General features: G+C 41.0%; 1 protein-coding gene across 1 annotated transcript; it reads right to left on the reverse strand.

The window, feature by feature from the left end:
• Positions 1-11,949: 11,949 nt before the first annotated feature.
• LOC126195632 (odorant receptor Or2-like) lies at positions 11,950-55,523 on the reverse strand. The gene is made up of 6 exons (XM_049934257.1): positions 55,473-55,523; positions 44,985-45,433; positions 35,410-35,509; positions 16,402-16,506; positions 13,571-13,732; positions 11,950-12,012 (listed from the first exon to the last, which is right to left on the reverse strand). Exons 1-6 carry the CDS (start codon positions 55,521-55,523, stop codon positions 11,950-11,952), a joined length of 930 nt encoding a protein of 309 aa, XP_049790214.1.
• Positions 55,524-144,179: the final 88,656 nt, after the last annotated feature.

The following is a 144,179-nucleotide window of genomic DNA, read 5'->3' on the forward strand; positions in this document are numbered from 1 at the left end:
TATTGGTTACATATGCAGATTGTTAAATCAACGACTTTTATGTGATTACTTACTTATATAGTAATGAGCGTCGTACTTTTAGACATTTCCTCTGAGGATAGAGAAACGTCAGTTGGACCGACAATGGACGAAAATATTAAAGATATCAGAAGAAGAGTGGGAGGTTAGAAGAGAATGGATGAAGAGGTGGTGTGAGGAGAAGAGGAAAATGGAAACTGTGAAGTGGCTGCCAGTAGTTCTACAGAGGATGTAACGCAGGAAGAGGAAGAAAAGGAGATATTTCATCTCGTCGTCCGTTCTTGAGGTGCTGATCTGTGGCATTACGATAGGTTTTCACGTCATTATTCTAAGCACTATAACTAACCACACTGAACTTACGTATTATTCTTTCATAATACAGGGTTATTTCAATTAAACTTTCGTTACTTAAGAAGATCCCCGTGAGAAACGAGTGATTGTGTGACCATAAAACGTCTTGGAAATATTTGTAAGGCGACGTGGAAGAAAAGTAACGAATAAACAATTGAAAGAAACATTTTCACTTTGGCACTAACTTTTGTTAATTGTATACCATGTTTACTTGTCTAGTTACAGAAGCAGCTCAGTGTGATGACCAGTGGCATCAACGACAGCCTGAAAGTGAGCTAGAGATCGCTCCACTGCCTGTGGGATGTTGACTACCTCACTGCTATGATCATCTTCACCGTCCAACGTATGTTAGTGTCACATTGATAAACTCTGTCCTTCAGGTAACACCATAGACACAAGTCACACGGGTTCAAATCTGGTGATCTTAGTGGAAACGTAGTTTGCGAAGCTCGCCCAATGATTTGGCTTGCCCTAAACGTGTTACGGAGTACGCTTGTGACCTCACAAACACTGTGAAACCAGGGAGCACCTGCTGGCGAAGCAGATTACAGTCAGGTGCGGAGTTCACGCTGCATGTCATTGGTCCTTGGGTTCGAGTTTTTCCTATGTCGCTGTACCGGCACCAGCGTCCAACGGCAAGTCATCACACCAACACCATTAAGGACATAAATCCTGCAGCGCACCGTCTCAGTATCATTCCTATATAGTTGGGTAGTGCCTACACTGGCTGAAGTACCGGAAGTTTAAATATAACCATCTTGAACTTTGAAGCTACGACCGTTCCGGCCATGGTACTCCCTTACTTAAAATGTGCACTGATGAGCAAAAAGTATTATGAGCAATTTCAACGGCAAGACTAATGCTTCCTCGTGCCTTCACGTGCAAAAATAAGGAAAACATATAGAGTGTTGCGCATATATGTGCAAGTATTGTGATCATTCGTGCCTTAATACGTACCCTCTTCAATGACTTGTTTTTTCTCTGTGTGTAACAGTCTTCCTGTAAACACGTTAAATAATTTACTAACGGTTGTTTTCTGCGTGGTCATAGCTGCATCACTAAATGTGCTACGAATGTCCATGGTTTCCACATCAGTGAGCCGTCGTCGAGATCGTGTGGGGCCTAGGCCCTGTGCATCCGCCGTCACAAACGGGTGAACCGACGACGCTGGGGGATTGCAGTCCGTTCCGCCCGTCCACCACGGACGAGCCACCAGAAGGAGCAGGGAAGAAGACGGGGTGGGATAGAGTACACTCCGCACTACGAGAACGCCTCTCGTGCCGACAGCGTCGGGACTCCAACCCGGAGCCACCTGCTCTACGCCGTCGAGCCGGCCACGTAGCCGGGCGCCGCCAGCCACGCGCGGCCGATGTAAGGGCATTCCTCAGCTACGTCACAGCACGCGGCGCTGCGCTAGCAAGACTGCGCGGCCCGGATCTGGTGTCATCGCTACGAGTCAGCGAGAACTCGGGGAAGGTCGTTGATATAACCCAGCCACATTGTACTCGGCAGGAATAAAGATGTTATGAGTTAATAATGTTTTTTGGCGTTTCTGGCGCTTCTACAGCCATTTCCTAGCATCCTGACAACTGGAGAGGTCACCGCTCGGTTATCCAGTCCATCGTAGGTGACCGGAACCACCGGAACGCCTACAGTAGGTTAGGGTCACGCAAGACGCCGAAGTTGCGCCAAGCAGAAGGAATTGCACCAGGCCATTAAACCACATGAAATTATTATTATTATTATTATTATTATTATTATTATTATCCGTATATATAACTAAGTTTGTATGGAACACTCAGAGCGCGAGCTCTAACCGCTTTGGCGTGGCTTTTGTCTCTCTTGTTCTGGGACGTAATACGGCAGAAATTAGGGACTGTGATCATTGGAGAAAGCGCGACGGGCTGCCCCAAACTCATAAACACCACCCTTACATGTCGTATACCCATACAGCCATCTAATGGGAAGTTAAGCCTCTGAAACTTCCAGAACAATCAAAGAAGTTGTAAGAAAACGGTGGATGGATTTGCTGCCCATAAATGGACAAACCAGAATTGCCAAAGACCTGTTGAAACGTACAAAAATTGTAACTTTAAAATCATTTGAACACATATTAAAAAGGACCCTTCTAAACAAATAACTTGGGGAATTTCAAATCGATCATGTAGCAATTTCATACTATAACTACAAAGCCATTTTAAATGTCGAAGTTAGGAAAAGGACTAATATAGTTTCTGACTATTATTTAATGCGAATGAAAGTAAAACTTCATCCTCAAAAACCCTTAAAAACAAAAAGTTTATCCCAAAATTTGACACTGATGAAATACCGATCCTAACAAGTGAACTTGACAAAAAACAATCCAACAATTGGCAAAGCCTAAAAGAAAATTTCATAACAACAACACAAAAATTAGTGGGCTTCGAAAGAAACAAAGCAGCCTTGGTGGAAAGCGGATTCTGAAACAGCATTTAAGTCTAGGCATGAGGCATTAAAAATTGGAATAGTAACAAAACTGAAAACACGAACAACGCCTTTCTGACTGTAAGAAAATAAACTTGTAAATTAATTCTACAGACTAAAAGAAACTACGAAAATGCCGAACTTTTAGAAATCGAAAAAGACTTCCAAAATAACAATACAAGAAATTTAGAAAAAAAAACATTTAAAACAAAACTGGTTACAAACCTCAAAGTCTTTGTTTCACAAATGAAAATGGCTGTTTGGCTCTTAACATCCAGGAAAATTGTAAGGCACTTATTATTATTTTGGAGAAACTATTAAACTGTCCAGACCAGCGAATAAATTCTACCCACAGGAAACTAATAACATCAAGCCTAACTGTAAAGGACGTGACGAAATCGAAATAATTAAACAAATTAAAAGATTTAAAAACAATAAAGCATCCGGAGATGATGGTAGAATTGCAAAAGTACTAAAATCAGCTGGCCCTAACACTGTAAAAGAGATCACTCAACTAATAGGACATATTTGGTAACCTGACAAAATATCTAAGGACTGGAAAACTGCCCTAGTTTATCCATTGCATAAAAAAGGGGATAATTACTGAGGAATCTCTCTTCTCCCTGTCACATACAGAACTCTCTCGTATTGTTTACCTGACCGAGCCCAAGACCAGTTTGAACATGAAATTAGTGAATACCAAGCAGGCCTTAGACCAAACAGATCCTGTCCGTAACAAATTCTTAACTTAAAACTAATCCTAAGGAGCCAAAGGATATCTGGTACGGTAACAATATTTTATGTACATTTGTGGATTTTAAAAAGACTTACAGCTCAGTTAATCGTTAATCTCTTTTCCAAATTTGAAAGGAGTCAGGGTAGATAATATAATGCTAACACTAAGTTAAATGAATGGTAGAAATTTCTTAACCATTTTATGCAAAACTTGTGATAGACATGGAGATGATCCCTCTCTATTACTATTTAACTGTGTTTGGAAAAGGTGATTACGGAATGGGGACGGCAAAAGTCGAGTCAAAACGTAGGTCAATCAATGAAGTTAGGCAGAAGTAATATTAAAGTAGACTGAGTCGCATTTGTTGATGATCTGGTAGTTTTAACTGGGGATACTACCACAGCACAAAAACAAATTGAAGTTCTTAAAGAAGTTGCGGTAAAAGTAGGACTACAATTACCACTCGAAAAAACGAAATATGTGACGTGCAACAAACAAGCACCAAAGTTCATACAAGAAAACGATATGGAAAAAGCTGCAAACGAAGATCGCTGTCGAAAAATAGCAACTGCATTCCAGTTAACACAAAATATTTACAACAAATTCAGTAAACTTTGCCATTACAGCACTGTAATCAAACCAGAATGTGTTTATGGAGCAGAAACTATAATTATTAATAGAAAGAGGGATACTGAAGAAATTCAAAAGAAAAAAAGAAAGATTATTACCAAAATAAAGGCCCCAACATTACACATGGGGAAGCCTACAGGCTGAGAAGTAAAATGGATATAGAAGAATACACAGACATACATGGTGACATGAGGAAACGAAGACTTAAATTTTATTGGCACATTAAAGGAATGGCACCCAATAGTTTGACAAAACAAATAGCAGAATTCTGCGAAAAAAGAAGCAAGGCCGAAACTGAGGCAATTAAATTGACCGATGCGATTATGGAGGATTATTCCAACTTACTATGGATTCCTAAACAGTAAATTACCGAGGGGTTCATTACAAAAAGAAAGTTTTCAGCACTTTCGTGGCTGATGTGTGTGGGAGCGAAAGATGAGAATGGTAGGTCTGATAAGACAAAGACTGAAGAATTTTTAAAGTACCTTTGAAAAAGAGTCCTACACTTCTGAAGTAGATCCAGTACACAAGGCAATTGAGTTAGAATAAATATCCTTAGGTTTATGTGAATTTAAGTGTTTTTCACGAGACACGTTTCGCTTTACATACAAATCATGTCTTAAATATAAAATAGATAATAAGCTTCAACATCTTTCTTTAAAAAGGGGGCATATGGCGTATATCTTTAAAAATTGGGTATATGGCGTACTCAAGGACGATTAATGATATTTGTGCAGGACGCTAGAGTTCCGTTCGACTGGAGACAGATCTGGTGACTAATGACGCCAAAGTAATATTTCGACACTCTGTAGAGCACGGTGGGTTACAAAAGCGATATGTGGGGCAGAGTTATCACGTTGGAAAAGACCCCCCTGGAATGCTGTTCATGAATGGCAGCACAGCAGGTCGAATCACCAGACTGACGTACAAATTTGCAGTCAGGGCTCATCACACGAAATCGCACCCAAGACGATCCAGTGTGTCTAGCACACAGAGAAGTTGATTGCAGTCCCTCAACTAGGCTCCTTCTATCCAACACACAGCCATCACTGGCACAAAGGCAGAACCACCTTTCACCATACAAAACAACAGATCTCCACCCTGCTCTCCAATGAGCTCTCGCTTGACACCTCTGAAGTCGCAAATGGCGGTGTTTTGAAGTCAGTGGAATGTACGCCAGAGGACATCTGGTTCGAAACTGGAACCGATTTATGACAGTTGCTTATGTCACTGTGGAGAAATTCGCTGCTCAGATTGCTGCTGCAGATGCAGTACGATGCATCAGAGCCATATGCCGGAAATGGTTACCTTCCCTCTCGGTATTGCCACGTCGCCGTACAATATTCCTACGGTTTACATATAGTGAAACTGACAGATTCTTCCCTCGTTGTTAGCTGACTGCATATAACATGAAATTGCAATGATATTTCTGCGAAGACAACTTTTGTGGACACTCATAAAAGTGAAGTGAACGGACGCAGATGTAGGAAAAGAAAAAGCGGGTTCCTAAGAGCCGATAAATTGTAAGGGGTGAATGTGTAACCACCTTTTCCGACTTCAAACCCTGACAGCTGCAGGTACTTCAGAACTTGTAACAAACTGGAATAAACACCAAATTGTATGATGAATTTGCAAAACAAAACTAAAATTATTTTTAATCTAAAAGTAGCAAAATGTCGACACTTATCGTATACACACAACAGAAATAGTTTTGCATCACCCCAGTTCCCAAAACTCCTGAAGATTGTGGATGTTGTATCACAGACACAGTCCCTGTGACTGTTCAGAGATGTCACTAAACCCTCCCAAAGGTGTAAACAACCATGCATGAGCAGCGTCTATTAGACGGAGGGGTCCGACAGCCGATCATTTCCAGTCATTGCACCAGGAAGGAGGTACACGGCTCGTGTTGTCTGCAGTTCAACCATGCCTACAAAGTCAATACTGCGGTTCGATCGCGTCCGCTTTGTAACTGGGTGCCAGGAAGGGCTCTCAACAAGGGAAGTGTCCAGACGTCTCGCAGTGAACCCTTAGCGATGTTATTCGGTTTTGGAGGAAATACAGAGAGACATCAACTGTCGATGACATACCTCGCTCATGCCACCCAAGGGACACTTCTGCATGGATGACCGCCACCTACGGGTTATGGATCGGAGGAACTCTGACAGCTTCACCATCATCTTGAACGGACGTTGCGTTACGACTCAAACTGTGTGCAACAGTCTGCGTGATGTCCAACTTCGCTCTAGACGTCCATGGTGAGGTACATCTTTTCAACCATGACACCATGCAGCGCGGTACAGATGGGCCCAAAGACGCCGAAAGAACCGCTCAGGGTTGGCATCACGTTCTCTTCACCGATAAGTGCCGCATATGCCTTCAACCAGACAATCGTCGGAGTCGTTTTTGGAAGCAACCCGGTCAGGCTGAAAGCCTCAGACACAGTGTCCAGAGAGTGCAGCAAGGTGGATGTTCCCAGCTGTCTTGGGGTGGCATTATGTTGGTCCGACGTATGCCGCTGGTGGTCATGGAAGACGCCGTAATGGTTGTACGATACGTGTATGCCATCCTCCGACCAATATCGGCAGCATATTGGCGCGGCATTCGTATTCACGGACGACAATTCACGCCCACATCGTGCTCATCTTGTAGATGACTACCCTCAGGATGACGACATCTTTGCATACAGAAAAAAACCGCAACGCGAAGAAGTTCCGCGACATACGCGAAAGTTCGTAGGCGTATTTTTACAACTGAAATATGATGTCTATTCAGATTGGGGGGCTAGTAGTGTCACGGAAGGAAATCAATCTGCTTTAAACAAACGCTGTAACGATCATGAGCGTAAGTTACCTTTGAGATTGGACGTGGTGGCTTGATGTTAGTCAAGAAAGCCTTAAGGCCATAAACACAGCACTATTAACACCTCAGAGGGCTTGAACAAGGTCGTGCAGTGGGGCTATGAGAAGCTGGATGACATTCTGCTATATTGCGGAAAGACTTGACAGAAATGTAGCCACCGTGCGTGATTGCTGGGAGCACTGGGCAGGAGAATGTACGATCGCAAGAAGACCGAGCTCTGGACGCCCACGTGCCGCTACCGAAAGAGAAGACCATCGGTGTTCGGTGTACTGCCCTGGCACATCATACCGCATCTGCGGCAGCAATTGGAGCAGAAGTTGACACCATAGTAACACAACGAACTGTTACAAATCGGTTGTAGGACAGCTCCGAGCCAGACGCCCTGTACCGTGCATTTCACTGACCTTAAACCAGCACCATTTTAAACTTCATTGGTGTCAATCGAAAGCTCTTTAGAGGGCAGGGTGGAGGTCTGTTGTGTTGTCTGATAAAAGCTGGTTCTGTCTCGGTGCAAGTGATGGCCGTTTGTTGGTTAGAAGAAGGTCAGTTGAGGGCCGGAAGCCGCTCTGCCTACGTGCCAGACACGCTGGATCGCCTGAGGTGCGATTTCGTGTGAGAGCAGGAGCATTCTTGTTGTGAGCCCACGCATCCTGACTGCAAAACTGTACGTCAGTTTGGTGATTTGTACTGTTGTGGTGCCCTTTTATGAGCAGTATTCCAGACTGTGTTTTGCTACAGCGTACCGCTGTTGTAACCCAGTATACTCTACATTGTCGACAAGTTATATTGGCCTGCTGCACCACCAGATCAGTCTCCAGTCGAGCACATATGCATTATCATCGGACAACTCCAGTGACATCCACAAAATGTGTTAATCGTCCTTGTGTTGACCGATCAAGTGCAACACGCATGGAACTCCGTCCCACAAACTGGCATCCGTCACCTGTGCAACAAAATGCTAGCACGTTCACCTGCTTGCATTTAACATTCTGGCGGTCATATTAATATTAATATACCAGCATTTCACATTATCTGCGATGGCTTATCTCGCACTTACATTAACAAATGATCTTTCAGTTTTGATCACATAAACATGTCATCTAGGCAGATGCATTCCCGAAATTTCATTGTTCTGTATTAATTATATGTTTGGTGTTGCGAGCTTTTCTCCGTCACTGTACTATATGTGCAGAATGACCATTGAATTTACTTCCTTGGAGTAGAGTAATCTTAAATGGAAATCGACCAGTTGCAACGAAAATTTTTAGAGCTGCATCGCATAGAATGAATGTCCAATTGTCAGACTGATGGGGAGAGATATGTAAAATTGTCTGTCTGCAATAAGTAATTAAGACTGCAAGGATAGCATTCACGTTGGCCCTATAGAGTCCTTTTGTATATAACTGTAAAAGCCAGAGGTCTTCTCTACGCAAGTGGCATCCTAATACTCCTTGTCGACTTCGAAGATCATTATATGAGCATGGATCTTCAGCTACAAGAATCGATATTTGAGAATTGGGTTGTCTCATTCGTACCTTGTTCGACGCTCTCTGCTGCAGCCTATACCCGACACCCTCATACCCTGACCTCAGACTCTATTCTCCATATCAGCTCCAGTAACAATATACGGTTATTTGTTGTACGGTATAGTATCGTTTTTAAGTGACTGCGAGAAGTATATTAAGGAAGAGACGTAGGAGAACCGGTCTCGCAAAGTTAGTAAACAGTATTGGTGTGCTATCTAACACATTCACGTAGATTAAACACTTTTTCATAACGTTGAAGAGGGTCTACAACTGCAACGAGCAACTAAATTCGGCTGTAAGCAAGCCGACTTGTCGACTTTGGAAAGTGTAGCTCCTCTAAACAGGAAGCAACAATTCGTATGCCTGTTGCTAGATGTGTTGTCGTTAGTTCAGATCAACATGCGAGTGTTAGGGAAGTGTTCAATTGAGAATCCCTTGAGGGAAACTGACTTATTTTCACGGGGCACTATGCGAATCTTTAGAGAACTAGGATGCGCATCAGACTCCGGAACGTACCTATTTCACCAACACACATATCGCCCACCGATCGAAAAAGAAGGTAAATCAGAGCTCGTATGGAAGCATATTGGGGCTGGCGAAGTATGTAGGTAGATGTACATGACGAAACGAGAGTTTACAATAAACAAAGATTGTGGGGCTTCTAAATCAATAGAAATTTCCGTTTCTGTTCTAAGTTAATCGAACGTTGCGATTCCAGCTCGTTTTGGGCGATGCCTATTCTGATTACGGTCGTAGAATACGAAATTGATGGTCTTTATATAAGTTCGTTATACTTTGAAGTACTTAAGAAACGATATTCTTTTCCAGGACTGTTTATAATATTATTACACTTTCTCGCGAACTGTTATATGAACGCATTAATACTGCAAAACTTGGTCATCCTATAGTTTTCGCTTTACAAAGAGATGTTGTATCTAAGAAATTTTTAATTTGTTTTTATTCGTCATGCCACCTTGACTGGATATTTTGCAAATTTAATTTATATGGTAGTAATTTGTACCTTATTATACATGCGATTAAGAACCATTATTAGGTGGTGTTCGGAAATTCCCGTTACACATTTCTAGGATTTGTAGAGAGGAGTGAAAAGAAATACTATGAACTGAAACCCTTGTCCCGAAACAAAGCGTTTCCATCTACAACCTTATGAAAAGACGTTGGTAAGACGACCACTTTTATAAGTAACGGATTAGGCGTGACTCAGTATAAACTTGTTTTACAATTCCATTCATTAATAGTCAAACGAATTGCTCGTGTAGTTGTCCACTGATTCTCTTCAGAGTGATGCATAGCGACTCGTCCAGTTCGAGCGTTCGGCCATTCTTTGAGGCACCACAGTGACTCCTGCTGGCGCTGAAGGTAGCCTTTCTGGAAGCCGTTCCGTAATTGTGGCGAAAAGGGCATGCGAGGGAGTCGGACGTTGTGGAGAACGATCTTGATAAAAGAAACGAACTGTTCTTCCAGTACCGCGAGCTTTGTCATTCAGAAGGATCATGTCAGTGTATTCTGCAAACGTGTACTCAGCCATGTTACTGTAACACTCACATGAATGTGGCTCGAACTACGTCAGAGAGGTAGGACAGAATTCAGATGACATCAGTCGATCAGACGTAACCAGCTGCCACCATAACTACCCTGTTGCAAACCTACCTAACAAAGGTTTTTTTTCTCATGCCACCCCTACTTTGTAACGGGAATACACTATGTATATCAAAAACACATTCAGTTCCTGTAGAAAAACTGCTATGATATTAATTATCAATGTAGACAAACCTCGCCATGTGACATATCATGATAGTTTATATTTTTTCCTTTACGAGTATATTCAACAACTTTTATACATAGATTTCCCTACGTATACATAGATAAACGTTTATTTATAGTCTTTCTGTGTGTAAAACCGGATGAAATATTTATCTTCTATATGAACAAACAGATTTTAAAAATGCAGGGAAAACATAATTTGTTATACAGAACTGAATGTCAGTCTGCAGTCTCGTGGTTGGCAATCTGCCTGCTGTCAGTCGTCAGTGAGTGAAGCTGTGATCTGTCATACATTTTTCTCGGCATATAGTATATCTTTTGTTTTCGAAAAATATTCTGCAAATCGCTATATTTTGAGTAAATCTTGTAAAAATTGCTTTATTTCGGCTAAAGATAAAACTATTTTATAAAGGGAGAAGAAATTGTGTGAAATTGTGTAGTCACTGGAGAATACGAACCCGCGGATAAGAACCCTGCATTTTTACATGGAAAATGTGAGTATATTCATCAAAATTTGGTACTGAACATCTGCACTTTCCGTATCTCCTGAATGTAGTTAATTAGTCATTAGCATTGCCAAAATATCCGTTAGTTCTATAAAAACTAAAACATTTTGGAATGTGGTGAAGAAGGCTATTTCTATTTGCCTCTAAAATGCCATCTGTTATCAGCATAACGACAGAGATGACAATGAGATACGCTGCAATATATGTTGGCAATGGAATGTCTCGGTTTGATGCACCAGTGGATATAACCTTTGTCATGCGACTGATAGTTATTTGGAGAGTATAACTGTAGTATAGTTGTCAGCTTGACATCTGCTTAGTGAGAGCAGTTAATGCTACTACTGCTACGCCCGTGAAAACTTATAACTCGTTGCAGTACCTCACGAGGCCATATTTCAACCCCGGAAGGAAACCGTGTGAACAGCTGTACACATTCAGGGACCATTTCATTCCATGCCTGACGTTCAGATACACTGATTCTTCCATGTAATGAAATCCCATTGTAAGGTATCATGTGTATTGTAACCATTTGTACTGTCATATAGTGATCCTTGATTCAGCTTCATGTCTCCTTCTTAATGTCGCAGTTTTTTCAAGTGCTGGGGAAAAATAATTTTCTTTGTGATGAAAACCACTTCGGAGGGTAAGTATATTAGCACATATGTTGCATAAACATTGCAGATAGCTAATACTTGTGCTGAAGTGTGTGTTGATAATAAACATTTGTAAAATAAATAAAAAATCATTACCAAAATATTATGTTATTCTTTGAAGGAATATGTTTGATAGCCGAGTAAGTAATAAAGCCTTTCTCTGACTAGAGCATGCGTTATGAACTGTGTAAGAAATATTTATGATTGCAACTACTACAGTCTACATTTCATATCTGGGAATTCTGTTCTCATGTCTGTCTCACGAATTTTCCTTTTACTATTACACTAATTTGTTTTATTAACTACGTAACAGAGGCTGTCCGAAAAAAATGATCCCTTGTTCACAAAAGGAAATAAAATGATATTGCTCATTCCTGATGTAATCATCCTTTGTAACGGAACAAAACGTGAGAACAGCGCTACTCCCCTTCATTCTTGAAATTGCGTAGAATGGCGAAGAATGAATAAGACACATTGACGACCTGCAAAAGAAAAGCAGTCATGAGTTGGAGTTTCTACACTTAGTCAAGTATTTGTTTTTCAAAAATAACACAGATTTCTTCCGCCACATCGGATGTTTGTAGTACCGTAATTGACGTAACTTATTCCTTGAGATTACAAATTCTTAAGCCATTACGAAGTGACTACAGTAATGTTTCGCTTCCGACTTGTTGCTGGTATTATCGTAGCAGAACCTGGCAACATATTACAGAATCTATTGCGCACCTGAATCGATATGTTCGCAATGAATTGTACATTTGTAAACTTCTGATTGAGGGAGTTTTTAAATATCACGTTGCAAGTATCTCTGAAACGTACGAGATAACGCTCAGTTGTGGAGACCTAAACTCTCTAGAAAGTTCAAGAACAGTGAGGCGCATGTCGATTTAGGGGCCAACGCAATAATACAAATCATTTAAATTTCTCTAGTTTAGTATGCAGAAGGAAGAAACGCAAAGATTTTATACGCGAGTCATTGGCGGAATAAGCAATCATTATCGGTCAGAAGGAGTAAATTAAAGCAAATTTTTTAAACCACGTGATATGGGTATTGATTTGAAACATGAAGTAAAAACTAGTTAAAAGAACAACAGCACAATCACTAATTGTTATAGAAATTACGATAGTAAAATGTTTTACTGAATTCACTTAGTTCTTGAATTATTTAAGTTTACTATCGATTTACAAAGGTTACAAATAATTTATAAAGTAGTTTTTTGAATCAGTATTAATATTTTAAAGCGTACTAAAGTATTTTCTGTAAATTTATTTGACACATATTGCATTTCATCATTTAATTTTAAATGTGCATAATTTCACCTGTTTTATACTTTGTATTTTCTCTGAGTTAACAGAAGCTTCCTAGAATTGGTGTCACAACGATAGAGTTTCCTGATAGTATTTTCACACAAAGAGCAGATGTTTTCTGTACATATCTTGGCTTAGAAAGCATCAGTTGTTAGATGCACTAGTCTTGCTTCATTAATTGGGCTTAAAAGTGCATACGCTCTAGGGTCGAAGAAGATTCCCCTGCAATGGGAACAGAAGGTAATGTCCATGCAGTGTAGCTTTAGTCTATTTAACCAATTAGTATACCGATTGCTACAATAATCAGGTGATAAGTGGAATCTAGGTACCACAGGGACACGGTGCCTCATGTATTGTCGCAAAATGCAGCGTCGTGTTCTGTGGCAGCTTGCAACATGAATAGGTTGGAAAAAACTGCAAGTGTATTATAATTTGATAAAAATGATTGAGAGCTCCTCCTGGACAACACTTTCAACTCTAGAATCATGCTCTAACTAATAAAACTATAAACTTATTAGCTCCTATCTGAGAAGGAAGAGAGAGAGAAGTTACAGTTTCACGTCAACTAAATATTATGAGACCTGTAATACAGAAAAGTGTGTGAAGATATGTCCAGCGGGCACTCCATGGAAGTAGTGTTAATGAAAGTGGGAGTTACCTCTGAAATAATCTTTACTATAAGTAAGAAACGAAGCACAAAATGTTTTAGGAACACAGGAAAAGTCTCCGTACCGCCACAAAGGACTCCCTGGAGAGTGGGAAAAACCCACCGGCCGTGATGCGTAGCGGTCGCTGCGCGCGGTGCATCAGAAGCAGCAGCGACCGCTTGATGGACAGGGGGCACTCCTGCAGTGACGTCACAGCGTCGTACGCTGCCAGTGCCACGTTCTCGCTCTGTAAATGGCACCACCATTAGCAGCAGCAAAGCACTGTAACTCGCTGACCATTATACTCATAATAGTTTCATAATTTTTAAAATGCCACATATGACGAGGGGGAGTTGAAAAATAAGTTTCCCCTTTTTCCCCTTGTCGACTGTTGTCAAAGTAGTGTGTGAAAGGAAAAAAAAAAAGAAAATGAGACATTAAAGATATGGCATATCCTTATGTTTCTACATAATGTCCCAGTAAGTTGAGAAATTTGTCATACCGGTTTATAAGATCTTGTGAGCTCGCTCAAGTCCGATTCCAAGTTCTGCCGCTACTTCATCGATGGTCATACGCCGGATCGCTTTAATCATGTCATCCACCTTTCTGACATTTGCATCTATAGTGGCCATGCGCGTCCGTCCAGGTCTCGGTATGTCCTGCGATTGCTGCGTCCATCACTGAATTGCTGACACCAACCCCGGAACATTTGCCTTGATATCACACCTGACCTATCCACCTCACATAGGCGGTTACGAGCTTCTGTGCCTGATAATCCACGTGCCCATTCATAGCGGATAACAGCTCTCACGTCTGCCTTTGACCACGACTCCAAAACGCACCTCTCCACAGCTATGGGGAAAGACTGAGCAGCTGGCCTCCGCTTTGCGCAGACACTCTGACAGCGCCATCTGCTCGATCTCTGTCGACCTCTAGCCAGTGCCATATCGGTGTCTTGCATGTGTGCGTTCACCTGTCGTGTTGTCTTTCGCCCAAATCACAAAACTCTGCCCACCATCGACAGGGGAAACTTATTTTCCAACTCCCCCTCTTATTGTATCTTGCGAATAAAAGAAAAAGATATGTATCAAATTGTGGCTGAAAGCTTCAGAATCGATGAAATCAGTTATTTAATATTGTCAGAACCGCAATGGAAATATGAAATTTTACATATCATCATATTCCTTGGTTTAACGGTGCTACCTGCACTCACACAGAGTTGCTGGTCCAGCAAGTAAAATGGGTCGACTACAACTGCAGGTTTCAGTTATCTTTCATTTAATGTCAACATATTTGTGAGATGCATTCAGTTTTATTTTGAATAGGAGACGAAAGGAGTTCCCTTTTCAAAAGATCCTACTAACTGTGTATAAAACATTTATTCTACAGCAGAGAGTATAGTAATATGACACTTCTAGAGAGAAATAGGTTCTTGAACCGAAGACTGGATCTGTACTCTTGTCTTTTTGGATAGTGCTCTGGCGTATGAGGATTCCATCTGATCATGTGGGCTAACAGCGAAGATTTAGAGACAGGGTAAGTCGTTGAGTGTTGTTCTGAAATGTTTTTAGACAGCCATGTTGGTCAAGTACATCAGGGAAATTGCAAAAACGGAAGACTGAAGACTTTGTCTCTCTCAATGTTTTAACCTCTTAGGAAAAAAGTTCAGAAAAGCAAGTTACTGAGAGTTAGTAAAATAAATGGAGTTATATAGATACAATGATAACTTTATAGGATAACTATTAATAAATAAGTTATTCGAGTATTTGTAAGTAAGAGAGAATGAGACAAAATAATTTAGTTATACGTGGTTACTACATAAGGAAACTGTGTAATCATATACCAGCGTTTACTACTAACTTCAGTTTTACGATGATTTTCTATCTGGATAAAACTGTAGTGATTAATGCATTCTAGTGTGAGACAAACAGCAAAATTCACACAGACGGACAGAAGGGAAACATTATTTTCGGTATCGATAATCAGTTCTGAATCTAATACAGGGTCACTAAGTATTGAACAACATTGTTACAGATTCTTCGGTAATGAGGCAGCAAAATAAATTTCCTCATATTTTGCAAATTAATTTATTACGTTTACTCCTTATTACTCGTACTTTGAACGCTTCTTTTACGTAACTAATTAGGCTTTCAGTTTGGTATTTATATTAGGTAAATGAAAAATTATAAACTGAATGTTTAACAGTGAACAGTTGTTCAAAAATTACACACTTCACATCAGACTGTTAGTCGTAATTGTAATTAACTGGAAAACGTTTATGTAAACCCAATAATCACTCTCCTTTTGACTAAGGGAGGCGAAATGGATTTTCTCATAAGAAATTAAGTATTCAGCTACCATTATAATAATTTTGGCCTGCCCTGTGATATGGCTTCATCAATAATACACGATATAAAACTCGTGGTGTTGATATTATCTTTAATCTCTACGTGCTGTACATGCGAGTAGCATTAATCGTGTATCGAATTTCTCTCGACATTGTTCCATATTCCAGTGTTCTACAGGTTACATTAGCCTCAAAATGTCTGTTACCGTAGAAAACTGTAGACGTTTGGAAGTTAAATGTATGTAAAATTATTCTCTTTTCATCAGTTGCAACAACAAAATGACTTACATTTATGACAGCACGAATAACGGTTACTTCAAACATTAGAGCGAAGTCCTTTTACTATACTTTTGTAAACAGGCATATTTGAATTGTCAGTCTGTTGTTTTTAATTCAAGGACCTTCAGATATTACATATGGAATTGAGTTCCTAAAACTACAACCTGTACATTTTAATGTCTTCTAGTATGTATCTGTTATTTTAAAACGGAATGTGTGCTGATGCTAGTCTAGGTATTGAAGTAAAACATGTGCTAATGGAAGTAACAATTTCGCAATGAATAACTTACTTCATTAATGAGATCATCTCCAAAGTAGCAGTACACAAAGAGCTCCGCAAGCATAGCAATCAGGTAGCTGCCGGATTTCCCAGTCTGTTGCATACCGTTTGTTCTCTGTAAAACAGTTGCTGTTAGGCACAAGAAATCAAAATTCTTCGCAGGCTGTAACTGATATATTACAAGGGTCTTCAAAGCTCTTTTAGCCCTTAGGGTCGATTTCGGGAATTTCCACTATTTGTAACTACAAGTAAATTATAATTTTAAATCACTTTTATTTGAGATGTCATTTTATCTTATCATTCATTAATTTATTTAGTTTTCTTCATCCAAAGATCGTCTTAGAATGATATTACAATTGTCATGATAATACAGTAGAATTCAGTTGTACAGAATCGGCATACGTAAGTGTGCTCTGTAAGAACAGGATGGGCAGTTGGACATGCCTTCATGGAGAAACCATTCCAGCATTTGCTTGAAGAGATTTAGGAAAACCATGTGGAAGGCAAACTTTATCCTTCCGTGTAAGTGGTTAGTGTCTTAAGAGCTGTCCTGCCGTTTTCGTTGGTCCATATCATACAATGTCATTTGTTTTACACACAATTTGCTTCATACAAATTGTAATGTGAAACGTAGTTTTCCTCTTCGTTACCACACACACTAAGGACACCTACTGACGACATCTGGGCCATGAAGATGCTACTATGCCCATTGCACTAACCACGCTCTGTTCGGAAAACTGACACCAGGGCCATAAACACTCATCTAGTGAGCCCTCGAGGGAATCTTTAATGGAGTATTATCTAATCCTTAACAAGAATATTTTAGCTGCCTTTCTGAACAGATACTTGATTTCCTTGGGAAACTTTATGTTATAGTTTTATGGTTTTATTTCGTGATAAAAAAGGTTGTTCCTTTTCTTTTTTTTTTTTTTTTTTTTTTTTTTTTTTTTTTTTTTTTTTTTTTGCTGTGAGCCCGCACTGGTTCTTGTTCCACGACCATGTATAGAGCTTTTGGTAATGCTTATGTGATATGGATATGCACCGCAGATTGGTACATAAACTGACCTGGTGCATTATGGATACACTACTTTTTAAATAGCTCTTTACTATGAGCCCGACTACTACTTCTAGTTATTATTTGTACAAACCCTTTCTGCAGCTTAAAAACTGTGGCGATGTTTTGCGTCTTCGATAGTCAGGAAAGAATCCCATCGCCAACAACTGAGAACACGTATGAGCAATATGTCACCCTAAGACACTGGCTGTTATAAACTGATGATAAAAACCTACGAGCACAAAATTCTTACGACATTCTTTTTATCAGTACCGTCATGTGTTCATTACATGTTGAATAACAATCAATATTCGTCTCTAAATACTTTGTATGTGTTACACAATTTATAGATTTATAATATATGCATTATGCTACAACGCAACTTTTCATCTTTATTCTGGAATGCACACTGTTTGACATATTCATACTCAGTTTTTATTTACTGATGTGTTTGTCCTCAAAAAAGTGAGTTTTTACTCAATGTCTTATAGTACCTGGAAAGTTATTGATACGTATTAAGGATAGAACTGGAGCCAATAGAACACATCTAAGGATACCTATGTTTATATACTTAAAGTTTGACTACAAAAATTTATCATAAGAAAATGTGAGCCCTATATTTATCTTCTCCACTCTGAAGCATTTGTTCACTGTTCCTCCTAGACCTAGCGCTTCTAGCACTAATAGAATCATAAGTCTTGTACAAGTACAATAACATGACTGCGATACAGTCATCCTTGTCAAGAGCTTCGAGCGCCACTAAAGTCTTTAATGGTTGATTTTGTGATTGTCCCAGTTCAGAAACGAAACTTTGTTCAGTTAAAAGGAATTTATATATTCATGTTCTTCATTAGTCCATTTTATTAAAATCCGTTAATGGAGCGCAATTCTAACATGCCAGTCACATATCACTTTGCGATTATTTTCGCCTCTGTCACGATTAATTGTGTGAGTCTATCACATTTTGCTCGGACTGGCAAATATTCTATTTCTCGCCAGAAAAGTTTAGCTCCTCGTGGCTAGGCAGACCCGTACGGTCGAGAAGAGGTTTTTCAACGTGTCTCAGTAGCAGGGAATGGATGCCTTCTGGGTGGCCGCCGGTTTTGGTGAAAATGGTACTGTTTCTCGATATGCTCTTTGTACAGAGTTGCTGGCACTAATCTGGTTGGCACAGGTACGGATGACATCGGATGCGACAAATCTGCCCCAGACGGTGTTTGAGAATCAAAATCTCCTTCCTACCTGTATCTGAGAGAGGAGAGTGCCTCCTGCCATTTCCCTGGCGAGAAAACTTCTTTGATTCACTCCTGAAATGACAGACTGTCCAATCCAGATTGGTTTCCCTGCTAGCAGACGCGCTGCGATCGGTGCTGACCAGTTGAGAGAGACTGTTCGAAACCACGACCAAACTCTTCGAATATTATGATTCTTTCTGCAAGCTTGGAGTGAGAAGATTCTGTTGATTTCCCCTGCATGTACAGAGAAACGAGAACATATTCGTTCGTCAGATTGGCCGCAGCATTCAATCTCCCCAAGTAGGAGAGCTTAGGAAAGTTCTGGATACCGCAGAGAACTGTTTCTAAGGGAGAGAATTCGCTTCTAGTCTCTAAAATTGTGCTGTCCGGTTCCCTCTCATGCTGTGCTTGAAGCATGTCAATTTCACTGAGACAATAGCGCATTTCGTCCAATGCACAGCTCGTACTTTACTCACTTGGCTATGCATGTAGTATGCTCAGTTACCTATGTTGAGTATTTGTCTCATTTCTCTTTCATTGAGTGCATCGCAGATGTGGAAGTTATAGACATTTCGGTTCCTGCAGTCTTCAGGTGAGTGTGGTCCCAGACAGTTGAATGTTTTTCTATTTTAGCTTCCAAAAATTTGAAGAACGTTGGTCTGTACAGTTCGTTGACAATCGCTCACATGAAAGATCGAATTAAAATTTTCTTCTCGGTGTGACCAAGATTTTGAGATCCCGTGTATCCCAAAACTTCGCTGTGGTTAGTTAATACTTAAATAATAAATACAACCAGCTGAGTTTCTAGGAAGTTTGCTTTGCTGTGACGATAGAAATCTAAGAATTTTTAGCATATTGCAGGGCCGTCAGCTATATACCTATATATTGAAAAATCCGCCTCAGCTGCGAAAATTTTCTGGTCTTTACCCAGGTTTCGGCTCGAATAATCTAGCCTTCTTCAGAAGCATAAAACTACGATAACATGCCAGAGAAGGCACAGTCAACATTAAAAATTAAAACCTACAGTAGCGTGGTACCATATCGAATTAAAACTCCTTAACTGAAGTCCAGCCCCGGCATCGCTTCACCACGCGGTTGGTTGGCAGTGGCAACTGCGTTGACAAAGAGTTACTTTGTGTTTGATTGCAGTGAGCCAAGGGCGGCCATGCAGAGAGGTGGTTCTAACGGTTAAGCTAGTGGCACACAGCACCGCTCAATAGCGTGTATTGTGAAATCTTCTACATCGGGGATTAGTCTACAACTGGATACAACGTTGCTTAATTGTGAATAGTAAACCAACTGTGAACTGTAAAAAAAAATTAATTTCGCGAAGGAACTTTTAAATTCCGAGTACATTATGCTGTTACAACGAACAGTAACTGTTGTGAACATTTTTGTAATGGCTGACACAGAGCAAAACAATAGCGATATTATTGCTGAAGAAGAACAGTTTGACGATTTATTTAACGTAGAACATAATTTTAAAACCGATAATACTTCGAGCTGTGCAACCCGCCTCCAGAGAGCGTTTTCGTATGTGTGATTTTGATTCGACAGTGCATAGCATAGCAATGACTTACGGTGGGTAATATTGCAAAAACGTAATCTGAAATTTGAAACATATCATCAGAAAATTGAAATTTTTTTCCAACAAAAAGGAAAACTTGCGCCAAAAAATCGAAGGACGAACTCAAGAAATTAAAAAATCACGTCGGAGCATGAAGAATGCTATGACTAATGTAGGAAGTGTTAAGACACCATGTGTACTTAATGACAAAGCGATTGTCCCATGTAAATCGTTTGAATCGTAAAGTGTAGTACACTGTTTGGCAAATTGCGTTTTTATCGTTCAAAGCTACTTTGGTGTGGGAAACTCTTTCAAACTTTTGTCATCAATTGCAACAGGACTGGTGGAAGATGTACTTGACCGAATTCTGTAAACAGCATAAAATTAGCTATGAGGACCTTTGTGACAGCATAGCAGTCAACGTTAGCTCATCTGAAGTGTGCATTTATGACGAGAAGTCACTAAGATACAATCTGTGCAGCTCATTATGTGAAGACATTATTGACGTCAATGAATGCAGAGCTATGTTTTCCGTTGTGCAAACGCTGGACGACTTTCGCCCCAGATTACGTATGAGACGAACGGAAAATGCAACGCAATCGTATTAATGAGAGACCATGCAAAGGTCGTGGCAGACTAGCGTGTGTAGCCTTCAGAAGAAGTAGACAATGTTTCGTTAAACAGTTAGTTTTAAGTAGCAGTCACTAGTAGGTCGGTGCTGTCACTGTGTATGTAACTGAAGTAGTTATAGAGAACAGGTAGAAATTATAATTATATTTTAGTGTTATGATGACGCTTTTGAACACTGTATTTCGCTTGAAGCTACAGCAGAACAATGACAGTAGGGCGTGTAGCGAATGTTCCTTGATGTGCCGGTAGCTAGGAACGCTAGAGTCATATGCTCGCAGCACGACTATGCTTCGGTACCAACGCTGACGTAAAGTTTTGTATTTTTGTGTTGGTGAGATGTCCAGTGGAGTGCGACTGGTCGGCGCACGGAGCCATTGGAGGGTCCACCTCATCAGTCAACTGTTTGTCTGCGCTAGTCAACACACACTGAGGTGCAAGCGGTTATCTCTATAATGCCTAGATGAAGATCCTGATCTCTGAGCACAGAACTAGTGCATATTTCTGGCTGTGAACTTAATATGAAAATGCAATGTAGTAAGCTGGTGTGGAAGCACACTCGAAAAATATTTTCATTTTACATTCTCGCGACATTTCGTGGCAACCTAGTTGTACTTAGGCAAGAAAAGAAATAAGCGCATCTTTGGCCGGCACGTTCAGACATCTGGATAGTACTGAGACCAATGAGAGCACGTGAATGAACAGCTGCGACACTACAGTGGCCACGGGCGTATACTGCCTATCACGTTAACAGGGACGCAATTCTGCCCCCTGCGGCAACGTTGTCACAGCCCTTCTACCTCAAGAAATAATTACGTGTGGATAACAGATCAACATGAAGTAAATGTGTCCAAGGTAGAATAAATAGTGATGTGTTTACGACGATTCTACTTGTTCTTTAGTCCCCAGGCGCAACGATGTCAAAACCCGACGCTTTGATAAATTGCGTAACTGTGCGTGAAGCAAAACTCAACATATAGTCAGGGCATTAAAAGCAGAGTACTTAATGATGTGTTCCCAGTTATTCACTGCAGAGCAATAATTACGTGTTGCATGATGTGTTAATAGCTGATTTTTTATCACATTTATAAATAGATTATGCCAAGATATGTATAAATTTTTAAATGTTTTGCATTGATTAGACTGTAAACTCTGTGTCACCTTAGTTTACTCTTTATTGCTACTTTCAAATTTTGATGCAACTGTAAGTGACACTAACCTGCTCTTTGGAGTAATAGTATACATATTTGTCAGTGCACGGTTTTTTGTGGATTTAACAATATCATAGTTTACCGTAAATCATGTTTAGAGGTACCTAACTACTCCAAGTACATCATATCAATGGCTTTCACTTATGGTATTAAAAACATTCCGCCTACTTACTGATCAACCTAAGATTTTATTATCTTCAGCTTATGACACCTGTTCAGTCCACCTATCTCTTCACGTGTATGGCTATACATATCATGCAGTGTTTCACATATTCATATCCTTATTTATGTAAATGTCTAAATTTCTTACCTTATGTTCTATCTCATAGAGCTACATGCTCCGAACTGTGCTTCTTAGTAAATCAGTGCAACACATAAACTATGAATTGCTGGTCATATCCAGTTACACTTCATAAGGCCACACATATTTAATTTAGGTTGTTTCTGCGGGGGGATGGGCGGGAGGGGGCAAGGAGGTGTTAACACAGCTGCTTCTATGGAGACTTGTAGGTTATCTAATATATTTTGGTGTGTTTCGACTATGTTAGGAAAGATTTTTTACAATAATTATGTACAGTGTAAGGAAAATTGAGGAGGTACTTGACTGACAGTGTGACGAAGCAAGTGCTACATCTCTACGTCTATGGTGGCAAGTGAGAGACAGTGTTTTGTGAGAGACTGAGTTTTAAGGTTTTCACTGTCACTCTTCAAGGTCAAGTCAGCATTGCCTAATCCATGCCTGTGCATAGCAGACAGAGAATTGTGTAATAAACTAAAATAGTGTTAATATTTAACTAATGTAGCAAGACATGACAAGATTATATATAACTACATACATGAAATATATTTTGAGCTTCAGTATGGTCTGTTGATGAGTTTCCATAAAAATTCACACTTAATGAAACTTCAAAAGTGTGTAGTATTAGAAGTAAAAAGTAATACTTCTGATTATAGAGCTTTTTACACTCACAAAGGTATGGCAGAGGTTTTCATGAAACTACCTGTTTTACGTTTTGAAATATTAGGTAAAAACTGAGTCTTGAAACAAAAAGCTTAAAAACATGTTGCATTAAATAATTTTTGTAAAAAAAGCACTCCGTCTTCATGCCACGAGTGGCCTACCAGGACCATCCGACCGCCGTGTCATCCTCAAGGGAGGATGCGAATATGAGGGACGTGGGGTCAGCACAGCGCTCTCCCGGTCGTTATGATGGTGTTGTTGACCGAAGCCGCTACTAATCGGTAGAGTAGCTCCTCAATTGACATCACGAGGCTGAGTGCACCCCGAAAAATGGCAACAGCGCATGGCGGGCTGGATGGTCACCCATCCAAATGCCGACCACGCCGGACAGCGCTTAACTTCGGTGATCTCTCACGGGAACCAGTGTATCCACTAAGGCAAGGCCGTTGCCTTAAGTAACTTTTATAATCACAATAATGAGCTCAAATTACAGCATTGTATTTAGTACATGTAATGATTGAGTCGTATCAATTTTCAAGAAGTTATTAACATTTGAGTAAGGTACACAAGTCAGAAAAGAGACACTTCAGAATCGATGTATTGTTTATTTTGAAAATTTCTCAAAGACAGAGTTAAGAGTTATCGATCTGATGTTTTACAGGTAAACATAGCACGGTTTTTCTCGTATAAAAATTGGAAATTTTGTTAATTGTTAACTAACAACAATACAAATAATTTTGCAGTCAAAATGGGTGCAACGACTCAAGAGTCTCAGGAGGTGATTCAGTTGTCTTCGATGCGTCTTGCCACACTTCAGAATGTGCCGTGATTCTGATCATGATTGTGTCCGGTCAGTCGAGGATGGCGTTTATGATGATTGGCAAGACCGGTGCAAATGCCTAAAAGTAAACATTAATGTATAAATTGTTTATTGGAAATTCTTGATTTCGATTTTGCTGTATTGTTTTGTGTACCATCCGCTATGTTACACAAGCCCACGTGGCCATCGGCGTAGGTTATTCGCCACATCTATGGCGACCAACTAGGTATATTTTATTAGCAGGCGGAGAAACAATGATGAATACTCTGATCGTTGAGTATAAGTCACCTCTAAACCGTGTGAAATGCTGAGTACGATAAGAAAACTTTACCGTATTGCTAATTTATTTCTTGTGCATGATAACCATTACCAGAATGCCCTCATTCATCAAACGACAGCAGACTTTTCATTATCATTGTCGTTCCTGACTCTTCTGAATTATACATATAAAAGTAGAATATTTTAGTTCAGTTTTGGCGGGCTGAGTTGTGGACTTGCGTATTGGACATTATGCGCAGAACATTTCCCACCGTATTCTGGCAGTCTGTACAAAAATCTTCAGGCCCTTGTAACAGGCAGCGGTACTTAAAAATGGCACGAAGATTCAAACTGTCAACAAAAATAACCATGGTATTTAAAAATCGCATGAAGGTTCAATCTGTCAACAAAAATATCCAAACAACAAACCTCATTACTTTTACCCTCTATGCCACAAATGATGCGAACTGGTGTAGCAAAGTGAACAGTGGAAGTGATCGATATAGGATCTGAAACTGACAGGCACAAACAGGATCCAAAAACGTAACATACCCTCCCGAGGCCCAAACGGATAAGGGTTTTTTTTAATTGCTTTTAGAATATACTCTTTTTGGGACCAGATCTTCCTAAAATACATATTAAAGCAGGACATTTTTTTGCAATTTTACTTTTTTCAGAATGGCTGGTACAGTATACTGAACTTCGTGTCTCAAGCATTGCTTTTGTGCGTAGTCCAGTATACTGGACCGTGGGCCTCAGGAGGATACAGAGGCAAGACCCAGAGGTGGAAACCGTGAAGGGTGAACTGCGATTGTTATCTGTGGCGAATCTGAGCGTGATGGGAGGAAGTAAGACGACGCTACGTTTCGGCCCCACCACCACTGAGTGCAGTGGATGAAGGTGCATCATCGCAGAGCTGTGTGGATCTACAAGCTGCTGTGTACATTCACTGATGTCAGCCCGATACCCCACTGGCGCCACTGCATTAGGCGATACCCATCGCCGTCAGAGCCACCACTACTGCTGTTGCTGTCTGCATTACGCCGCGCGACTTCACAACAAAATTACTGGTACACCTTGCTGTAATTACTCGTAGAGTTCAAGTAAATAAATTAAGTCGAAAATATACAAGATAATAACTGGCTATAATCAGTTGTTTATAGCTGGAACGTACTGGAAAGAGGGATGCTATAATTAAGATAGAGCCACTTTTTCACGATAATGGGAAAGAGACGGTAAATAGATCTAAGTCAAAATCGACTGATAAGGGCAATGAGAAATAGAACCAACTTATGATGATAATGTAATAGATGTTGAGGTTACTAAAGTAAAAAAGAGTACTGCTGGAGGTGTCAGTGAATCTGAAACTCAAGGAGTCCAGCATTCCAATGAGTCAGAGGACGCAAGAGATTCCTTTGCACCAGTTTTAATAGAAACGTAGAGACGACAGATTGGTTACAGTTACTGTTTTCCAAAATTCGTGGAATAAGTCATAAAATCGATTCCAGCACTGAAGAACAGCAAAATAAAATGGCCACGAATTTAAAGCATGACTTCGAGTCCAGTCATAAGGAATGATATCGAAAGTACCTTAAACTACAAAACTGACTCCAATCATCATGATTTGAAAGTAAAAGTAGGCATCAATTTTCCGAATTGCATAAAATGTTTAAGCCAAAAAAAAAAAAACCAGAAAGGTTAGAAATCAATATAAAAAAGTAAACGAACTGTTAGGAGAAAAGTTAACAGAATTAGTTGGCAAGGAATCTGAAATATATACAGTTTGAAGAGGTAAACACAAAAGTAAATATTTATCAAACAGAAAGAAAAAAGAAGTGATGAAACTGACAAAAAAGTTTCTGACAAATTAGAACCAGTAGAATTCCGAGCAGAGGATTTAAATACTAGCATTGCTGACATAGAAAGTACATAACCTAGCAGTAATTTTATATATAATACTACTGTGCGACAGTTATTTCTATTGTCGCTGCTTTCGTTATATATGTGCAGTACGTGTGCAATATCCATATAAGCAAACACACGCATTACAGTTCTGGAATTATTTCGGAGAAGTGTTGCAAAATGGGTGTTTTGAAGGCAAAAAATTTCATTTATGAGAAGTCTATTTCTGGAGATGTTTTATGCTGGACAGCTGATGTCAGGATACGATGTAAAACAATTTTTGAATTGAGGTCACAGGTCAAACGAAATATCGCATTAAGGAAATTTTAGAGTTGCAGCAGTCACACTGATTGTAAACCGATGAAAAAATTCTTTAGCATGTGGGTTTCGCGTTTGTCGTAGCTGACAGAAAATATGAAAATAGAAATGATAATAACAGGGTTAGAAGGTAAACTGCCTTCCTACTGACAGAAAATAATCATTTCCGCACCTACAGATAATGTTGATCGATTAACTGAATTTTTGGAATGGTAGAGTGACTGGCTGCTGATGAGGAGTAAACGCGCACTAATGGTAGGCCATGTGATAGAAATGTAAATTAGAAGTTCGAAATAGGCAATCTAATTATCATGGATGTGTCATTAAGGAAACAGAGATTATGACGAAAGCAAACACGTAGAAAATGTATAGTTGAGACGGAATAGAGAACAAAATGCGTTTTGATATGAAAGTATCACTTTGAGCACACTTGGCCACACGAGAGAAACTTATTCCCATCTATGAGGAAACAGGCACTTACCAGGTGGAGACAATAATAAACTCAGTGACTGGCAAATAGACCAAATTACTAAATCAAAACACACAAATTGATAACAGGATGATATTCAGTAGCATCTACCAGTCCAGTACTGACAATCTGTTGAACCATATTGATCATCTAACAGACATTGTTTTCGAGACATTATGAAGTGAGATAAGCTTAAAAAAGAAAAAAATTACAGGTAATACGGACGACTCAAATAGCTTAAACGTAACAGGTGATAACGGAGATGGTGCGTATGCTTACATTTACGTGAATTGTGTAAATCCACTAACTAAATTTCCTCTGGAGGATGTAGATTCAGTAATGCAAAATTCTAAGGATTAGGGGCTGATGATCGGGGTTGCAAGTATTACAAGGTTAAGGTACGAATGAGCTGTGCCAGGTTGTTAAAAGAAGTAGAGGCAAATGATAATGATTCAAACAGCAATGACGTGAAGGAACACCGTTGCTAACGAAAGTTCAGCCGATGTGCCGCAAACGAAAGTACATGAATTCGTCGAATGCTTTGATTTGAAATTGGTGGAATAGTTAGAAGAGGAAGCTAAAAACGTGAATATTGAATACCCTGTGACTCTATGTGTAAATGGGATTATTACAGAGATTATTTTAATTGGAGACAGTATGAGAAAGATTTCCTTGACCAATTTCATGAGGCACCTATATGGGATGAAATGTTTCAGGAATAATACGGAGTCGAGTTTTTGATAGTGGCTGTGAAGCAAGTGAGTTGTGCTACGTTTTGTGTCATTCTATTCCTAACAGACATAAATTAGCTGTAAAGCTAGTATCTAGTTTAATAATAGTGCTGTAAGTTGTACTGGAAAAATGTGTAAACTATTGAAGCAGGAGGCTTGGATCCAATGAGTATAACGAAAGTTCTTATTGATGTTATTATGAATTGGGGACTGTTGACCGCATGTTACGGACAGTACCTTCTCCGCCGCTTTTTCACTGTGCATACAGGTGATCATCAGGCCCTTGCAGAAGGCAGTGGTTTCTAAAAATGCACAGACATTCTGACTTTCAATGAAAATAACCTATCAACAAACCTCAATAGCGTTACCCACTACCAGACATACAATAATCAATATTGGTTTTATTAGATGACCTACTATTTACTGTAGTATGAACATGAATTCTTTTCATATTACTTCTAGTTTTTTATGTTAATAATTAATATTGCAACATAGCATGTTTATGCAATTACAGTGTAATTTTTCAGTTGTATTCATGTAAAAGTAGCGTTTGTATGGCTTTTAACTTAATGGCCACTGATATTAATGAAATTCCAGCTGCTGTACTAAAACGACTAATTTACATAATAAACATAATTATGAATTTTTTAATTTTTTAACTTAAGATCCAAATTATGCATTACAGCTTTAATTTTCTTGGGGATGTGTAAAGGAACAGCACTCTTGATAGTTTAGTATAATGTCACTGATACCAAAACACAGAAAATAAAGAGTTAGTCTGACTGTAGTGAGACTACGGTGTCCACGTAGGGAGACACTTCTCATAATAAATATATTTTTGTAATGTTGAGACAACACAAAGAATAATAGTTACTTAGTTTGCGTTGGACTAGGATGAGCCCTAGCTGGCCACGAAGAGATGGTTCTTGCATTTAAGTAGATGACACAGAATGCAGCTAAATTGTGTGTAATGTGAAATGTCAGTGTGCTGGAAAGTGAGTTAGTATTAATAAATATTGTTCAGAACGTATGTATCGAAATAATTTAGTAGTTACAGGAACCAAATTCATTACAGGTAATGCTTATTAATCAACAAAGCTCAGCAGTATAATCAGCAGAAGTAGTATCACATTGTCTTAAATGCAACAAAGGCCTAATGATATGCGAAAGGATTAATGGTACCAAAAGACATGTTTCCGTTGCATTTTCCTTGTTTCATCAGTTTCTTTTTTTTTTTTTTTTTTTTTTGACTTGCCTCACTAATAAGCTTTTATTTTCTGCATTTAACATTATTTTACCATTAGTGATTTTCTGTAGTTAATTTTACTCCCTGTACATTTTATATACCTGTGATAGTAATCTAAAAACTGCAGATTACTGTTATGCTCTTGTAAAGAATTAAGAAACCCATGCCACCATTTTGAACATCTATTCACAAATTATTTCAAATCGTACGAAGTACTGCGGTAGTAAAATTAAAAAAATACTCTTCAGATATAATAAGAGTAGAACAAATAATACAAAAGAACAAATAACTAGGTAATGACTATAATATTAGCACAGGAAACTGTAGTTTCAGCTATACGCTGGTTACTTCAACAAATATGGATGAGAAATCAGAACTAATCTGCGCAACATTATCACCGAAATTGGAATTAGGACTGGATATCTAGAGTAGAAAAAGAAGAAAGGAAGATTAAATTCCACAGATGTGAAGAAATAGGAATGAGTATACAACAAAGTCTAGACGTGTTGGATGATGTAGAGTACAGAAGGAGGCATCGTCAGACAAACTGTTATGGTGATAAGGTAAAGAATTTCGAAAAGTAAGCAAATAATATCCACATAGTTTTCTTTCAAATGCGGACAGACTTTGCAAAATACATAGATTACCAGGTAGTTTGTTTTAGGTAAGCGAACTGAGAATTTCTCGGCCTCAGACTGATAAAAATTATTTCCTACGTTTTGTGTTGCTGCATTATGTAAGTGAAGGATCAACTTAACCTGCGGTTTGCTACCCTAATCATTTCAAAGCAGTCGCGTCGTTTCTATATCGTTCAAATGAAATGTCGTGCAGTCTCGTAAATTCTTCGTTTTGGGTGATCTATTTCCGATTGAACTTATGTAGAATGACTGAAGATTTGACAGAAGGCTGCTCTCTTCTTTTCAATGTTAAAGAAAAGGTTTGCTGAGAGTTTCTTCTCTTGAAGGTGATCTTCATAGTGGATGTTTGAGACTGAAGCCATAGATAATTCAGTACTAGAATAGTATCAGATGGTAATATTGGAAACTCTGTTCAAGAAACGCAAGAGGAGGAGGTCCTAGAGACACAGGAGGATTTGAGTTGGATCACAATATGATCAGTCAGAGAATCCAAAATCAAATGCTGGACTGTAAAGCGCATCCAGATGCAAATACGTAGTGAAATCACAATTTAGTAATGATGAAGAGAGGACTGAAGTTGAAGAGAGTCTTGTGGAACAATGAGTATGGTATTATGTGGCTACTGACGTATTGAGGAGCGATGAGACGATTTTGGAGTTCACTAAGGGTGAGGATACTGTGTTAAGGACTCCGAAAGTATGTACGTCAGTTTATGGGGAATGAATTCCTCTAAGAAACGGCAATCACAGATGTAGGAAGACAAGCATAGATACAAGAAAAGTAAGTGTGAAGAAACTTTGAGTAACAGATTAAATATTTCAATTGATCAATGAAAGAAAGCAGTACAAATATCTTTAGGGAACGACAGGAATACTGCAATGTAAATGACTTTCGAATGATATGAAAATGAAGCGCGGGGCAGCTAAGGGGAAATGGCTGCAGGAAAGTTGCGAAGAAACCGGAAGAGCAATGGTCGTCGGGAGGACCGACTGAGCAGGTAGAAAGGTGAACTCAATCCTCCGTGAAATCAAAAGCAAGAGTGTTAACAATAAGAGTGCAATGGGAATTAGACTGCTTAAAGCAATGGAACGAGCGGATAGGTGAGAAATGTATACAGAACGCCTCTATGACGCCGAGACCTTGTCTGACGACGATAGAAAAAGAAATTGAAGTTGATATGGAAGATATATGGAATCCAGTATTGTGGTCACGATGTAAAAGAAATCTAGACTACTTAAAGAATAAGGCAGAAGGGCCGGAAAACATCTCATTGGAATTGCTTAAGTCATTGGGGAAGTGGCAACAAAACGACTATTGAGGTTGATGTGCAGAATCTATGGGACTGGTGACGAACCATCAGATTTTCGGAACAATATAATCCACACAAATAAGAAAATACCAAGGGTAGGTAAGTGCGAGAACTATCGCACAGTTCATGCACCCAAGCTGCTGAGAAGGATAATATACAGAAGAATGCGAAAGAAAATTTAGTATACGTTACACAATAAATTTTGCTTTAGGGAAAAAAAGGGCACCATCGAGGCACATACGATGTTGTGCTTGATAATGTAAGCAAGACTGAAGAAAAATCAAAACAAGGTCATCGGATTTGTCAACGTAGGGAAACCGTTCGACAATGAAAAATGATGATAGACATTTGAAATTCTCGGAATAATTGATGTGTAATAAGGAAAAATGGGTAAAACACAAAATTTACAAGAACCAAGAGGAAACAATAGCGATTTTAAAAGCAAGAATCTAGTGCTCGTCTTGAAAAGTGTGTAAAAGAGGGCTGCAGTCCTTCCCCCTAATCTTCATTCAATATATCGAAGAAGCAATGATGAAAATGAAAGAAAGTTTCAAGAGTGGGACTGAAATTCAGGGTCAAAAGATACCAATGATATTATTCGCTGATGACATTGCAGAAGTGAAAAAGTGTTTCCGGAGTTGTTGAATCAAATGAACAGACTAATCAATATAGAATATGGGTTGAGAGTGATCCAGAAAAAAAGAGAAAAGTAATGACGAATACCAGGAATGAAGAGAGTAACAAACTTAACATTGAAATTGGTGTTCCCAAAGTAGACGTAGGTTAGGAACTCCGTTACTTTGTAAGCAAAATAACCTATGACGGCGAAGCAAAGAGGACATAGGAAGTGGACTAGTACAGGCAAAGCGGGCATTCGTGGCCAAGAGAAAACGACCACTGTCAGACATTGGCCTTATTTTGAGGAAGAAATATCTGAAAATATACCTGTGGTGCACAGCGTTGTGCGGTGGCGAATCTTGGACAATGTAAAAATGGCAATAGGAGGAAATCCAAGACTTTGAGATGTGGTGCTACGAAAGAATGTTGAAAATTATGTGGCTAATAGGATAAGGAAAGAGGAGTTCTCAGCAGAATCGGCGAAGATCGTAATATATTGAAAACATTGACAAGCAAAAGGGAGAGGACGATTGGACATGTGTTCAGACATCAGGGAATAATCGTCATGGTGCTAGGGAGATCTGCACTGGGTAGAAAATCTGTAAAGGGAGACAGAGTTTGGAATACGTGCAGCAAATAATTGAAGATGTAGGGAGAAATTCCTACTTTGAGATGAAGAAGTTAGCAAAGAGAGGAATTCATGAGAAGCCGCATCAAGCCATTCAGAAGAGTGATGACTACAAATAATCGGTAAGATTATGACGACGTTTCATGGAATACATAAGCTCCATATTGTTTCTCTTCTAGGAAGTAGAATAATGGTGTTGAAATATCCTGATCATTTTGCATGTCAGTTTCATTAAAAATTAGAATACATTGGTCATCCTGAGTCTGACAATATGAAAAATCGGAATGAAAATATTATTTATATTATAAGCCATGGTGACTGGCAGCAGAGTGTAATTTGCATGTCTCTCTTTATTGATTCGGTGACTTATTTTTATGCATTGTGAATGTTTGTGGGATGCATGTGGAAGTGCAGTGCACTGGATTTAAGACGGAGCAACAGGAAACGTTTGGGTCAAGCAGGTTGGGACCAATGGACGGGACCGTGGCCTGTTGGCGTAAGGTTGTTGGATGTGAGGTCAACTCGGGACGCACATTGGGGAATGTCCGGCTAGAGGGCATTACAGCGGCGTGTGTGTGAGTTGGGTGCGTCTTTCCATATTTACTGACTTCTTTTGTAGATAAGCATTTGCCACCAGTAGAAAGTGGGGGCGATGGGGAATAAACTCTAGCCTCGTGGCAGTGATCCCTGAATTTCTCGAAACCAGTTGTGAAGCAATGGATATTGATGAGAGAACGTGCGATCAGCGTAATATAAGGTGTACCGCTGCTAAAATGAATGCTTCTTGGCAGTACTGGAGAGTTATCATTGGTGGATAAAAAAGACGCACTATTTCTGGGCGGGATGCTCCGTTGGAAGGAATCCACTTGATAGCACCGCAGATTTCGTAGTTTTGCAATAGGCATCTAGCACCTTCTTGGCGGCTGGAAATAGGCACGATGTAAATGAGTCCCGGGAGGGAGCCTTTTGGTAGAAGGCAAGAGCGTATGCCATGATATCCTGACTGACTTGACATAGTAGCGCGGTAGAGGCTGCCACGACTTGTAGTGCTGTAAAGACGCTGATGACTCCGTCTTCACGAAGGGGACAGCACATCTGCAACTCATATCTTGCTGCAACTCAGCCATACTTGCGCCGAGCATAAATAGCAGTGCCTGCTGAATAGACCAATGTTATTTCACATTTGAGGAATTCAGATCGATCGTCTGTATCATCTGCTTTCGCAGTGGTAATGAACGTGTCGACTTCTAGGAGTTAGTCGCCAACTTCCAGTAACTGCTCAGATTGAGAATTACAGTATTAGCTAGTTGTCAATTATCTCAGAATTCGGAAGAGAGTAAATTCTTAATAGGGAAAGAAATAATATAACTGAGACAGGAGTTATTATGACTTCCACTTCATGTTCATGCAAAAATGGAGAGATATATTTGTCACTCGTTTTTGGTTATTCACTTTGTATGGTGGTCCCATAAATGTGTTTGTGAATAAATGCGATTATTGAAGTGAATCATTGTTCTTGTTTGATCATTCACTCACTTTAAGTTGTAGGCTTCTGATCTGTGTCCTGTAAGCTATCAGCAACCAACTCCAAGTCATACACAACACACTGCTCCAGTCGTACAACAAAAGCCAGAGCGAAATTTTGAGTACATACTCCACTTTAAGGGCTAGGCCTATAGCCGTAATTTTCGCCTTATCCATTAAACTTAGGGTAAAAAAATTTAGAGATTTGTTCTCAGAGACGAGGCTTGCCAAAAGTTAGTTGAGGAGTGTCAATAGGAAGTCTATACTGTGGTGTTTCGCAGTCTTCTGGGATCACTAGATGGAAAAATGAAAACAGGCCATGCAACTAAAGAAAAAATTCTCGAAAGTAAACGAAGACAGCTTTAGAATGGGGAATCTGAGAGATTTTAAGTAGTAACATCCATTATGAATCAAATGTAGCTCCCAGTGATTCCCATCCACTGCCACGGGGAAAGAAATTTTTGTAGCAGATGTATGTACTTTAAGGATGTATCCTAATAGGAAGAACGGTAGAGAAACTATATTTTCCAGAAAGGACACTGCATCCACCAATGACATAGTTTTTTTAACTCTAACAATACAGTCTTTCAGTATCACACTCTCATCACATAGTTAATACAGCTGAAACGGGGAGATTTTAGAGTAAGCTGTAATAATATAACTGTGGAAGTAGAATAAGTGTATGGTTAACAGAAAGAGTAAAAAAAAAGTTCAAATGTGTGTGAAATCTTATGGGACTTAACGGCTAAGGTCATCAGTTCCTAAGCTTACACCCTACTTAACCTAAATTATCCTAAGGACAAACACACGCACCCCCTTGCCCGAGGGAGGACTCGAACCTCCTCCGGGAACAGCCGCACAGTCCGTGACTGCAGAGCCCCAGACCGCTCGGCTAATCCCGCACGGCAACAAGAAGAGCATTCAATGTAATTTTTTCCTTCAAGAATCAAGGTGAAATACATTTTTGTCATGTTACAGCTTTCACAAACAGCAGGATAAGGACATTAAATGCAGGGAGTGCATAGAAGACAATACAAGAAGACTAGTTTCACTTTTCTTTCTGTATTATGGCAACATGTGTAGCTTAACCACTATGCCATTTGGGATGTCACGTATTATACACAATTGAATCTTTCCGGTAGTGCAGTTCCAATACTCGGCTGTTCTTCTATTGACTGCACTAAGAATTGTCTCATAAACCTTAGCGCTGTGCGAGTAATATCTTCCACTGACGCCCTTCTTTGCATTTTTTGCTAACATCTCTTGTTTTCTTATAGTTCGATTCAATTATTTAGTAATATTACATCGCAGATGCTGACAGTTTCAATTTCTCCTGTTACTTTGTACACGATTTTTGTAACAACTGGGCACATGTGCAGTATAAATGTCTAACATACTTACCTTTATCTTTTGATTTTACTGTTTTTTACAATTTGTGTTCACTGTAGAGGGAGAACTAACGTAATGTAATAAATACTTATGAGTAGAATTAACTTGTAAACTGACTAGTTCCCCACCACATGAAACAAATCTGTCAGATGACCAATGGAATATCCGATTAAACAGGTAATTAATGTAAAACGTAAAAAAAACACATCGGGAATTTCTAAATGAAATTATAGGATAAGCGATATGTTCTCCAGATCCTAGTCTGTGTAATTATTGTGTGCTTTCAAAATGAAAATGTTCAAATGTGTGTGAATTCGTATGGTACCAAACTGCTGAGGTCATCAGTCCCTAGACTCACACACTACTTAAACTAACTTATGCTAAGAACAACACACACACACACCCATGCCCGAGGGAGGACTCGCACCTCTGGCGGGAGGGGCCGAGCAATCAGTGACATGGCACCTCTAACCGCGCGGCCACTCCGCGCGGCGATTGTGTGCGTTCACTCACCGTTGCAAGTTGGAACATCTGGAAGCAAGTGGAGGCGCCGATAGACATGCTCTGCGCCAGCAGCATCCCTGCCAAGCTGCTCTCCAACAAGTCTGCGTTCCTGTTAAAACACACAACAGAAGACACGCCTTGTTAGCGGTCGACTGAGGAGTGTGATGAGAAACTGAAGTACTAAAATACTACTTTCAATTTTGTGTCTAGTTGCACGAGACTGTCAGCAACGAATGAAATGCGCGAGTTTAGTTAGCCGAGTGACATTTTCTGAAATACGAAAGTAACAAAATTATATACTGCAACATTTGTGGACAAACTTTATGTGTCTGAACCTATAATGTAACCTATTATAAAATATGACGAGACAGCTACATAATTTAGGCTAATGTTAAACATACATGTATATCTGGCAAAGTAGATGATTTCAAAAATAATAAAAGTTCATACTCAGAATGAACAAGCTATTTGTGTTCTGCATACGTGTTCCGACGGTTCCAGTGCGCTTGTAGATCTACGCGCAGCCTACTTCAATATAAATACATTTCTGGAACAACGTACATGGTTGGAACTAGAAAACTCTAACCTTACTTTTTAAGTAATTGGTCGTCTCACTGATTGACATAATTTCCTGTTCTGTACCATCATTTTCATTTGAACCACTTGTTAGAAATTCTGAGTTCACTCTTGTCGTTCAGTTTTTACCCTCTCCAGCTCCATCCAGTAACATGAATGTTATTTGCTGATCTCTTACTATATTTCGAATCATTCTGTCTTTCCTTCTTTTCAATATTCTTCACACATTTCTATCAGGGAGTTTTTTCGGACAACTTCCTAGTGTCTTATCTTATCAAAGAGGAGCAAAGGAAACCCCACGATCCAGACTCAAAAAGTGCGTGACAGTCTACAGACCGATGTATTATCCTCAGTCACTCATCATTGAATGCAGTATGGAGGAGTGGAGTTACCACACCGCACTCCCATCGTTGTCGACGTTTCGACATTGGAGTCGCTACCTGTCAATTACGTCGCCCAATAAGTGGTATCACGAGGCTTTTACCGCGGCCCAGTCCTCCCACGAAGGAAAAATGTTTGGCAGTACTGGAAACCGAATCCTGGTCACCCGCATGGTTGTGAGTCACGATGACCACTCGGCTACAGAAGCGTATCATACCACTCCAGCAAATTTTTAGATACGTCTATATGACAATAACTGAAACGTTTCCATTGCATCATTTTCTGGCTTTCCCATATTCCACGGTTCACTTTCATGCAGTTCTATGTACCAGACGTACATTCTCACAGTATTTTCTTTAAATGAAGGCAAATGTTTGACTTCTTTTGCCCACGAATGCCTTCTTTGGTTTTCCTAGTCTGTTTTCTTATGTCCCTGATTCGTCCAGCATACCTTAGCTTGGTTCGAAAATAGTAGGCTTCCTTCGTATAGTCTGTGGTCCCCTATTTTACGTTAAATTTATCACTAATCTCATTTCATCTACGCCCTTTCTTCAGTTTACTCTCAATCTGTATTCTGTGTTAAGTAGACTGTTCATTCCACTCGGAGTATCCTGTAATTCTTCGTCACTTTCACTTAGGATAGCAATGTCATCCACAACTCTCATTAAAAATGCTTCCTCATCCTGAATTACAATATCATCCCTTACATTACTTTTCATTTCAGTTTTGGCTTCTTCATTGTACATACTAAAGAATAGTTTTGCATGCTCGTCAATCAGTACACTTCGCACTTGTCCTTCCATTCTTATTGCTCCTTGTTACTTCTTACACAAAAGGTATATTACCCAGCTTTCCTTGTATCTTACACCTACTTTTCCCCCGGCATTTCGAACATCTTGCACTGTTTTACGTCGTCAAATTTTTTCTAAGATGACAAATCCTATGAAGTTGCCTTGATTCTTCTAAAGTCTTCCTTTCATTATCAAGTGTAACATCAGTTCTTTCCCTTTCGTGCCTCAACTGTCCTGACAGCGGATTGATCGTCACTTGACACAGCCTCAACTTCTTTTCCATTTCTTCTGTATTGTATGCTTGTCAATAACGTGGTTGTATGACGTATTAAGCTGAATCTATCACACAGCAACGGAAAATAGGTCACAACACCAAGAAAGTGCTGTGCGATATAAACGAAAGTTCTTAGGCGAATTTCTGCATCTGAAAGATTAAGCGAATTAAAATTTCGTGCCAGTCGCATAAGAGTGAGGCTAGTACCGTTACTAGAAGGTACAAATCAGGTTAGCTTTAAATATACTCTGTAACGGACGTGAGCGTTACCTATCAATAATTCACTGAGTTTGAAGGAGGGCGTGTTGTACGATGTCCCATCTGCAATGCTGCAGAAAGAATTGGCAAGAATGTATCCACTATATTCGATTACTGGCAGCGGTGGTCACTATACGAAGAATATCGGGTTCTTGAGGGCCATGTGGTACCACGAAGAGAGATCATCGTGTTCTGCGTGTGGCTCTGGCCCTTCGTACTGCATTTCCAGCCGAAACGTAAACACCAGGTGGTACCACAGAGACAAAACGAGCTATTGAAAGTCGGTTACTTCAAGGATAGCTCCGAGCCAGACGCCCCGTAGTGTGCATTCCACTGACTTCAATGGTGTCAAGGGAGACTTCATTGGAGGGTGGTATTACCAGAAGCTGTCCTTAGCCTGTGCTTAGAAGATGTCATTAGGTTAGTTAGGTTTAAGTAGTTCTAAGTTCCAGGAGACCGATGACCTCAGACGTTAAACCCCATAGTGCTCAAAACCATTTGAATGTTTCGTGTGAAAGACAGTGCAAACTTTTTGATGCAGCAAGGTGTACAACATAATCAACTGGAGTGGTGACTATTTATTGACGCCAGTAAAACCAGCTTGAAACCAATATTAGTGCATAATGGCAATGCACTTCCATCGGTACCTTTCGCTTACGCAAGAGACATGAAAGAAACTCATGAAACCATGGCTTTGCTGCTAGTGGCAATCAAATATAAGGGTCATGAATGGCAACTTTGCTGTGATTTAAAAGTTGTTGCATTCCTTACAGGTTTAGAGGCTGGATTCACGAAATACTGCTGCTTTTTGGCCTCTAAGACAGACGCGACACCAAGAACAGCTATAGAGGCAAGGAATGGCCTATAAGAAAGTCGTATGTTCCGGGAAACATAAATGTGAACAATAGCCCAGTGGTTGAGCCCGATTAAATCATTTTGCCTCCCATTGATACCAAGTTGCGCCTTATCAAGAACTTTGTAAAAGCTCTGAATAAACCAGGTGAGTCATCCTATCGCTTAAAAGAAAAGTCTCCGGAATGAAGTGAGGCAAAGCAGAAAGAGGGTATATTTGTTGGACCACAAATAAGAAAATTGCTGAAAGATCCAACCTTTAATCACAAACCCACAGATATCCAATTAGCTGCTTGCTCTTCTTTTAAAGTAATTCTGGAGGGATTTTTGGGCAAGAGAAAAGAGAAAAACTATGTTACCATTGTGAAAGATCTGTTGGAGAACTATAAGAACATTCGGTGTAGAATGTAGTTTAAAATTCACTTTTTACTTTCTCACCTTGATTTCTTCCCGTAAAATTTGGGAACCGTAAGCGATGAACATGGTGAACGCTTTCACCGAGACACTCTTACCATGGATGACCGTTACCAAGGCCATTGGAACCCTTCGATGACGGGTTACCGCTGAGGTCTTGTTAGGATGAGTGATGAAACGGCAAATAAAAGGAGAGTTCTGTCGTCACATTTTTCAAAAACCAAAGACAATTAAAGGTTAATATATCTTCTGAACTAATTTGGACCTTTTATTGGCATCATGCCCATATAGGTATAAAAAGTAGTATTGATTTGAGAGGTTCTCAATGTGTATTTTTGTTTGACTTAATTGTGTCAATTTTCGCTATTGCCATTTTTTTTATTCTGCTGTGTGTTTAGTAAATGTGTCGTCATAGAGAAAAACTGATTTTACCCGTATATTCAGCACCCCAAAATTAGGTAGATGCAGAAAAATGTTTAAATTTGTTGACTAGTGAAATCCCTAATAGCTGACATACTCGCCTCTCAGACCTGACTTAGAGAATTTGTTATTCATTTTGATGATTTCTGATCTTTTGCTTCACGGAGAGAACTTCTTTATTATAAGCGTATGTGTTTCAGACCAAGGCATCTGATTTAGTGTCACCTGTAGACCCATCTTCTCTGAAGCACGATTCATCACTGCTGTCTGAGATTATTGGGTTTCTGATAGTGATGAAGGTCGTCCTATTTTCTAATCAGCTCTGGTCGAGCAATTCTGCTCTGTTATTAGTTTCCTTTAATGAAATATTCAGAGCCGGACGCCGCTCGCATTCACCTGTAGAGTTTTCTCTATTTTCTCTGTTGTTGCTGCAGTGACAGTATCAGTGACGATCTAGAGAACAAGCTCGGGCATGCCCGGTGCATACAGCGTGGCACTGTTCTCTGCCTTTATGAATGCAGCCATGTCGGCCATAACAGGCTCGGGAACGCTCGACCCCAGTGCTCTTGTTACCCTGACCTTTGATGAAGCCAAGGAGTAGTAAAGAAAATTTCTAGCATCGATCGGTAATCGAAGCCAAGCCATTTGGACCTGAAGTCCAGCACCTTACCATTGTTGCGATAGCATTCTGCTCCCTCATGATTAATAGATTATAATGTCCCTCTATGTAATGAATTATCTTTTCAGTATCATCATATACTTTCTCTTCATGTTCAGGTTGTGCTGTCTGTTATACCATATATGATCTTGCGTTGCTTTGCTGATGAGAATACTATTACTAATTTTTGAAAGTAACTAACTCACTGTCTGATGTATCCCCCTATTCAAAACAAATCCGACACCCTTTACAAAATATGTACAATATGTTATGCACATATTGTATTTATATCTCGTGCAAGAGGTATAAAAGGGCAGCAGTTCATTAGCGGAGCAGTCATTTGCATTCAGGTTATTGTTGTTAAACGATTTCCGGTGATGATTATGGCCGCACAACAGGAATTAACAGACTTTGAACGCGGTACGCTTGTTGGAGCTAGAGGCATGAGAGATTCCGTTTCGGAAATCGTTAGGGAAATCTATATTCCGCTAACCACAGTGTCAAGAATGTGCTGAGAATACCAGGCATTACAATGCAGCTGCCGACGGTCTTCAATTAACGACCGCGAGCTGCGGTGTATCCGTAGAGTTGTCAGTGCTATTCAACAACCAACATTATACAAAATTGCCGTAGAAACAATGTGGGACGTACGACGACCACATCCGTTAGGACAGTGTGACGAAATCTGGTTATCGACACACTGATACCTGAATAGGGGTAGAGGGTCTGGGTGTTTGGGGTAGGAGACCAGACAGCGAGGTCATCGGTCTCATGGGATTAGGGAAGGACGGGAGGTCGGCCGTGTCCTTTTACAGGAACCATCTCGGCATTGCCTAGAGCGATTTAGGGATATCACGGAAAACCTAAATCAGGATGGCCGTCGGGATTGAACGTCGTCCTCCCGAATGCGAGTCCAGTATGCTAGCCACCGCGCCATCTCGCTGGGTACGAAATCTGGTCTTAATAGGCGATGGTAGTGGGCGACCAACGCGAGTATCTTTGCTAACAGTACGACAACCCCTGCACAGCCTCGCCTGGACTCGGGACCATAGCGACTGGACCACAGACGACTGGAAGGCCGAGGCCTAGTCAGATGACTCCCGATTCCAGCTGGTAAGAGATAATGGTAGGGTATGGTTTTGCGCAGATACCACGGAGCCTTGTAACTAAATTGCCAGTAAGGCACTATGCAAGCTGGTGGTGGCGGCATGATGGTGTGGGCTGTGTTTACATGGAATGGATTGGGCCCTCTGGATGTTGCCTATTTTTAGACCATTTGCAGCCATTCGTGGATATCATGTTCCCAAACAACGACGCCATGTTATGGACGGCAATGAATCAATGAATGATGTGACCGGGCCACAAGTGTTCGCAATTAATTCGATGAGCATTCTGGACATTTAGAGAGAATGGTTTGATGACCCAGATCGCCGAACATTAATTCCATAAAAATATTTATGGGACATAATCGTGAACAAAATCCGGTGCGGGTAACACTTTCGCTATTATGGACTGCTATAAATAAATGTCGTGTGACTAGGGCCTCCCGTCTGGTAGACCGTCCGCCGGGTGCAAGCCTTTCGATTTGACGCCACTTCGGTGACTTGCGCGTCGATGGGGATGGAATGATGATGATTAGGACAACACAACACCCAGTCCCTGAGCGGAGAAAATCTCTGACGCAGCCGGGAATTGAACCCGGGCCCTTAGGCTGGACATTCTGTCGCGCTGACCACTCAGCTACCGGGGGCGGACATTATGGACTGTTATAGAGGCAGCATTGCTCAATATTTTTCCAGGGGGCTTCCATCGACTTGTTGAGTCCATGCGACCAGGAGCTGCTACACTATGCCAAGAAAATGGAGGTTCTACATGATATTATCAGGTATTCCATGACTTTTATCATCTCAGTGTATAGCAAGAAAATATATTTGTGTATAAATATTGTTTAATTAACCTTCATTATTAACTACTGATTAAATTATTGCAGAAATAAACGGTACTATAATAAAGCGAAAGTGCTTTAGGTCTGCCAAGATCAATCTAAACGTATAGATATCTGTATATTACTCGATTGAAGTTTTAAGATTACGACTCAGTATGTTTCACCAGGTCAGTTACCTAATCTGTCTGCTGTTTCTCCAATACCAAATTAAGGTGCGTCACTTTACATCAGTCGAGTTCCTGCGAACTCATCTACTAATCGTATCGTCACGCCCATTGAAATAAAATACCGGCGTGTAACATCCCATGATATCAAGCATACGTCCCCTGATGAATACCAGAAAATTTTTTGGAACCTTGTTGCAGGGACCGGTCGCATAAAAAAACACAAATTAACAACTTAAATGCGATGACGACTGTGTTTACTAAATAAGTTACGAGAAAATTCACAGCAGTTCATATTAGGAACGCATCGGTAACTCTCGGGAACACAATCCACTTTGTACATTACAGCATCGTCCTGTGTCGTTTCAGACGAGGTGCTGCCAGAAAAATCAGCAATATCAAAGATGATTCAGTGATATGACCGGACGATTGTATGGTGGTCTTTTCCAACTGGTGAAACTGGAACGTCAGTCGGACTCATGATTTTGACTAACAGCAGAATTGCATGTGCTGAAAGCTCTGAACTTTCATGGAAGAGTATGCTTAGACATCTACGAACTGCTACGGTCTGTGAATATTCAATTAAGTCCAAAAGGATTTTATGTTGAATGAAAACCTGCCGTCGAAAACTGTTTTAAGGACAGCAATTGTCAGTATATTAACCTTCTACCAGCACTGTGTTTCTACGAGGTCAGCGCTTTTTGTTTCAGGGCTCGTCCCGGAATTGACAGACACATCTGTAAACACATAACACGTGTCTGAAAGCAAAGAAAGTACCTGCCACGTCAAAGAAGTGTAACTGTGCTTCACATGCTAGACCCCAGAGCAATTGGCCATTTTCGAAGCAAAACATGATAAGCACAGCGCACTCCGACTCTTTTTGTCACCTGATGACAGTGCGGATGTACGATGCGGTAGGGAAAGCATGTTAGTTTAGCGGCCCTAACCGCAATCTAAAGCAGGACAGGCAGTGATCTTTTGCATATCTGGCGATATAATACTGGTGCAGGAAGACTGTTCTGGCGCGCACTATGCAACGCTATGTTAAACATGAAGATTAAACAACTTGGAGGTCAATTTCCCTGATCCATTTCTTATTTTCTAGTAAGGTCATTATAAAAGTCTTGCATATATTGAGGCATATGCAGAAATTCTAACAATGTTGCTCACAGCTAATGATATCGTATGGGGACTACCTAAGGCTTTTGGGAGAAAGACGTGGTTTGTTGAGGCTTTGACACTCACAATCATATTAAGGCTACTTAGAACATCCCTTTTTATCAGAATGAAATTTAAGTCTGCAGCGGAGTGTAAACTAATGTGAAACTTCCTCTCACATTAAAACTGCCAGTCCGAGAGTCGCACTCGGGACCCTTGCGTTTTGTGTACAAATGCTCTTCCGACTGAGCTATCCAAACGCGATTCACAACCCGGCATCATAACTTTACTGCTGCCAGTACCTCGTCTCTTACCTCCTAAATTTCACAGTAGCTCTCCTGCTAAACTTGCAAGACTAGCACTTCTGGAAGAAAGGATATTGCGGAGACATGGCGTAGCCACATCCTCGGTGAATTTCTAGGAACTATATGTTAACCTGCCAGGAAGTTTGACATCAGTACACACTCCACTGCAGAGTGAAAAATTCTTTTCGGAAATTCGCCCAGGGTGTGGCTAACCCATGTCTTGCAGTATCCTTCCTTCCAGAAGTGTTAGCTTATAGGTTTCACAGGAGAGCTTCTGTAAATTATGGAAAGTACGAGGCGAGGTACAGGTGGATGTAAATCTATGAGAACTGCTAGTGAGTCGTGCTTGGATAGCTCAGTCGGTATAAGACAAGGGTCTCATGTTAGAGTTTCGGTCTGGCACACAGTTTTTATCTGAGACTAAGTTTCATCGCTTGTAATGTTTATCATAGTAACTAGTACTAATATCTAATATAGATACGGTGTATAATTTAGATACAACGCCCATTGCGTTGTTGCGAAATCTATTGATTGTTCAGCAATCAGAACGGGTTTTGTGATGTTTGCCCCAGTCCCTGAAGTTCCTATTCACTTTCTGTCAAATTTAATTTATTTTAGGTCTTGAATACTATGGTACCGTCCGGAGATCGCGGTATCACACCAAAGTCAGTATCGTGAATCGATAGCACAGACTTTACCGAGAGCTTGCTGCTATCTGCAGTGACGTATGGGAAGCGCAACTGAAGGCATTCCTCCCAACTCAGCATAGCAGCGCCCTTACACTGAGGTCAATATAGAGTCGAGCTACCAAGAACTGTGCTCCAGGTTGAGATCTCAGCTACAGCAGTCAACATCATCCAGGAGAAATGAGACTGTTACAGTTTCTGATAAAATAGACGTCGCAACGTTCAACATTGTAACTGAAGAGAACAGTTATTAAATAATGCAGCAAGTGATGCATTGCTGTTTTATGATAATTGTAAATTGCCCAGTAATCCTGTAGCAAGGAAATCTGCCAAAGTTAAATAAATCTTCTATTCATTTATGTAATAACGTGAACTAATATTACATCTGTTGTAGTTAAAACTGAACCATCTCTCAGAGTACTCAAATAACCCACAGTTGTGACCTGACGATTGTAGTTTTATCTAGTCCCAACAAATACTATAAATTTTTTCATGATTAAATTATTTCCGTGTAACAAATAGATGGTGAAAAGTGACTAGGTGGGGACACGTGAATACGATAGTGGAATTGGAAACAGACTTTTAGCTGCTAGTGAAATACCCGACACAACAGGGTACTTTACATAGTGTCTCAAGTATGCATACAAATGTCTTAAGCAAGCAGGAAATAGTACAGTCCTGACTACTTGGTAATATTCTTACTTGATTATTGCTTGATGGTGGAGGATACACTTCTCCAGTCGATAGTGAAGTTCAGCATGGTCAGTCGTTTCTGAAGAGTTATCTGTTCTCTCGGACATCTCTCTGGCGAGACTGACAATTTTCTTGTTGAGCAGTGTGAGCTGTACACGTAGCTGCGAGATGAGGCTGACATTGAAGGAGTCGAGCACCATGGTCATGACAACAGCGTGGAGCGTCACCACGGTGCAGTAGAGCCACGTCACGGCAAAGCCTACCGGCTGCATCGCATCAATGGGCAGAGCGAGTATGAAGGGCAGGCCCTCAGCGCTGACAGGCGAGACCAGGTAATAGGCACAGGCAATAATGCCGAACCAGATGTAGGTCAGCGTGAATCGACGCATAACGCGACACTGCGCGCGTAGCATCGGAATGTCGTCCCAAGTCAGGAACTCAGCGAAGTCATCACCCACCTGCAGGCAGAGAAATGCATCACTGTCTATGTTCAAAGGATTTAATGACAACTGCATTTATATAGAATTATGAGACGTCTAAACTGCAAGTACAGGCACTTAATAAAAGTAATTAACTTCCTATATGCGGAATTTGCTAATTGAGTCTTCTAGACTGCTTAACGCCCTTTGCCTTTCGGTTATAGTCCCCATCAGATCGAATCATAGAACTTGTAACAGAACACTGCATAGGTCTCTCTGCAAGAAACACTGAACTTTGTTTCACATGTTCTACCTTTTAAATTCACAGAGGCGGCAGCTGAACCGGAGTTATAAATAAATAAGTATTACGCGATCTAGGAAGTTTTAAACGCAAAAATCGGCGTCGAAGCAGTCAGAGGTTGAACACCAGATAAGTTGAACAAGAATAAGTACGTGTTTTGTGAAGAGATGAATGATAGCGGCTATGGCGAAAATGCTGCAACCTGTTCCAGAAGACAGAACCCTGGACGCAATTTAAGGGAAGCGTGGAAGCTCGAAGTCAGATTCGCCATATTTTAATTCATACCCTCCGTTTACCACATTAAAGTCCCTCGTCTTAAAAACCGCATTACCTTCATCAGTTGGAAACATAACAATGTCTGAACGTTACTGATGCTGACGATGAATCATTCTTTGTCTTGAACAAAGGTGGAGATTATGTTCCACCCGGTACCTGACGCATCTTACGCATCGATATTACCCACTCATAAAATTGGAGATGAGACCTTCCTTCCATACAAGGAGTTTTATGGTATTAAGCTGGTGATACCGTTCTCACCAAGAATAAATGATTTCGAAGCAGTTCTTGAACAAACTAGAGACCCAAAATCCAGCTAAAAAGATAAATGTCGTGTGACTAGGGCCTCCCGTCGGGTAGACCGTTCGCCGGGTGCATGTCTTTCGATTTGACGCCACTTCGGCGACTTGCGAGTCGATGGGGATGATATAATGATGATTAGGACAACACAACATCCAGTCCCTGAGCGGAGAAAATCTCCCACCAAGCCAGGAATCGAACCCGGGCGTTGAGGATTGACAGTCTGTCGCGCTGACCGCTCAGCTACCGGGGGCGGACAAAATCCATCTAAGACAAGCATATTATATTTAGATCACTATATAAAAGTTATATTTTTCCATTAACTGCCGTAACGCGTACGTGTAGTTTCATGAACAATACAATCGCAACTACCTCTCTGGAACTCCCAAATATCCGATTACAATTAAAATTCATTGAATTCGAACGTAGTGCAGATATTCAATACAGAATTTATATTCCGATATCACAGTGGAAAATTATTTCTCTCTCACTATCACTGGATAATGTCTACAAATTTCACTATTTTATTTCATGACGTAGCGTAGCTAAAAGTCGTGCAAACTTGTTCTTCAAACATTTCCATTATTTTGCGGAGGGTCTGTATATATCTCTCTGATGAGACTTATATTAATATTTTTCTGTCCAGAACTCCTCATCTTATATCCTATTGTTTGAGATAGGAGAGACATCTTGAGTGAATCTACTTACTTAGTGGCTGGAATTTTCGTTAACAATTACCTTACACCAGAAAAATACACTGTCCAGACACTTTGGTGAACGCCTCTCCAGAGCCTTAATAACCACCTTTGGCAGAGCAGACCACTGAGAGACACGCTAGAAGTGAGACATTGAAGTTCTAGAAGGTAGGCGTGGCCGGCTGCCCTAGGTTTCCCGGTTGAGGATGCATCGCGCAAACAGCCCGATCGAAGTGGTTTCACATATTCGCGATTGGGTTTTAATCCGGGGATTTTGGTGCTCAGAAGAATAAGGTAAACTCATCCTGGTGCTCTTACAAAAACGCAGGAACCTAGCAATCTGTGTGACAAATTGCATTGTCTTGCAGGTAGTTGTCATTGTACCGAGGAAAAACGAATCGCGTGTTACGTTGGACATGATCCTCAAGGGCAGATGCATGTGTTTTTCCATAGCTCCTTCCAGAATGATGAGATCGCCCAGGGAATGCCACAAAACATTCCCGGGACCATAATGCTTTCTCCTCCGGTCTGAAACCTTCCAACGATTCTTGCAGGGCTGTACACGGCGGCGGCCATACGTGCGATGCAGCATAAAAGGCGAATCATCAGAGAAGCCCTCCTGTCGCCTCTCGGTGGACGTCCAGTTGCTGTGCTGGCGTGCAAATTCCAGCCTTCATCACGATAACCACCAGCCAGCATGGGTGCATGGACCAGGTGCCAACTGCAGAGGCCCATATGCTACGGCAGTCGCTAAACAGTCGTTGAAGACACGCTGTTGGCAGCCCTTTGGTTCATCTGCGTGGCCAGTTGCTCAACATCTCAAGTTTATTCGCCCATTCACATCTCTGCAGGCGTCGTCCCGCCCTGTCATCTGTGCCCATGATGTACCTCAGACACCATGGCGCTAGTTTCGGATAGTGTCATTTCGCGTGTGTGGCATACTTTAACCACATCGACACACGGTTTACAAACTAAGGCGTTTAGGAAATGCTTCCATCCTTGACTCAAAAGTGAATGGTCATACTCTTTCGGTCATCTGATAAATCAGACACTTTCCAGATTACGATAAAGACTGCACTGTTGTCTGCATCCCCCCCCCCTCCCCCCAGCACGTGGTGGTTATTTCACATTGACGTGACTTGACTGTGTACATTAGTAACGTATTGGTCTTAATTTTGAGTAGTTACTAATTATCAACAATATTTTGTAAGCTTCAAAAAGAATTTGTAATTTGTAACTTACGACTATCAACTGAAATTGAATAAAGCTAGCTCAGTGATGAGGAGAAGGAGAAAATTGTTTGCCTAAACTTATAAAAATGAAGGCAGTTTGTAGCGGCAAAGCACATACAATAAAAAAGTATTACATGCCCTATTTAACTCATTTAGCTTCTCTGTAAAGGTACAGTGTCTGCTTTAAATAAACATAGCAATGACATATTTTATACATATGAGCTGGAGACTATAAACTTCGTGTTGGATTACATTTCCTTATTCTAACTGCAGTGGCTAACAATCTTTAAATAATGCTTTTATTCGGACAATAATAAATTTTGGTGGTGTTACCCTTTTGAGATATGCAACATCCAAATAGTCCTAAGAAATTTTCCACTTAAGAGACTTGAGTTTAATTTGGTTTTTAATGACCCACTATATCACATACAATATTATGTGATTCTGGAATTTAGTTAAAATAACTTGTTGAGTATGTGATGTGTAACAATATGGTGCCAAGTGAAACTGACTGTGATAGGTTCAGACGTGTGGCAGTTCACCTCCCAGCGTAAGGCTGTCGCGAGGTGGTGGTAGGCGACTGCTGGACCGTCATGGAAACAATGCTGGCTCAATTACTCCTTTATACCATAACAACTGCAGTAGTGGAGACAAAGCTGAAAAGGCAATAAATGGTCTCTGTGACAGCTGGTAAAAAAAAAAAAATCTAGTGTCAGCAATAGACAGAACTACGGAGTGCTGTCTGTTCCATTAGGTGATGGCGGCAATCAGCAAGGTGCTGCAATCAGCATGGCAGCACCGACGCCGACTCAGGCAGCAGCGCAAGGTGACGCGTAGCAGACGAGCACCGTGTGGCCTCAGGCACCTTATCTGCCCCTATTTTCAGCACACGTACTGGGCCCGGCAGTATCAAACCTCGACACCCCGCATGGAAGTTGCTGGACAGCAACAGTGAATGCCACACAAACGAATAAGTACAGTGACAGCCTTCACCCACTCGGGCAGTGATGACTTGGCAGCTAGGTGGCCCAGACTCTAGCTCATGGCCCACCAGGAAAATGACCATGAGTCTCTCAGCGGGTGATCGACAGTGTGAGGGAGCCAAGGCGGCAGCAGTCACACTTGCAGCGACTTGCTGCTATTAATGGCAGCGTCTGACACGGACAAATCCCTACTCCTCTGAGAGGGAAGATGGGTGTAGAGCTCACCTCGTAACTATTGGCTGTCCGTGACTGCATAAATAATAACGCCAGTCTGAATTATGGCATTAAATCTACAAGTCGGTTCGGTTAGTGCTTCTGAAACAGCAGCGATCGTGCACACTAAGTCATACCAGGTCTTAGATGGCGAGAAAAATCGTTCGGCTGCACGATACCACTTTTCCTAGCTTTATACTCATCGTGTAAACTTCCAAAGCGAAGATCGAATAAATATTTATTTATATTCAACAGCTGGTTTCAACGGACTTTGCTGTCACCTCCTGGTCTTCCAGTTCGCTACGGCTCACAGTTCTGTGTTGTGCTATGCAACTGAGCTGCGAATCGCTGACATGAAAAAGAGTGCCTCACTCAGAGAGCATCCCAGGTGCCCTTGAGAACTGCAGCAGCAAGAATCGCTTCTCAGACAATATGTAGTTCTCTTTTAGGGTATCAGCATTCTTCATTTACGATAATATGCTGTGCAAAACACCCGCAAGTCTTACAGAATCAGAAACGCCAGATTCTTTACACCATGCATAAACAGTTTCATCTTGATCCAATTTATGATATCCACGAGCCCTCAATACAGAAGGCATCGTACAATAAGAAGTTTCTCAACCTGAAGATGATAGCAAAGTCTGTCGAAACCTGTTTTTTTTAATAAAGAAATATTTATGCGATTCTGGCTTTAGAAAGTTTTTACCACGTTAGACAGATCGTTCCTGCTGATTACTCAAAATGAGAAAATTCATATCTACATTCACATCAGCGTTGTCAATATTATATCGTAATGTGTTCAGCATTCTCAACTCAATTAATATTAGTTCTTGCACCAGGATGACCAGCATTTTGCGATACTCTCCTTATGATGTTGTTTTGCTGATTCTTTAACAAAAGCCATTTGCTATACCAGTCTGAAACGTGGCACAACACTCCCCTTCAAGAATTCCATTGTACTGGCTTGTCATCCATTTAGATTTCTGGAGAAATCTCTCAACACATTCATAGTTTGACAGCTAAGTATAATATTCGTCAATTTTACTTTTTCTATTTTAGGGTGAACCGCACTGTTCATTGGCGTCTTATTAAAGTAATTAGTGTTTTCCAAACTGAACCCAATCTTCTGGCTATTGATGCTCTGATAGCTCTAGTGGTAAAGCATTTCAGCACCTACAAGGGATATAGGTTACACTAAGTAGAGTCGTAATCACAACAGCACCAGGAACCGTAAGACTTACTACCATGTCTTAAATGAATTGCTCATCACGGTACGTCAGTACATAATGGAGCATCCGCTACGTGGTATTGCGTCCTTCATACGTTTGCATCAGTTCGTCCAGTGAATGGAGTAGGTAACGGACTATGGTGTTGTTAGGTACATTAGGTTCTGGGCGGGAAGTACCTGAAATAGGTTATACGACCAGTATATCAAGAGCTGTGTTATATTCACTACAGTGGACGCAATGAAAGTGGCTTGGACGCGAGGATCTGCTTCTGATACGTGACAAGTTGTGCCATTAGTAACCCACTACCTTGTAGTTCTTATCTCAACATCCTTTTAGATTGACACCTACTCGTACCAATGTATGGTAATAACATTAGGTTTGAACATGGAACAGATCCACTGCATGCACTACCCTTTTGAAGTAAGGGTTCGGAGCAACGATTTTCTGTACGCATCGTCCTGCTTCTACATTTCCTGAAAAGAAAAAAACCAGCTATGTTGTGTGTCAGGTGTGCGCTTTTCCGTAACCTTACGATCCTACAGTCAAACTTGCGGTGACCCCAAACAATCAAGCATATTACTTAAAGATTACAATAATGCCACATGACAGAAATGTCTTACTGAATGATAATTAATAGGACTGGCATAATAAAAATGAAAATTTGGCTACCACACCACACGTATAGAGATATTAATGGGAGGAGAGGTCAACTAACCATAATTGAAACAAACGTCACTTCAACAGATAGGTTTATTACCGAAATGCAAGACACCTAAGCTACACCCTGAGGTAAACAATTGAACATTTAATACTTGGATGACGGAATTCTGATCATCTTGGCACAGGAGGATGGACATGATAAAAACAAAGTTATACAAATAAACCATGAACGCGACCAGTGACAACAAACATGGTTATTAAATTATAGGAAAAACATGAACAAGCAGGGTCAAACACAAGTGAGATCATCAAGACACATATTGATAGCAAACTAGCAGGCTGCAAAACATTGAAACGGAATAACTGGCTCCTCAAGGGAGTGAACTAATATTGCGTCCCTACGGAATTGGTCCATCGGAACAAAATCATGGCTTAAATACGGAAGGCAATGGCAGTAGTGGGTGAATGTTCTGATACCTTTCTGTTTTTATCCAATACTCAAGCGTAAACGTCCTTCTTTGTGACCGCAAGACTCACCAGCAAGAAGTAATAACTCCACCATCTAGCAGCCTTTCCCTTTATTCCTCTAACTCCTAGCAGCCCGTAACTTCTTTCGGTCAAATGACCACGATTAAGCTAAAATGACATAAACGGGAGGAATGTTTTACCTAAATCTGAACAAAATTATTTGCTCTTTAGAGCCTACCGTAGTACGCAAAATTCTGAAGGTGTCAGGGGTAAAATACAGGGAGCGAAAAGCTATTTCACAATTTGTACAGAAACCAGATGGCAGTTATAAGAGTCGAGGGACATGAAAGAGAAGCGGGGGTGGGAAAGGAGTGAGACAGGGTTGTAGCCTCTCCCCGATGTTATTCAATCTGAATATTGAGCAAGCAGTAAAGGAAACAAAAGAAAAATCTGAAGTAGGTATTAAAATCCATGGAGAAGAAATAAAAACTTTGAGGTTCACCGATGACACTGTAATTCTGTCAGAGACGGCAAAGGACCTGCAGGAGAAGCTGAACGGAATGGACAGTGTCTTGAAAGGAGGATGTAATATGAACATCAACAAAAGCAAAACGAGGATAATGGAATGTAGTCGAATTACGTCGGCTGATGCTAAGGGAATTATACTAGAAAATGAGATACTTAAAGTAGTATAGGAGTTTTGCTATTTGGGGAGCAAAATAACTGATAATGGTCGAAGTAGAGAGGATATAAAATGTAGACTGGCAATGGCAAGGAAAGCGTTTCTGAAGAAGAGAAATTTGTTAAAATCGAGTATAGATATGTCAGGAAGTCGTTTCTGAAAGTATTTGTATCGAGTGTAACCACGTGTGGAAGTGAAAGATGGACGATAAATAGTTTAGACAAGAAGAGAATAGAAGTTTTCGAAATGTGGTGCTACAGAAGAATGCTGAAGATTATATGGGTAGATCACATAACTAACGAGGAGGTATTGAATAGAATTGGAGAGAAGAGACATTTGTGGCACAACTTGACTAGAAGAAGGGATCAGTTGGTAGGGCATATTCTGAGGCATCAAGGGATCACCAGTTTAGTATTGGACGGTAGCGTGGAGGGTAAAAATCGCAGAGGGAGACCAAGAGATGAATACACCAAACATATTCAGAATGATGTATGTTGCAGCAGGTACTGGGAGATGAAGTGCCTTGCACGGGATAGAGTAGCATAGAGAGCTGCATTAAACCAGTCTCTGGACTGAAGACCACAACAACAACAACATCAGTGTACAGCAGTTTTCGTCAAGAAGCAAGGCCCACTACAGCCGGTAACACTGGCGTATACGTCAGCTTAGCTTGGTAATGGTCATGTGACCGAAACTAGTAGTGAAGTGTTAAAATTTTTTAGTAGACCCTACAAGAATAACCCATTAATAATTAGTGGCTGTGAAACGCATACTGTCTGTTTATCAATCTACAGGTTGTCCCAGAACTGTTGCGACAAACGTCATCCAAGGACGCTACAGAGCGGCGAAGTTACAGGCGCCGCCGCCTGCCCCTGGACCACCCCTCCAGCAGTTAACATGGCTTTATACAATGACGCACGGAAGACTGAATGTCACGAAGGTCAGTGGAGAATGGAACTTGCTCCTGCGTAGATAGCCCTTTCTTTCCATGATTGTGAAGCTCTTTTGCCTCGGTGGATCACGGTTTCGGACACGGATTTCCATCTGCAGTTTACGCAGTTCATTTTTCTCCCTGAACCCACTAAAATCTCCATTGTCGTTTGGCGTACACGAAAAATAAACGGCAAATGGAAACTCATGTCCGAAACCCAAATCCACCACGGCAACAGAGCATTAATTTCTCCGGAGACAAGGACTTTCTGCGCAATGTTCTCCTCTACGGGTCGTTGCAATGAGTCGCGATCACACAATAATAAACAACATTGCCAGACGTTCCACCGACGGTCCGTCAGCCTACAAAGTAAGGTTTGAAGCCCAATGGGACGTCTAGTGGGAAGCGCGGGTGCATATAACTTCTACATCATATGGCGCCGTTGGATCACGTTTCTCGTAAACACCCGATGTAAGGAGGAAAAGCCTTGTTCACATTAGTTGGCGTTGTACGAGGGTCAATGCAAAAGAAATGCACATTATTTTTGTAAAAAATACAGTTTCCATTCTGCATGTGTGAGACTTTTACAGTGTGTAGATAGATACTTCCCGCTTGTTTTCAAATTTAGTTCAACCTGTTCCCGTGAGTGGCGGCGTCACAGCATGTCTTCAGGATGGCTGATAAACTTGACGTTCCTCAGAAGCAACGTGTTGTCATAGAATTCCTGTGCTGTGAAAACGAGACAGTGGGAAACATCCACAAGAGGTTGAAAAGGGGTATAGAGATGCTGCTGTCGATCGCAGTACAGTTAGTCGGTGGGCAAGCAGGTTACGTGATGAAAGCGGGCACGGCAATATTGAAGATTGTCCTCGCAGCGGTAGAACTCGTACTGCACACACTCCAGACAATGTGCAGAGAGTTAACGAACTGGTGACTGCTGACAGACCCATCACAGTTACGCTACTTTGGGATAGGGGAAGGAAGTTTTTGCAGAAGACCGAAAGTGTTGGCGTTACAAAAGTTTTGTGCCAGGTGAGTTCCCAGGATGTTGACAGTGGCTCACAAAGAAACAAGAAAAACGGTATGCAGCGAACTTTTGGAACTGTACGAGAATGGTGGAGATGAATTCCTTGGAAGAACTGTGACAGGTGATGAAACATGGCTCCATCATTTTATCACCAGAGACGAAGAGGCAATCAATAGAGTGGCATCATGAAAATTCACCCAAGAAAAAAAATTCAAACCCACACTTAGAAAAGTTATGGATACGGTGTTTTTCGATTCCGAAGGACTCTTGCTTGTGCACATCATGCCAACTGGAACCATCATAAATTCTGATGCATATGTGAAGAAACTTCAAGCTCGACTGAGTCGTGTTCGACGACATCGCAAAAGCAGGATGTTTTGCTGTTGCACGACAATGCACGGCCACATGTCAGTCAAAAAACTATGTAAGAGATCACAAGCTCTGATGGACAACACTGAAACTCTCGCCTTACAGTCCTGACCTGGCTCCATGTGACTATCATCTCTTAGGGAAACTGAAAGACTCGCTATGTGGAACAAGGTTTCAAGATGATGACTCCCTTGTACACGCTGCCAAACAGTGGCTCCAACAGGTTGCTCCAGAATTTTACCGTGATGTTATACAGGCGATGGCGTAGGGCAGTTGAGAGGGATAAGAATTATGTGGAGAAATGAAAATATTGTTTCTGAAGGATGTATCTACACACTGTAAAACTATCGAACATGTAGAATAAAAGATGGATTTAAGAATAATTGGTGTGCATTTCTTTTGGAGTGTCCCTCGTATGTGTTAAAACTTACAAGATATCCGGCTACAAGCACTACAATAATCTAACACACACAGCTCTGAGACTTTTAGTGCTACACTGTGTGAAATGTGAGTAGTATCATTGTGATGGTGCTGCCTAGATGTGTGAACTGAGTGAGTTTACAGCAGTTGTCAACTTGCTGTGGTAGAATACTTGGAGACAAAACCAATAACTCACGAATAAGATTAGTAAGCATCCAGAACCTAGGAACGTGGAACAACGTGTGAGGAGTTGCAGTAACGCCACACACTGTATCATATTTCCAATACTGACCTGATGAGAGAGCTTATGGAAGGCACGTTCGCACACAAAGGTGTGCGCCATGCGGAAGAGCCAGGTGCCGTTTGTGTCTGCGACGCTGAGCGTCAGCGTGAAAACATCCAGGTCTGCTGTGCCCTCACTGTACAACACGATGACCGTGGAGACGAAGAACGACAGGTTCAGGGCTAATACGCCGACGGTGTAGAGTCGGTAGCAGAGAAGTGATGTGGCGCTGCCGCGTGGGTGCGGCATGACGGCCGTCCACTGCAGAGGCCGCAGTAAGTGGTTGAGGTCGCTGGCAGTCTCCGCTGCTGCCACCACTGAGGGAGACTGTGCCTCGCTGGCCATATTGTGGTACTCCCTGCACAGAGAAACGGGAGTATGGGCCTACGGCTTCACTTTTCACCGACTATCACCGACAAGAGACTTGGCAAGCACCGTTAACGAAGTTACCCGTAGAGCTTGCACAAATATCGTGGTAGTAACATATTCTCGTTCTAAGCAATGGGCGATTCCATCCGATGTGCCGAATGAGTGACCCAGTCAGCAGAGTGTCAGCACATCTACAGGGCATGGTATCGCAGTGAGTGATCAGTGCAGATACGGAGAATATTCCTCGCAATCGGGTACATCTGATTAAAAGCATTTCTAGCTAAGGGACGAAGACAAAGTCACTTTTACGATGTGCTTGAGAGGGTTACAAGAACAAATAACTCTTCCAATAGCACAACAAAGAGGACTTCAGAGGGGAAACATAGCTGCAAGTACTTCCCAAGATTCCACTGGTTCAAGACGAACGCTGAAGAAGCAGAAGAAACTGTTGTATTCAGATACATACACGGAGGTTATACTGTGGAGACAATGGCATATCTCTTAATATCGTCTAGGACCTTATTTTGGCCGTCATATTTCATCAACTCGACGTGGCATGGACTCAAAAAGCCTTTGGAGATCCGCTGTGGAATACTGAACTATGCTAACTGTACAGCTGTGTATAACTGCGTAAGTGCTTTGGGTGCAGTGTTTTGTGCACGACCAAAGCTCTCGATTATATTCCATACATGTTCGATAGGTTTCGTGTTGTGCGACCTCGATAGACAAGTCATTCGCTCGAATTGCTGAGAATGTTCTCCAAACCAATTGCGAATAGTAGTAGCCAGGTGACATAGTGCACTGTGTACCGGGACATCCTCCTCTAGCCGGGACATCCTCCTCTAGCATTACTTTCCCTCAACATCAGTTGGCGATAGCAGTATTATTTTTAAATTTTGGGCAGCTCAGTATTATGTCAGTTGCTTTTCTCAAATCTTTCATATAATTTTGTACACAGAATATAATATTTCTAGCTAAAATTTATGAAAAGGAATTATCTTTAAAATATTTTAATTTCGATGCTGTAATCGAAAGTTACTAGTTCTGAAGATACAGTTAAAATTATTTTTTAGAAACATTTAAAATTACAAAATATTTCTTTACTTAAAATTTCTATTATTTATAAAGCCATCCTATACTGTTTGCTATGTTTATTTCTGGATTCAATTATGAAATAATAATCTAAATTTATAGTGTAACGAAAACTAGTAGGAATTCATTTGTTAAGAAAATTTGGAATTTTTTTTTTTTTTTTAATTTTGCGCGGAGTGAGAGAGTCGTAGGCTTGCCTCTGATGTGATCGGACATATTCTTGTATAATAGGTGCGAACAAAGTAATGTCGGCTTAGTTAATGTGAAAAATCATAAAACTGTATGATATACTAAAATGTGAAAATATGTATTTGCGTAAAAAAATTCAGCAAAATCCATCTTCAAATTTACTTAGTTCAAACCAACCGTGAGGACCTGATGTGAGACATTCAGCTTCAAGAATCAAACCCCTAGAGAAGAAGAACTGGAGCCATCTCATCATGACGAACTAAGTAAACTTGGAACTTTATTGTAATCTTCGCTCCTCTCACAATCTTCATGAAGACTTTCCTTATTAATTACTTGGACTGGGCATTGTTTAATGTGGGCAATAGCTTGAAGAAGGAAGGAAGAGGGAGATCACAATTGTCATGTTAAGATGAAGTCCGCGCCAGAACGAGATTTGCACTCTGCAGCGGAGAGTGCGCTGATGTGAAACTTCCTGGCCGATTAAAACTGTGTGCCGGACTGAGACTCGAACTCAGGTGGTCCCGAGCTCGAGTCTCGATCCGGCACATAATCTGCAGGAAGTTTCATATCAGCGCACACGCTAATGCAGAGTGAAAATCTCATTCAGGAAACATCCCCCAGGCTGTAGCTAAGCCATGTCTCCGCAATATCATTTCTTCCAGGAGTGCTGGTTCTGCAAGGTTCGCAGAACAGCTTCTGTGAATTTTGGAAAGTAGGAGATGGAGCACTGGCAGAACTGAAGCTGTGGGGACAGGTCGTGATTCGTGCTTGGGTAGCTCAGTTGGTAGGGCACTTGCCCGCGAAAGGCATAGGTCCCGAGTTCGAGTCTCGATCCAGTTTTAATCTGCCAAGAAGTTTCACGCAGTCCGTGAATGACTGAAAAATTATCTATAAGTAGCGAACATAACACATTTCCAGTGAATGTTGGGTTCAGTTGGATCAGAGGACCCAGTCCATTCCATGTAGACACAGCACACGCACTCCATTATCGAGCAACCACCACCTTGCGCAGTGCCTTGTTGACAACCTGGGTCGATGGCTTCGTAGGTTCTGCATCACACTCGAACCCTACCATCAGCTGTTACCAACTGCAACCGGGACTCATCTGACCAGGCCACGGTTGTCGAGTCTGGTGTCAAATCAATACGGCCAGGAGCCCAGCAAAAGCAGTGCAGATGATATCTTGCTGTTAGCAAAGGCACTCGCGTCGATCGTCTGCGGGCATAGACCATTAAGCCCAAATTGCGCAGCACTGACGTAGTGCATACGTTCGTCGTACGTCTCACGTTGATTTCTTCGGTTATTTCACACAGTGTTCCTTGTCTGTTAGTACTGTAACCTCTACGCAAACTCCGCTGCTCTCGGTTGTTAAGCGAAGGCCGTTAGTCCCGTGTTGTCTGTGGTAATGCCGTAATTTGGTATTCTCAGCACACTCTTTACAATGTGGCTCTCGGAATATTGAATTCCCCAATGTTTTCGATAATCTAATGTCCCATGCGTCTAGCTCCATCTACCATTTCGCCTTGAAAGTCGGTTTATTCCGGTTGTGCGCCCATAATCACGTCGGAAACCTTTCCACATGAACCACCTGAGCATAAATGGCCAATGCACTGCCCCTTTTATACAATGTTACCGCCATTTCTGTAAGTGCATCCTATGACTTCCTTTCATCTCAGTGGATAATTGAAGTTCCAGTTTCAAAGTGGTGAAGAAAAAACGAAACATTGCACAGAATGACGTCAGACTTGAAAGGAATTATTTCGAATAAGGGTGAAAGGTATTGGAAACAAAACTAATCTTTTAAAGGAAATGTTACTACTAGATGGCGCTCTTAGCCGCTAATATGCATAACAAAAGACGTGGTGTAGACGGCTGATCCTCAGTTTGCTTCTGAGACGCTCGGAATGACTATCTCACTCCAGGATCGCACGCTGTTGGTAGATGACAGTGAACTAGTAGCTCTACGGAAGATCCATAAACTCAGGGATATGAAAAGAGGCATTATTCCGATGTCTGCCAAGATTTTGGAGAGAATGATTAGATTTTCGAAAGCATAGTTTCTTTTGAGATGCACTGCCGGAGAGGACGGAAAACAATTGATCCTGTGTCAGTGGAAGACGTGACCACAGCAATCTGGAAGAAGTCGAGCGCTGGTCTGCATGTTCTGGAAGCATGCAGTGCAGAGGTAACTGCCCGAACTTTGAATATGCCTACGAGTATGGTGCATAAAATTGAACGAAACATCCAGTGTTGCTAACCATACAAAATCACTTACGTTCAGTAATTTCTTTATACTGTTCTGCCAGTAAGGCAAAGGCTGGTTCTACAATTTCTTGCTCACACGGAAGTGGAAAATGTCGTAGCGGCCCCTTATTGTTAGAGGGCCCGCATAGCCGACACGCAAGATGGATTGCCGACCCGCTTTCAGGAGCCCGGAGAGAGGCAACGGCTGCGGACAGAAACAATAAGAAACTTTCCAAATAAACACGGAACTACTTCGCCAGACAACATATGACAGTGTTCCACGAATCGGAACTCATATGACTCGTGTAGCACTCTGCCGACCAGGATTTATAAGCACGCCTAGACTGTCAGACTAGCAGAGTTTAGCTCCTGCCAGTACTTACGCCGGTCCCAGCATTGTATTCACTCGCTGTAGCATATGTAGTACTACGTTGTGTTTGAATAGTGTAGAGGAGATTTTACTCAGTATTTTTCTTCCATAGTCTTGTTTCTTTATTTGGTTTGTCACTTGTTGTTCCTGCGTTTAATACATAGTGTATGCCAAGGAGGCATTTTTTTAATTATAATAAAGTGTGTTCAAATTGACTGTTAGTACTTTTTCCTGCCTACAGCAGGACACAACAGACGACGAATGGCCATGGAACATACTGTGGGTAGACGAAGCCCATTTACATTTTCAAGGACTCTTCAGTACACAGAATTGTAGAATATGGTGAACGGAAAATCCCCTCCCACATCAGCCGGCACCTCTTCATTCTGCAAAGGCAAGTGTGAGGTGCGGCTTGACGGCATCGACTATCGTAGGGCCACATTTATTCATGGTGATGGCTCCTGCGGGTCCTGCTACCTGTACAGTAATTGGCAAACGCTGTGAGAGTCTTTCGCACACCAACTTTATTCCTACCCTTTCACAACTTGGATGTATGGGTAGCATCATTTATACGCAAACTGTAGTTCCTCCGCCTGTTGCACAGCCAATGAAGCAGCTACTGCAGCGACATTTTGGATACCCTAGACTTATCAGCCATCGTTTCAAAAATGGTTCAAATGGCTCTGAGCACTATGGGCTTAACTTCTGTGGTCATCAGTCCCCTAGAATTTAGATGTACTTAAACCTAACTAAACTAAGGACATCACACACATCCATGCCCGAGGCAGGATTCTAACCTGCGACAGTAGCGGTCACGCGGTTCCAGACTGTAGCGCCTGGAACCGATCGGCCACTGCGGCCGGCGCCATCGTTTCCCTACAGCCTGGCCATCCAGATCACCTGATCCCAATGTACGTGACTTCTGGTTGTAGGGTTAGCTAAAAGACGCTGTGTTCAGTGCTCCAATCACAAACGCAGTTGAACTGAAGGCAAGCATTGCGCAACGCATTTTGAACGTGACTCCTGAGACACTCTGATCTGCTGCGCAACATGCCGTTGCTTCATCGTGTGGCAGGAAACGGTGGACAGCCCATTGAACATGCCTTGAGCCAGTTACCAGGTAGTTAAATACCGGTTTCTTGGTTGCTTTTTATGCAGTTTTTGACACAGGATATCTAAAAACCGATGTCATTTTTTATGCGGTATTTCTTCCTAAGAAAAAGAAGCAGTGTGTCATTAGTAAACTGATCCCTATTACAGAACTTAAGTTATTTCAATCCAGTTAATGCGATATGTGCACTTGCATCCAAATGCAAAATTTGAAGTCAAGAGACACAAACCGGATTATCTGAAAAAAATTACTGGAAAGGAAGAATGGGAACCGCTATTAGAAATAGAATAAGCATTTGAAAAAGCGTAAACAAGGCCCACAAATTATTTTAAAAATGGTATAGGGAAAAATCTGGATAAGAGTATGAAACATTAAAAGTCAGTGTGCACCGTAAATAACAATGGTGGGTCACCATGTGATGGAGTAGTCACAGAAACTGATGTATCCAAGGACACCTAATATATCAGAAATACGAAAGTTTTTCTTTATAAACTTCCATTCCCTTCGGATCTGTATAGAAAGGAGAAATGTACCTTAATTTTGTGGTCTGCACATTTAAAGTTTCTAAAACAGATGAAATAACTGCATTTAATGATAATTGCTAAAGTGGTAAACTTAATGTTGGGTAGCAAATTCCGCTACCATATGAGTTCATTGGAGGAAATAATGACTTCAAAGATCCTGTCCCGTATTTGATTGACAGACGCAAACTAAGCGGCTGTGACACTGATCTAAGTGTTGACGAAGCTAACATGCATTTGGTATTTTTCGTAGTTTCACTATCGACTATAGTTACGAGAAAATGCAGTATAAATAGTACACCACACTGCAGAGCTATACAAAACACGCAAATTTTAGCACGGTTTTTGCTCAAAAGTGCTGTTAAAGTGACTTTCGTAGCAAAACTTCGAATAGATCCTATCTAGGAGTTAATCCTTGGTATTATTTAGTAGTAGATCATTAAAAATGAAATAAAATAAAATCTTTAACCCTTTTGAGTCTTGACACCATAGTTATGGCCAGTAAACATTATAGCCTTCCTCACTACAGCAATCATGAGATGCGCCTTTTCTAACATTAAGTCACATTGGAAATTTCACGAAGAAAAGACAGTTATTAATGACGGTTACATTTTTGAAACATAATCACTGATGTTTGTTCGATCTCTGTACCATCAATAACACAACCTCAACTAGGCCTACGACAGAAAGCGATAGAAAGCTATATAGCCAGTCAGGAACGGCTGTTGTCTTGTAATACAGAACATGATGCATCACTCTCTTCCTCTCTAAGATAGTCAGATGTTGAAATTTCCTACATTGGAACATAATATTAAGTAGGTCTAAAACTGAAAATAGTAAATAGCTACATCAGCCAATTATTAACGTCAATTACATTTCGCTAACGTATAGCTTTATGTATTATCATCTTCCCCCGTCAAAAGGTGTTCGATAAGGTAAATCGTTGCCTCAAATGGTGTTTGATGAGGTAAAACACTGCTTAACTTCTTCGAAACTCTAAAGGTAATGATAGGTCATTTGTTCTATCCATTGTTTTTTTAATGTTGTTTACGGTAACAGATGGTCTCCCTCACAAATATATATACGATTACCATCGACATTCAGCGCAATTTGTTTTTTATTTTGAAAATATTGACGTCGTAATGTGGAACTGTAGTATATTGTCAGTAAAAAACCGTAGTACATTTTACTCACAAATATTGTCGAATATGACACAAGACATGTTTACTGAATTCACTGTGAAAATTGCTACAATATCAAAATCCCGAGCAGGTTGGAGCGCCCTGCCCACAATGTTCCAAACGTTCAACTGTGAGAGATATGGCGATCATGCTCGTCAGGGTAGTGTTTTCAAGCACGAAGAAGACCGGTAGAAACTCTCTTCGTGTGCTGGTGGGCATTATCTTGCTGAAATGTAAGCCCAGGATGGCTTGACATGAATAAAATGAAAAGGGGACGTAGAATATCATCGACATAACGCTATACTGTAACGGTGCCACGGATGACAACCGAAGGGGAACCTACTATGAAATGAAACGACACCCCAGTCCACAACACGTGGTTCTCGAGTCGTATGGCAGGGACAGTCGGGTTGGTGTCTCAGCACTGTCCAGGGCTTCTTCAAACACGTCTTCGTTAGTCATTGGGGGGCAGTTCCAATCGAGACTGATCTCTGAAAACAGTTGTATTCCAGTCAGTGAGGACAGAGACACGTCTGGAGACGCCAATGTGGAAAGCGGTGGGACAGCAAATTGACTATCGATCTCGATACGGCCCGACAACCAAGAGTCATAGTCACGGTGTCATTTCTTTTCATACCGGGACCCCTTCGGTTGAAATCCGCGGTATCATTACAGCACAGCGGTTCGTTGAAGATATTCCATGCCTTGTTTCCTTGACATTCATGGCAAGCCATCCAGGAGTTACGTTTCGGGAACATAACGCCAGCTCTCACACGATGAGAGTTTCTATTGCCTGTCTTCATGCTTCCCAAATCCTACCTTGGCCACCAAGGTCTTCAGATTTCTTTCCAACTGAGTGTGCTTGGAGCATGACGGGCAGGGACTCCCGGCCACCTGCCGATTCTAAAGATCTATCATGTCATCTGGAAAGAATTTGGCATGAAATTCCTCTTGAAGACATCCAACAACTCTATTAATCACTGCTAAGCCCAATAACTGCTTTGCATAAGGGCCAGAGGCGGGCCAACGTGTTATTGCCTTGTTCAGTTTCCGAAGCTCTTTCCCTTGAACACATCACCGAATTTTTTTTTAAAGACTACCTGCCTTAAAACAAAAATCATTTCATTATGAAATAGAAAATATGAAACGACAGACATGTAGCAATCTTCTGTATCTTGCCCTTTCATAATGACAGTTAAATGTCTCACAGAAACTGATATCTTCAATTGGAGGGATCTTTCATCTCTCAGAACATTGTATGCAAGTTTGAAGGTAAAAACATCCTCTTCTACGCAGCCTATCTGTACATTTCATAGCTGTGCTACGCAGTCTTGCTCGTGGGCAAGAATGAATTTAAGATCTTGCTCAGTTGCAGGATAAATTCTTATAACTAGAGTAAGGCTTGTAGCAACATTCGCCATTTGTCGATATTGCTAACATGACCCAAACTTGGAATTCTTCACTAAACAGTATCGCCCCAGTTAGTTCACGAAGCTCATTGACATAGCGAAGGAAAGCGAGTTAGTTCCACTGGCAGTAGGTTCCTGCTCACTAAATTTGTATTAAAGACTGTTTTGTGGACGTTTTATGTGAATTGATTCTTCGTGTCTTTCCTTATACAGGATGAGTAATGTAAACTAAATATCAAAATATACCGTAATCTTTGCGCGCACCAAAATAACAGTAAAGACCAAATTCGTGTGAATGACAATGGCTTGCAGGACGGCATTATTCATCTGTCTTGGAAGCCCGTCACTGTTATCAGTAAAACAGAGGGCACCTCTTTGTTTAAAAAAGTATACTACAGATTTTCAATGCAATTTTGTGTACCACTGCTAAAAATTAATTTAGTTGAAGAAATTGTCCTTTATTAACCATTATTAAAAATGTCAGCTGCTGAGAAAGGAGTTTAATATGCATTAACAAAGATCTTTTATCATGTGTCCAATAGCGTATCTGAGAAACAGCAAAGCGAATTTAGATTTAATCTCACATCGTTTATTCTGGTTAACTCCTTCCATACCATAATTTTAGAACCGCTAGCATTACCAGTAAACTGACAAGTTGTACACTATTTGGAGAAAAGACAATGTTCAAATGATCTATCGAACATGTAAGTTACTGTCTGCGAGACTAACTCGACTGTTCTGCCAACCACCGCGTGGAACACTTCAACCAACTCGACCAGTTCCCACTGAAGATTAACAACCACCCGGAATATTTTCCACTCTTCGCTCTTTCAACTGCCTTCGAAACAGCAAACGTCAATTCTCCTCCATTCTAGCGGCGCTCTTAATCGCATTACACGAGAGTGAGGGGGCCATTCATGATCAATTTCTATTGCTCTGTGCTTCAACCTTAATTAAAATCGACTGACCAATGAGAAACGCCGATAGCTTGTGTGTACTTTATGAATGTTGTAACTCCACATTAGCGCTACGTTAAACTGTTCACAAAGGAGGCGTTCTTAACCATGTACTGAAAACTGCTCAACATGTGGATCAGCAACCCACTAAATTTTCTATGAAAATCTACGGCTATATTACATCGTTATAAATCTTTGGTCATACGAGTTTATGAACTCATAACATAGCCTCTCTACTTCTTTTTCTTCCTCTTGTTCTTCTTCTTCCTGCCATGTTTTAATATTTTCTTTGCACAGTCAGTAATTGAACAGAAGTCTACATACTGCATCTTACCAATTTCGGAAACTTTATCGATAAAATATCTCGTTCAGATGGCGAATTTTTAATTCTGAGTTTTCAAAATGTAAAAATTTTTGAACAGGGAGTAGTAACCAATACATCTAAACAAGTGGGTTTTCGTCCAGTAATTAAAATGACTCGAAGTGAACCTAATCTACGTAAGGTACTGTTCTATTATACCAACTGAAGGCACACATAATATACTCTACGGATCAAAAGATTCCCTGCACAAATCACTATATATTTGTAGTTAAGACAGGGCTTCAGTTTGAATGTTCTATCATATTCTAGTTCTGATAGTAAAACGAGTGTAAACATATAAAACCAAGCGCCTCTGTTGTGAATTTGATCGGTTTTTCGCATGGAGGAGCGCTGATTAGTATCCACAACAACATCGATATGCCGTTACCTAAGACAATTCCATTCGAATAGGTCTCAGTTCTTTAGCCGTTTCTGCAGTAATCACTTCGCATTAGTTAACAGTACACTGTATGCATCTAGCAGTGTTATTGTATATCTGACAGGTTCATACCCTATTACCCCTCAAATTGTGTGAAGCACGAGACTGTAATTGAAGAAATACAGTAATTATAGCTCTGCGTCAGGAAGGCTATTCTCGAACGACAATAGCCAATAAAGTTGGTGTAGCTCAATCTCCAGTGGCGTATAAAGTGCAGCGGTTCAAGAAAACTGGTCCAATGCAATTGTTTCTTGATCTCGAAGACTCTGAGTATCATCACATAGGGATTTTGATGTGTCGGCAGAAGTGCCAACACCGTGTTGTTTGAGGAAGCCGAAATGCACGCTATAATGATCACGCAGGATGGCGTGAGGTCTGAAACAGGATACTTAATGAATGCTATAAAGAAAAGTACGTAGCTTCTGGAATACTTTAATCCACAATTGGTGAACATTGGTCTTGTTACTGTACATGCTTCATTAGATACATAGCAAAGGATAAATGGCGCCTTGCTAGGTCGTAGCAATTGACTTAGCTGAAGCCTATGCTAACTATCGTCTCGGCAAATGAGAGCGTAATTCTCAGTGAACGTTTCCTAGCAACGTCGGCTGTACAACTGGGGCGAGTGCTAGTAAGTCTCTCTAGACCTGCGTGTGGCGGCGCTCGGTCTGCAATTACTGACAGTGGCGACACGCGGGTCCGACGTATGCTAATGGACCGCGGCCGATTTAAAAGCTACCCCTAGCAAGTGTGGTGTGTGGCGGTGACACCACAGATTTCAGTTCATATACGTGCAAAGTAAACGTCAGAGGACTCGAACCGTAGCTGAGATGAGGAAGCAATTTGTCTCCGAGCAGCGCGAATATCTGTCTGAACAGTGCAACGTCGTCTTCATGGAAGAAGTTTTTCGAAAGTTAGGTGAAAAGATTTCTGCGCGGACAGCAACATAAAAACTGGAGCGTGCAGCAATGTTTCAAGGTGTTATTCACGGATGAATGTAAGTTTTAAATACTTGGAAGCCATCGTCGGATGCTTGTCGAGTTCGGGGAGAATATATTAAGACTCAGTGCATGATGGCAACGGTAAAGAATGATGGAGGGTCGGTCATAGAGTGAGGATGTTTGGCGGTTGATAAAGTCGGCTATGTAGTGATAAATAATGGAACATGAAAGAATAAAAATATTCCAGGATACTTACCAATAATGTAATTCCACCCGGCAAGAGATTTACTGGTAGTGGGTTTATTCTGCAGCAGGACAATGATGCCAGTGTGCTTCTAAATTGTGCAGAGATTACATTAATGGAAAAGAGAAATGTGGATTGCTGGAGAATATGATAAGGCCAAGTGCCATTCAACTCTTATGTGATGAACATGAAAAGGCTGTGAAGAAAGTGAGGTCATCTAGTCTCAAGATCTGCGAAAAAATTAACTTGACAGGGAAGTCCGAAAATTGAGGTCATCTAACGTCAAGAGCTATGGGAAATTTTATGGACGCGTAGAACTTCAATATCTGCAGAAACCCAGAAAAATATTATCTGCAGAATAGCAGGAATCTGAGCAGCTGCTCGTACGGGAAAAGGTGGATACTTTGAAGAGGCTAAAATCTAAATAATATTGTATTGCACTTACTGATTTATTTTGTTGGTCGGCTTAGTTTGTACGACGTCTTTGCACACTGAAATAAAGTGTATAGATTTTATCATGGGCGATTAGGAACTTTTCACCGTCGGAGTAAATTTTATAAACATGGCAAGTAATTCCGACGTTAATTGATGCATGTTAAAGAGGACTGAACTCCGCAACTGAATTTCTTGAAGAATTACAGCAACCAAAGACGTTTGCATAGCCCTATTTATTCTAGTCACGTTTCACGCCTTCAGCCATCTTGATTTGGAGTAAAAGATTTATTGTGTTTTTCGATAGAACCGTGCAACTATGAAGATACAAATGCGTTACTCCAATTCGAAATGGATGAAAATGCGTGAAGTTTCTGGTTATAACTACAGGCATAAAAAAGAGCTAGATGCAGTACTTATAGTAATTCCTATCGTCTTATGAGTAATCATTTTGGCTTGAGGGATGCGCACACGAGCAACACGGATCACCACCTCTCCGCATAGTCAGCGCGTAGACATTGCAGAAATTGGTAGCAAGCTCTAATACGAGACAGCGAGAGACACATACTTTTCTTCCGATAGGTCATACGCTCAAAATTCTCTATTCGCAGTCAAATATGAGACAAAAAAAATGAAATGAGACGAGGAACTTATTACTTGTTCCGGCGTACATCTCTCATAATGACAAAGGCAAATTTAGAGGAACTCGGATTTATGCAGAGGGAAACCGAAAAGTGTTCATCACATGCACCAACGTCGAATGCAAAGGAGCGACATGATTTTAGAACTTAGCCCCTTCGGAGTTTGGATTTACAATAGATGTAAAGAGAAAAAATTGATAAATAATAGGGAATGCAGACAGGAACTAAAAGTTTTTAAATAACGATATATCAACTAGAAATGAAACGGATATTATTCAACAATTGGCCTCTAAGGCCTGATTTTACTTTCCATCCAGATACCATATAGTCAGTCAATACTGGGTGGGTAACAGATTTTCAATAAATTTCGAAAATTTCATAAAATGGACTTTATTTAATTCAGATGTAAAGTACTCTAAACACAAATAAAACGATAACATATTTAATTTGAAACACAGTTTGTTATTCATTTTAACAAATGAATAAAGTAGTACTCGTGCTGAATTATTGGAAAATTATAGCGGGTGGTAACAAAAATCTCCAGGTTGAAAGGAAATAAGCAGTTTCACCTGTCATCGTCAGTAAGGCAGGCTGCAGAGAAAAGTCACCCGCTTCGCGAATCACAGTTGATTCAGTCTTGTCTCCGTTAGTTGTTTTAGCAAGCACTAGAGTTAAACAGGTACCGGTGAAAGATAAATCGCAGCATTCCAATATGAGCCCTCCCAGCTAGCCGCATGGTCTACGCGGTACTTCCCGAGCGGGAATCCGCCCGGCGGATTAGTGTCGAGGTCCGGTTTGCCGGCCACTCTATAGATGATTTTTAAGGCGGTTTTCCGTCTGTCTCAGCGAATGCAGGCTGGTTCCCCTTATTCCGCCTCAGTCACGCTATGTCGGCAATTGCTGCTCTAACACAGTCTCAATGTACGCGTACACCATAATTACTCTACCATGCAAACATTTGGGGTACAATGGTCAGGTATTAGACGTTTCCAGGGAAGGGGAGGGGGTGGTCAACTGGGGCCCGAACAGCACAATAACCCTGGGTTCGGTGTGGGGCGGCGGTTGGGGAGGTAGGGTCGTTTCTAGGTCCCTGGTTCCCTCTTTTCACTCCAACAGCCATCAGTCGGTCTGTCTTGACCATGATGTCTAGGAAATCAAGTAATTTGAATTTTCACTTACGGAGCTGAAATTCCATTTTCACTCAGCTTCCAATGTGGCTCTCATGTGTGGTAAGCCGGGGCTTCTTTCTACTCTCCCATTCTTAGCTAAATATTTAATGCCACAACATGTGTTCTTACCTGAGATATGCAGGAGACACTACAACTTCCAAAGCCTCAAATACTTAGCTCACTTCTCCCACAAACTTCACTGTTGAGACGTCAAATTAGTAAGGGTATCGTGATCAGCCACTTACAGCGAGATATACCGTATTTTTTTTTTCGGTGCGAGCTCTACTCTATAAAAGATTAAATGGCACATCGTTCTTATATTGTGTACCACCTGATGCTCAGTTAAATTTACCTCCTTTTGAATCTCCAACTGTTTTCTTTTTTCCTTTAGCAAGCTAAGCTTGAATAACAAGTGCATTAAAGACTCATAGCAGTAGCGATCTTCCATGCTACTTCAGGCTGGACCATCAATGATTAAGTTGCCGGCTCACTGAAGCAAATGAGTGAAATATGTAGCAGAACCACATTCAGCCAGTCTAACACATTTCATCATGTCAGCACTGCTGTCGCGAATAAATAAATTTATTTGGCATTGGTCGGTATTCTGGCCATATAAAATTTTGTTAAAATCCCTTGCTACATTTCCTCCAGTGTCAGAACATAGAAAAGGCTTCAAGCAAGAACTCCATGTTCCAACTGGTATTCACGAGAGAACCGATTAATTGTGAAACATATAAGCTGCTGAGAGCTTGAGGGCACGTGAAATGTTCTTTTCTTCGTGAATTCTGTTTTAGGTGTTAGGAACAATTTTTTGGGAAGTTTACGCGCGCCTTAGAAATCTATATTGAAGTAAAGCTTGTTCTAGTAGATCAGCAAATCTGGTCCTTTCTACGTTAGAAATTGGCTCTTTCTCTACTGCAATCATCTCTGTTGTTAGTAACAACTTTTTTTGGCTTTTATGTCGTTTACATCCAAACGCTACTCCATTCCTAACGATTCTGATATAACGAGCTACTTTTCTGTCGGTATTTTACTTGTATCTGGCATAGATGAGGGCGTTGTAGACACGGCAGTGACAGTATTTATTAAATGCCTTTAAATTGTGTGCATGTTTCGTCTTCAAATGTTTTTCTCAGGTGAGGTGTCTGTTCGTTAAAAGTAACATTTCATATCGTTGAAGAGAGTGAGGGGTATTCTATCAGGTTAAAGTACGTTTCCGCACATACAAAACAAATGTAGTTAAACAGAGCACTCGCTAAACAGATACTCACTTAACGTTATCAATTGTCGTGTCTGTGGCTAAATACTATATAGATCAATGTAATAAAAAAATTCAAAACAGAAGAATCAAGTACAAGCTAAAGCTTTGGTGCATCCCTGCACGTTTTTCCTCACGTTTTTACCCTGAGAAATTTTTTCTCGGCGCAACAATGGAACGGCAAATGTGTTATTGTCACTATTTATACCAAAATATTCTCAAACAGGCTATCTTCTCCTTCCATTTTTAGTAATTTATTTTGCAAGTAAGAAATTATTGTCAGTAGCAACCTGAAATTAAGACAATCAAAAACTATCGCAACTCCGCAAAAATAATTTTGAACCCAGAAGAATATAGAAACAATGATTTTATTATTGTTGCTATTTTTATGAAAATAGTCCGAAAGATGATTTCCTTTATGTGTGTTTCACAATTCGCTACCAATTAAATAGTCACTGCAGTCAATCAACACGTCATTCGCCCCTATCGCTTGTGTACGACGACGTCCGAATTTACCCAAAACTGCCCGATTCCGGGCACCATACTCCTGCGGGCTTACTGAGACGTTCAGGTTATAGCAAGCTCTGTGCCGATGTTTATCTTTATATCCGGCTTCGGATATTTGGCATCTGGCTTATACGATAGCCGGGCCTCCGGTATCTGGTATCTGATGAAACACTTACCTATTTCATGTCTAACAGCTTAATATCTTAAACTTCTCTAAGGAAATAAATACATTAACTACTAAAAGGATAGTTAGTAAGAGACAGAGTGCTCTGGACTGTGATGATACGACCCACAAAAAATACAATACTCAAATTATACCATTATCTGACTCTCAACTTGCCTTGCAAAACGTACATGCAACCATCATACAGTGTTCCTATCAAACCTGTGGCATTTGGTAAATCAGTTATTGTTGGATGTAGCATTGGCTAACGGGGCGAAAGTGTCAAGACAAGCATTAGGAAACAAGTTTTTATTTACTCCAAAAAACACTTATGCCAAGTGAAGCAATAATTGTTATAAGGTTTAAGCATAGCGCGAACCATATTAGGCCGGAACGTTCTTACCTGGCCTTTTGTTCAGGAGCGCAGGAAATGCAGAGTGTTCTTGAGCAGCGGTTGCTGAGACACATCGTGGTCCCAGATGACGTGCAGCTATTTAAGAGCTCTGGTGCGTGAGAATGCTTGCTTCCATTCTGTAATTTGATCATGTATTAATCGTGTCGGTAGCAAACGCTGCTCACTCAACTATTACTGGTGCATTTTCTGGTGATCTCCCAAAATAAGCCAGAGCTACGCCTCTGCTCCACTGCATAAGTAAAGACGCCTCAGCCCCGTAATTAAGTCCCAAATAAAACTTTAAAAATTGTCACTGTCCTCCTTTTGTCCGCTAGTCAGTGGAAACCACCACAGTAAATATTTTATCCCTAGCCTCCAATGACAGCGAGAAGATTTACTTTGGTATTTGTTCCTTGCCCGAAATCTGTTACTGAATCGAGCTTCGGAAACTAAGCCGGAGGTAATTCGTTCTTGTTTCCGATCGCTTCTTCCGACTTTCAATTACGAGCGGCTGTTTATTACTACAGGCATTTACTACTCACCATTTATATCAAGATTCTTCTGCACCACGAATGCAAATTATTACTTTCAGTCTGATGACTGAGAGCTCGACATAACAGATGTATCCCCGTGACCTCTACGCTCGACCTCCAGTCTAGGCAACCCACATCGAGAGGGAAAATTACGGGAGCCGGTGTGAACTAAACTCGTGACTTCCACACACTGATTTTTACCTAATCTGGATGTGTTATTGCAGTTATTAGTGTGCCAGTCGGAGATCCTCATATGCAGTGGTTCGCATGTTATTATTAGTCCGCCTCCGTAGTTGAGTGGTCAGCGTAGATGACCACCATCCGGGGACCTGGGTTCGGTACCCGGTAGTGCTAGGGACTTTTCCTCGGTGGGAGGAGGGGTACGTGGTGCACTCAGCCTCGCGACGCTGACTGAGGAGTCACTCGACTGAGCAGTAGCGGTTCGAAGGTCAAGAAACCCGACAACCACTGGGAGAGCGGTGTGCTGACCACATGCCCCTGCGTACCGTATCCGATGACGCCCTTTACATTGGTCGGGCGCGATTGTCCCGTCTGGGCCCAGAAGGCGGAACTACACCTATGTTATGATTTGGCAACTTAATAAGGATGTCCCTAGCTGAAAAGAGAAAACAAAAACCTTGCAAATTTTCTCCTAGATAAATCCATGCCATTGGGTACTTCAGATTTTTAGAAAAGATCCAAAAGAACTGATTCAAAACTTGAACCAAAAACAGTAAAGTAACGGTGTATTATTTCGAAGACACGAGCGCCACCCGGAATCAACACATTGATACACTGGCGAGAAAACTGAACTGTGATTTTCGCTCATCACTACCGTTGGGATTAAAAACAATACAATTACTTTCATTATTAAAGGATAACATATTATATACTGTAGCGAAGTACGTGTAATTTATATGCATGAGTTACCGGCACATGATACATCCGTCTCTTTAGTAAAGTTTTCATCATTAGCACTACCGTTGTTCTCGAAGACCGCGGTTGGAACAAATACTAGTAAAACACGCAAGTCACGTTTGTAAGTATCCTTTATTTCACAGAATTATTAAGTAGAATAGGATTATAATTAAAATCTGAAGCAATATCTCTCTAAAGCGAAATATATTTTGGACGTAATTGTAAAGAAAAGAAAAAGACGAAAGTGATTCATCGATTTAAAGAGCTCGTAAACTTATTTGATTATATCAGGGAAGGAAATTTCTTATGTATAGTTTCTGTGATTATGTGTGAGGGAGGAATTATGTAACAAACCTTGGGCTTAAGTGCTCCTTCCTCACTTGTAATAACTTTCGCAATAATTTATCTGACTATATAAGGAGACATAAGTAACTTCGGATGTTGCGAGCATTCTTCTGATCTAAAGACTGAAATGTTTGCAGTTCAACGTTCGTGTTACGTTGCAATCCACTATCTGAGATGACGTGACGAAAATCAACTCTGCAATAATAATATTAGAGAACAGTCTAATTCGAAAGTACGACACCATAGAGACGTCAGACAGAAACCGAAAATTTTGCCACAGATATAAATAACAATATTGTATGATAATTAGAGAAAGGAGATAATGTAGGTACAATCTCAAAAAAGGAGATTAAATTTTCACACAGCCAACATAATGTCATTCAACTGACAGGTTTTATTTCTTTCGTTATTTTGTTATATTGAGTCTTCTGGCTATTTCCTGAAGTCTTCATACATTTCCTACACATTCTTCTAGTTAATATTTTTGACAAATTCCTTTCCCCACTTATTCTGTTTAGAACCTCCTCATTCCTTATATCATCAGTTCACATAATTTTCAGTTTCTTCAGTAACACGATATCTGAAACTCGACCACTATTTTCTTTTCCAGGTTTTCACACAGTCCATCATCCCTCTTCATACGATGTTGGACACCAAGTATACACTCTAAGAGACTTCTTTTCAAATTACGATCTCTGCTTCATAGTAGAAGATTTAGTTTAGGAAGGAATGCCCTCTTTGTCTGTGCTGAATTGTAACTTATTTCCTCCGTGTTTCGTTCGACATGAACTGTATTGCTTCCAGCGTAATAAATCCTTCATTTCTTGTACTTTGCAGTCACGAATTTTGATACTAATATTATCGCTAAACTCGTTTCTAATTTCCGTCACTAATGTCGTCTTTCTTTGGGTTTTCACAATTTATATTGTCCACTTACTAGTCAATTCATTCCTTCATATAGGTTCTTCCGTTCCTCCTCGCATTCGCTAAGGATAACAATGTAGCCAGCGAAACTTTTCATCGATCTCTGCTAGCCGTGAATTTTAAACTCGCCCCTGAACCTCTTTTGTATAAACTGCACTTCCTCCATGTAAAGGCTGAATACTAGGAAAGCATCCTTACACACTTTTAATCCGAGCACTTCATTTTCTTGTCTTCCATTCTTATTGTTCCCTCTTTGTTCTTTGTTGTATATTAACCGCTCTTCTCTAAAGGTTATACCAGTTTTATGATAATTTCAAATATTTAGAAGCATTTTAAATTGCCGAATCAGTTTTCTAGGACGATGAATCCTATGAGAGTGTCCTGAGTTTTCTTAAGTCTTGCTTCAACTGTCAAGCGCAGATTCAGACCTGGCTCTCTTGCGCCTCTGACATTTGTAAAGTAAATCTGGCTGTCGTGTAACAGTTCTTCAGTTTTCATTTCCAATCTTCTTTAATTTTCATGTCAGGATTTTGCATGTGTGATGCTACATGGTTATTCTATATTTCTCACATTTTTCTCTTTTGTATCTTCGGGATGTATGCATAATATTATTCCAAAACTCTCATGGTATTTTACCATTCTGATAGGTTCTTTATACCAATAAGAAGAATAACTTTCTCATTGTGACTTGCCCCATTGATTTTGGGAAGGAATATGATCTACTCTTTTGCGTTGTTTGACTGAAAACATTCCAAAGCTCCGCCGAACTCTGACTCTAAAATTCGGTTCCCTATGTCTTCAGAATCGGTACCCATTTCTTCGTCTATCTCTCCAGACTGTACTCTTTCTGTGTTTAACAGTGTAATTTCCCTTCCACTCGTAGTGTTCACCCCTTTTAATTTAACTTCACGGAAAGTTATTTCGACTTTTATTTGTGCTGAAGTTGTCCTTATGGAGAATATTACCTTTTCAGTGACATCTCATATCTCCTGCAGACTTTTTTTTTGCTTTCCTGCACTTCCTGTTGTGTTGATTCTTGAGCCTTGCATTTCTGAATTCTTCTCTTTTCTGAACACACGTATTTAAATTGTCTTCTTTCTTCGATCAACTGAAGTATTTGTTCTGCTTCTCAAGATTTCTTAGCGGTTATTTTCCTTGTGCCTGTATTAGTCTGTTCAACCACTGTTATATTCCTATTAAGAGATGTCCACACTGTGGTATTCATCCGCACAGTATCTATAGCGCCAGAGAACCTTAAGTCCACATCATCTGTATTTCATTGATCATTACACTGATTCATCCGGACGGTCCTCTTTAACGTCAATCTACTCAGCATTTTCTCTTTGCCTTAGAAACTCACAATACAGACCAACAGAAGAGTTCTGCCTAGTTGTAATATGATGGAGGAAATTATCGAGAAAATCGACAAGCACGTTAGATTTGTATATTCTAGACCATATATGTCCAAAGCGTTAGAATACGCATCTACGCTGCAATATCAGTAGCCATCGCAGCTGCCTGTTAGACCATACAGTTTACAGCCATATTTGTAACGGCGTTCCTGCGCTTACAGCAGCTGACGAGCCATTCTGATCCACAAGTCACGTCTGTGTAAGAGAGCTTCCCGTCCCTGTAGAGATCAATTTTATTTTATTTTTTTTTGAATCTGCAACGAGCTAGGTGAATGTAGTAATTCTTGAATCATAATTATTTACTTTTTTCTTTTTGTTTTCTTTTCAAACTCGACTTCCCAGAAGGCTGGTGCTTGTTATAAGAATTAGACTGACATTAGTCTAGGGACTTGCTATTCTGACATGGCATCCACTGATATTAACACGTCTTCATTATAAATTTTACAAGTAATAATCACAGTACCAAAACAACAAAAGCAAAATTTAGAGTTTTCTAATCAATTGTAGAGAAATACACTCCTGGAAATTGAAATAAGAACACCGTGAATTCATTGTCCCAGGAAGGGGAAACTTTATTGGCACATTCCTGGGGTCAGATACATCACATGATCACACTGACAGAACCACAGACACATAGACACAAGCAACAGAGCATGCACAATGTCGGCACTAGTACAGTGTATATCCACCTTCCGCAGCAATGCAGGCTGCTATTCTCCCATGGAGACGATCTTAGAGATGCTGGATGTAGTCCTGTGGAACGGCTTGCCATGTCATTTCCACCTGGCGCCTCAGTTGGACCAGCGTTCGTGCTGGACGTGCAGACCGCGTGAGACGACGCTTCATCCAGTCCCAAACATGCTCAATGGGGAACAGATCCGGAGATCTTGCTGGCCAGGGTAGTTGACTTACACCTTCTAGAGCACGTTGGGTGGCACGGGATACATGCGGACGTGCATTGTCCTGTTGGAACAGGAAGTTCCCTTGCCGGTCTAGGAATGGTAGAACGATGGGTTCGATGACGGTTTGGATGTACCGTGCACTATTCAGTGCCCCTCGACGATCACCAGTGGTGTACGGCCAGTGTAGGAGATCGCTCCCCACACCATGATGCCGGGTGTTGGCCCTGTGTGCCTCGGTGGTATGCAGTCCTGATTGTGGCGCTCACCTGCACGGCGCCAAACACGCATACGACCATCATTGGCACCAAGGCAGAAGCGACTCTCATCGCTGAAGACGACACGTCTCCATTCGTCCCTCCATTCACGCCTGTCGCGACACCACTGGAGGCGGGCTGCACGATGTTGGGGCGTGAGCGGAAGACGGCCTAACGGTGTGCGGGACCGTAGCCCAGCTTCATGGAGACGGTTGCGAATGGTCCTCGCCGATACCCCAGGAGCAACAGTGTCCCTAATTTGCTGGGAAGTGGCGGTGCGGTCCCCTACGGCACTGCGTAGGATCCTACGGTCTTGGCGTGATCCGTGCGTCGCTGTGGTCCGGTCCCAGGTCGACGGGCACGTGCACCTTCCGCCGACCACTGGCGACAACATCGATGTACTGTGGAGACCTCACGCCCCACGTGTTGAGCAATTCGGCGGTACGTCCACCCGGCCTCCCGCATGCCCACTATACGCCCTCGCTCAAAGTCCGTCAACTGCACATACGGTTCACGTCCACGCTGTCGCAGCAAGCTACCAGTGTTAAAGACTGCGATGGAGCTCCGTATGCCACGGCAAACTGGCTGACACTGACGGAGGTGGTGCACAAATGCTGCGCAGCTAGCGCCATTCGACGGCCAACACCGCGGTTCCTGGTGTGTCCGCTGTGCCGTGCGTGTGATCATTGCTTGTACAGCCCTCTCGCAGTGTCCGGAGCAAGTATGGTGGGTCTGACACACCGGTGTCAATGTGTTCTCTTTTCCATTTCCAGGAGTGTACATTTAGTGTTCTGTAAACATAACGCATGGATATACATAGAATGTGTTGTGGATAAAAGTAGAATTTCACTGTAAATCAAACGGGTCCCTTTCTCCCAGTTCTATGCTCTTCATTGAAGTTACAGACGAATACCATTTAACTCATATTCAGCGCCGAGTTATTTTAATAACGCTTTTGCAGAGTACGGTAAATCATCTTCAACTACGGTTCTTAGCGCCCATACTTTCTTCATTCTTCGAGACTTCCGTTTCGCTGACACTTTCATACACTTCCTCCCATTTGTTGTGATCTTTGTTTCTTCAAGTTCTACATACTCTGTTGCTTTTCTAAATAGTGTTCTGTTACCTATTATTTCCTTTCCCTCTGCAGTGTTTTTCATATCTGTGTCAAGTTCAGTGGAGCATCTGAATTTTTCGAGCCTGTTTAATCAGGTGAATATCTGCTTGGTTAGTCTTCTACTATTCATTCGGTGCATGTGTCCATAAAACTATACTCCTCTTTCCCTCACCCACATCACACAACGTTCCCATTTTCAAATGGATCTCATTGTATAACAGTAATTTCTTCCCGACATTAAATAATTAAATAAATCAAATTCCATGTGTTGCACTAAAATCTAATTTACATGTTTGACTTTTACTATCCTAAGACTCCTATGATCTAAAGCAACTGAATTCACACCGAGGTGACGAAGTAATGGACACCTCCTAACATCGTGTTCCTTTTGCCCGGCGTAATGCTCCAGCTCAACTTGGGATGGACGTAACACTTCGTCGGAAGTCACTTGCAGATATATTCAGCCATGCCACCTACCTCTATAGCCGTGCATAATTGCGAAAATGTCGCCACTGCTGGATTTTGCGCTAGAACTGTCGATTGTTTCCTAGAAATGTTCGACAGGATTCATGTAGGGCGGTCTGGATGGCCAAATAATGCACTCATCTTGTCCAGAATGTTCTTCAAACAATCTCGAGCAATTGTAGGCTGCTGACATGGAGCATTGTCGTATATAGAAAATCCATTCTTGTTCTGGAACGTCATGTCCGTGAATGGCTGAAAATGGTCTCCAAGTTACCTGTCAATGATCGGTTAAGTTGGAGCAGTGGACGTATTCTCTTCCATTTAAACAGCCCACAATATTATGGAGATAACACGAGCTTGCACAGTGCCTTGCTGACAACTTCTGTCGATGGCTTTGTGGCGCCATTTCTGATAAGATAGAAAAGGAAATAATTCAAGGAAGTGTCAACGGGAGTATAAATGGGATACCAACTACAATTCTGCTCGATACAGGTGCAAATGTATCCGTAATTAATATGCAATTTTTCAAGAAGGTTTCGCGACTAGAAAAATTACCGATCTTACCCGTCGCAAATTGCAAGGTTATTGGAGCATTGGGAAATAAGACACAAACCGTAAAATGCCAGACACAGGTGGAAGTTACCTTAGGAAATGATCGCTTGACATGCACGTTCCTATTGATAGATAACTTATCCGTACCAGTGGTACTTGGACTTGAGTTCCTTCGGGAAAAGGAAGGTATAATTAATCTTGCCCGGGGGACGTGTGATCTTAATCACCAACAGCGACCGATAACTTTGATGTTGAATCGGAATATAACATCCACGATATATATATTTTTTCATTACGAGTGGATTATGAACTTGTGGATAATATAGATTCAATTATGTAATTATTTCTGAAAAAGATGATAATTATGTAAAACAGAGACAATATTTGTCTTACATTCTTTGTTAATCTATGTCATGCTTTTCTTTTGTTTTGTACCCTTTTGTCGTCTTCTTCTGATGTACATCGCAAGACGCGAATCGATTTGAGGTCTGTTAAATGAAAAACATTTACTGTAAAATTATTGTACTTTTATGTTCATTGATGATAAAAACAAATGGAGCCAAATACGTTAAAACTATTTATGATTAATTATTGAAAATTCACTTCCAATTTTTATTATAATTTTGTATTAATTGTTTTATCATATCTGCAAGAAGCGCAGCCATTGTCAGTTGCGATTATGTAGCAACTTCGTCTTTACTTCTAGTTGAAAATAGCATGGGTTTGTGTTAAACTAATTTGCAAAAAAATTAATAATTTTTTTATTGGTGGCATCAATTTAAATGATTTATTGGGAAAATGAAAATCTTAATTAAAAAAAGAAATCCTCTATCGTTTGTTGGCCGCCATCTTAACTTTTATTACAGCGGCAAATTTAAATTACTTGAAACTGCAAACTTTCAATATTCCGATGTGTAAGAAATAAACGTGCACCGGTGGTACTGAACTCTATTTATAAAAGAAAAAAATTAATGAAGTCAGACTGCATTTTCTAAGAACAGTGCTGTTGGTATTTATTGTTGAACAAGATTTCATTGCTGATGTATGTGGCCAAAAGTAAACTACGCACGAATCACGGAGAAAAATATTTTTGGGAGCATACCTCAGTGTTGTGGCTGGTGGTATTCTGTGGTTCCCTTTCATGATCAATTAGCTAAGAATAATTAAATCCATTGAAGAGAAAAATTATAAAAGCTCTGATGTACGATATGTAATTTTAGTGATATGAACACAACTTACAGTCAACATTATTACACTACGTCACGTGGAATTCTTGTGCAATTTGAACAAAATGTTTATCCGGGAGAAGTTGTAGTTTGAATAATGCATTATACATGTGTATAATATTGTCAGTATCGTTTACAAAAACAAATCAAGCCAACTGCTAAAAAAATAGAGTGAATTCAAACCACCGAATACCATACAGTACCTTATCATCCATATTCATTGCACTTGTCGATGTTGACGATACTCAAAAACCGCCACACTGAGCCACACTTGAATCCTGTCATTACCTGGTACCGACTAAAATCGGGACTCATCTGACGAGGCCTCGGTTTTTCAGTCGTCTACAACCCAATCTATATGGTTAGGAGCCCAGGGAAACACTGCAGGCGATGCCCTGCTGTTAGCAAATGCACTTGCGGCTGTCGTCCACTCCCATAGCCCACTAACGCCAACTATCTCCGCAATGTCGTAAGGGATACGTTCATCACACGTCCCACATTGATTTCTGCGGTTATTTCATGCAGAGTCGCTTATCTGTTGGCACTGACGCAAACGCCGCTGCTCTCGGGCGTTAAAAGAAGGCCGTCGGCCACAGCACTGACGTGGTGAGAGGTAATCCCTGAACTTTGGTATTTTCGGCACTCTTTTGAAAGTATGGGTTTCGGAATATTCAATCACCTAGCGATGTCCGAAATGTAATATCCCATACGTCTAGCACCATTCCGCATTCAAAGTCTGTTAGTTCGCGTTGTGTGGCCATAATTACGTCGGTGACTATGTCATATCAATGGCATGAGTAGAAATCACGGCTACGCAAATTCACTGCCCTCGTACATCTCGTGTACGCGATACTACCGTCATCTGTATATATCCACATCGCTATCCCGTAACTTCTGTCTCATAAGTGTAAGTTACGTGAAGCAACATAAAATTAAACTGAAACTTCCTGGCAGATTAAAACTGTGTGCCGGACTGAAACTCAAACTCGGGACCTTTGCCTTTAGCGGGCAAGTGCTGTACCATCTGAGTAGATGGTAGAGCACTTGCCCGCGAAGCACAAAGGTCCCGAATTCGAGCCTAGGTCGGGTACACAGTTTTAATCTGCCAGGAAGTTTCGTATTAGCGCACACTTCTCTGCAGAGCGCAAATCTCATTGTGGAAACATCCCCAAGGCTGTGGCTAAGCCATGTCTCCGCAGTATCCTTTCTTTCAGGAGTGCTAGTTATGCAAGGTTCGCAGGAGAGCTTCCTAAAGTTTGGAAGATAGGAGACGAGGTACTGGCAGAAGTGAAGCTGTGGGGACGGGACGTAAGTTGTGCTTGGGTAGCTAAGATGGTAGAGCACTTGCCCGCGAAAGGAAAAGGTCTTGACTTCGTGTCTCGGTCCAGCACACAGTTTTAATGTGCCCGGAAGTTTTTTATCAGCGCACACCCCACTGCAGAGTGAAAATCTCATTCTAAAATTAAACTGTCGCACTAACAATTCGTTGCTTTGATACGCAGAGAAGTGTGTGGATTTAGCATTTACTCTGTTTTTCATTCTTCTTTGGTGTAGAAGTGCGTCACAAATATCTAACACGTGAGATAAACTATTGGAAAGTAGAGATTTGTAGATTGGTTCTCTCCCCACCAAATCGATCACAGGTGAGAGAGCGTAAAAATTCGAAAAGTACATTAAAGTGCTGTAATATGTCCACCATTAATGTCTGATATTTTTTATTTGTAATCAGTAGTCAGTGAATATATGTTTAGTTTCGTTTCATGCCGAATGCACGAGCTGCGTACCATTTACTCTGTAGTACATCCTCAGCCGCAGATGTAGACACCAAGTCATGTCAGACAGCCTGGCAAATTTTCTAAGAAACGCATATAATATTTATCTTCTATAGCTGTCAATTACGAAACTGTCGTTTTGTAGTGGTATTATACATCTCTTCTTCACAAATTGGTGTCTCGATTATTGCCCATTCCCCTTGCCTTTTGGCCCGTGCTAGGACCAGGGGTTGAACGAGGGGCTTATGGCACTGTTGTACATGGCTCACAAAAGACTTATTGAGTTCTGAAATACGGCGTCGCTTGCTCTTCTCGATTACGGCTTAGCTCAATGTGGCGATGTGTTATGACTGCCTCTATGCCTTCTGCAACATATCTCTCCTTTCGTTTTCCAGATATCGGCTGAGACATACGGTATGAGCCATACCTAGTTCTATGACGCCCGCAGCAACCACTCTAATCTTTTATATTTGCACCCGGAAATTGAATTTTCTGTGCCACACAGCTTACATGAATGTAACTGTGTAACGTCCTTGAGAGCCATGGATATTCCGACAGGCCCGTACCCTATCATTTTCAAGACAAATTCAGCGAGAAACCCTGTCCAAGGAAATATAAAACTGCAGTCTCTTGGACGTGTTCCAAAGTACAACATACATAAAGGAAACAACACCACCACTATACAACAGAAAATGGTCACCGACAACTTCTGACGTAGGGAGTATTGATTACAATATCTGTTATAACTAGGTGAAGTAGGATGAACTCTGAACCTGTGTTGTTTGATCAGGAAGAGAGCAGGATGCCAATTAGGATTTAAGCAAATTCTTCCGACTGCTCTTATCAGGTCACTTATTATTTTATCTGAGGTGCTTCCTTAATAACACTATCCAAATAGCACGATGTGCGTTCGAGAATATTCGTACTGTTATACTCAACATAACGACTGCTACCAAAGAGATATTCTGCAATGGCAAATTTGTTCGGTTCTTGTAAGCATTTCTAACGCTTACGCTGAGTACGCCAGTCTTCTACGGTCCTAGTCCTCCACAGTCCTGATGGACTGAACAAGGTTTAACCTGCCGCAATGGCAAGGGACAGAGTGGACACCCACATTATGTAAATCAAGGTATGCTTTTATTTTTTGTAGTCATGAGTCGTTTGCCTGGTCTGATGCAGCCCACCACGAATGCCTCTCCTCTGCCAAACTTTTCGTCTCAAAGTAGCAGTTGCAACCTATGTCGTGAAATTGCTGATTGCATTGAACTCTCCGTCTTCCTCTACTGTTTTTACGGTCTACAGCTCCCTCCGGTACAATAGGCGTTATTCCCTGTTATCTTAATCTGTTGTATTAATAGATGTGCTTTCATCCTGTTCCTCCTACTTGTCGGTGTTATCTATGCGTTCCTTCCCTCGTCGATTCTGCGGAGAACCTGCTCATTCCTTATCGTAACAGTCCACCTAATTTTCCACACCCTTCTGTAGCACCACACCTTAAAGTCGTCGATTCTCCTCTGTTCCGGTTTTCCCACAGTATAAGTCTCACTACCATACAACACTGTATTCCAAACGTACCTCCTCAGAAATTTCTCCCCCAAAATTAAGACCTGTGTTTGATTGTAGCAGATTTCTCTTGGCCAGGATCATCTTTTATGGACTCTGAAAGAGGCCCTAATCTTAGATGGTGGTCGAAAACAAACATTTAACATCACGTTTTCGCAGGATTCCATCAATCCTGTGGGGAAAGCTACCTTCGTAAGGAAAAAACGCTATAGACTTTGGAGCTACCTTGCTATTTTCATAATTCACCCGATTCACGGTAGGTGGATAGCACAGCGTGTCTGATCTGTGTTTCACTATATTCCCTCTGGTGGAAGGTGATTTAGAGGTGGGGAAACTATGACGATAACCTATCAGGATCTGAAGTATCCATTCACGCTGAGCTGTGTGGTGACCACTACCACCCTGAAGATACAAATCAGTATAATTTGGCTTCCTCTAAACGACATGTCCTAATGTACCGCCAACCTTCCTCCACCACAAAGCATCACGAGATATCGTTTTCCGCAGAACTAGTCGCATTCTGCCGAAACGTGATGTTACGTGAGTCACGTTCGTTCACACTTAACCAACAGTGAAATACCTAATGAACTTTTGTGTTTTAAAATTAGATGCAATAGCAAATGGTTTATCAATGAATGTCTTGTTTCAGTAAATCACGCTGAAGAAACATAAAAGTAAACAGCTAGTAAACTCACACTCCCCAAGAAAACAAAAGTACCAAGAAAGAATGGAAATTATTTCATCGGTTGTCTCAGTAATACATCCCAAAAATATAGAAATGTCTTAGAAAATCTAATGATGTGGTTTCCAAGTTAACGATACACTAAAACGTCGTGTGAAAGGGCGGAAAGTGTTAAGATATAAGAAATATATACAACTGCGTGACAAAACTGAGTTGTGGTTGCGTTAAGCAGAGACCGCCCACACCATAAGGAGCATTCAGAATAATATGCATTTTCTCCACAGAGAATCAAAGGGCTGTGCTCTCCATTTGCTGGGGGAGCTGGAAATTTATAAAGGCAGGCAGCAAAAGCCAGGCAGAGAGCTAAATGGACAAAGCATTTTTTGTGCCAAATGTGTCTGAGAACGACGTACGTTAATCGTATTTATTCTTCACTATTGTTACTTCATCGAATTCTCCCGATACAAGCAGGGTGTGGGCTCTCGGCCGTACAGTCAACTCGTTCTACAGCCTAAGAACATAAACATGTACAAAGATAAAAAGCTTAAAATGAGCAGTGAGATATTTGCAAATAATTTTAAGATTTGTAGGGAGAAATTAATTTACGTGATAAAAATTTGATTTTAATAGTTCTTTTTTTGAATTTTAAGCACGAAACAATAAGAATACACTGTAAATAGTTCAAAACGATGTCAAACATCTGCGATTTTAAAAATGAGGTGCTGCATTGTCACCAAAAGTTGACTAAACGGCCCTGGGAAAATGGTCCGTCGTTGGAGGGAAAATGTTCAGACGTTTAGCTGACTAACAGGACGTAACTATAGATATGGAGGACCGATGGGTAATATCGGTAGGTAAGAGTAGTTAAATGTGTCTGTAAGCTTATAACATATAGAGGAATATGGTTAGGTAAACATTTAAAGAGAAGGGAGAATGGGTAGGAAAATATCAAGAGAAAAAGTAAACGGAGCCCTGATGCTGCGGGGTATGCGTGGTAGAACTATAGTTGGTGTGGAGGATACGAAAATGTCAGGAAAGGGAGTTGGTTGAATTTAGTTGGGAGAGGTGGAGACTACACTGGTGTGGGGTAGGTAGAATGTCCTTCATAGCTGCGGCTGCGTACTAGGAAAGGAAGTTAGAGGGAAGACTATAGGAGTATTGGAATCAAATTTGCGGATGGTGTAGGCTGTTCGAAGGTGTTCAGTGTGAATGAAAGATGGTAAAGAATTCTGTAGATTTGTAAATGGGGAGGATAGTGGAAGGATATACTTCCAATATTCAACCAGTTAGAAGTGTTAGTAGTTTTGGTATTTAGTGGGATTTCTGATGGATAGTTGGTAGGTGAGGTCTCTATATTTGTTGCCAGCCGAGTTTTAGTGATGTTTTGTTTAACTGGATAGGACGGTTCAAATGGTGACCGAGAAGCTGTCGAGGCGCAAACTGCTGGTGGTATTTCTTATTATTATTGCCTGGAGTTAGGAGAAATTTATCTTGAGGAGCCGTTGGTTATACCAGTAGGTAAAACGATTCGCTTGGATTTGGAGATATCGTTGGGATTTCCAGGGATTAGACTAGAGGCAGAGAAAAGAGGTGTCATCTTTATGCTGAAGCAAGTGAGCTGTTGAGGGTTGTTTAGGCACTGCACAATACCCAAAGGAGAAGAGAGTGGACGAAGCCTTTGGGCACACCTGCAGTGGTATGGAGGATTTGAGAACTGAAAATGTTAATGGCAATACACGGTGCGCAATTTGGTAGTGAGGATACAACAAAGCGAGAAAAGTTAATTGGAAGTGCATAATTTTGAAACCTGAAAAGAAGAGAACAGGAAACACAGCCATACGACTTCTCTTGGTCGAGGAATAGAAAAATCCGCTATTTTTGGTTCTTCAGATGCAGCAATTAATCAGAGGAAGAGACAGGATTGAAATATGATTGAACGAATTGGTTAACAAGCAGGAGATATTATTTCAGCTCTTGGTCGATTTGTCAGGGCCTTCATGGGTTCAAAGCATTCACAACGATGTTGTGAGACTGCGGTGGTAAGAGGAGGAAGTATCTGAAGCTTGAAGAGATGTGGAAAGTCTTCCCCAATTCAATGTTGTAACCTCTGGAGAGAATCATATTGGGGACTATGGACGAGAATGGGCATTCTTTCAGATGTCGCGACCTAATGTTGTTGTGGCGAGGTAGTCTGACGTTCTTCGTGAATCATGGGTGATTGTTTTGTTTGTGTGTTATTATTAGTGTATTTGTTTGTTATTCGTATGTTCTCCAACTAGTGGAATCTGGAAACTAGGAATGGGACAGTTTTATTTGTGCATTAAAGGTTTTAGGGAATGAAGTGTAATGGTAATAAGGGCCCTCAGAAATTGTGAAGATGCGGCTAGGTATGATGTAAAAGGTCTTCACACTCAGGGTGTAACACAATGGATACTTTTGGTATTGATGCTGGTTAAGCCACGTAACGCTGTAAGAATACTTGCAAGAGTGAAAGGGGACTGTAGAGTTAAGTTTGATATATGTCTGGCGCAGACTCTGACGCTTCTTCGGCATGTATTAAGTTACTGATAAGTGTCTGCATTTCCCAATTGTGTGTGATTGCATCCTGGCCACAGTACAGGAAATAGTAGAACAAGTTATAGGTTCTAAGAATAGGATTAGAGGCTCTTAGGGGAGGGTGAGATGATAAGCATTTATCGTCTTGGTAGAAATGTTTGCATATGTACAGACTGACAATGTCTGCTGCAGGAAGAACGTAACATGACTGATATCATCAGGCTGGTTGAAGGTTAACAGATGGCTTCCAATTGGGTATCAGTGGATTCCTAGTAGGTTCAGCTGCATATCCGCCGCAGATTCTCTACAAGTTGTACGATTGAGGGAGAAGTTTGGTTGGCGTGATAGTGTTAGAAGAAGGCCTCATGTGAAATGAAAACAAAGATCGGGGAATAACTTCTTGGGAGGAATGGTATGTCATGGAACAGGATGTTATAGTGCAGTCACTCCATGATAAGAGTTAGGGAGTGGTGGGATGCGGGCTTGAGCGTTTTAAATTATGTCGTCCAGCCAGGTGAGGACGAAGGAGGTGTCTTGGCTATTTAGATGGAATATGGACAAAGGGGAGTTGTTGGGAAGAATAAGATATCGATGGGGCAGACTTGGGAAGTTAGTTCAGGTTTGGTAGGCTGGGACATGGCTTTGCATCTCGTGGAATTGCTGATTTGGGAATAGTTGCATGCGTTTGACGTGGGTGGAGAAGCGAGGTTAGGGCATTTTATCAAAAAATGATAGCCTTTACAGTCTGTACAAGTGGGTATGTCTTTGCAAATGGCTGTGAGATGATCAGTATAGCACAGGAACTTACTGCAACATCAGACTTCACGAATGTAGTTGGGATTTACTTTTCTTGGTAAGAGCTGTTCATCAGGGCTCCTCCTTTAAGGAGACGATTTATGATAGAAGCAGAAACGCGGCCAAGATATGTCTAAAGTATGTCACTCTTGATCCGGAGTGCTTTTTCGAACTTTATGTAGAAGACCAGATTCTGCTGGTACTTCCTTAGCTGTGAAGTCGAGGTCAAGGTTTTAGTATCAAAGGTAATGCGAAACTTTTTTCAGACGTTGTCAGAATAGAATTTGGGGCCAGAGTCTTTATTAGGACTGACTCGTGAGTCGGGATCAACTGTTGTATTTCCATGTTTGGAAGGTGAATGTCTTAGATTTTGTAGACTTTCGGGTTCGGACTGGAAAGGAAAAAAATGTGAATGGGAGGATAAGATGTAGGCAGTAATCTAGTAGTACTATAGTGGGAACGGAAGCGGGTAGTAGGGGAAGACTGGTGGGTTCTATTGGATGGATGATGCAGTGACGGTATAAGAGGTGGGGAGAAGTGGTTCGCAGGCCCATGATGGCAAATGGCGAAGAGCGGTACTGAGTGGTTAGGACAGCCACTGGAGTGACACTGAGGATGATGGCGACGTGCTACGGCGGAGTTGTAGACGACGTGTAGGCGGCCAGCGAGGAATGGCTTCCGAGGTGACAGTAGATGACAGCAATGTCCAAGAGATGGGGCAGTAAGTACAGCAGCAGATCGCTGTGGCGCGAGGATGGAACAATGTGACGAAGACAGAAAAAGAGGACAAAGTAGGTGGCTCCTTTAGACAATGCAGTTAATAGGACCGGTAGAGCACGAAATGGACGACAATGAGACAGCAGCGTTGAAACTAGCACTGTACAGAAGCTCTAGCCGAACTAGTCGATAATTTGAGGGAATGCAGTGTTCCAGTTCAAGCGTGGGATAATCGTTTACCCCTTTATAGTTATTTTATCGTCCGCAGCTCGTGGTCGTGCGTTAGCGTTCTCGCTTCCCGCGCCCGGATTCCCGGGTTCGATTCCCGGAGGGGTCAGGGATTTTCTCTGCCTCGTGATGACTGGGTGTTGTGTGATGTCCTTAGGATAGTTAGGTTTAAGTAGTTCTAAGTTCTAGGGGACTGATGACCATAGATGTTATGTCCCATAGTGCTCAGAGCCATTTGAACCATTTGTTATTTTATCCACTTCGCACCGCATTGGTTAGCAGAAGATGAGAATGGGCTGTCAGCCGTATACAACTACAATCGTTGGCTAAAAGCTTCAAAAATATAAATTGTGAAGGAAGAAATATGATTACAACTAGAAATGTTTACAGATAAATAGTTTAAGATTTTCTTCGTTCACATAAAAATATTAACACTTTTGGTTTCCTTTGTTTTGTAAAATAAGATAGATGAACTATATGATTAGTAAAATTTCTGTGTGGAATCTATTGCAGAAATGGCGACGTTCCATAAATGAGAAGCACTACATATTCACTTCAAAGCTGAAGAACTTACACTGAGAGACTAATAGTTCTATACAATTAAAGGGAGCGTGTAAAAAAATATATAGGATCCGCTTTGAAGTAAGAAGTGGAGATGGAGGTACGTGTTGTTGTGAATAGTTGGAAGACAGAAGGTGAGTACGAGCCTAGTGAGGGGGTCGGGTCTGTGGGGGGCGGGGGGGGGGGGGGACTTTTTAGACCTGCATTCATAACATACAAATTTTAAGGATAAATGGTGCTAATACTTGAAACAGGATGTTACGTTCAGTGAATACCATTTATTTACACCCCAGAAGGACATTTAACATTATTTCAACAACTGATGTTCACATGAATCATAAGCTGCATTAGGAAAACAAGAATTAAATTAATCGAATTAGTTGCCAAATGAAGAGATACAGAAAAGAAGGAAATAGAAACGAACAGATTTGCTACTTCTCGTTCACGAGACAAATTGCCCTTACCGAATAACAACGAATGTGTATTACAAATGTTAACGAAACTGCGCCTGCCTTGCTGAGATAAGAAAAACTTCTAACCGAAATAGATTTCCCTGAATCTTGCTAACGACCTCACTACCATGCCAGAGCTGGCCACGACTTTACCATAGCGAGTGACCGTACTGCGGCGTCATTGCCGCGACAACTGGATCTGGTTGGCGTGCATTCCGCATGTCGTGTCTGTGCTTACAGTGTCATGTGATAATGGTTGGATCATCACAAAACCTGCCCTACGCTGAAATAATTTTCCAACCAAACGTATTCCAATTTAAGTTAAAGAGGACGGCAGTTTGTGTCCATAAAGAAACCCATCTTTGAATTTGAGGAAAGTTCAAAAGAAAATGAAGAAAAACTTCTAATGGAAGGGTAAAACATATTATCCTGAATGAGTCTGACTGAAGCTCCTGACAAGGGAACCTCCCCATCGCACCCCCCTCAGATTTAGTTATAAGTTGGCACAGTGGATAGGTCTTGAAAAACTGAACACAGATCAATCGAGAAAAGAGGGAGAAGTTGTGTGGAACTATGAAAAAAATAAGCAAAATATACAAACTGAGTAGCCCATGCGCAAGATAGGCAGCATCAAAGATACTTTGAGCTCAGGAGCTCCGTGGTCCGTTCGTTCATTGACGTCTCTATTCACTGTAATAAGTTTAGTGTCTGTGTTTTGCGACCGCACCATAGAACCGTGCGCTTAGTAGACGAACGGACGTGCCTCTCCAATGGGAACCGAAAACATTTGATCGCAAGGTCATAGGTCAACCGATTCCTCCACAGGAAAACACGTCTGATATATTCTATACGACACTGGTGACGGCATGTGCGTCACATGACAGGAATATGTTGTCGACCCACCTAACTTGTACACTTGGCGAATGGGTAAAAAGATTCTTCTACCTGTAGTCGACTGACGTCGTGTGTTTCGATGTTTGTTTATGTGTAGCGTCCCCATACTACGGCGCAGTTACCCCGCATCGGACGGACGGACGGACAGATAATAATTGTCTGAAAATAAAAAATTAAACTTTCCACGCGAGGGAAGACTTGAACGAAGGACCTCTTGTTTCGCAGCTGCTCACGCTAACCACGGGACCACGGCGCGCCTGAGCTCACGCTCTCCTTTATGTTACCTATCTTGCGCATGGACTACTCAGTTTGTGTATTGTGCTTATTTTTTTCGTAGTTCCACACAAGTTCTTCCTGTATTCTGGATTGATCTGTGTTCAGTTTTTCAAGGCCTATCCACTGTGCCAACTTATAACTAAATCTGAGGGGTGGTGCGTTGGGGAGGTTCCCTTGTGAGTAAAGCTGTACTTACAAGGGAACCTCCCCATCGCAACCCCCTCAGATTTAGTTATAAGTTGGTACAGTGGATAGGCCTTGAAACCCTGAACACAGATCAGTCGAGAAAACAGGAAGAAGTTGTGTGGAGCTATGAAAAAAAAAGCAAAATATACAAACTGAGTAGTCCATGCGCAAGATAGGCAACATCAAGGATAATGTGAGCACAGGAGCGCCGTGGTCCCGTGGTTAGCGTGAGCAGCTGCGGAACGACACGTCCTTGGTTCAAGTCTTCCCTCGAGTGAAAAGTTTACTTCCTTTATTTTCGCAAAGTTATGATCTGTCCGTTCGTTCATTGACGTCTCTGTTCACAGTAATAAGTTTAGTTCTGTGTTTTGCGACCGCACCGCAAAACCGTGAGGTTAGTGGACGAAAGGACGTGCCTCTCCAATGGGAACCGAAAACATTTGATCGCAAGGTCATAGGTCAACCGATTCCTCCACAGGAAAACATGTCCGATATATTCTATACGACATTGGTGACGGCATTTGCGTCACATGACAGGAATATGTTGTCGACCCACCTAACTTGTACACTTGGCGAATGGGTAAAAACATTCTTCCACCTTGCCCGATTTAGGTTTTCTTGTGGATGTGATAATCACTCCCAAAAAAGTGATGAAAACATAAGAGTTTGTCACATAAACTGCAAGAAATGAATGCAACAGTTTCACAGTCGCACAGTTTTCCCCGTGCTCGGTCAAAATATATGTTTTTAACGTTTTCAAAATTTTCCGTTTAGGTGTAGCGTCCCCATACTACTGCGCAGTTACCTCGCATCGGACGGACGGACAGATGATAATTGTCTGAAAATAAAAAATTAAAACTTTCACTCGAGGAAAGACTTGAACCAAGGATCTCTCGCTCCCCAGCTGCTCACGTTAACCACGGGACCACAGCGCCCCTGAGCTCTCACTGTTCTTTATGTTGCTTATCTTGCACATGGACTGCTCAGTTTGTACATTTTGCTTTTTTTTTTATAGTTCTACAGAGTTTCTTCATGTTTTCTCGATTGATCTGTGTTCAGTTTTTCAAGGCCTATCCACTGTGCCAACTTATAACTAAATCTGAGGGGGGTGCGACGGGGAGGTTCCCTTGTTAGAACCAAAGGCCTCGTAACATGGGCCAAGAAACGGAAATTTTCCTATGTTCCATCCACCTTCCACAATCGTAAGAAGCAATCTGTAAAATCTGACAGCTATTAACAGAGTTCCGTCTGTCACAACTGAAGGTTAAACAGAAAACTGTCTACTTGCCTATGTGCTAAGGCAGATGGCTAGTCTGCGTTTGCTCAATACGAAGGTGAAGTCCGTTGCCAGGGCAGCCAGACTCAGACATGCCTGTTAATCTCGAAAAGCTGTCCGCTTTATTCAGAACATCATAAAATAGAATAAGAAGATCAGTGCTGCCAGACCCTCAAGTTGGAAATTGTGACGCTTCACATTTCAGCTCTTTCTTTATTTTTAACAAACCTCTCCCAAACACAGGATGTAACACAGTGCAGAGAGTCTGTATGACGAAGTGAAAAAAATTCTGTCGAAACCAATGTGTTGTTACATTATATGCATCCCAGAGTACCGTCTCCCATCGCCCCTCTGCCGTCATGTCGTAGACACCATCAGCATTTCTCCTTCTGGACGTTGCAGGAGTCACAGCGTTCGCACTCACGTTTCGGAGTTTTTCTAAATAGATCAAGCTAAACAGCAATGGTCTAGCAAGGAATTTAAACGTTCTTCTTCCGAAGTTCTTAAGATTTTGAACCTCTACAGTGTGTTGTGCGGACAGCTCTTTCCTCCTGCAGTGCAGTGAAATGGTAATGAGAAGACTTGATCTGAGTTTTCGCAGAGCATGAACCTACTGTATACACTCCTGGAAATTGAAATAAGAACACCGTGAATTCATTGTCAAGGAAGGGGAAACTTTATTGACACATTCCTGGGGTCAGATACATCACATGATCACACTGACAGAACCACAGGCACATAGACACAGGCAACAGAGCATGCACAATGTCGGCACTAGTACAGTGTATATCCACCTTTCGCAGCAATGGAGGCTGCTATTCTCCCATGGAGACGATCGTAGAGATGCTGGATGTAGTCCTGTGGAACGGCTTGCCATGCCATTTCCACCTGGCGCCTCAGTTGGGCCAGCGTTCGTGCTGGACGTGCAGACCGCGTGAGACGACGCTTCATCCAGTCCCAAACATGCTCAATGGGGGACAGATCCGGAGATCTTGCTGTCCAGGGTAGTTGACTTACACCTTCTAGAGCACGTTGGGTGGCACGGGATACATGCGGACGTGCATTGTCCTGTTGGAACAGCAAGTTCCCTTGCCGGTCTAGGAATGGTAGACCGATGGGTTCGATGACGGTTTGGATGTACCGTGCACTATTCAGTGAACCCTCGACGATCACCAGTGGTGTACGGCCAGTGTAGGAGATCGCTCCCCACACCATGATGCCGGGTGTTGGCCCTGTGTGCCTCGGTCGTATGCAGTCCTGATTGTGGCGCTCACCTGCACGGCGCCAAACACGCATACGACCATCATTGGCACCAAGGCAGAAGCGACTCTCATCGCTGGAGACGACACGTCTCCATTCGTCCCCCCATTCATGCCTGTCGCGACACCACTGGAGGCGGGCTGCACGATGTTGGGGCGTGAGCGGAAGACGGCCTAACGGTGTGCGGGACCGTAGCCCAGCTTCATGGAGACGGTTGCGAATGGTCCTCGCCGATACCCCAGGAGCAACAGTGTCCCTAATTTGCTGGGAAGTGGCGGTGCGGTCCCCTACGGCACTGCGTAGGATCCTACGGTCTTGGCGTGCATCCGTGCGTCGCTGCGGTCCGGTCCCAGGTCGACGGGCACGTGCACCTTCCGCCGACCACTGGCGACAACATCGATGTACTGTGGAGACCTCACGCCCCACGTGTTGAGCAATTCGGCGGTACGTCCACCCGGCCTCCCGCATGCCCACTATACGCCCTCGCTCAAAGTCCGTCAACTGCACATACGGTTCACGTCCACGCTGTCGCGGCATGCTACCAGTGTTAAAGACTGCGATGGAGCTCCGTATGCCACGGCAAACTGGCTGACACTGACGGCGGCGGTGCACAAATGCTGCGCAGCTAGCGCCATTCGACGGCCAACACCGCGGTTCCTGGTGTGTCCGCTGTGCCGTGCGTGTGATCATTGCTTGTACAGCCCTCTCGCAGTGTCCGGAGCAAGTATGGTGGGTCTGACACACCGGTGTCAATGTGTTCTTTTTTCCATTTCCAGGAGTGTACTTCAGGGGCAAAAGGTGCCTTCTAATGCGGCCGCTCACGGGCTGTGGCCCTCTGCGAAACCGTGGTGTCTGCCTCAGTGGGTGATAACGTAAGCGTAGGGCTCTCGCCTAAGGCATATATCTGGAAGCCGAGGGGTTGCCACTGGAAGCCATCCTTTGTGAAACCTGCCTACTCTCTGTCCTGACAAAGTCTGATTTGCTATGAGCCAACTCGTTGCTATTAAAAGCTGAAGTGCAATTGTCACAAGAAGTAGAAGAAAGTTATTGAATTAAGGGGTAAAGAGACTAAGGAGGAGCAAATGTATGCAGACTCGCTGACTACTGATACTAGTACATGGTATGGTACAGGAGATCCACGGAAATATCACGGGATTGATACAGTTACTTCCAATGGTTGGAGAAGAATAAAGGGAGACTTCTCTGTTCCTCCTCCAATGTGATGTTACAAATACGTCAAACCCTGAAGATTACTGAGGGAGGTTGAGGGCTGTTTACTGTTTCTTAAATCGAATGCTCTGGTGACTGGAGAGCTGATAGTTCATCTTACTTACAATGGAAAATCTTGCGTTATTGTGACGCCTGCAGGGTTACTCACATCAGCGTGCTCTTTGGATTCGGAACTAGTTTCTACATTAGATCCACAAGCCACGTGCGTTCCAGCAACAATCCTTCGCAAAGATATGAAACTTTTTGCGGAACATTTATTAACATCAAAAATTCTCGTTTATGTGGGTTTTTCCCTGAAAGTTATCAATTCGCTTTTCAAGGCTCTTCATGTACTCTTCCCGCCACTTACTGTACGCATCTTGCCTCGGTTTGAAACCTAACATGTCCTGTACTTCTTTTACACGCTGGAGCTGGATTCGTGACGTCTCATTCTTCCTGCATCTTAGGAATTTCTTGTTCTACTATATTTCGGTTGCATCTCTACAACTGTTTAGTAATTTGAACAAGCTCGGTCACAACTTGTTGTTCAGCTTGGTCAATTTTATCCTTGTTGGCTTTAATACATTTTTCATGATACGTCTGCACGGTCTCTAGCTTGCTAACTGAATTTAGCACGACAGAAAACTGTTCTGCTAGCGATTTCACAGCAGAAAATGAATTGGTTAAGTCTGTGAATCTGTTACTATTTCTGTCGCTTTTGGCTACTGTACTTTTTTCCGCCCATCAAAGTGTTTTCACATCTGCTTTTATTTCATCGATTTGGTTGCACTTCTCCTCAACTCGTTTTATTTTCTCTCCTTGAACCTTTACCGTTTTCTCCTTCATAAGATCAATATTATCAGTGATACGTTTGTTTTGTTCACCGAATTCTTCGGCTGAACGTTCCATAAAATCAAACAATACGCCTAATTTATCTTTTCTTTTGTTACGTTCTCTGTCTTTCTGTTTGGTGACGACCCACGTGCCGCGCGGGATCAACCGGGCGATCTACGGCGCTGCAGTCGTGGACAGTGCGGCTCGTCCCGACGGTCGTTGGAGTCCTCCCTCGGACGTGGGTGTGTGTGTTTGTCCTTAGGATAGTTCAGGTTCAGTAGTGTGTAAGCTTAGGGACTGATGACCTTAGCAGTTAAGTCCCATACGATTTCATACACATTTGAACATTTTGACGATCCACGTGAGTTCATCTGATTTGTTCTGTGGCTGAGTTGTGAAGAACTTGCCCTCTCATCGTCACTGTAAGCACAGTTTTGAACAGTTACAACTGCTTCTACGTCCTGCAAAATTGCAGTCTTCGATCTGGAATTGTCCACCAAATTTGCGGTATCTGGTTTCACTATTTTGACACCAGATGGTTCATTTCCGAAACCGATAGGACCTGACTGTTCTTCCGGGACAAGTAATTCTGTCTCTTGCATTTCAATCTGAAAATTATTCTGTGGTTTTCCTATTTAACATTTATTTTAACAACAACACTGCCGGCCGCGGTGGTCTAGCGGTTCTAGGCGCGCAGTCCGGAACCGCGCGACTGCTACGGTCGCAGGTTCGAATCCTGCCTCGGGCATGGATGTGTGTGATGTCCTTAGGTTAGTTAGGTTTAACTAGTTCTAAGTTCTAGGGGACTAATGACCTCAGCAGTTGAGTCCCATAGTGCTCAGAGCCATTTGAACCATTTGAACCAACAACACTGACACAGATAATAAAAAATATCTACTGAACAACATGCGATCCTGCCACAAATTAATGTACCTATCACGAAAACGTCTCTATGTTCTCAACGACAAACCGCAGTACCAAAATGTAGAACAGATCCAGAGGACACCGTTGAAAACAAAATTAATATTTATAAAAGGCGAGGACTCTACACTACTAACATTGTAAGGTTATGGTGGCACAGCCCGATTGGCCGTGCGGTCTAACGCACGGCTTTCCGGGAGTGAAGGAGTGCCTGGTCCCCGGCACGAATCCGTCCGGCGGATTAGTGTCGAGGTCCGGTGAACCGGGCAGTCTGTGGACGGTTTTTAAGCGGTTTTCCATCTGCCTCGGCGAGTGCGGGCTGGATCTCTTTATTCCGCCTCAGCTACACTATGTCGGCGATTGCTGCGCAAACTAGTTCTCCACGTACGCGTACACCACAATTATTCTACCACGCAAACATAGGGGTTACACTCGGCTGGTGTGAGACGTTCCCTGAGGGGTCCACCGAGGGCCGAACCGCACAATAACCCTGGGTTCGGCGTGGGGCGGCGGAGGGGTGATGCGGACTGCGGTAGTCGCCGTGGGGTTGAGGGGCACTGCGGCTGCGGCGGGGACGGAGCCTCTCCGTCGTTTCTAGGTCCCCGGTTAACATACAATACATACATGCAAGGTTATGGTTGGGTGGTTTCTTATTCTATGACTTAACACAACTATGTGAGCTTAATGACATTGTTTAACACTGCAATTTTTTCACGGAAATACACGCTTTTACACAGTTTACAATGTGACAATGTTAAGACATTTGTCAAAGTGACACATTCGGCCTCTGAAAGTGAACTAATCCTAAACACAACAGTATTAAACTGTAACTCTCAGAAACTTAAATAATCCTTAACACAACAATATTAAACTTTAACAAGAAGTTTCTTTACAAAATTATTCTTACGGTTACGATTATGTTGGCCAGTACTACGATAAATCATCTGATTACAGTTCAACGTTCGGTACTATTTTTAGGATGACAATCAAGTCTATGGAGGATAGTTAGTTTTGTGACAAGTCGAGCAAAAGACCACCGAAGGTCGTGCGAGTTTACGGTGGACGCAAGCTGCTGAACCAGCAAGTTTACACTTCTGCACGCAGTATTTACCTTAGCCGCGATGAGTTGTCGTCTGCATGGCTGCTTTCGCCCACTGAAATTCCTATAAAATCTAATTGAGCCTTTGCTGGATTTTCCAGCATAAACTCTCCCTATGTTTCTCGATATGTGGGAGACCATGAACTCATCCCTAGTCTCAGACTATGTCGATATGCGATATACACGTGCATAGCTCGAGCAGCGGGCATATATGCCCTCCCAGTTCTCGCAAGAACAATTAACTAACAGGCTGATTCATTTCTCTACAGTTGGAGCTCAACGAAGCCGCTGTGAATGCAGTGTTCACACACATTTCTCCTCTGCGTCGTACAGCGCTTTATGCGCTCCATTTTGCACTTGACGCCAGTTCGGAGAAGAGTCCCCCAAAATTTCCGTCTTATCTTTCTCATAGGCGAACTGTCTCTCCATTTGGGTTCTTTCGTTCTCCATGTCACAACTTTTCTCGACCAATAGGAGCGTTCCTTTTATTTTGTGGAAACTGTCCATACCAATTGCAAGGGTCCTACAATTAAACGGCGTCGAAATCTCGGCACTTTAATCCTTTCCGGCGCGTTTCTGCCAATCGGACGTTTTGTGCCTGCTCCAGACACCTAAAAAGTTGCATGTGTATATCACGTGTGTACCATTTGCAGGTCACATGATCGAATGCATCACTGGTTTTGTTTGTATCCATTTGGCATTCCGAAACGCAGTTTTCTGAAACTTCTTACTGTCCTACTTCTGGCGGCCCATTATTCGCCCTGCAGTATGCATCACCTGTCCAGTCGCTGAAACTCGCTGCAGGACGCGCCCCCTTAAGAGCTTTGTGTAGGGCCTCCCGGGGTGTGGCCTCTGTATCTGCCCATGCTGGCTTCCACACAAAACATTTCCTTTCGCTGCATGTTTCACCTTCTGCTCATTAGCATGCATTATATAGGAGTGGTGTGTTAATATCGCTGATTGTCATCCCTTTCGTATTACATACTTATAGGCAAATCTGCTCATTACCGCCGAAGTAAGTTAGGTGTCATATTCACCTTCCTGTTACGATACATAAAACTCTTATGTGAGGTGGGAAATTGACCTTCATTTATTCAGCCATCATACCATATTACGTGACTACTATCTTTGAAAGAAAAATAATTGTATTAAAAATTTTTAAATGCATATAGAATGTTAAGTTCACTTAATGACAGATTCACAGACGAACCACGAAATTTTGCTGTCCAGCAGGGTTGATATTTCTTTTCTATCTGAGATATCAGATGGAATGATATTTTTGTTAAGAGGCCTACAACTCGTGTGTGCACGTGCCAACTGCTGCACTACTCCCCTCAAGTTGTATGTGTAATAAAACCACACAAGAGTCTGAAAGCCACATATAAAGGAATGAAATTTACACTAAATAATGCATCTCACTTACATGAATTTAAACTTTACTTCTTAATAATGCATCTGACTTACGTGAATTTAAAGTGTAAGTTCTTTGAAACTGCGTTCAAAACATAGAAATTTCAAGGCTGAATGGTGCTATGCTTGAAATAAGAAGTTGCAGTCAGTGAATACTACACTCCTGGGAATTGAAATAAGAACACCGTGAATTCATTGTCCCAGGAAGGGGAAACTTTATTGACACATTCCTGGGGTCAGATACATCACATGATCACACTGACAGAACCACAGGCACATAGACACAGGAAACAGAGCATGCACAATGTCGGCACTAGTACAGTGTATATCCACCTTTCGCAGCAATGCAGGCTGCTACTCTCCCATGGAGACGATCGTAGAGATGCTGGATGTAGTCCTGTGGAACGGCTTGCCATGCCATTTCCACCTGGCGCCTCAGTTGGACCAGCTTTCGTGCTGGACGTGCAGACCGCGTGAAACGACGCTTCATCCAGTCCCAAACATGCTCAATGGGGGACAGATCTGGAGATCTTGCTGGCCAGGGTAGTTGACTTACACCTTCTAGAGCACGTTGGGTGGCACGGGATACATGCGGACGTGCATTGTCCTGTTGGAACAGCAAGTTCCCTTGCCGGTCTAGGAATGGTAGAACGATGGGTTCGATGACGGTTTGGATGTACCGTGCACTATTCAGCGTCCCCTCGACGATCACCAGTGGTGTACGGCCAGTGTAGGAGATCGCTCCCCACACCATGATGCCGGGTGTTGGCCCTGTGTGCCTCGGTCGTATGCAGTCCTGATTGTGGCGCTCACCTGCACGGCGCCAAACACGCATACGACCATCATTGGCACCAAGGCAGAAGCGACTCTCATCGCTGAAGACGACACGTCTCCATTCGTCCCTCCATTCACGCCTGTCGCGACACCACTGGAGGCGGGCTGCACGATGTTGGGGCGTGAGTGGAAGACGGCCTAACGGTGTGCGGGACCGTAGCCCAGCTTCATGGAGACGGTTGCGAATGGTCCTCGCCGATACCCCAGGAGCAACAGTGTCCCTAATTTGCTGGGAAGTGGCGGTGCGGTCCCCTACGGCACTGCGTAGGATCCTACGGTCTTGGCGTGCATCCGTGCGTCGCTGCGGTCCGGTCCCAGGTCGACGGGCACGTGCACCTTCCGCCGACCACTGGCGACAACATCGATGTACTGTGGAGACCTCACGCCCCACGTGTTGAGCAATTCGGCGGTACGTCCACCCGGCCTCCCGCATGCCCACTATACGCCCTCGCTCAAAGTCCGTCAACTGCACATACGGTTCACGTCCACGCTGTCGCGGCATGCTACCAGTGTTAAAGACTGCGATGGAGCTCCGTATGCCACGGCAAACTGGCTGACACTGACGGCGGCGGTGCACAAATGCTGCGCAGCTAGCGCCATTCGACGGCCAACACCGCGGTTCCTGGTGTGTCCGCTGTGCCGTGCGTGTGATCATTGCTTGTACAGCCCTCTCGCAGTGTCCGGAGCAAGTATGGTGGGTCTGACACACCGGTGTCAATGTGTTCTTTTTTCCATTTCCAGGAGTGTATTAGGATTCAGTATATAAAAGTGAACATTAGATGTGATTTCAACAACTACTGTTACATTAAACAAGAACCTTAAAATCCATTAGCGGTAAAAGAATTAATTTATTTGATTCAGCTGATGTGTTTGGGTATAGAAGAGGAGGAAATATAAACCAACAGATTTACTACTTCTAGTTCATGGTACGAGTTCTTCCCAAACAGCAATGGAAGTGCGATACAGATGTTCAGGACACTGTACACGTCTTGAAGAGAAATGAAAAGCTAGTGAACCATACGAAATTACCTGTACTTCACCTTAGCAACTAATAACTGGTGCTTGTCGGTGTCTGTTCTGAGTATGAGGTCTGTGCTTACAGGCTCGTCTGGGGTTGATTGACTCATGACTAAACCTGCCCTGTACTGAAATAACTTTCCAAAAATAATATGACCCGAATGAAGTGAATGACGTCGACGTTAAGTGACCACAGAAAATGCCAAGCCTATCTTTAAAGATGAGCAAAGTTCAGCACAAAATGAAGAAAAATTTCTAATAGAAGGGTAAAACACTTTATGTTTCTGCAAGAAGCTCCTTGAATAAACCTGCACTTAGGATCAAAGCTGCCCTAACACGGATCACACTTCCCATGATCATAAGAAGTAATATATCAACGCTTGCAGCTTGCAGTTATGAACAGAGCTTAGTCTGTCACAACTGAAGGTTAAACCGAAAACTATTTGGCCACGTGCTAAGGCAGATGGCTGCTCTACACTTGCAGTTTATGAAGCAGAAGTATTTCCTCTCCGTTGTCAGGGTAATCCGCGGTAGAGATGCTAACATGCCTCTCCCAGTCCAACGAAGCAGCACAATGCAGAGAACCTGTTACACAAATCGAAAATATTTCTGTGTAAACCCGTCTGTGCTAAATTTCATGCTTGTGAAGATAGCGTTTCCTATTGCCCCTCTGACATCATGTTGTTTCCACCTTCAGCATTTGTCTACCTACACGATGCTACAGTCACAGTGTGCTCACACGTATTTCCGAGTTTCTCTAAGAGAAATCTAAGCAGAAGTGGTCGTGGAAGGAACTACACTGTCCCTTTGCCGAAAATTTTCTGATTTTGACTTCCAAAAGAGCCGCCTTCTCGGTGTAGGGTGCGGAAAGCTTCTTACACCTGTAGTGCAGCCAAATGGCGGTGAGAAAGCTTGTTTTGAGTTTTCACTGAGTCTGAAGCCTGCATTCTACTTGCTGCCGCCCAGTATATAAGCAGGGATGTAAGTATAACAAATCTACACTTTCTTACAAATGCTAGATTACAATAAATGAGCAAGCATTATTGACGCATATGACGAAATGAATTCATGATTCATCTTCAGATACACTCTTTTGGTTATTAAAGAGAAGGACTGTTCAGTTTTAATGTTCCGTCACACAGCTAAGACCAGGCAGGCCGTATATACTGACAAACAGCTGCTGCTGAGAAAGGGCCTCTGGTGATTGTGTTTGCCATACAAAAATTTCACATCTAGCTGTTTCGGACTAACAAGGGGAGGCCGCCAATTGTGAAATTCAGATTCGATCCATACTGCGCATAATAAAAGCTCATGGCCAGAGGTGTAATGTGGCAAAGCACCAAGATGCACTTCTCAGCCGTTGTCGAGAAAATCGACAGTTAAAAGAAACCGTTGCGGTGAAATACTCTCTACGATTAATAATCTTCCACAGCGTTGTGGCGCAGCGGTAAGCGCTCGGGTTCGTAATCCGAAGGTCGCCGGATCGATTCTCGCGCCATGCAATTTTTTTAATTATTAGTTTTTTGTAATTCAAGTTATATATATATATATATATATATATATATATATATATATATAAACTATTAATGAATTGCTTATGCATGTTGGTGAAGGCGGCTCGCTCTCCAATTGTACCGCCTCCATTTTTCCGTTTTTTTAACAGGGTGTACCAAAGCTCTCCCGTCCGCACTGATTTCCGACGATGTTATAAGTTGCGCTAGGGACCGCATCTACCTTCTTTCAAAGCTAGCAGGCAACTACGCTGTTATGCGGCGGGTCGTTTCGGCCAATTCAACATCTGCCCTTCAAGTGTAACGAGCGAGTACCGGAGTTTATATTTCATACCTGCCACAGCAAATTTGTGTTCGTGGGGTCTCTATTCCAATTCGAACGTTTGACTTACGCTATACGTATTCGTTTCGGAATATCGTTTCTACGTCTTCCGTTAACTATACGTGGTTAACATTATGACGACAATTAATAACATTTGTGAACTACAACTTTGTTTGCGGAAAACATAATGATGTTCGAAGTCGCCAGTTTTTCCACGACAATCGACTTTCAACAACATATTATATATGCATAATTGTTGCAACTGATTGCCGGGAATTATGGGAATTATATATATATATATATATATATATATATATATATATATATATGTGTGTGTGTGTGTGTGTGTGTGTGTGTGTGTGTGTGTGTGTGTATTTGAATCACAAAAAACAAATACTAAAAAAAAAAAAGTTGAATAATGGTGCGAGATTCGATCCGGCGACCTTCGGATTACAAACCCGAGCGCTTACCGCTGCGCCATGACGCTGAGAAAAATTATTAATCGTAGAGAGTATTTCCCCGCAACGGTTTCTTTTAACTGTCGATTTTCCCGACAACGGCTGAGAAGTGCATCTTGGTGCTTTGCCACATTACACCTCTGGCCATTAGCTTTTATTATGCGCAGTATGAATCGAATGTGAATTTCACAATTGGCGGCCTCCCCTTGTAAGTTCACTGTCCTCACTGATCACAAGCCCTAGGTTTCTCTATTTGGCCCACACACACACCTCATAGAGGAAACTGCTCAACGTCTCCAGCACTGGGTGCTATTGGTACACAATTACACATTACACATAGTACCAGGTCACCAGCATTGTGAAGTCTAATGCAGGATTTGCTCAGATGACTGTTAACATAGGGGGGGGTTATGTAGGGATTTTACTAAAGAGGATCAGGTAGTGATTGTGGGTGGGGCAGGTAATAGTATTGACAGGGATGGGGAGTATGACATAGATGGTGACCTGGAAAAGATAGCCACTCAGACTGGCAACACGAATGCGCATTTCGTGGAACTGTTTCAGCGTCGCGGTCGGCCTCATATTAATACAGCCTTCAGGCGTAATAACATGAGACTTGGGGGTGTGCTGATGACAGAAGTCATGAGTCACATTTCAGTGGTGTCAGTGGAGTCTATCAGCAGAACGGGTTTCACTAGACATGGCCTGCACCTCAACAGGTATGGAAAGGGGAGGTTGGCAAAGCTTATAGGTGACAGCATAGGTGGGGGTGGTGGGACCACTCATGGGAAAATTACTGTACTAGTGGGTGTCAGAGCTGCACATTTTTTAGATTGAAGTCAGCTGATAGGTACTCCTGCTTAAGGGAAGTCTCTCCCTAACAAAGAAACCACTTTCGACAAAGCTTAGGTATCCGATTAATGAGGGAATTAATATATTTCATCAAAATATACAAGGTAATAGACATAAAGTTAGTGAACTGCTTATAGATGTTGACTCTGACATTATTGGTATATTTGAACGCTTCTTAAAGAAGGAGATAATTCAGAGGCTTCCTTTACCAGGATACAGGTTAGCTGGCAGCTTTTCTAGGAGCTCTTTGCGGTGTGGGGGAGTAGCCATGTATGTGAAAAACGGTATGCCATTTGAGTCAATTGATGTTTCAATGAACTGCACTGAAAAGGTGTTTGAATGTTGTGCAGGTGTGGTTAAATTTAGTGGGGCTAGATCCCCAGACTCTGATTTCACAACATTTTTGCTGAAGCTAGAGGAGGTTCTTGGTTCACTTTATAAGAAATACAAAAAGTTAGTTATATGTGGTCTCTTCAATATTAATTTTATAAGTGATTGTGCAAGGAAAAGGATGCTGGTAGACCTCCTTAATTCATATAATCTTATGCAAACCGTATTCTTTCCAACGAGAGTGCATGGGAACAGTATAACAACCATAGACAACATTTTTGTTCATTCCTCATTACTAGAAGGGCATTCTGTTAGCAAAAAGGTGAATGGCCTTTCAGATCATGATGCACAAATTTTAACTCTAAAAGATTTTTGTGCTGCAATACATATTAAATATAGTTATCAACATTTTAGGAAAGCTGATCCAGTTGCTGTATAGACCTTTGTAAACCTTATCAAGGAACAAGAGTGGCAATATATTTATAGTTCTGATACAGTACACGATAAATATAATGCTTTCCTCAAGACTTTTCTTGTGCTCTTTGAAAGTTGCTTTCCGTTAGAACGTTCAAAACAGGGTAATAGCACAAACAGGCAGCCTGGGTGGCTGACTAGAGGGATAAGAATATCTTGTAGAACAAAGTGGCAATTATATCAAAACGTTAGAAATAGTCAAAATCTAAATGCAGCAGCCCATCACAAACAGTATTGTAAGGTGCTTAAAAAAGTTATTAGGAAGGCAAAAATTGTGTGGTATGCAGATAGAATAGCTAAGTCTCAGGATGAAATTAAAACCATATGGTCAGTCGTAAAGGAAGTGGCTGGTCTGCAGAGACAAGTCGAGGATATAGAATCAGTGCGTAGTGGGAATGTCCGTGTTACTGACAAGTCACATATATGTACAGTATTTAATAATCACTTTCTGAATATAGCAGGTAAACTAAATAGAAACCTAGTCCCAACAGGGAATCATATAGCACTCGTATAAAAAAGTGTTCCGAGACTGTTACCTGAAATGCTCCTCCGTGATACTGACAAGAGGGAGATTGAGTTAATAATTAAATCACTAAAGACCAAGAACTCTCATGGATATGACGGGGTATCCAGCAGAATACTGAAGTATTGTTCTATGTATGTTAGCCCAGTACTTAGCCATATCTGTAACTTTTCCATTAGGAGTGGTCGGTTTCCTGACCGATTAAAGTACTCGGTAGTGAAGCCACTTTATAAATAGGGAGACAGGGATAATGTTGACAATTATAGACCTATTTCTATGCCATCGGTGTTTGCTAAAGTTATCGGGAGGGTTATATATACAAGATTACTGGAGCATTTAAATTCACATAATTTGCTGTCAAATGTACAGTTTAGTTTTAGAAATGGTTTAACAACTGAAAATTCTTTATTCTCTTTGCTGTCAAATGTACAGTTTAGTTTTAGAAATGGTTTAACAACTGAAAATGCTATATTCTCATTTCTCTGTGAGGTTTTGGACGCATTAAATAAAAGGTTGCGAAAGCTAGGTGTTTCCTTTGATTTAACGAAGGCTTTTGACTGTGTTGACCACAAAATATTACTGCAGAAGTTGGACCATTATGGAATAAGGGGAGCAGCTTACAATTGGTTCGCCTCTTACTTTAAGAACAGAAAGCAGAAGGTAATTCTCCGCAATATTGAGAGTGGTAGTGATGTTCAGTCCCAATGGGGCACTGTTAAGTGGGGCGTTCTCCAAGGGTCGCTGCTGGGGCCACTGCTGTTTCTTATTTATATAAAAATATGCCATCTAGTATTAAAGGTGCTTCAAAAATATTTCTGTTTGCTGATGACACCAGCTTGATAGTGAAGGATCTTGTGTGTAATATTGAAACAGTATCAAATAATGTAGTTCACGAAATAAGTTCGTGGCTTTTGGAAAATAATTTATTGCTAAATCACAGTAAGACTCAGTTTTCACAGTTTCTAACTCACAATTCAATAAGAACCGATATTTTGATCAGACAGATTGGGCATATTATAAGCGAGACGGAACAGTTCAAGTTCCTAGGCGTTCAGATAGGTAGTAAGCTGTTGTGGAAAGCCCATGTTCAGGATCTTGTTCCGAAACTAAATGCTGCTTTACTTACCATTAGAACAGTATCTGAAATAAGTGACAATTCAACACGAAAAGTAGTCTACTTCGCTTATTTTCATACGCTTATGTCATATGGTATTATTTTTTGGGGTAATTCTTCTGATTCAAAAAGGATATTTTTGGCTCACAAACAGGCTGTTCGAGCTATGTGTGGTGTAAGTTCGAGAACCTCCTGTCGACCCCTATTCAATAGTCTGGGAATTCTGACATTACCCTCACAGTATATATTTTCCTTTATGTCGTTTGTTGTTAGCAATATTAGCTTATTCCCAAGAGTTAGCAGCTTTCGCTCAGTTAATACTAGGCAGAAATCAAATCAGCATGTATAATGCACTTCCTTGAGTCTTGTGCAGAAAGGAGTGCGGTATTCTGCTACATCCATTTTCAATAACCTACCACAAGAACTGAAAAACCTTAGCAGTAGCCCAAACACTTTGAAATCTAAACTGAAGAGTTTCCTCATGGCTCACTCCTTCTATTCTGTCGAGGAGCTCCTGGAAGAGCTGAAAAATTAAGCGAATGCCAGTGTTCCATTGTTGATTTTCTTTATTTAAACTTACGAATTGTCGCCTGAATATGTTACTTATATGTCATTTTATCTATTTCTACTATCGTGTTATAATATCATGTATTGACTCGTTCCATGACTATGGAGACTTCTCCTTAATTTGGTCCCACGGAACAATAAATAAATAAATAAAAAATAGGTTATGCAATACAAGCCCACCACTCAACACTCCAACACAGATGCCCTGTCACATCTCCCCTTGGGCCCTGATCCCAAGTTCGACCAGCAGGAGTTCCTCTGCTTTCACATTTATACGGGCCACCAAGATACACTGGACATATCCCATCACAGCTACACAGGTCACCTCTGCCGCACACTGGGACCCCATTCTGTAGCAGGTTCTCTGCTACGTGACCCATGCTTTGCTCACTAATCTGACTCACCAGTTGAAAACTGAATTAAGCTCCTGGAAGAACTTCTCATACAGGCTCTTGGCTATGATGGGTTTCCTTCTGTTCGCCACAGAGGCTGACACCCATTTGGTGATCATCCTACCCGGTTTGCAGCACGATGTCCTATGCTTGCTACAATGTGGAACCTGTGGGATGTCTCATATGAAGGCGTTGGTTCCCCGGAATGAGTATTGGCCTGGCGTCGATGGCGACAACAAATGCTTCGTCCATGGGTGCACAGTGTGTTCACAGTACAAGGCCAACCCTTTGCACTGTGGTCCATGACTCTCTGGCATTGGGACCGCATCCACCTCGATTTTTGTGAGCCCTTTCTTGGGATCAATGTGGTTACTCATTGTGGATGCATACTCCAGAAACCTATATATGGTGCACATAGCTTTCACCATGACTGATACCACACTCACAGCCTTGGCCCAAGTTCTCACTATCGAAAGCCTGCCTGGTACCTTGGTCTCTGGTAATGGCCTCGTTGCACACATGCTGTGAGGCGAGTGGTATCAAACGTATCTGCACCCCTATGTTCCATCTGTCCTCCAACTGCACAGCAGAACCATTGGTCATGTTGTTTAAACAACATCTGACAAAAGGGGTTCGAATCCTTTGCCAATGTGTCAGCCTTCACCTTATTCCTGAGCACTTATCCCACCAAGCAATTGATGGTCATAGTCTGACCGATCCCCTCTGTGGTTGGCAACCACAGACTCTGTTCCATCTGCTGACACAGTGGCTTTCTGAGCCCCACTTCCGTCCCTCTCGGTGGTACACCCTGGGCACAGCCATGTGGGCCCTCTTCTATTGGACTCCCACCACATTAGTCATGACCCATGGGCAGCGTGTGACGTTACTGCAGACACAGAAGGGGCTAGAGTGCTGACACCGTAACCAACTTTGGCCTTGTATCCCTTCTTGTCACCTCACTTCCCCCAACTCTTTCACCTCCTTCTGGTGTACACGAGGTCGGCCCCACTGCTAATGGCCATTCTCTCCCTGCAGGTAAGCCAGCTCTCCTCCCCACATCCACAAGGATTGGAAGCTGTGTGCAATGCCCTGCCCTCTGGCGACGTCTGATGGATACCACAGACTGTCTTCCCAACACACCACTGGTGGTCGATGACACAGGGTTTCCCTTCGCTCACTCCTTCTTCCCACCACGGCACCGTCTAGGGCATTTCTGTCCCTATACACAGGTTTTGGAGGGGAGGGATCTGGTGTCACAAGGTGTGGAAGTTGAGTGCGTACAGGAGCGCACATGAGCCTCGCCATGCGAGTGCGCCACTCTCTGTACCATGTAAAGTCTGTGGCAAATCACGTTCCCATGCTCATATATTTAGGCGGCTGTGCAGTGATCACCCGGCAGCCTCGTACTGGCCATAGTTGGTGTGTGACTAAATAATTGTGCACATTGTTTGTAGGTTTTACGACAACTATTGTAGTATGAGCAAACAGGAACTCTATCACAAACTCACGAGATTTTAAACTATAATCATCCAAGTTATTTTAAGACATTTGTTTTATAGAAATTAGAAACTATTACCACTAATCTAAGTTAGAAAAATCAGATTTCAAGCAAAATTTTGTCTTCTGTTATGCTCGTAATGCAGAAGTACTTGAAAGCAACTAATCAAACAGCAAATCACTTACTTGGCACAAATGAAATCGGTGATTACACAAACTTTTTTTTTCGAAGTGCGCTTTCAGATGTATTCGCCGAGCACAACAGCAATCCTTTTACCCTTTACTCTGGAAAAACTAACACTCACAGGCATTCTCAATTTCTAAAGCAATCAGGTACAGATGAAGTTGCCAGAGAGAAATATTCACAGTAGTGGTAAACATAATGGGAAAGCAAATGCCGAAAATGTGATTAAAATGAATTCGAATACGAGAATAAATGTTTGACGAAGAGCTCACACATTTCTGTCACTAAGTAAAATTGTAAATAGGCTGTGAATCGTAAGTTCAGCAGCTCAGCGTAACTGATCTGAATAAGAAGTTCAAATTTTGTCAGACAATAATTATTTTATTCTGGTTGGATGTGCGTACTGATCCCATAGAGATAAACAGGTACGAAACTGCATGAGCCCCCAATTGACAGAACAAGCGAGGAATAAGATTTTGCAACGGAAATTATAGTTTTGTCCCTATTTTGCAAGGAAAATAGAAAATAATTTCAGTGGTATGGGGCATCAAACTACAGACGCCAGATGATAGAATACACTGCTTTTTGCATTACTACAACCTAAACTTAATTTAGGAAAATAACTACATATGTTCTGATTTGAATTGTCCGTCACACTTAGTTTGGCGTTTCATCTAAGAATATTGTGCTACTTGTCTGCTGAATTTCGTTACATTCGAACTGTTTTGACATTTACGTCTATGTAATTTGATTTAAGATTATTACATTTACAGTGGTTACTAAATCTGATGGTTTTAACAGTTATTTGCAGATTAAAATGAATCTTCTCGATTGTTTTAATTTACATGGATCTGTGGTGGTAATAACCATAAATTTGGGTTCAATACCTCTTATCGGTTGATAAGGCTTCATTAAATTCCTCATTTGGGTTATCATGATATTACTTACGGTATTTCATGCCTAATATTTCGCTCACATCTGCAAACACCGTCGGCTTGCAAATTGTTGTGTTAATTCTTCGTTTGCCTAATCCCACGTTGCTTTGCAAGACTGTGTCTTGCTACGTTAAAGACAACACAAAGTAACACTTTTTCGCGGGCCATGCGTCTATACTTCCTACTAAATGTGTTTCTTTACAACATTCAAGGGAATACGTGTTAAAACTTATGTATGCTCCTGGCATCTAATGGTAGTCCAGTGTACCAGATATAGCTTCTGTTTGTTGTGAAATCTACCCTCAGAACAGTGGGATGTGTATATCCCACCAAACACCGGTGGCTTAATGGTTCTTGGGAAGTATGCTAACCACCAAAGTAGTTTCGGGAAGGGGCTTGAGAACTTACCACAGAATTAATCTATTTTTTGTTGTCCTTGGAATGCGTATTTACCACCAACTGAGGGGTATCCCCAAGCTTTTGGGAATGTGTCTTAACATCTCTGTCTATGCCTGACGTCTTGCGGTAGAACATTGCACCAGATGTATGAAAACTACTACAGCAATCAGTTTCTCTTTGTCATGGGATAAGTACAATTGTCGGAACACATTCTGCAGTTACACTATTACGAACTGCATCAACTCACACGTTTATTGCGTGATAAAGTTTCTAGGACTGTTTTCAAATTTTGGTAAGTAAACTCTAATATCAGATTTTAAAATAAAGAAAAAAAAAACATAAAATAAAAACAGAACATACTGTACATTATTTTTTTCCATGGAATGGCAACACATAAAAGCTCAAGAAAGGGAAGAGGGAAATCCATCTACCACCATACTCTTAATACCTCAAAACGGTGCCGTGTAATATATGTACTGCCATAGTTTTCGGTACTGAATTATAAAAATTGCCGGTCCCATGTCCGGGGCCTCATTTCGCAAGGAAGGAGGAGGGGGAGGAGAAAAACCTCGTAAAGAAACCTGGATCCATCTGGCTCCAGATGATAGCACCCTGTAAGGGCCCCTGCCTAGGGTTCTAGGTGAAACCTGGTGAACAGTCTCAAAAGCGGAAGAGGAAGTTCAGATTCCCAATGGTGGAGACAGCGAAAGAGCTACTTCCAGGACTCACAATCTTGGTTGTATTTCTTTGTGGCCTTTGGGCCACACCCAAAATAACTTTCATGTCATGGAAGTATGTAATGTAAACTATTGTACCTCAGGCAGACGATTCACCTTATGCCAGTACGTCAGCAGACATTCGGATTCTAGGGAGTGTGCAACATTGCACAAAGACTGGTCGGAGTGTCTTGGAATCTCATCAAAATTTCAACATAGGCAATCAACGTACCTAGCAACTTTCAGTGCAAACTCATTGTTTAAAACCGGAAAACTAAAACATCTAATAATTACGCTAAAGAACCACAACATACTCATAACAGCAATTCAAGAAACATGATACATGGATGCAGATAAATTCGATTCTGAAGGTTTTAGTATATAGAAAGGGAATATGGGACCAACAGTTATGAAAAATGTACCGTATCTAGGAACTTCCTCTATAATTAACAAACAAATCTTGAACTCCATAGTTGAATTTGATTCCCAATCAGAAAGAATCTAAAGTCATACAGTCAGAAGCACAAACTAAATCTACACAATTATCAATGCACAAGCCCCTATAATTGAGGATCACAGGAAAAACAAAGAAAAGGTGGAGGCCTTTTGGAATCATCTAGATGACATTATTCAGAAAATTCCAGATAAAAACATCGTCACTCTTCTTGGAGACTTAAATGCACAGAGTGGTAAAGAAAAAAGATATAAGAAAATAGTTGAAGACTATCTTGCACACGACAAATCAAACGGAAATGCTGTGAAGCTAATAGAACATTGCCAAGCACACAATTTAATTCTTAAATCCACAGCTTTCAAGAAACTACCAAGACGGCAAAAGACGTGGATATCCCCAAATCCTAGCCTTGGGGAATTTCCACTTGATCATGTGGCAATCAATAAGATTTATCGCAAAGAAATCAGGAATGTTAGGGTACTCAGGGTTGCAAACTTGGATTTAGACCACTACCTTTCTAAAATTAAGTTCAAAGTCTTCTCAAACAGCAAATGCAGCACGAAACAAATTAAGGGTCAGAAGTACAGCACAGAAAAGATATTAAAATCAGATGAATTCACAAAAGTAACAGAAACCATTCAGACACAAAGCTGGGAGGATATTAAGGGAAACTTCAATACTACAGCCGAAAGGATAGCACCTACCATAAAAAGTAAAAAACATGCCTGGATGTTACTGAAATGTGATTCCTTCGTTGAAACAAGAAAACAGGCATGGCAAAACTGGCAATCACAGAAAAGAGAAGAAAGCAGATTGAATTTCATTACATTTAGAAATTTGGTAGGTAAAAATATGAAAAGGATTAAGAAGACACATGAAAACAGAACTCTCCTCCAAAGTGATGAAGAATTAACTGAAAACACCACAAGAAGCTTTTAAAGAACTTTCAAACAAAGGTTATCAAGATACAAAGCACCTACCCTCCAATTTAAAGATGTAAATGGGACCATCGCTCTCAACAACGTGGAAAATTGCAAAATCTAATATGCTACTTTGAGACACTCTAGAATTGTGAACCCATCCCTGAAAAATTTGAACACATCAAAATAACCGAGAGAAGCCGGATTCGGAACGACCGACGATTAAAAAACTACAGAAGGTCATTTCAGAACTTAAAAACAACAAAGCGTCTGGAGAAAACCAAATAGTGGCCGAACTATGGAAAAAGGCTGACAAAATTGCAATTACATCAATTCACTATGTTTTCGATAATATCTAGAAAGAAGAAGAGATCCCCACAGAATGGAGAACAGCTCTCATCCACCCTATCCACAAGAAAGGTTTGAAGACAGTCCCCAACAACTACAGGGTAATATCAGTGCTGGATATAACATACAAGATTGTTTCTGAAGTCCTTTAGAACAGGTCAGAGCCGCTATTGGACCCGCAAATCGGGAAATACCATGGAGATTTTAGAAAAGGTACATCATGTTCGGAACAAATACTAAACCTCGAAAACATCATGGTATACCAAAAATCAAAGGCAAAGACATACGTAATTTCCTTTACTGATTTTAAAAAAGCATATGATGCGATTGATAGAGAATCTCTATTATCAGTCCTGGAAGAAATGGGTTTGGATAAGAAAACAACTAATATTATAAAAGCGACCCTTAGAAATACATTTTCGAAAATAAAATTTGTCGGCGCATTATCGGGACCCTTTGAAATAAAAACGGGAGTGCGACAGGGATATAGGCTCTCACCATTGCTGTTCAGTTGTGCGCTTGAGAAAGTAGTCAGAGAATGGAACACAAATATTAAGAGTGGTGTGCGACTGGGTTGCAAGAAGAAGAACCTTAAAGTAAATTCCATTGCTTTTGCAGATAATATGACCCTGTTTGCTGAAACAATTGAAGAAGCACGGGAGCAAATCCTGGAACTAATGAAAGAAGCAGCTAAAATATGCTTTCACATCTCCTTTGAAGAAACTAAGATATTGACAGACATCAAGCTCCCTTGCAAATACATAAAAGTTCAAAAACAAAAGATTGAAACAGTAAAAAAATTCAAGTATCTCAGAGAATGGATTAGTTGGAATTCCAGGGAAAGAAAAGCAATGCGGTCGAGAGAAAATAAACTGGAACTGACCTTCTGACTGACAAAAAATACATACAAAAAAAAATCGCTTTCAAGGGGGCCAAAATTACACACCACAAGACAGTGATTAAACCAGAAGCACTGTAGCCAGCAGAAACACTAAACATGAATTTCAATGGCCACATGAAGAAACCTGAGGTAAAGGAAAGAAAAATTTTAAGAAAAATCAGAGGACCAAAATTTCAAGACAATAAAATTATAAACGTCACAAATGTAACTCTCTACAAGAAAATTGTTACACTTTCAGATACTATGAGAAAAAGGAGGACAAATTTTTATGGTCAGCTTCTCAGAATGAATTCCAACAGATTAACTAAACAAATTTTGGATTTTTTTCCACAACCGCAAATCGAAACCAAAGTGGTTTAATGAAACTGAGAAAGATCTAGTAAAATTAAAGATTTCAGAAACTTCACTCATTGATAGAACAGCTAAATTAATTACTTAAGATGAAAACATAAGTTTCAAAGACAAATCTACACCAAAGTCCAAACGCTTCATCTCGGAAGAAGAGAGGAAGCGAAAGAAGAAGAATGTACAGTCATTTGATCACAACTGTAATAGGATAGCATAAAAATTATCTTCACTGAATTGCTACATAAAAAAATGCACCTGCAAAAGGGTTAAACACAACACAAAGTAGCATTATTAGTATTTATTTGCATCCTTCTGGCTAAGTGTGTATTGTGTGTCTTCTCTAGTTCTCACAATTTTAGATTTGACGTAAACACTTCTCTCTCTTTCTCTCACGTTCTGTAACATTTCGTCATTTATTTCTCATCCTACTTCATTATTTTACAATATATTTATTTTATATGTAAAAGAAAACATGGAGTAGTCATGATGTTCAAAATGTAAATGGTGAGTAGATGGATGTGGGAGGCAAAAATTTGTGAAAAGTATGTGAAATGTAGTGGGATGAATAGTGAGCTGGAACAGAAGAGATGAAGTGGAATGGGGAGCAGGGTGGTTGTAGAGTATGAGGCAGTAAAGTCTGGGAGGCTCAAACGTTCATAACGGGTGGCAGGGACAAAGAATCCAGTGAAATTTTTTTAAGTGCTTTATCTGAAAACTACCTTGAGCAGTTAAACAAAGAACCGACTCGTGGCGATAACATATTAGACCTTCTGGTGACAAACAGACCCGAACTATTTGAAATAGTTAACGCAGAACAGGGACTCAGCGATCATAAAGCGGTTACGGCATCGATGATTTCAGCCGTAAATAGAAATATTAAAAAAGGTAGGAAGATTTTTCTGTTTATCAAAACAGACAAAAAGCAGATTACAGAGTACCTACCGGTTCAACACAAAAGTTTTGTCTCATGTATAGTTAGTGTTGAGGATCAGTGGACAAAGTTCAAAACCACCGTAGAATATGCGATAGATGATTATGTCCCAAGCAAGATCGTAAGAGATGGAAAAGAGCCACCATGGTACAACAACCGAGTAAGAAAACTGCTGCGGAAGCAAAGGGAACTTCACAGCAAACATAAACATAGCCTAAGCCTTGCAGACAAACAAAAATTACGCGAAGCGCAATGTAGTGTGAGGAGGGCTATGCGAGAGGCGTTCAATGACTTCGAAAGTAAAGTTCTATGTACTGACTTGGCAGAAAATCCGAAGAAATTTTGGTCTTATGTCAAAGCGGTAGGTGGATCAAAACAAAAAGTCCAGACACTCTGTGACCAAAATGGTACTGAAACAGAGGATGACAGACTAAAGGCCGAAATACTAAATGTCTTTTTCCGAAGGTGTTTCACAGAGGAAGAGTGCACTGTAGTTCCTTCTCTAGATTGTCGCACAGATGACAAAATGGTAGATATCGAAATAGACGACAGAGGGATAGAGAAACAATTAAAATCGCTCAAAAGAGGAAAGGCCGCTGGACCTGATGGGATACCAGTTCGATTTTACACAGAGTACTCGAATGAACTTGCCCCTCTTCTTGCAGCGGTGTACCGTAGGTCTCTAGAAGAGTGTAGCGTTCCAAAGGATTGGAAAAGGGCATAGGTCATCCCCGTTTTCAAGAGGGGACGTCGAACAGATGTGCAGAACTATAAACCTATATCTTTAACGTCGATCAGTTGTAAAATTTTGGAACACGTATTATGTTCGAGAATAATGACTTTTCTGGAATCTAGAAATCTAGTCTGTAGGAATCAGCATGGGTTTCGAAAAAGACGGTCGTGCGAAACCCAGCTCGCGCTATTCGTCCACGAGACTCAGAGGGCCATTGACACTGGTTCACAGGTAGATGCTGTGTTTCTTCCGCAAGGCATTCGATACAGTTCCCCACAGTTGTTTAATGAACAAAGTAAGAGCATATGGACCATCAGACCAATTGTGTGATTGGATTGAAGAGTTCCTAGATAACAGAACGCAGCATGTCATTCTCAATGGAGAGAAGTCTTCCGAAGTGAGAGTGATTTCAGGTGTGCCGCAGGGTAGTGTCATGAGACCGTTGCTGTTCACAATATACGTAAATGACCTTATGGATGACATCGGAAGTTCACTGAGGCTTTTTGCAGATGATGCTGTGGTGTATCGAGAGGTTGTAACAATGGAAAATTGTACTGAAATGCAGGAGGATCTGCAGCGAATTGACGCATGGTGCAGGGAATGGCAATTGAATCTCAATGTAGACAAGTGTAATGTGCTGCGAATACATAGAAAGATAGATCCCTTATCATTTAGCTACAAAATAGCAGGTCAGCAACTGGAAGCAATTAATTCCATAAATTATCTGGGAGTACGCATTAGGAGTGATTTAAAATGGAATGATCATATAAAGTTGATCGTCGGTAAAGCAGATGCCAGACTGAGATTCATTGGAAGAATCCTAAGGAAATGCAATCCGAAAACAAAGGAAGTAGGTTACAGTACGCTTGTTCGCGCACTGCTTGAATACTGCTCAGCGGTGTGGGATACGTACCAGATAGGGTTCATACAAGAGATAGAGAAGATCCAAGGGAGAGCAGCGCGCTTCGTTACAGGATCATTTAGTAATCGCGAAAGCGTTACGGAGATCATACGTAGATAAACTCCAGTGGAAGACTCTGCGGGAGAGACGCTCAGTAGCTCGGCACGGGGTTTTGTTAAAGTTTCGAGAACATACCTTCACCGAAGAGTAAAGCAGTATATTGCTCCCTCCTACGTATATCTCGCGCAGAGACCATGAGGATAAAATCAGAGAGATTACAGCCCACACAGAAGCATACCGACAATCCTTCTTTCCACGAACGATACGAGACTAGAATAGAAGGGAGAACCGATAGAGGTACTCAGGGTACCCTCCGCCACGCACCGTCAGGTGGCTTGCGGAGTATGGATGTAGATGTAGATGTAGAAAATTGAAATTTTTTTTCTGTGAAATTTTTCTGATTACTTTGTGCACTGCCTGCTTTCCAAAATTTATTTCATCATTGAGTATCTGTTTACTGTGTGAAAGTGCTTTCTGTATTTGGAATTTTTTTATTGGAAGGTGGGAGCTGTTTGACAGAACTTAATTTTTTGATGTTCACATCTTCTTCTACAATGATGGATTTATAATCCTATTTAAGGTGGAATGGTTTGTACTGTATTTCAATGCATTATGTGCTCATTATTACCAGTGTAAAATGCCCACAATACTATCGTTCTTTTGCAGTCCCTGTAATTGAACTGGAAGATATCAGACTTTTTATCGGTCGTGTTTTGATTATAGTTTACGTATATGTTTGTGTACTGAGTTTTCCAGGTAAAGTTTAGGACCTGTTTAATAAATTTTGAGTCTCAACCTGACGTGGTAGGTCATGGTAGCCAATTTTCTTGTGATTGTGCTGCCTGTATATATTGATGTGATTTGATTCCACTGTTTAATCATGTGTCTCTCAATTTATCTCTTAGCTTTATCTACTAATGTCTCTTTATATATGCGTTTTAATGTGAGTGGCTAGCTCTTTTTGGTGATATGAAGCGTTTAGGAGAATGTTATGTAACTGCAGACCATTGGTGATTTTGTCAGTGGTCTTAGGTTGCATTTGTTATTGTATTGTTTTTTGTGAGTTTTCTGCACATATCAGAGTTGTGGTGGTTTGCTGATGGTTACCTCCAGAAATTTTGGGGGTTTTCTTATTCTTCTTCCATTGTGAACTTAATGTTTTTGTGTTTGTCTTTATGTCTGTATGTAACTGTTTTATTTGTTTTGGGGTTCATCTACCATGCTGATTATGTTGTCCATCTACATGTGCCAGTAATTAATATCGTGGCTCAGCTTTGTTGTTGTACCTCCAATTATTATTTTTTTATATGGTTCAGGATGACATTGCTAGTGTTCATGAAATTGTTGAACAAAAATCTAAACATTACTTTTTATTCAATATTACTGACTGCAAAAATTTTCTTGTATTTTAAACATAACAATTTCATTGTTCCATCTATTTTTTCATGAGGGGGGATGGCTATGTGTTTTTGGGCATCCTCCAGTTAGTTTAATGGTTTCATTAACACAGATGCAACAGTAGATACTTTCTGCATCAAATGATAGCAGTGTTGCCATAAGTGACTTTAATCTTTTATGTGTTTTATTAGCTTGGTGGTATTTACCATTCCACAATCATTTACATGATCATAGTCTTACGTGAGCCATGAATGCATTTGTTTTGCTACTTGGTATGTCGATGCTACACTGAAAATTACTATTTCATGGTCAGAAATATTTTTCATACTGATTTCTCGCTGCTAATTTCTATTGGACAATTTCTTCCTGTCTGAAAATGTGTGATCTGTGTTATGAGTGGTTTGTAACATGTGTTTAAAATTGTTAGTTGAGTCTCATTTTAACCCTTCTATGTTATTTGGTGGTGAATTCTGTGTTTTTTGTGTGTATTCCTTTGTTCCTGTGAGTACAACACAACTCCCTTGGTCAGATCTTCCTATCACAATATTTTGTGCATGTATTTTTTCCTCATACTTTAACTTTCTGAATTTACTGTTTCTGTTTTTAATCTGTATTGCCATTATTTTCATTTCTTCTTTTTTATAATTCTCTAGTTCGTCTTGTATTACATGATTGTAATTATTATTTTCATTCTTAGTGAGAATATAATCAGCTGCTACAATGAGATTTTCAATTAGCTGTAAATTTGCGAAGTGAGTCCACACTGTGTTTTAAACATTTGTCCAAGAGATGCTGTCTGTTGTCAGCTAGTGTCATATTTATGAGATACACAATTCTTGATCGACATGGGGCATATGTATGTGATTGTCATTATGATGTTTATGCGCTGCATTTTAGATTCGTGATTTTCTTTCAATGTTTTAGTTGCATTTTGTCTGTGAATCTGCATGTGGAAGTTCAGACATTTTCCATGGTGGTAGTGAAGTAGCACAATTCTTTCTGCGATATTTGAAGATAGATATCATGTAAGTTTTGATTTGTGTTGGATTTTTTTGAATACAACTACTTACTTTTGTGTTTCAGGCAGTTTATATTTGGTTGCATAATACATATTTTCATTTACATTCAAAGATGGAATTGAAATGTAGTCAATAATCGACATCTACCAGTATTATTAACAGTTCTTTGTTCATTCTGTCACCACTATTGTGGCCTAAGTAATGTTTGCACATTCTCTCTAAATTTGATAGTGATGTCGGATGTTAAACCATATGTCCTAGTAACTGTAGCTGTGTTATGGTATGCATATTCAGCAATTACTGAAAAATTACTGAAGCAGACAGTGAGTCTGTTGGAAGCTAATAATAATGTGTTTGCTTCACGTCATTGGTGGTCACTAGTACCGCAATGTAAAGGCTATATGTTATTCATGCAAGAATGTTTCATATTTGTTACTGAGTCTGATATAGTTTAGGCTAGTGGTGAAGCACGACTGGAAAATCGAAACCATCTTCTCAGTTCATCAATCAGACAGTATTTGTGCTGTATTTCCTGTATAAATTTGGTGATTAATTAATTGGGGTTTTCAAGTTTCTGTGCCTCATGTATCGGATTTTTCTTAGGTTACGTTAAAGTGCCCTGAATTTCATATTCATAGTTGTATTTGCGTACATACTGTGCTGTGTTTGCCAAACAGAAAATATGATATCTTTAGAAAACATAACTTTTCAGTTCCATTCTTCTATATACTTACTTTGGTACACTCTCATAAGGCCTGAGTTACATTAATTTCATTTTAGTGTGAATTACACAGAGCATTGTGGAAATAAATAATACATTTATTCCCACATGTCACTTACACTCAAATAATTTCAAAATGACTTCTCATATGATATAGATTGTTGGTATTGCATCTGCATACAATTCACTTCAGAAGTTTATTTAATTACATGTAAATCATTTTCATTTTTGTCAGTGCTGAGACTTACGTGGTGTTCTAAATCTCAAGTTTCTTCAAATATTTTCGACAGGAATCGAGACAACAGTAATAAAGCCTAGTCATTTAAGTACAACTGACTGACAGTATAATAAGCTGTCCTGATCTCTGAGCAAAATTTATTCACACACTTTATTTCTTTTTTATTGTTACTAACAATGACAAGTTCATAAACCTTTGTTCCATGTTCCCGCTGTCCATTCTCCAAATTAAAATCAAGCATGTAGTGCTGAATATCTTGAGGTGTAGTCATCACATGTTATCATATTACGTGACAGAATTGGCAAGTTGTTCCCATTCTGGATTCTCCATCATGAAAATTATATTATGGTACACTTTATTAAATTCTCAGTTCTGTCATTTGGCTTAAGCAGTTTTGGTTCTGTTTGGACGAAAATATTTTCCTTCTTTCATGAGATGTTCCTTGTCCAAATAATGGCGTTTAACTGTATAGACTGTGTTATCGTTAGAATTGACTATGGCATATTTTTAGCAACCTTTGTTCACACTAAATTATTTGTAGTTTACACTGTTAGATTTGGTTATCTCCTGAAATTAGAAAGCTAAATATTGCTTTCGGCATTAACATTTTCCAAATTAATACAGTTGTGATACTGTAATATCGGTATTCTTCAGGTTCCATATTAGGGCTGCCTTTCTTCAAGGAAGTATTCGTGATTTCATTTAAAGTGCTGAAGATAAGTCGAATTACATTTTAATTGGAAACAATACAAAATTAACCGTTACTGAAACAGGTCAGTATTTGTGTACAGTTGCAAAAATAGTGGTGGTAAAAGAGACGCTCTTTGTTGATGGCAATGAACATCTTTTGATGCCTATAAAATTTTCTAAATCCTTTTCCATACTAATACTACTAAAGAGTTTCAATCCTTGGTAAAAATACTTCAATCTTAATCCTAAAAACGATTTAATATTTAACTTTAAAAATATTTATAATATGTTCTGATGAGTAATTATCACAAAGGAATAATTAAGTAATAATATATATCTTTCTATTGTTGTAAGTAGGTTTTTAATAAAGCCATTGTGTAACACCATAGAAAGTGCAGATAATGGAATTGAAAAGTAAAATTGTTCACTGAGAATATCTCTACAAGTAACTTTCTAAATGAATACAGTTTTTGTACATTTATAATTTTTCAGTTAGAAATTGAGCTGAAACATAGAGATTGCTCTTCTTATACCTCGTTTTCTGTTGAAGAAATCTGTTGTATTGGGTTGTAAAATTACTGTGCAATGTCAGAGCAATTTGGTTCCAACATCAAATAACCGTCATATTCATATTTCGGCAGTATCAGCAGAATTTCCAACGTCAGTACTGCTGGATCTTATATCTGAAACCTCAGAACTATTCATTATTGGTAACATGATTATATATCCATTGTCTATTGTGTGTATTCTTCAAATCCATATCCTAATGTGATCTGTATATCACATCAGTTTCTGAACATGTCTGAAACAATTACATTTTTAAAATGGAACATTTACAAGATGTGCAGTCACAAAAATTGTTACATAAAAAATTAACCCTCAAGAGATTAGGATTTTCATAGAGTACTATTTAAGACATCATTCAATTATGATGGATCTCAAACAATTCCAAATAAATGAAGACTCTTCACTGTAAATATGGTCAATATCTCTTCTAATGCCTTGTAATTCTACATTAAATTTATCAGTATAGTTACAGATAAAGAGCATGGATTTAATATTGTCTTCCAGACTGGATGCAGAATACATGTGTTGTAGCAATTTGTATTGACAAGTATTTATCAGTAAAATGTGTTAAGTACGTTATAATGCCATTTAACCTATTATACCTCTAATAGCCTCATAACTGTAAAACACAGTTTCGTTGCCACTCTATACATTTTATTGACGAAAAAGTATGATGTTCGTTTCTTGTAATGTTCTGCATTCGTTTAATCTTGCAATAGGCAGGATCCTTGGAAAATCTAAATGAGCTGTCTCGGCATGTGGAGTTTCATGGAAAATATTTGAGGCTGACAGAGCACTACTCCTTTCATTTTAAGAAATTCCTTTATTTTCATTGTTTCAATTCTCTCTGTATGGCTGTTGTATCAGAGTGAATAGGTCATAGTTTAAAAAATCATAAGTTTATGTACGGGGATGCACTACATGAGTATTGGGAGTAACACACAGTCATAGTCATTGACAAGAAAACAGCATCTTTATTGCCTTGGTCATTTACAGAATTAACATTCAAGACTGATAATTTTGACATTGGAGTGACAGGTAGGATATTTGCCCTCCAATTTACAGAAAACACAAAAGTGCACTCAGTTTAATGAGGTAGCAATAGCCAAGTCTGGCCTCACTGCTCGTGCCAGACGCAAGTGCTGTGTCACCATCCTAAGTCAATGATGATTGAATGATGGCGAGGATAGCAGTGTGCACCTTTCACTTTACATATGTATTTGTAATAATGAAGTCATAATTACATTTTAAAAAATAAAAGTTAAAATGAATGCCTTGTAGTTTTAATTAATTTAACAAAGGAAGGACGGAAAAACCATTATTTCTATGATACTACTTACAACTGATAGCCCCTTTCCTCCTCTCACTACAGATATTTTAAAGACTCAAATAGCTCCATTTTAAGAGAAGCTAGTCTTCCATGAATAGTAGGGTTCATAACGTCAGTTCTCCTGAAATGTGTCAACCACATAATTTTACTGGTATATTCAAGTGTGTAAATAAATGACTCAATTTTGATGTTGAAAGATATGCAATCCAACTACTAGTTAACAACCTGTCTTAGAGAATCAACATATTTACAAAATATGTAACACATTTTGACTCTGCAGCATACATTCCATTTTTCTGAATGAACGCTTCCAAAGTAACAACAACTAAAATTCAAATAAGATACACTCCTGGAAATGGAAAAAAGAACACATTGACACCGGTGTGTCAGACCCACCATACTTGCTCCGGACACTGCGAGAGGGCTGTACAAGCAATGATCACACGCACGGCACAGTGGACACACCAGGAACCGCAGTGTTGGCCGTCGAATGGCGCTAGCTGCGCAGCATTTGTGCACCGCCGCCGTCAGTGTCAGCCAGTTTGCCGTGGCATACGGAGCTCCATCGCAGTCTTTAACACTGGTTGCATGCCGCGATAGCGTGGACGTGAACCGTATGTGCAGTTGACGGACTTTGAGCGAGGGCGTATAGTGGGCATGCGGGAGGCCGGGTGGACGTACCGCCGAATTGCTCAACACGTGGGGCGTGAGGTCTCCACAGTACATCGATGTTGTCGCCAGTGGTCGGCGGAAGGTGCACGTGCCCGTCGACCTGGGACCGGACCGCAGCGACGCACGGATGCACGCCAAGACCGTAGGATCCTACGCAGTGCCGTAGGGGACCGCACCGCCACTTCCCAGCAAATTAGGGACACTGTTGCTCCTGGGGTATCGGCGAGGACCATTCGCAACCGTCTCCATGAAGCTGGGCTACGGTCCCGCACACCGTTAGGCCGTCTTCCGCTCACGCCCCAACATCGTGCAGCCCGCCTCCAGTGGTGTCGCGACAGGCGTGAATGGGGGGGCGAATGGAGACGTGTCGTCTTCAGCGATGAGAGTCGCTTCTGCCTTGGTGCCAATGATGGTCGTATGCGTGTTTGGCGCCGTGCAGCTGAGCGCCACAATCAGGACTGCATACGACCGAGGCACACAGGGCCAACACCCGGCATCGTGGTGTGGGGAGCGATCTCCTACACTGGCCGTACACCACTGGTGATCGTCGAGGGGACACTGAATAGTGCACGGTACATCCAAACCGTCATCGAACCCATCGTTCTACCATTCCTAGACCGGCAAGGGAACTTGCTGTTCCAACAGGACAATGCACGTCCGCATGTATCCCGTGCCACCCAACGTGCTCTAGAAGGTGTAAGTCAACTACCCTGGCCAGCAAGATCTCCGGATCTGTCCCCCATTGAGCATGTTTGGGACTGGATGAAGCGTCGTCTCACGCGGTCTGCACGTCCAGCACGAACGCTGGTCCAACTGAGGCGCCAGGTGGAAATGGCATGGCAAGCCGTGCCACAGGACTACATCCAGCATCTCTACGATCGTCTCCATGGGAGAATAGCAGCCTGCATTGCTGCGAAAGGTGGATATACACTGTACTAGTGCCGACATTGTGCATGCTGTGTTGCCTGTGTCTATGTGCCTGTGGTTCTGTCAGTGTGATCATGTGATGTATCTGACCCCAGGAATGTGTCAATAAAGTTTCCCCTTCCTGGGACAATGAATTCACGGTGTTCTTATTTCAATTTCCAGGAGTGTATGTATTATAGAACATCAGGGAACACATACTTAAATAGTGTATTAGTTGATGGCTTCACTTGTAAGTATCGATGTAAATGAGACTGCTGACACATTGGCCAAAACGGAATCACATAAATAAGCTAACAACAGAAGCCAATCCATCAGGCACACTTAAGAAAACTATTTACAAGAAGATTGAGGAGCCTCACTTTACAGACTTAACAAATAAATCCGAAGGGAGATTTTCGCGAAACGTACAAAACATTGAGAGCATTTCATTTCTAAACCCAGGAAGAAAGCACCATCTAAGTTTCTACTAAGTCTGCAACATGACAGCATAGCCCAGTCCCTATACAGAATAATATTGCTTCCCCAACATGAAAATCATCTTCGAAAAACAGATGTTTACCTAGCTTTTCTTCATTATTACATTAACTGGTGTTAGCACATGTGGAAATTTTACTGGGATACTAATGTACAGTGCTATGCTGTCAAGTAACCTGTATTATATTGTTATTACTGTCATTATTTGCAAATGTAATTGCACATTAAGTTATTCTTAATTCCACGTTAATATGTAGTGAGATGGTAAGTGTATCATGGATTAATTTTCAATAAATCAGTGTGTATCTACAACATATGTATATACTGTCTAAAGAATGTGTTGCGATTAGAATTATGAGGGTTGGATGAAACGTAATATTTTAATAAATATAATGCAGAAATAATCCTTAGAATGTGATCATTATTTCCCAATATTCACTTTTCCACACAATCACTAACCAATTTGATACATTTCTACCAACAATGAATAACGTATTTGAAGCTGTCAAGGAGCGAGCCTTTGTGTCGATATTCCATAGATTGACGTTTCGTCTCCAGGTCGTAGTGATGTACCCACGTTTCGTCTCCTCTTGCAATAGAATGGAAAAAGGCGTCACCTTCATTCTCGTAATGTGAGAGGAATTGCCCGCATCTCGTGGTCGTGCGGTAGCGTTCTCGCTTCCCACGCTTGGGTTCCCGGGTTCGATTCCCGGCGGGGTCAGGGATTTTCTGTGCCTCGTGATGGCTGGGTGTTGTGTGCTGTCCTTAGGTTAGTTAGGCTTAAGTAGTTCTAAGTTCTAGGGGACTTATGACCACAGCAGTTGAGTCCCATAGTGCTCGGAGCCATTTGAACCATTTTTTTTTTGAGAGGAATTCCTGGCAAATTTCAAGTCTGCACTTCAATTTCACGAGTCAGCATCTGGGGTACTCATAGTGCACAGGTTTTCCGACAGCCAAGCAAAACAATAATGTGACCCTCACGCTCTTGTGAAATGCCAATTGTCCTTTCAGTTTCTCTCTGAGTGATACAACGATCTTTCGGAATCAGTCTCTCAACATTTTGCTTGTGAAACTTGGTGGTTGCGGTCACAGGACGTCCAACTACTTCTTTGTCACGCAGGTCAGATGTTCCCACCTCAACATCTTTAAACATAATAGTCCAGCGACGCACAGTAGTCACATCAACACAATCACTGTAAACTGCTTTCATTCTCTGATGAATCTCCTTTGGGGTGACAGCTTCTGCAGTCAAGAAATTAGTGACTGCACGTTGCTTAATTCGCATTGACCAACCGTTACGCAGGTTTCCATTCTTTACACTGTAAAAACACAACTGTCAAATGTTAAGGCTTCACTTCAACTGGAGCTGTAGAGAAGAGGTTACAGAACAAGCCAGTAACTGACGCATACCAATGCTGCCAACTGTTGAAGAGTTACGAAGGTAGAGCTGTTAGTGGCCCAACTGAACATGGGACGAGGTGACTAGTTGACTGATTAATCCATTCTGTAATATATTTATGCATTATGGCGTATATTGAATTCTTTCGAACGTTTCACACTACTGCATAACAGATTTAATGACGCTGTCAGCTAAGCATCATGGTAGAATTTGAGTGTGATTTTAACCCTCACAATACCAAAGATGGTAGGGGTGATATTTCATCCCACCTTTTTACATCTAGTATACGTCGTATTTTAAAATTATGATAAACAAATTTACTTTTCTAATGATGTCTTATACCACATTCCACATCTTTTTTATATTTTCAAGCTCATCTCACAATTTAAGTCTTTGTATTAACTGTGATTTTTTCTGCAAATTTCATATTTGTATTTCCAGTGTACTCCTCCCATATCAGTATACATTTAAAAACTATGTTGTGCATAGATAATCAACGCTGATTAACGAAGTATACATTTTTAAAATGTTTTGTGGTAGTCATAATGTACCCTTCCCCTCAGTCTACAGATTATGGAAACGCGATACTATATCCTATTATTCATCACTATTTATTTGAAAAACTCGTTGTTAGTAAAAGTGAACAACAATAACGACATTTGTTCTTTTGGAGGGCTATAAAGTACCCAGCACCTAGATAGTTTACATTATGTCGTACACATTATGGAAAAAGCGTTGGTATGACTAGGATTAATAAATCTATTCGTCCACAACCCTCAGAATTACAGTAACCAGGGTCAGTCCAAGAACATTTTTCACACACAAAGGATGTATGATTTGGCGGCCTTTCCCCCACCCCTCGCCACCACCTCTTTCTCTCTTACTCTTCTACTTGCGAAAGTTTTCGCTACTGTTATGGTACACACTGAATACAGATCTAGCAGAAACACGAAATAGTAGCCGATAGAACAACTCTTTTGTAAGAGACTGCTAAAATGCCTTTGTAGGACAGAAAAGTCTGAAGGCTTGCATAAGGCAGGATATCTGCTGTCATACACATTGCCCTTTACCTGTACATATTTGACAAATTAATTGCTCTGTCTAAGTTGTTATTTTTAGAAGCTGTAACTGCAAACTGTTCTACAAAATTATGAAACCAACAGGTCAGTAATTGCTGATTCTTCCTCAAATTCCTTAGCAATCTAATTTAGAGCAGTGCTTAGTTACTGTGGTTTGAGAAATGTTCTATTTTTTCTGTTAGTATTACTATTTCCCATAACATAATTGTCCAAGGCAATCATGTGACTTACTTCGTGTGACAACAAGGAATCGATGAAATCATTGTCGATAGTTCACAAAACAAGAATGGGAATACTGGTCTCAGTGGAACTTCCCAAGAAACTGAAATGCATGCTTGTATCGATGCTTCACTCATCTGGTTCTTTTTATTGTGCACATTTATCATGAAATCGTTGGCAAATTACTTATCTCTGTTTACATCAAAAACGAGCATGTGGCATGATTTTCAATGTCCAATCGTTGAACAATCACGCCTGATATGATTGACAGAATACTTAACAGAACTACTTGATGGAGAACGCTAATTTTTCATTTCTGAATCGGGAATATTGACAAATTATAATGTAAGTGGATATTCTGTAAGTAATATCGATTTGTATAACAAGCATTGCCTTGCTTTGGAGCCGGCCAGTGTATTTGACTTTGCAGTTTATTTACTGTCAAACAGTGTGAGCTCAATATGTTGTCAAGACATTTACTTTATTCCGATAATAATGGATCAATATGATTAAATTCTGAGAATTATCTTCTGCAACATGGCTATAAGGTGAGAACACCACTATCCCTTAGGGGACTCACTATTCTTTGTGCATAAATGCATGGTGGAAGGAAGGACCCCAAAAGGTAAGTATTTTAATTCAAATGCAACTTGCTGCACTGTTTCACATTCTATTTTAGTCCTTGTATCACTTCAGATCTTTTACTACAAGTATTGCTCGGTGCTGAAAATGTTGGAAAATAAGTCATCTGATAAGCAGAACAATTTGTTGAGGAACATGTGTTGTAATTCATGTTAGGCAAGCAGAAGTCATAATTATGATTGAATAATGTTCTGTCAGTGAGACCTTGAGATGAGGATTGATATTGAACCTTTTATGTGTGTCATTATGAGTAAATTCTACACATGGAACTTGTTGTGAGTATTATTATTATTCATGTATGGACCCAATACAACCACAAAAGGTACAATCCATCAACGTCACTTTTTATGGTTAGCTTTCCCTTATGTCCAAATTTGTTTCATCCTTTTAGAATGAAGTCTCTTTCGTTTCTCAGATCACTGTGTCCTCGTGCATTTTTTAATTTCCCTCTGACCTCCTTTCCTAGCAAATATGTTTTGCCTGCATGTTTTTCTATCTGTAATGTCTGCCCGTGTTATATCAGCTAGGTTAAGTTACTCCTTAATCGCACTTAATTGGCTCGATTTTGGCCTTCCTTCTGTTTCTGTAGAATTCTACTATTTTTTGTCAACTTGGTGGACGCCATTTTTTAATGTGTCCATAAAATTTAAGTATTCGTTTTCACATGTCACAATGTATGTCTGTGTATTCTCCCATTGGCTTATTACTTCTCAGCCAGAGAGTACCTCCATCAGTAGTTTTTGGGCCTAATATTTTCGTAAGAAAGTTTCTTGTTCTTTCTTTTGGATTTCTTCAGTGCCCTTGAAGTTCCTGCTTTGATTGTAGTGCTGTAGTGCCTAAGTTTACTGAATTTAGAAACATTTTGTATTATAGATATTTCGTATTAATCTGACTGCAGGTGCCGTGTTTTGACAGCAGTCTTAGTTTGCAGCCTTGTCCAGTCCGTTTTCTTTTATGATTTCCGCCAATTTTTTAAACCGAGTAACCTTTTCTATTTTTGCATATTTAGAGTTAAAAAACTTTGGTGCTTCTTTGTTGCATGTCAAATATTCCCTTTTTTTGAATGTCGTTTGTAGTCCTACATTATCGGCAACTTATTTAAGAATTTCAATTTGTGACATCTTGGGTTGTCGGGTGTTCTGCCGGATATCAGCGTCGTACTTGCACGATATTTCGGTCACGTAGCTCGTAACCTTCATCAGGTGCGACCTGAGACTGCTCCTCGAGTGGACATGGTCCAGTATTTATGCCTATGGCCTTCCCCCTCCACCAACGGCTGCAGGCGCTTCCTCTGTGGTCCGCGCCCATTCCCTGCGACCTGCTGGAGCGTTGCTGCTCCGTTTTCCGTCCGCTGCGGTTGTAGGTGTTCCCTCTGCGGTCCGCGCCCACCAACCCCGCTCCTGGGGGTTTCATCTACGGTCTCGGGTACCAAGCGTTCCCCCTGCGGTCCGCGCCCGCTCACCACGACCTGTTGGAGCGTTGCCGCTCCGTTTTTCGTCCACTGCGGCTCTGGATGTTCCCTCTGCGGTCCGCGCCCACCAGTCCCACTTCTGGGTGTTCCATCTTCGGTCTGGTGCTCCTGGCAGTCCGTCAGGGGCTCGTTTTCCATCTCCATGTCTCTGGTTCTTCTGTTTGTACAGTGTTGCTGCTGGCCCCGTTGCTCCTTTAAAAATTCCAGAGCCGGATCCCAGGCTCTGCTTAGCTGGTACCCTGTGTCACGGTTCATAAGATCGTCAGCCATTTTAATTTCTATCGATTCTCTTATAACACTGTCCCAAAATCTGGGTGTTTATGCTAGAATCCTGGTATCCTCATACTTCATGGCATGATCTAGTTCTAGACAGTGTTCAGCAATGGCTGACTTAGTCACCTGTCTTAATCTAGTGTGCCTCTGATGTTCTTTGCACCTGATCTCCACAGTTCTTGTCGTCTGGCCAATGTAGGACCTGCCACATTGACAAGGTATATTGTAAATCCCTGGTTTTCGTAACCCCAGGTCGTCTTTGACACTCCCCAGCAGTCCCCCAATCTTGTTGGATGGACAGAAAACACACTTGATATTGTGTTTACGGAGGATCCTACTGATTCTGGCAGAAATAGAGCAAGCATAGGGCAGATATGCCACCTTCTTTGTTTCATCTTGGTCTTCTTCAGGAACCTGTGGTATGGTGGCTGGTTGGAGTGCCCTCTCAATTTGTCTGTCCTGGTATCCATTCTTGGAGAAAACTGTTTTGAGACGTTCTATCTCTATAGGTAGATTCTCTTGGTCTGACAGGGCATGTGCTCTGTGGACCAAAGTCTTCAGAACCCCATTCTTCTGTGCAGGGTGGTGACAGCTGCTGGCCTGCAGATATAAATCAGTGTGTGTTGGTTTTCGGTACACACTGTGGCCAATTGATCCATCTGCTTTCCTCTGGACTAGTACATCCAGAAATGGCAGCTGTCCATTCTTCTCCAGTTCCATGGTGAACTTGATATTAGGGTGGCATGAGCTAAGATGTTCAAGAAACTCATTGAGCCTGTCCATCCCATGTGGCCAGATCACGAAGGTGTCATCCACATACCTAAAGAAGCATGTGGGTTTAAATGTGGCTGTCTCCAATGCCCTCTCCTCAAAACTCTCCATGAACATGTTGGCAATCACAGGGGACAGTGGGCTGCCCATAGCTACACCTTCAGTTTGCTCGTAATATTGGTTTCTGTACAGGAAATACGTGGATGTCAGTGTACGACGCTGATATCCGGCAGAACACCCGACAACCCAAGACGTCATTAGATCGCTGGGAAAGCCTGAAGAGTTACATTTCAATTTGTGTTTGGGCTGTGGTAATATCCCTAGTTAAAATTGCCAGATCACCTGCAAAGACGAGGCAGTGTACTTTAAGATTACTTCTGCCTAACATGATTATTGGTCTATATATTGACTTGACTCTTGCTCTCGCCATTCTGCAGTCACCTTTTCGAAAACACAATCAAACAGTAAGGGTGACAGTGCATCTCCCTGTCTAACACATCTTTATAAAAAAGGTTCAGAAATTTCTCCCATGACTAAAACTTTACGGCTAGTGTCAGTTAACGTTTCCTTGATCAGTGTTAAGGGTTTTATTATGTAGCCCTTGCTCCTTTAAAATATTGAAAAGAAATTCATGATCAACTGAATCATTAGCTTTTTCGAAATCCATAAATATACATAGAATATTGTTATCAGAAAACTTTTGGTGCATAAGGATTAGTATTATATTAAGAGTTTTGTTCCAGACTGGTTCTGTTTAATCTGATGCCTGCTTTGTACCATCCAATTTTAAGCTCTAACTGTTCTCAGGATCGATCAAGTCAACAATGTGAGAGTATTTTGTGTGTGACCAGGAGAAGAGAGATTCCTTGGTAATTATTAACATCGGTTCTGTCACCTTTTTTACGCAATGGATTAATTAGGGCTGTTTTCCAGTCCTCAGATACTTTCTCAGTTTGCCAGATATGTCCTATTATGGTCAGCTGATTTTCTTAGTTCTGCAATTATACCACCTTCTCTGGGTGCTTTTCTGTTTTTAAGTCTCCTAATTTCATTAATTGCTTCAACTTCGTTCGGTTCAATAGCATTAGGGTCGGTGTTATTAGTTTGCTGTGGTTGAAATTTATTCGCTGGTTCTGGACTGTTTAATAGTTTTCAAAATAATTAGCAAGTACCTTACAATTTTTCTGGTTGTTAAGAGCCAAACAGCTATTTCATTGTTGAAGCAAAGACTTTTAGCATGTTACCCAGTTAGTTTTGTTTTTAATGCTTCATATGAGTTTCTTGTGTTCTTATTTTGGAAGTCTTTCTCGGTTTATAAAAGCTGGGCATTTTCGTAGTTTATTTTAGTCTGTCAGATTAATTTGGATGTTTCTTTTCTTACTATTAGAAAGGTGTCTCAAGTACAGATGGTTTTGAGGACCAGTGGACAAAGTTCAAAACCATCATACAATATGGATTAGGCGAGTATGTGCCAAGCAAGATCATAAGAGATGGAAGAGAGCCACCGTGGTACTACAACCGAGTTAGAAAACTGCTGCGGAAGCAAAGGGAACTTCATAGCAAACATAAACATAGCCCTAGTCTTGCAGACAAACAAAAATTATGAGAAGCGAAGTGTAGTGTGAGGAGGGCTATGTGAGAGGTGTTCAATGAATTCGAAAGTAAAGTTGTATGTACTGACTTGGCAGAAAATCTTAAGAAATTTTGGTCCTTTGTCAAAGCGGTAGGTGGATCAAAACAAAATCTCCAAACACTTTCTGACGATAACGGTACTGAAACAGAGGATGACAGACTAAAGGCCGAAATACTAAATGTCTTTTCCAAAGCTGTTTCACAGATTAAGACTGCACTGTAGTTCCCTCTCTTGATTGTCGCACTGATGACAAAATGGTACATATCGAAACAGATGACTGAGGGATAGAGAAGCAATTAATATCGCTCAAAAGAGGAAAGACCGCTGGACCTGATGGGATACCAGTTCGATTTTACACATAGTACGCGAAGGAACATGCCCCCTTCTTGCAGTGGTGTACCATAGGTCACTACAAGAGCGTAGCGTTCCAAACGATTTAAAAAGGGCACGGTTCATCCCCGTTTTCAAGAAGGGACGACGAACAGGTGTGCAGAACTATAGACCTATATCTCTAACGTCGATCAGTTGTAGAGTTTTGGAACACGTATTATGTTCCAGTATAATGACTTTTCTGGAGACTAGAAATCTACTCTGTACGATTCAGCATGGGTTTCGGAAAGGCGATCGTGTGAAACCCAGCTCGCGCTATTCATCCACGACACTCAGAGGGCCATAGACACGGGTTCTCAGCATGTCATTCTCAATGGAGAGAAGTCTTCCGAAGTAAGAGTGACTTCAGGTGTGCCGCAGGGGAGTGTCGTAAGACCGTTGCTATTCACAATATACATAAATGACCTTGTGGGTAACATCGGAAGTTTACTGAGGGTATTTTCGGATGATGCTGCGATATATCGAGAGATTGTAACAATGGAAAATTGGACTGAAATGCAGGATCTGCAACGAATTGATGCATGGTGCAGGGAATGGCAATTGAATCTCCATGTAGACAAGTGTAATGTGCTGTGAATACATAGAAAGAAAGATACGTTCTCATTTAACTACAATATAGAAGGTCAGCAACTGGATGCAGTTAATTCCATAAATTATCTGGGAGTAGGCATTAGGAGTGATTTAAAATGGAATGATCATATAAAGTTGATCGTCGGTAAAGCAGATGCCAGACTGAGAATCATTGGAAGAATTGTAAGGAAATGCACTCCGAAAACAAAGGAAGTAGGTTACAGTACACTTGTTCGCCCACTGCTTGAATATTGCTCATCAGTGTGGGATCTGTACCAGATAGAGTTGATAGACGAGATAGAGAAGATCCAACGTAGAGCAGCGCGCTTCGTTACAGGATCATTTAGTAATCACGAAAGCGTTACGAAGATGATAGATAAACTCCAGTGGAAGACTGCAGGAGAGACGCTCAGTAGCTCGGTACAGGCTATTGTTGAAGTTTCGCGAACGTACCTTCACCGAGTTCATTTCTCAGTATAGTGCTCCCTCCTACGTATGTCTCGTGAAGAGATCATGAGGATGAGACCAGATAGATTAGAGCCCACACAGAGGCATACCGACAATCTTTCTTTCCACGAACTATACGAGACTGGAATACATGATACAACCGATAGAGGTACTCAAAGTAACCTCCGCCACACACCCTCAGGTGGCTTGCGGAGCATGGATGTAGATGTAGATATGTATTTTTAGTTTTGTTACTATTCCAATATTTTAATGCCCTATGCTTACACTTGAATGCTGTTTCACAATCTGCTTTCCACCCAAGGGGTTTTTGTTGCTTTGAAAGCGGACTTAAATTTTGTGCTGTTGTGATGAACTTCTCTTATAGTCTTAGACAATTCTTGGATTGTTTTTTGTCATGTTCGCTTGTAAGACGTGCGTTAATTTTAGCAGTATCTAATTTTGAGACAACATATTTTGTTTTGAAGAGTTTTTGAAGTTGAAATGTTACTTTTATTCGAAATTTATATGAACCTCTTTCCTAAATTTGACATCTAAAATTTCTTAGTAGTTAGGGTATGAAATTACTCCATGATCGGTTTGAAATTCGTCAATAAACGTATTGCGTGCCCACCAAGTTTTTTGTTTAGAAGGTTTCGTTTAAAAATGTGTTGACATGATTTTAAGGTTTAAATTTTGCATGTTTCAACAAGTCTTTCGCCATTTTGGTTTGTCTCTTTATGCCCAGAAAATCCACCCACCGTTTTCCTATATTTTTCCTCTTTACATAATTGAGCATTAAAACTACTCATTAGAATTTTAACATGGCTTAATGGTACTTTCGAGATGATGTTTTCTAACGTTTCCCAAGTTGCATTGACTACTTTATGTTTTTCAGAATTATCATCATTCGACAATTGAAGTGTATGCCTTATTTGAACATTTAAGAGAAATTGTCATCAGTCTATTAATAATAGGTTCTACCTCCGTTATGAAATTTAAAATATTTTTGGAGGCTGTAAAAGCAACTCCCAGATGTGGTGTATTATTGAGGATTATTTTGTCAGTTCTACATTGAAACAGACAACAATTACCGAAATCCATGGTGTTATTTCAGTCATTCGTATTTCCTGAAGTGAAAAAATTTAAATCTTCTTTTTTTAATGTATCTCCCAATCTACGTTTATCTGGTTGGAAAACTATTTGTTGTTAAGTGTTGCAATTTTTTTGTAAGGTGGCCAAAGGACTCCAACTTCCTCTGCTGAATCATACAGCACGTTGACCTAGCCACCCCAGAATCCGAAAGACCAGTTGCGCCAGTAATACTGTCAGTGGATTGACCACCTGGCATAATATCGTGTTTATCAAAATGCTCCATGATGATTGTACCTGGTATTGTGTGGGCTTGAGTAGACTCATCGAGTGAACTCGGAGTGGTAAGACTGGAAGGGTTAGTTCAAGAACGTAGATTTCAGCCACACCATTAGTTAACAGACACTGACCACTTTGACGCTTTCTACAGGACTGAGACAATTACGGTTTGCATTTATTTGGCTGTCGTCTGGAACTGATTATTGTGTATTCGCAGCTGTCCACCATATGTAGTGGAACGTTCACTATCTCCCATCTGTGACCCATTAAAAACCTAAGCAAGATCGGCTTCTTGTAGTTACAAAGTCTTGAAGCCTGGACTAGTGAGTATTACTGTTTTGTGTACTGTCCAGAGGTGAGCCATGTGGTTTGTTAGGTCTGCTCGAGCTGGAAATTACGGTGGAGTTATTTTGTTTTGTGACTGTATTAAATAATATAAGATGATTGGTTAGATAAGAATAACGATTTGTTCTTTTTCTCCTTGTTGAGGCTGTTACAGGGACATCATCTTTTGCTGTTGTGATTGATGAAGTAGGGTATTTTTAATGAAAAGATAGGTGTGTTTATGCTTATTACAAAATCTGTACAGGGTGTCATGGATACAGGAACAGATGTTGTGATAATTGGTACCTTAATATGTATCCACCTCCCTGTATTAGCTGTTTCTTTCTTGCCTCCTATAGCATTCCCACAAACAAATTACCCTGATGTTTTCTGCACAGATGTATCTGAACCGTAAATGGACTATACCTCTCAACATAGATTGTACATTTTACGTCCATGACTCACACTTCAATACCTGACCTTTTGCCCATGGGATAATAAACGTTAATGGTTGTCTTATGCCATGTATACTCGGCAGTACTAAGGAACCTAGAAAATATTACTTACCATAGCTGTAATAATTAGTCAGCAAATGAAGTAAACACTGACATAATGTTGTCCTCTGTCATCAATAGAAGCATCAGCACCTGTGTTGCCCTGTACTACAATAGTTAAGTATGAGGACTATGAATTGACTGAGTATGTTGAATATTTATCTTAGCTGAAAGAACAGAATTTGGAAGTTTTGGGTGCCAAACCATGATAATATTGGTAGATGTATATTTTATGTATGTTACTCACTTATTCTAATCCATTTTAAAAGGAACTTCATCTGTTATACGTAACAAAGGACATTTAACTCACTTTCAGTAAAGTATCAGGTTTGTGTAGAGTCTGATACCACACAGATTTAATGTAAAGTCTTGTCAGTAATAATTATAACCATTATTATTTGTTTCATCTCTGGTGTCTCTAATCTTGTGAGATTCTGAGGGGCGCGTTGGGTAGCCCATGTGGTGTTAGTAGCTCTATGATCAACTGTAATGTAACAGGGTTTGCTGTCGAACTACAATTTTGGCACAGTACCCCAGATGTACATCAAGTAAATATTCTTCATTTATAGGTGATGAGGATATTAAAAAATTCGCATGTCTGGAAAAATCTTAAGTGTAACTTTGCAAAAATTCTGTGTCCCCACAAATGCTGCCAAATATCGGTGAGTAAATGTGTTATAATTGTGTAAGTAATATAAATCAAATATTAAACACTACAATAAGAATAGTTTTTCATTCAATTCTAGTGGCCACTGGTTACAATTCATATTCGTTTTTTTCCATTAGAAAACATTTCGTATTGTTATTCATTGCTATTCTTTTTGTTTTTTTTAATGATAATTTTATAGATTTTAATCATATTAATCTTATATTAATTGCATCAGCTCTGTTAATATCACAATGTTGTATATACTTACACCATTTGATAATGTCCTGCTTCACCTTCAAACTACAAGTATGTCACTGCAGCAAGATCCCGCTTTTTGGAACCTGTTACATCACACCTATTGCAGTCTTTCACACATTAAACGATATTTTCTATCAGCCTTTCAATGATCATACCATAAAGTATCTTTGTACTCCATTTCACTTACATTACTACATTAATTATTCATTTCAAAACGAAATCTAGAAATTATCAGATCTCCTTATAATGCTATGGTATGGTGGAGTACCGTGTCTGGGATGTACTTGGGCAAAGATAAAAAAACGTGTTTTAAGTACAGAGACAAAACGACTGTTTACGCAGTGGAACTGTTCAATATGGCAAGAGGGAGGACGAAATGGTATCCCAAGTGGGGAATTAAGGAAGAAACGGAAAGATAAGAAACAGTACAATCTAATGGAGAAAGAAGATAGACCCCAAAGGCAGATATCATACTTACTGCAAATGCAGGATATGTTCTTTGAGGGTATTTCATAGGTGGGCTAGGCGATAAAGATCTTTAGTATGTAAGGGACCCATTCCCCCTTACTGAGAGCTAAAACATTTTGGTTGCACAAGTCTAAGTTAGGCGCAGAATAGATTGCCATGTGCTAAGTACCTCGAGCAGGTGATATTGTTGTCAGTTTCAGGTGTACAGTCAGTGAGTAAAGTTTTTTTAATGATGAAGTGGAAAGAGCACTGTCGTACCGGTTCTATATGTAACCCTTTGCCTTGGGTTGAACCCCAGCAAACATTGTGTTGCCATAGTGTTTTACCAGAATGTAATTATAACTTTGGACTGTGCATATTACTCATTCGTGTTTACTGTGGCGACCAGCCGACTACAGTGACGATAAAGTATTTACATTGTTACAAGAGAGTGTGACATTAATCTTGTGTATTTGGTCTGTGCTGACATTTGGTGTGAATAGATGTGCATGACACAGGTAGTGACTCTCCCCGATTATGTTTAATGAGAATACATAAATGTACTTTGTGCAACTTTCGCGACCTTGATTAATAAAAATCATCTGTTTCTTAAAATCCTATTGTTGACCGCTTTGAATATGATTGAAACAATTCCTGGAATGGTTCAAACCGATTAGTGCTTATCCATTAGTCTGCTGTCATTAAACTGTGAGCTCTAGCTATACTAAATATAATAACAGGCGTTCCAGTCAGCCCTACAGATCACCACCATCAGCTTCACCTATACAGACACTGAATGTTAGTTCCAATGCCTGACTATAGAAAGGCTATGCTGATGTTAGCAATGAAATATTAACCTATGTCCGTTACGTTAAGTAAATTACAAAGAGGGCCAATTACCAAATCACACCTGAACCTTGTTTTCAAATTCATCACTTTCTCAGGATAAAAAATTAGCTTGACTACTTATACTAAATTGAGCTGGCCTCCATTAAAATTACATGAACTCAACCATATAATTGTGTGAATTAATAACAGCACAAACAACCTTTGTACAAAATACCCGTTTTTATAACAAGACTTTAGAAAAGTATACAGACGCTTACCAGGATTTGTAATTTAAAGATTTAAACCTAGAAATCTCAATAATTTATATAAATTCCACAAGATTTTCGTCTATGACCTGCCATAATATAGAAATAATCGTTACTTTAGGAAAACACACTTGAAATCTGTTAAGCTATTCATTGGACTAAAAGTATGTCTCTCATAGTGTAAAGTTCCCTGAGGATGTTCTGTTTGTTCCAGGCATTTCAAATAGCACCGTTATCATATCTGGTGAACTCTCTTATCTCGGAAAAATTTCCTCCAGATAACTGGTACTTCCCTGTAGCAGGAGGAAAATGTTGCCTCCCAGCAGAGAGGACAATGGATAAACCAACAAAAGCAACTACCAATGAATTGCTACATCCCTGTAGCAATGAAAGAAAGATTCTTCCCTGTGCAGAGAACCAAAGGTTGTGATACCATCATACATACTGGTAGATACTGCTTGATTCTCCACTATGTCACACTATTTCAGTATGCAGCACACATGTGCTCATTCTTTAGAGGGCAAAAGTAAAATTGTATTGTAGACCAGCATATCAGTTAATGCTATGGCTCATTGTCAATCATCACCTCTTAAAATCTGATAAAAACTTTGTAATAGATACCAAACACTTACTCAGGAACTGCAGGTCCTCAGGGCAACTACACATTTACATTCTTAATTACACCTAAAGGGTAGCTTCCTGTTCTTCACATCATGACTGCTAATCAACATGTGTTACATGGATCCCTTGGAGTTAGTAGAGAAATATAGGAGGTTATTAATAAAAATTCCTCAAATTATCTTTTCAAAGTGTCACTTTACCTAACATTTAGCCAAATAAATGACCAGTTATATTTTGAAGATGCTAGAAATATTATGCGTCTGTAAATTTTTAAATTGTGGGCATGAAGAGTCAGCAAACATTCTTTAGTAAATTTTTTTTATCTATTGTTTGATAACAGCCCTACACTTTCAATATCACGCTCATTAATATCAGTTGTTAGTGTTGATGAGTCACAGCCTGTAATTGTCATTGTCCCATCTGCATGAACACCACAAATTAAATGTCAGTGGAATACCTGCCATTCTCCATCTCCACAAAGAAATGGACCAACATGTTCTACATAAATGAAGTCCAATAAGGATTCTAATATTATTAAACATCGTATGTAAACTTCAACTGTAGTAACTACTGTCAGTTTCTGACATGCACAGTTTTTGTAACATTGTTCATAAGCATAAAGCATGTCTACTCCAAAATATAAACCATTGGATTGTATGCTTCTCTCACTTATAACATATCTGAAGTACAAACGATTACTAATATGTGAAACATGTACAGTAGATCTGATGTACTTAAAGTTAGGAATGAAGTTCTTGTTTTTATTATCAACACGAGCAGATGATAAATTTTTAGTAGTAAAGAATCAATACTAACTGAAGTCAGTAATATTCCATGAACAACAAATCACACTAAGTTTTAATGACATTGGAACTACTGGAATTTTCTGTAGTGTCAGGAGGTGGGATAATTTAACTGATGATGCTGATGATGAATACACAGTGGTGCTTGGTGCTGGTGCATTACTTAGATAGTTGCATTATTGTTAGATTGGACACCTCAAAAGTAACATGAAAGTCATGGATTGTGTGATGACTACTTTTTAATTACACCTTTCGATTTGTACGTTCATCATCAACTAATTATATTGTCATATGGATAAGATAGATAACTATATACACATGTATGATGTATTCACCCAAGCCCTGATTAATCTGATGATATAAATCGAAATGTGTAGTTGAAGAATGTAGCCACCATATAGGCTGCGACTTCAGTGCATTTTTGTAGTGACCGTTAGATCACTGATATAATCTTGAAATTACGTAAAATTGGGTGCATACCTGTTATGTGACTTCATGTCACATCTGTCACCAATAGTACACTCTTATTATTAAGTGAGAAAGTGATTTATCTATTAAATTAGCATTGTCAACAGTTTCGCCATTACGAGGTGATACCAAACCAATCTCTAATTTCTGCAGCTGACGTTCCATTTCTTATACTTACTATAATTTTTTTTAAATCTCAATTTGCAACTCTCACAAAATATTTAATAATCCTATTTTTTCTGTTTCTAACAATAACTCTTCATTTAGCAGGCCAGCATTTACTGAAGTTGTAGTACCAAAATGTTTAACATTGCCATAACATGCTTCTTTCTTAATGTCTACAGGATCATATACGATGTATTCCTTGTTTGTATTCTACACCACATAGTCTTATTTTCAGTTATTACCTACTTGATTCAATCTATCATATAACGACCAAATTTTGGTTCATTTTAGCAACATCTTCGTGTTATACTGCTTCTGTTTCTGTTGACTGCTTTAAAATCGTCTGCATAGCTGCTTCTAAAGTGACCCTTCTCCTTAAGAGGGCAATTTTCGTCAATTTCTCAAATAATTTTTATGCAAATATTTCCGAAAGTGGTTTCATGAACTAATAAAACATGACTTCACAATATTTATCTCTTTTGTTTCAATATTTCAGTAATGAAGTAAGTTCCATGTAGAAGTTCTCTTTTGATAATTAATATTGCTTGACTTTTCAGTTGTTTATGTTGGCATTTACCTAACATATTCATATTTTAGATTGTCACAAAAAATAAATTAGTTTGCAAGTAAGAGTTCACTTCACATTTAATTGTGTAGCTAAGAAACAGAGAACCCCACCTGTTGAGTGAGTGGATTCTGCAGTGTGGTCATGAATGAGGAGTTGTCTCCTCATGGTTGGCTGTAATACTGCGTGCTGGTCCACATCAGCGCCTCCTAGTTACATCGTGTTAAAACTGCTGACAGTGAAACGCAGGTTGACAACTGATGCCACTGGTGGCTGAGTAGATCTGCTGCACACTTTAGCGCCTCTGTCTCGACTTATTCTCGTTATAAACTGAGATTATACCCAGTAAAGTTGCAGCGCATGTATCATCTGTACTGGCTTTAAACATTCAATTTTTGATCGAACTTCACATAAACAATTTGGTATTATTTGGCAGATTTGATATTTTCTGCCAAATGTCGTCTGGTAAGTTTAATTCTGCACTTACCCTCTTGTTGATTTCTCCAACAATGTCTTCTTTATTGATAGTGTCAATTTCGTCTTTGAACTTAGTAGATGAAAATTGTTTCTAATTGTAAATATCACCTCACAACAACTTCATACTGAAATTATACATTCATAAAATTTTCAATCAAAGTCAATGTTATCCAGGTTTAATTTACACTATTAAATTGCAGTATTATTATATCTCCCACATAACTTCCAGTTCACTTTAAATATGAGCGCTAAACTTGGGCTACAGTCATATTTGCACTTGAAGTAATCACAAAAACTTTCGACACTCTTGGTCATAAAGGTGTCTAGCCTTGCACACAGCATGACTGCACTCACACATGTATTCAAATTGACTATATTCATTAGGCTGTTAGTTCAGATTACATTCGCTGAATGCAAATATCATGGCATCAGCTGTGTTAGGTATTGATGTACTGCCTACTGGTGACACATGAATATTGATGCCAAACAGGGACTCAAACCCAGATTTCACACTTTTCGTCACCGGTTGCTTTACCTTTAGGCTGTCCGTGTAAGCTTCACGGACTGATCGAAATTTTCACATGTCACACTGTCTAAACCGATATTCCATTTTCTTCTACATTCGTCACTAAAGGCTCACTGCTTAATTCTGTGTTCCACATCAGTCAGAATAATGCAATGGGAAGGCGACCACTAATTGGTATTTTCATATGTCTCGATTCCCCACACTCTTATTCTCACTGGTGCTAGAATACATACTTAAGCAGCGAGTATTAACTAATGAATGTAGGTGGCCACGTATAGGGATGTACGCAGTAACATATGGGAGTTTGAGCCTGTGCTTGAAGCGTACATGGACAGCCTAATGGTAAAGCGACAGCTGGCGATAAGTAGGGAAATGCGGGTTCAGTTTCCGATGTGGCACAAATATCCATACTTCACCTGTAGGTAGTACATGTCTACCTAATTTAGCCGATGCAGATTTATTTATTTGCTTTTACCAAATATATTTCGTATGACTCTCAACAGAGTCAAGGACGAATTGAAAATAATGTATTATTTTTGTTAGTAGGTATATCCTTCTTCGTTAATTTTTACTTCCTTTATTGCAGATAATTATTTCACGCATTATTGTCATACAATAGCTTTTCATATGTCAGTGCTGTTAAAATATTGGTACAGACTTCTCGTTATCAGGTATATATTGTTTTATGGTCCAGTGTGAATGATGAAGGGGTGTCGGGCCATCAGGTACAGCAGATGGGCGGTGCTCATATCAAATGTCAAGCGACTTTTACATAACTTTGCTTGTAACACGGGACTCGGAGGAGCTACGATCGGTGACGATGAGGTACCCGCCTGGCAGTAGGGTCTCACATTTGTTTGGAGTGGCCAGTTGTATTCGCGAACGACGACCCGCTTGTTCGGCTTCAGCCGAAGCGGGAATGCAGTGAAAGATGAATGTTCATGTACTGTATTTCTGTGCTTTTACCCCGCCTTCATCAGTAGCGACGAGCTACTGCAATGGCTCGTTTAAGAACAGTTTTTTTCTTTTCTTTTGCTTGTGCTTGTTTCCCGCAATGACGCAGGGTCGGCAAGGTTAATCGGATTTGACAAGGTTAATTTAAGGGTTGGCCGGATGCCCTTCCTGCCGCCACCCTGTACCCCCGGGACGGAATTAGTGTACCCCAACTGTCTGTGTCTCGTGTAATCCATGGAATAGAGCGAATGTGTTCAGTTGTCTGCGAGCTGTGAAACTGAGGCGGGACGTGGGCGCCAGCCCAGTATTCACCTATTGGGATGTGGAAAACCGCCTAAAAACCACATCCAGGCTGGCTGGCACACCGGCCTCTGCCGTTAAGACGCCAGGCGGATTCGATCCGGGGCCGGCGCGCCTACCCAAGTCCTGGAAACAGCGCATTAGCGCTCTCGGCTAACCTGGCGAGTATTTAAGAACAGTTCTCTATCGTATTAATTCTAATAATGTGGCAAATGGTGGTGCACTCACGCTACAGAACTATTACGCTCCAATCGTAGAAGTAAACCACAATGTCAACAGCAGGAAGAGATTTGTGCTTTGAAGGCATAGAGGACCTTGACCACTTAAACTCGAAGAAATCAAGGGACTATCTGTAAGCGATGTACACCCACTTAGATAACGCTTAGCGCTGTTTCGGTCATAGATACCGTGTCGAAGCGCTGCTCACACCTGCTCATTGGCTGGTCAGCGACGAACAACGGACCTCGACGTCGTCATGTCACCAGCTGGACACCGTCTGACGCCTTCTTCCGCTGTCTCAGCTGCTACCGGGGTCTGTATCGCTTCTGTTCGTCGGGTTCATTGGCTGTTTCAGCAGCAGGACTGCTAAAGTACGACTTAACACCACTCATGTGCGCTTGGGTAGGCCGACATACCAGTAGTACATTAATTTAATCATGGAGGTGATTTTAGGAACTTTATACTCTTTCACCAGTACTGGACTCCTCAAATAAATTACGTCCCCAACGTAAGAATAACCATCTTCTTTTTGGTATTTCGAACGTACGAAGAGGGATGGATATTAATCTCAGAGGGTTAACACTCATCCAGTGTCTAGTTTACCATGACGATGTTGTCACTTTCACCCGAGACATGTAATGTCTTCATTGGTGCTTCTAAGGAGACTTCTGTGGTTCAATTGCTGACAACTGCATGTGTATCTTAAATCACTGTTCCGTTGTTTTTCATTCAAAGATATACGTCAATGCTTCTCTATCTCTCTCTCTCTCTCTCTCTCTTTGTGTGTGTGTGTGTGTGTGTGTGTGTGTGTGTGTGTGTGTGTGTGCGCACGCGCATGCGCGTATCTGTTTATCGATAGGGAATAATTCATCTAAATTAATATTGGTGAAGCATTTGCAATACCACTTTATTGATCAGTGTGATACGTGATACAGCTCTTCCG

Source organism: Schistocerca nitens, chromosome 7, assembly GCF_023898315.1.
Source record: "Schistocerca nitens isolate TAMUIC-IGC-003100 chromosome 7, iqSchNite1.1, whole genome shotgun sequence".
Lineage (NCBI taxonomy): Eukaryota > Metazoa > Arthropoda > Insecta > Orthoptera > Acrididae > Schistocerca > Schistocerca nitens.

What these genes read in the sequence shown, in the direction of transcription:
- LOC126195632 (XM_049934257.1), bottom strand. Translation starts at nt 55,523, where the DNA reads ATGGCGCACACCTTTGTGTGCGAACGTGCCTTCCATAAGCTCTCTCAT. An exon ending in TCCATAAGCTCTCTCATCAG is followed by an intron (nt 45,434 to 55,472) that starts GTCAGTATTGGA and finishes CTCTGCCTGCAG; the next exon opens with GTGGGTGATGACTTCGCTGA. An exon ending in CCAGGGAGTCCTTTGTGGCG is followed by an intron (nt 12,013 to 13,570) that starts GTACGGAGACTT and finishes TTTCTTTTGCAG; the next exon opens with GTCGTCAATGTGTCTTATTC.